The sequence below is a fragment of the Cryptomeria japonica genome, chromosome 9 (assembly GCF_030272615.1).
Source record: "Cryptomeria japonica chromosome 9, Sugi_1.0, whole genome shotgun sequence".
In the NCBI taxonomy this organism is placed as follows: Eukaryota; Viridiplantae; Streptophyta; class Pinopsida; order Cupressales; family Cupressaceae; genus Cryptomeria; species Cryptomeria japonica.
The window spans coordinates 48,700,678-48,844,856 of NC_081413.1; the positions used below are offsets into that span (position 1 = coordinate 48,700,678).

Below are 144,179 nucleotides of genomic sequence, written 5' to 3' on the forward strand. Positions count from 1 at the left end.
AGTTTTTATTTGATTTAATTATTAAGTTGTTAAATTATATTATTTAATTAATTTAATTTGTTTAAATTTAAGTTATTATAAAAAGTGTATTAATAATTTGATTTAGTTTAATTTAAGGTATAATAGTTATACTTATTATGATATTTTATAGTTTAATTTGGTAGAATATTCAATTAGGTTTAGGATTAGGGTTTAATCTGGTTTGGGGGTTAGCATTTAATATTTGGAATAGGATTTAATTTATTTTAGTGCTAGTTTTAGGATTAATAATTTGTTTAAGGGTTATAATTACATTTGGTTTAGAGATAGGGTAAGGATTCATTTTGGTTTAAGGTTAGGGTTATGGTTCAAATTGAGTTTTTTTTCAATATTAAGGTTATGATTTGATATAGAGTTATGAATAGGGTTAAGATTTTTTTAATTATATTACTATTACAAAATAAAATAATTATTCAATAAGAATTATTAATAAAATATTTTAAATAAAAAATAAAATAACTAATTATTCATTTGTAATTTAAAGATAACATAACTATTTAATAAATAATTATAAAAAATAAAAAAAATATTTTTTCTCATGAATCTAACATGATAAATGTAATAACTAATTGAATAATAAGGGGTTAATGAAAATTTGGTCCAACCTAACGACAAGTACTAATAATATTCAAATATATAATATTTACTAACACTTTTCAAAATAAAAAACCAAATAAAAAAATTAACAAAATAATGAACTATGATTTTTTAATTAATAATATCAAAATTACATATTAAAATAAAAAAATATTACAAATAAAATAAGAAAAACAATGTAACTAAACTAAAATAAAATAAATAGCTTAAATGTAAAGCAAAACAACACTAAACTAAATAAAAAGAATCCTATTAATGTTTAGAAAAGATATGTCTCACATGGGTAAAATATTTTTCCTAATTTGTTGATGGGTTACAGAGAGGCACGAGATGCTTGAGAATCTTTATGAAAATTATAATAAAAGGGAATATTCTTAAATTATCTTAAAAAACAGTTTTGAAAGGGAAATTCTCGAATATCTGATCGAAGGATGATCGTTTGTACATTGTATAAACCAGTTTGGCTCCATCTGCTCCCTAGTCACTGCAACGGCTACAGTTGATTTACTCAATGGCAGAAGATAGAATAGTTGTGGTCTCAGCCTTGCAGTTTGCCTGCACAGATGATGTTAAAACAAACGTAGATAAAGCAGAACGGTATGTTGTCTTTCAACTCAGATTTGATCATATTACTGAGCTCATAGTCAGGTTCTGTTCTGTTTTTTTCCTTGTTCCTTTTGCCAAGACTCCACTTAAAAACTTCAAAAGAACACATAAAATCTTCAAAAGAACACATAAAATGTTAATGGGTATTTTTCTTTTTGCCATATACCGCATAAACCTTTTAGCGTAACACACCTTAACTTTTCTAGGAGCAGGATTGGTGGCTTGTGCTACTACTGTTAGTTTTTAAATGCAGGGTTCTCATTTTTTATTTGAGCATTTTTAATTCTCTGATTTGTGGATTCTAGATTGAATGAGAATGGATTGGGTGCCTTTATAACTAGATGCAAAATTATTTTTCGTTTACCTTAACAATTGTTTGGATTTGTATTTCTATATTGTTCCACCTGCGTCATAATTATATCAATGAATCCCGAGATAAAGTTGTATTGAAGCTTCATATAAAATTAACCAGACATATTGACGATCCGTTTGGCCTAAGGGTTTTTTATAGTGATATTTTACAATGTGCAGGATAGTTCCATATGATACCCTCTCTACCGCTACATCTATATGTTCCTGCTGGATTTTGAACCTGGATCATCATTGTGATAAGTTCGGTATCTTAGCGCTAGGCCACTGCTTGATAAATTTGTTTGGTTTAAGTGTCATTTTTAGAAGGCATTTTGACAAGGGAGAACATATTTTGTCATTGTCATAGGACATTGATATATCATGTCTTTATGAATTCACCAACAAGCATTTCTAGCTGTATGTTCATCCTTGCCAACAAGATCGTTGTACCCAGTTATTTTAGTTCTGGATTCAACTCTTTACGACAAGATGCATGATCAAACCCCTTAGTGATGCAGGGCATCCACGTACCCCAATATGATTTTCAAATTTTTTTTGTGTGTCTGCTTTGACTAAGAAGTGGGGTGTTTTATTGCCTGTCATGATCAGAGTAGTGGAGTTCCTGCAGACTCTAAATTTAGCAAGAATGGATTAATTTGATTCTTCGGGTGGTGTGTACTGTGCAATGGGTCAGTTTTCTTTTTTTTTGGTGTTTTCGTGGTGTTTTTAAATAAAGGCTGTGCAAGGCATTTGGGGGGGGGGGAGGAGAGGACGGCAGTATTGGGAGTTTTTGTTTTGGTTGCTTTTTGGGCAAGGTTTTCTGAAACAAGGAGAACTTAAGATTTTAGGAAGAAGGTTAGAGAGATGGTGTAATAGGCTGCTCCTATTTGCTACAATCTCTTTCCAAACAGTCTTTGAGGAATTAAGTCAAACAGTTGCCATGCATACAATCTGGGTTCTGATTTTTTTTCCCTTAATGTAGTGGTCTGCTGTTATGTTGATACCTGGTGCGTTTGGGGGTTTACAGCTTACAAGCATTCATCTCATTCCAATATTTAAACAACAAGTACATTCACAAATTAATTCTAATACAACTGCAACCCAAAAATTAACTTATAGTTAATATTGTTTGTAATCCAAAACTTAAGTTCAGACATGAATTTTCATCACAGATCAATCCTATTACATAGCCCCAAAATACAACTGTTTCCCAAACACCAAAATACAACTCATAAAGAACCTGGTTTGTTATTGATGATGTCAGATATATCCCAGTCGCAGGTCTAGCTCACTGTCACCGAATGCGGCTGCTATTTTTGCACACTCCAGACATGGTGTTGGTTGACACGCAAGGCCTAAGCTGGCAGCATCTTTCCCTCATGACCCTGCTGCACTACTACCGCCTAACTGTACCCTCCGTGTGGCATACTGAATATCGTGTACTAAGGCCAGACAATGTGGCCTATTCGCTGGGAGCTGTGCTAGAGTCAGTTCGCAGGTGTTCTTGTGCGGGTCAAACACTGCTGACGGTGCTGAGTGTAAACCTCACTATTCAATACGTGCAAGACTGAGATATTAAACTTCAGTGCTGTAAATATTGGACGCTCAGCACAGAATTAAGACTGCGATTCTTCCTTGTGGCTGCCATGTCGGACTAGTGATAGCTACGCCATTCTAAGTCACTAATCAAAAACCCTCCTTCTAAGACACTAATCGATCTGCAACATTATTCTTTAGTGCTGGAAACTAGAATGAATACCTGTCTAAGTGCTGCGATTCTTCGCAGCTGAGCTTCATAATCAAACTGAAATATCTATGCCCATCAACTCGTTCAATGCCAATTTGTTTTTTAAAAATTTCCCAGACCTGGTCTTTCACAAGCATAAGAAATGTCACACCTGAGGGATTACGCCCCCAAATGCCAGAAAAAGACTCCTGAATTTCTCCAGAAATCACCAATTCCAAGGTAACACAATTTCCAAGATATCTCAATCAGCACTTCAAGCTCTTATTTATAACTCCAATTGGGCATGATTCCCAATACACCATAAATGTGGGATAAAAGAATGTTACAATAAAATAATAGTATCCCCTTATGTCTCCTCATTGAAAGCGAACTTTTAATTTTTCTTTTTAAACATTAGTCCCAGCATTTAATAGTCATTAAAGTTAAATATTAAATTTAACTTTAGGAACTGTTAATTTAATTGCCCAATTAAATAATGGCTCATTAAATTGGCAAACCTGATGAAGAATTAAATGCAACAAAAATACTGACATCCAAAAAATGCTTTAAATATTTCAAGTCATTGAGCCACAATTGACATCCAAAAAATGCTTTAAATATTTCAAGTCATTGAGCCACAATTGACTTACTATAAATAGCAAGTATCTGGAAACCTTGCCAAAACACCTCCGATTGGCTTGAAACTGGAAATGCCTAGGCCAATCCCCTCACTGAACCCTGTAAAGTCCTGGTTAGCCCTTGAGACCAAAGCAAAATGGGCTAACCACAGATCACCACATGACTGGCTAAAAGGGGGACATTACAGTTCGTCCCTCTTGAAATGTCCTCAAGCAATCTCAACTCTGGATGCCACAAAACATTCTCACCCTCCCAAGTAGCATCCTCTATCGGCAAATTCTTCCATTTTACTTGTGAGATTTTGCCAAGATCTAGAGGCAATGGAAAGCACAAATAAGAGAGAACAAAATAGATGATAGGAATAAACTGTATTCTATCAAGATGCAAAATGTGATCAACTGGATCATCAATTGTTGTTCAATGAATTGTCCGTACAAACAATGTAGATGAGCCTGCTTATATAGGCAAGGCTATATGGATATGTGAGCACACAAACATGACATGTGGCTCAATAAGAAACAAGGGTAGGTAGGAAATAGGTGTGGTAGTGTTGACGTGTATTTTGTACACGATCATACACAGAATAAAATACCCAAAGGCATCTTATCCTCTCTTGAATAAAGTCTCTAACTGCTGAAGATTTTGCAAGAAGGATCAGTTAGGATGACTCCAATGTTCTGGTTAGTAGAGTCTCTACGTGTGGATAAGCACCAGTGGTCGTTGTGATTTGCTGTGTCCTCAAGGGGCCTTACGTTGCCGAAGTTTTTGCTGAACTAAACAAACTTTTACAAAAAATAACAAAAGGATAGGGTTTTGCAAGAGGTCTAATCTAGTCTAACCCTAAGAATGACTTCATGTGGACAAGATTTGGCGAGATTCAACTAACTTCAATATTGCCATAAAGTAACAACTCAATTGAAATTGATGCGATCTTCTAAGGTAACAAATGGTTCTTCAACACATCAAAGATCAAAGACACTACCACGAAGGTACATATCCAAGATACAATAACGATTGAAGGTTAAGTGATTCGAGTATTCTCCAGTCGACCACGCAAGGCGTTCCTACAATCAGCAAGAAGCTAGTGGTTTGGAAAGCGAATCCTACCAAAGATCAAGTCCAACACTTTGTCCTTCGAATTAACACACTACTTTGATTGAGAAATGATTCAAGGAAAATGAACAACCATGAAGATAACCAAGAGAATTGCAACAAAACACCATAACTTCAATATTTCATTGATCTCAAAGCCATCATGTACAACAATTGTTTGAATTCTTTCTTCAAAGCTCAATCTTGCTACAAAAAGTAAATTGCTTCTAAACTCTAATCTCTCTCTAATACTGATTTTCTATCTATCTCTCTAATTTTTTCAAAATGAAATGAAATGAGGGTATAAATAGCATCCTCAATTACAATGAATGGTCCAGATCAAAAGCAGATCAATGGTCAAGATCATGACACCTAAACCTTAATTAGGGTTTATTACAAATAGCCCCCTTTTTACTGAACAATATTAAATGCATAGCCAAATATTAAATTTGGCACAAAAATCTAGGAGACATAGACCAATGACAATTAAGGTGCCATGTCATCTATAACAACCTCTCATCTAGAATCTTATTCCCTTTCCAATGCTCCTTTTTAGCATATGCAATGAATCTTGACACGATTCCTTCGATTTCAGCAATTGGAATCTCGGGAAGATTCTTCATTCTTTCTTCCAAGTGGATGACCTGATCAAATGCATCTAGAAGAGCTGCGTCCCATGTAAGTTCAAGTTCCTTAGTCTTTTCAATCAGGAGCATGGTAGCAAACATCTGGTCCTGTTGCTCATCTGTGATATTAGCGTCCTTGCAAAAGATGACCTTGATTCTATATTCCAATTCTTGCAAATCCACATCTGTCTCAACTTCGATCCTCCTGCCAAGAATGGTACGTAGTACCTCAAATACTCTGTCCTGGATCGGGTTGATCACCTCCTCAACATGACTGCATCTATTACTGATGTCCTCGAAGAGAACTTCCTTCATCTGGAGTAAGGTTGACCACTGAAGTAAACTGTGAGGTCCTCCATCCATAATCTTTTCCTGTGCTAAGACCTTCCTCGATGTTTGTCTGATTACTTTCAAGACAGGAATAACAACATCTTTGGTATGAGCAAAAGCAGCTACCGTTATCATCAAATTGTGGATGATCTCAAGAACTTGAATAGCCCTATGAATAGTCTTCATCATCCTTGTTGCAAATTCTACGACAACTGTATGAGATTTATCCATCCAAGTACTCATACGCTGGACCATACTCTTGAATCTCTCTGCCTCACCAATTGATTGAAGGGGAAGTACCTGTATGGGTGATCTTGCTGGATCTTGACATCCTAAAGGCTGATTGAGATGGCTGAAATATGTTCTCCATGCACCGACCTCCCTCTCAAGCTTTCTACTCTTCTCCATTTCTTCTCTAAGCTTGTCTTTCAATGCCTCAAAGGAATCTGTGGCATCATCTAGTGTCTGCTCAGCTGTGGATGGACCTAGCTCAAACGTTTCTATATCATATTCCTCTGCTAGGATCTCCCCTTCATACTTGTCCACCGCCGGTGTAGCTATCTGTAATTTTCTAGATCCAGTCTCATCTCTAATCATCTTGGACATCTTGGTAGCCTTCCTCTTCTCTGTCACTTCCTGGGAATGTCCAACAAGGCTCTCTAAATCAATCACATTGTCCTCGTCCTCGATCACTATTACCTTTGTTAATCTTTCCTTCAACCAATCTGGAAAGGCTGATCTTGTCTCTCTAACCTGAATCTCCTTATGCAATGCTTCTTCTTCTCTGGGAGGAGATGTTACTTCGTCATTGTTCTTGTCTTCATGTAGCTCATAATCTTGGAGAGATCCATCTGGTGACCCTTGCGGTGCCTGTCCCTCTTCCTGCCTATCATTCTGTACCATCGACTCCATAGACTCTTCCACTTCAAGTGTCCTCTTCTCTTGTCGAGAAGATGTGTCGGATGAACGATCTCGGTTGGCCTCTTGCTTCTTCTTGGAAGATTCTCTCTTTCCACGTCTCTCTTTCCTCTTCGAGCCTCTTGGATGGAGATTGCCTTCACTTGCACTTCAAAGGTTGCCTTCACTTGAATTTCTATGATTAGGATTGCCTTCGCTTACACTAGCTCCACCTTCGGCTGGTTTCTCTTCCAAAGTGAAAGTCATAGCTATGCCTTGCTCTCTCAACTTCTGATGCTGCACATCAACCCATCTGCGAGTACAAGACAAGACTGGAGCCATTAAAGTATCTAGATCCACAACCTCGGGCTCATTCCAATCTAACCTCATTGATTTGCTTTCTCGATCATAGGATGATTGGAGATGTCTGCCACTGTCCTGAGCTTGGTCGGCCACTCTGTAAATCCTGCATTTCCTCAACTGAATTGCCCAATATGATAGGTACGGGAACTCCATTTCCATGTCTGTGTCTGAAAGCCTTCGCATAAGTTGCCAACTGTCTTGTTACCTCAAGTAACACTATTTTGTCTGTCGGATATCTCGGCAACATGTATGGAGGTGAAGGACATCCATGAACTCTGATATAAGTAAACTTCGGAAATTGGATAAACCAAGCACCGTACCTCTTCACTAGTTCCTGTGCATCTTGAGATAATCTGTTGTGAATCCCGCCTTGCAACGTCCTTGTGATGTTCATCGTGAAGGTATCATTAACTAGCTTGTAGTTGTTTCCTGGCGGATGATGCAAGTGAACATAGGAATCACAAACTCTGACCTTGCCGGGTCCTCTTCCAATCACTCCTCTGTGAGGTAGTCCTGCGTACTCAAAGCTCCTAATCAAAGCATATATGACGTATGAACTCATGTGGAAGGACTTGGTAGCTTTTAGTCTCCTCAACTGTACGTCCAAGCAATGGCTAATCATTCTAGCCCAATGAATTGTTCCTTTACCCTGAACTATCACCTGGATGAAGTAGAACATCCACTTCTCAAAGTAGAAGGCCTGAGGGGCTCCTGTGACTCGGTTGAGCATTGTAATCAAATCTCTGTACTCCTCCTGGAAATCGATCCTATGTGGTGTGTTCGGTACCTTGCTCAGGCGAGGACGACTCTTGAGTAACCAGTTCTTGTTAATGATGCTTAGGCAAGCATCTGGATCATCTTCGTACATTGACCTGGCTCCTTCTATGCTCTTGTAGACCATATCTCTGTGCTCTGGAAGATGGAAAGCCTCACTTATAGCCTCTTCTGAAAGATAAGCTAAAGTGTTTTCTTCCTTGGACACGATTGTTCTGGATTGAGGATCATAATGACGAGCACACTCGATCATCAACTCATGGCACTGAACTGCTGGAGGGAAGCCGACCGCCTTAATGATGCCACTTTCGATTATCCTCCTGGCGACAGGTGATGGCTTGCCAATGTAAGGGACCTCTCGAAACTTCTTCGTACTGAAGTTGCCCAAGTTAGTATCTCCAATGTTGCTCCACTTCGACACGATCTTGGTCTCCACTTCTTCGGTCTTTTGATCTTCCTTCATGAGAGCTGGACGACTAGTGGATGCTCCCGCCTTCGGGGTCGCCATACCTACACAACATTTCATAATAAGTAACTAGATATTGCAATGCATAACATAGACTAGATTAATTTTAGGAAACTTCATGATAAGTCTTTGAGTTATCATTTCCTAAATAACGATTGAGCTATTGAAATTCAAAATTTCAAAATTCAAAAATTGAAGCAATGACGATCAAAATTCGAAATTAAAACAAGGGACCACATCGTCATACCTCACTTGAGAGCTAACTCTAAAATGCAAAATGAAGAAAATCGCCTAGGCAAAATTAAAGTTTGAAGCCTTTTCCACGTGAATTTTCAAGCGAACGTCCTTCCTATCAACTCGCCACCCTTGGGGATGTCTTTGACGTGATCTTCAATGTCCTTGGCAAGTTCGCTCAATATGGAAACTAAGGTTCGCACTCCCTTTCAATGATGCTTCGCACCACCTTTGCTAAATTCGCACTCTCTAAACACAATTCGCACTTCTCCTTCCAAGATCGCATGTGAGATGATAAAATGATAATGTGAAAATGAAAATTTTCACCCTCCCTTTATAAGCGCTCACCTCATATTCACCTCTAGGCCGACTTTGCCAAAATAAAGAAATTAAAATGATTTTTAAATAAATAACAAAGGCCGACTTTTACAAAATAAATCCAAGCGCTCCATTTTTTATAATAATAAATTAATTAATTGCCTTTATAATCAATTTTTTCGATTTTTAAATAGGCAAAATTAATTAATTAAATATCCAAGCGCCATTTTTTATTATATAAAATAACAATTAATTAATTAAATGCCATCGCTTTTTAATTAATAAACTTGATTTTTTAAAAGGCAAAAATCAATTAATTAATGTTTTAGCACAATTTTAAATGCTATTTAATTGAATTTTCAAACTTATCGATTTTTAGCATTTAAAATAAATTCAAAAAAATGTTTGGCGCCAAAATTGGAGGAAAGTAAGGACACAAACCATTATCGCCTTGGTCCCTGATTGAGGGACAGGAGCGAATTACCATCTTGATCTTGATTCTTGTGCCTTTGACGTTTGAAACCATCATCTCCATGTTGAATTTGGCATTTTTGCTGGGAATTTCAAACTTGACTAACTTGACTTTGCGAATGAGTGCCTCTTGAGGTGATATCGCCTTGGTCCCTTGGTGAGGGACAGGAGCGATCTTGGTGTTTTCTCCTTGATCTTGCTTTTTTAACCACCAATCTTTATCATAAGGCAAACAAGAACGTTGTTTCTTCATTCTACCTTTACTTCACTTGGTTTTTACAAGGCACTTTGATGCTTAAATAGATTATTGCCCTGGTCCCTTGGTGAGGGACAGGAGCGAACCTTGTATCTTAGCCTAAATTGGTAATATTTTGACGTTCACTTCTCTTGTGTCGCCTTCCAAATGATATCCTTGATCTTATGTACCTTGGCTTTGACGTGACCTTGAAGGAAATGAGTGATTTAATGAAAAATCGCCCTGGTCCCTAACTGAGGGACAGGAGCGATATAGCTTCCTTGTTCAAATTGATCACCTTTTGACGCTTAATTTCTTTGCATATCATCTTCTTAAGATACCTTTGATATTTTGTGACCTCGCATAACCTTGTCTTGGCATGATTTTTGAATGGATTGGCAAATATAGTAAATATCGCCCTGGTCCCTGACTGAGGGACAGGAGCGAACTTCAATGTCCTGGGCTCATGCTTGCTTTCATCAACTTGCCATTGCTTTCATCGTGTAAAATGAAGTCCTTTGATCCCTCTTGGTCACTTGATACGCGATCAACTTTCAAAATCTAAGCCTTTGTGAAGGTTTCACTCTGGTCCCTGCCTGAGGGACGGGAGCTATACTGAATTTCGCCCTGGTCCTTGACTGAAGGACAGGAGCGATCTTGGGTTTTTAGTGCAAAATCTTCATCATATTAACTTGTAATTATCTTCAAAGTGCAAAACGATGTCTTTTACTCCCTTTCAAACATTTAAAATGTGAATGGCAACTTAAATTTGGCCTCATTTGAAAATTTCGCTCTGGTCCCTGCCTGAGGGACAGGAGCGAACTAGGATATTTGGTGTAATTCTTTCAATATTGGCGACCTTTGATACTTCGTTCTTCATTGAGACGCTTCAAAATGTCCTTGCCACCCTTTACCTTGACTTGGAGTGGTTTGAACTTGGAGGAAAGGCATCATAACTAACATATCGCCCTGGTCCCTGGCTGAGGGACAGGAGTGAATTTAGACTTGTAGGCTCCATCACACTTTGCCAACTTCCAATTTTATCTTCAACGGTCTCGTTATGCATCCTTTCATTCATTCATGGCTTGGAATTCATTCAAACTTGGCAGGAAATTGACCTAAGGCAAAAATCGCTCTGGTCCCTGACTGAGGGACAGGAGCGCCTAGGCCAATTTGAGTCTCCTATTGATGTCTTGTAATCTTCAACTTGTATTCAACAGGTTCATTTCACCTCCTTTTCTTGCCTCAAACTTGAAACTTGCTCAATCTTCACCCACATTTTGCCTTATGAGGAATTTCGCTTTGGTCCCTGGGAGAGGGACGGGAGCTACACTGAATTTCGCCCTGGTCCCTGATTGAGGGACAGGAGCGATTTTACATTTTTGGTTCATTTTCCTCTTGTTTGCGTTTCCAAATTATATTCAATTGATGAAATGTATCTCCTTTGACCTCTTCAAATCGTCAAGTTGTTCAAATCCTGCAAGGACAAGGTGATGTTTGATTTTGAGCTCCGGTCCTTCACTGAGGGACAGGAGCGATTTTTACTCCTGGGACATTTCCGTGCTCATGAAATTCTTCAAATTATATTCAACGGAAAGATCACGCCTCCCTTTACTACTTCCAATTGAAAAATCATCTTGATCCTGCAGAGACAGTAAGATTTTTGAAAACGAGCTCCGGTCCTTCACTGAGGGACAGGAGCGATTTTGCTCCTACAAGCCAAAATATCATGATTTCAGGATTTTAATCACTTCACAAAGCAAAAACAAATCATTTCCCATGCCCAGGATCAAATATCAAAAAAACTCAAAATTTGGTCAAAATTACTCATTTGGACAAAATTCACAATTTCATCATCAATACTTAGACAAATTCACTCAAAATTCCAATTAAAAATAGACCAACTCACTTAGCCTCTGGCGAATTCACTTTATTCAAAATTGCATCTTACGAGAGGAAGCTCAAAAAAGCTCTCAAGACTGACTGGACTCTGGCCTGAAAACGTCAAAACGGGAACCCTAAGGCTTGACCCTAAATCCAGACAACTAACAAACTACCAAAACCCTAAAAAGCAGAGAAAAAGAACAGGCAAAACGAGCAAAAAGAGGGGGTCCCCATTTTAATGGGGCGATGTGTGAAATGGTCACAACAGGTAGGTAGGAGAAACAATATAATATTCCACATGAGGTGGAATGTAACAACAAGATAAGATCAACACCATAAAAGGTGGAAATTCTCCTACACACACTATCCCAATGTGGCACAAACACCCAAGTGTCTCTTACCCAAACTACTATGAAATGCATTTCCTAAGTAAACTTAAGTATAGTGTAATAATATCCAACACGAATAATTATTTATACCAACATTACTAAATACTCTCTGATGACCCGTCTTCATAAAGTACGCTCCCTAGTATCAAGGATGGCCTCAGGAACCAAAAGAAGTTTCCCCTCATCATCCATAGGAGGTAACTCTGCTGAAGGTACCGCATTATGACCCAATGCCTTTTTGAGGCGAGATACATGAAACACATTATGTATCTTACTGTCTGCTGACAACTCTAGCTCATAAGCCTCCTCACCAACCCTCCTGATAACTCTAAAAAGCCCATAGTAGCGTGGCTTCAACTTCTCTGCACCACTCCTCTTCAGAGTGGACTGCCAGTAATGCTGCAGCATAAGATAAACCATGTCACCAACCTCAAAAGATCTCTCCACTCTGTGCTGGTCTGCATACTGTTTCTGGTGATTCTGAGCTTTCTGCATGTTTTCCTTCAAGGACCTCATAATATCATGACTCTCCTGTAAAAGGTCCTTAGCCTTAGGCACACGACTATCACCAAACAACAAATCCAAAAAGCTCGGAGCCTCACAACTAGAAAGAACCATAAACAGTGACATCTGGATAGACATATGATAAGTGGTGTTATAGCAATATTCTCCTAAATGCAACCACTTCACCTATGCCTTTTGCTGCCCTGTAATATAATTACACAGGTACCCTTCCACCCATTTGTTCACAATATGTGTCTGCCCATTTGTTTGCGGGTGATAACTAGTGCTTGGGGTAAGCTTTGTCCCACACAACTTGAAGAGCTCTTGCCAAAAATTTCTCATGAACCCGCTGTCTCTGTCACTAACAATGCTTTGTGGCAACCCATGCAACCTGAATACCTTTCGAAAAAATAACTCAGCTGTCTGAACCGCTATATAGGTGGATGAAATAGCGAAGAAGTGTGCAAACTTTGTCAATCGATCCACCACAACATAAATGCAATCCCTGCCTTGGACCTTGGGTAGGCTCGTGTTGATGTGTTTTTTATGCATATGCGAATATAGAATAAAATACCCAAAAGTATCTTATCCTCTCTTGAACAAAGCTTTTCAAATGCTGAAGATTGGCTTAAGGATCACCTGAGACAACTTCAAGGTTCTTGTATGTCGGGTCACGACGTGTGGATAAGCACAGTTGGTTGATGTGATTGCTGGTATCACAAGGGGACTTACGTTGAATTGCTGAATGCTTGAATCACTGGAACTTGTTCATTTGATGTTGCGATCTTGTGATGCTTTTGTCCTAAATTAGTTTGAATTAAAAAAAGGGCAAAAGATAAAGGGTTGAGAGAGTCTATTCTAATCCTAAGAATGCAAGAAGATAGGTGAATGATTAAATGGAATCCTATTGGGCAAGGTCTCACCATCAACTTAAACAATTTGACACAAGCTCAGTGCAATCTTCTAAGGACATTTTAAAGATGTTCAAATCATTACCATCGAACATTGATCACCATTCAAATTAATGCATATACAATGGACATATTACAATCTGAAGTTAAGCTCATATTATTCCAGTTGACCATGCAAGGCACACTTACAATCAACAAGAGGCTAGTGGTATGGACTAAACGGATTCCACACAAATACATTCAACAAATTCTTCCACTCAATCTAATTAACATGAAAGTAAATTGAGAAGTAAAGACCATGCGAGTTGTTGAAGTAACAAATCAACTTCACCATAACTTAAATGAAATCAATTGCTCTTTACAACAAGGTTTGGCACAATCTTTGCCTTCTCCTAATCTAACTTCTATTCTAATTCACTATTCTATTCACTAACTATTAACCTTTACAAATGAGAGATTTGAGCCTTTTTATAGTGTTCTCAATACAATTCAATGGCTCAAATCAATTTGAGATCAATGGCCGAGATTTTACAATGAAAACCCTAATTAGGGTTTGTTACAACAAACTCAATTCTGGCCAATGAAATAATTACACACTTTGTCATGACCAATAGATATTAAGGGTAGGTGCCTCGAAGTTTGTGCCATCACGGGTGGTGATTGGGATGATGACTAGGATTCCATCTTTATTTTGCACTTGTAGGCTTGATAGATCATCATGAAGGAATATTTCTTGATACTTAACATTATCCAGCTTCAACAGTGATGATGATGATCTTCTAACTTTGATTAACTCTTCTAAAACTATCCTCTTGAGGGCTTCAATCATGGAGGTGCAGGGTATAAATCTTGTCTTCTTCTTAGTTTTGAAGTATTGATGTTGCCTTGGAATGAATTCTTGATAGCACAACTGCTTCTTTGCTCTAGAATTCCTTCTCTGTGACTCCCTTCATGTTGATGGTGTTGTGGATCATGTCTTTGTGTAGGTGAATACTTCTTGTGTAATCACCTTCTTGTGCTTGTCTATGAAGTTCCCTTGAGGAAATCTCCCTTGTATCTAAACCTTGATGTTAAAATTTGATCCTTGAGAGACTTGTTTCAATCCTCCTCCAATGTGATCCCCTTGATTTCTTTCTTCATCTCTTGCAAAACAAACAAATGAGCATCAAACACACATGATATATACCTTCTATATAACCTCCTAGTGTGATGTAATTATATGATTACATGTGGTTTGCAGGTTTAATAAGAGCATTTAGAGAGAATTCGCCTTAATGAAGGAGCACTTGAAGTTGATGCCACTCTAAGGAAGGGGCACTTGAAGTTCGCTTTCACCTTGATGTACATGAAATTCGCTCTCACCTTGCTGCTCATGAAGTGATCTTTGAACTTGCTTTCATTCATTTTTCTTCATTCTATGGGTTTCAGCATTGAGTCTTTCCACCATTTTTTAATTCAAACATGATGAACTGCCCTTAGGGAAGGCCACTAGAGGAAATTCGCTCCCCCTGCTCAGTTTATGAAGTTCGCTCCCTTCCCTCAATTCTTGAAGTTCGCTCCTCTCCTTTAATTTGTGAAGTTTGCTTTGCTTCCTCAGTTCATGAAGTTCGCTCCTGGGGGCTTGAAGATCAAGTTCGCCTTCAATTAGGGGCTCATGAAATTCGCTCTACCTAGCTCCACATGAAGTTCGCTCTCTTGTGCTCAAACATGAAGTTCACTCTCCTCCTTAAGTTCATGAAGTTCGCTCTTGGGGGCTTGAATATGAAGTGGATTGAAATCGAATACTAAGTGTTTGCTCACTCACTTTGTTTTACTCTCTCCATTCAAACTTGCAAGATAAGGCTCATGGAACAACTTCGCTCTCAGTCAAGGGTATTCGAAGCGAATTTCGCTCCTCATGAGAAGCACTTGAAGCTTTCGCTTTTAACTTTGAGCACTTAGAGTGTCACTAACTAGCAGTTCTTTAGACTCTTCAGTTAAGCTCATGACTGACTCACATGAAATTTGGACTTGATGAACTTACTCATGTGATCTGGATGTTATGAAGGCTAACAAACTCACTCTTTTCACACCTCACACAAGGCTATCCACCTAACTCCTGGCTTCCTGGCCTTCTATACCCTTCTAATGCAAAGGCTAATAGCTAAGGACTCAAACACCATCCTAGAAAGCAGAAAAAAAAAGTGGGGGTTCCCATTTACAATGGGGTGATGTGTGAATACCTCACAATAACCCGTAATGAAATCTAGCACACACTGTCCCATTTCCTTTCGGGAATGGGTAGGGGCTGCAATAGTCCTCTCGGGAAAGAGTGCTCATGCTTATTTTGCTGACACACAGAGCACTCCCTCACATACCGTAACACCTCTGTCTTGAGCCCTTTCCATGTAAAGCGCTCTCTCACCCTCCTGTAAGTTTTGAAATAACCTGGGTGTCCTGCTAACGGTGAGTCATGGAAAGCGCTCAAGATCTTTTGCTTCATAGTAGATCCTGGCACTAAGAAGATCCTCTCCTTGTAAATGATCAAGTCATTTACCACTGTGTACCTGTCATCCTGGATAGTAACATCAATAATCCTAGTGGCCCACTTGTCCTTCGCATACTTTGCAGAAATCATCTCCCTCCCAATGCTTTGCTATCTCACCCAAAGCACACAAGTGAGGTCTCCTAGATAAGGCGTCAACAACGATGTTTTTCTTGCCTTTGACGAAAACTATGTCAAAGTCATAGGCCTGTAGTTTGCTGACCCATTTCTGTTGCCTATCATTCAATTCCTTCTGACCAAGGAAACGCTTCAATCTGTTATGATCTGTCTTGACCTTGAACTTGCTACCCACCAAATACTGTCTTAATTTAGCCAAGGCGTGCATTAGCGCCAACATCTCCTTGTCATAAATGCTGTAGCTCCTCTCAATACCCCTTAGCTTCATGCTCTCAAATGCAGTGGGGTACCTATCCTGCATCAATATCACATCTATGCCTTCACCCGAGGCATCAGAATGCAACTCAAAAGGTTTGCTGAAATTAGGAATGGCCAAGACTGGACAAGTACTCATTAATTCCCTTAAATCTGTCAAAACACTGTTGAGCTCTATCTGACCACTCAAATGCATTCGTCCGGGTCAAATGTGTAAGGGGAGTAGCAGTATGTGTAAAACCCCTCACAAAGTGGCGGTAGAATCCACACGAACCGAGAAATCCCTTAAGCTGTGAGATATTCTTGGGTGGCGGCCAATCTATGATAGCTCGGATCTTATCCGAATGCACATGAACACCCTCAACATTGATAATGTGACCCATATATAGCAACTTAGTCATTCCAAATGCACACTTAGACATCTTAGCATACATGGACTCTCACTCAAGAATGCTCAGCACAATATCAATGTGTTTCAAATGCTCATCCCAAGTCTTACTGTAAATGAGTATATCATCAAAGAATATCAGTACAAATCTCCTCAACTGATCTCTGAATATCCTGTTTATGTAGGACTGGAAGGTAGCTGGTGCATTAGTCAAACCAAAGGGCATGACTAAGAACTCGAAGTGTCCAAAATGACACCTGAAAGATGTCTTCTCCACATTATCTTCCCTTACCCAAATCTGATGGTAACCGGACCTCAAATCAATCTTAGAGAAATAACAGGCTCCATGCAGCTCATCAATGAGTTCATCAATGCAGGGAATGGGGTATTTGTTTTTAATTGTTTTTTAATTCAATTCCCTGTAATCAATGCACATCCTAAAAGTCCCATCCTTTTTTTTCACTAACACAACTGAAGAAGCAAATTGGCTCTTACTAGGCCTAATGTGCCCAATCTCAAGAAGTTCTTTGATAGCCTTCTCAATCTCCTCTTTATATCTCTTCGGATGCCTGTAAGGAGTAGTAATTACAGGTTTGGCCCCCTCCTCGAATTCTATCACATGTTCAATTCTCCTGTCAGGAGGTCTACCTGGTGGTATATCACCAAACACTTTGGAGTGTTTGGTCAAAGTGACTGAACCTGTGAAGGATACTCCTGCTTTTGCTGTCTAGTTCCCTTTGGCATCACCAAAATCTCAGCAACCCACTGAACCTGATCATGATGTATCAAATGCTCCATCCTCCTGAGTGATACCACTCTGAGTCCCCCATCTGATAAGCCTCAGAGTACCACCTTTCTACCCTGATGCTCAAACTTCATCTCCACCTTCTCCAAGTTAAATGTGAACTCCACCAATGAAGCCATCCAAGTCATGTCTAATATCACATCATAGTCCCCCATATCAACCACATAAAAATCATCCACTAACTCATAATCACCTATCCACATATGCAAGTTAGTAATTTTCTACGTGCAAAGGATTTTGTGTCCACTAGCCACCACGACTCTAAACCCATCATGCTCCTTTGTATGTAGGCCCCACTTCTCGACCAACTGAGCATCAATGAAATTATGTGTGGCCCCAGTGTCAATCAAAGATATCACATGCTGCCCTTGTATCACTCCATGAACTTTGAAGGTGATTGCCTTCTGTATACCTGTCAAACGTGCTAACACCTTGTCATCACTGGAATTCCCTCCAGCTGCCGATCCACCATCATTGTTCCCAGAAGTTGATGAATTTTATGAACTCTCAGAAGCTGTATCCTTTGCTGATAACTTTTTGTTGTATTGAATGAATGAATGAAGGAATTTTAATGACGTCCACGAGACCAAGCTGTCTAAGGGACCAAAAGCCACAAAATTAACACATTTTAAGATTTCTTTCAATTTCAGCTCTTCTATTATGAATCTTGACCAAGAAGCTTGCCATTTTGTGAAGCCTTTTCTCCTCAAATACCTCGTTTGGACTACCCACCTTAAAAATATTTTCAAACTGCTTAGGGATATCCTCATATGCTGTAAACTCTATAATGAAGTGCCAGTTGGTTCCAAGCACATCTTTGCTATAAAAGACGCAATTTCCGTCTTCTGACTTTTTTGGGGGGGTTGTCCATATACCTGTTTCACATCTAAGGTGATGAGAGATGATCCTCAGCTGCACTATTAAAATTAGACAAGTTTATTGACTAATGGTGCAAGAGCACCTAATGCAAAATTGGGGTCTAATAGTATGTTTTTAGTTTATTTGATGTAATAAGGTCATATTATGACCATATTTGGTGAGTTTGTGTCATGTAGAGTCATTTTTTGATCAAATATGTAAAAGATGTTAAAATGTTTTAAAAGTTGCTTAAGCAACTTTACAACTTTTGGAAGTTGAAGAGTCATGAGTTGTAAATAGGTAGCTGGAGAAGTTAGAAAGGGTGTAGGAAGTTATAAATATGCCCTTGTGAATCATTTGTATGTGATTAAGTTTGGAGGAATGCGTGAGGATGATTTTGAAGATGAAATGAATAAGAAACCTCATTTTTCTCTATTTTTTTCTAGAAATTTGCTTCTCTTTTGCTTATTACGACCTGTACAAACGTGATGAGGGGTTGAGCCTTATATGGTTGGAAAGATAATTGAATTACAAAACTTTTTCATTCTTATCAAGTCAAAGAAAATGTCGTTTAAATTGTCTAATGGTGGAATCTTTCGAGTCACCCTGTTCAGAAACTAAGTTTTTCCAGCGTAACAGTACATTTTTGAGGATTATCTTCCAAAGAAACCCTATCCAATTTTGATGTATATTTTATAACTTCCAAATGGGTATCTAAAAATGGTTTTACATTTTTGATATGGTTTTTAAAGTGAAATTTATACCAAAAAAACCCAATTTTCTGTTATAAATTAGTCTTCACGAGTAGATTAACGGTCATTATTGGAGACACATGTTCCAAACAACCATACCTTTGTTTCACATATGTTTTGTAATCCCAAAAAGGGTATTTGAATATGTAATCAATCTGTGAATATCTTATCGGCATCAAAAGTTATGCCGTGTTTTGTAATTTGTGAGTGCTACTAGAACTTAGGATAGGTTATGTGGAAAATTGTGACAGTTAGAGGAATCAGTTTTTATGGGAGTTTCTAAGGTGTTGAAATGTAGTGTTTGGAAGGATTTAAGGTGTCCCTGAAGTAGATTGAGTCATTGAGCCCATTGTTGTGAAATAAGCCTACTTGGTATGGATATGTTTTCATGTTGTTGAGTTTGGAACCCCACCTACTGCACCAAATTGGTATCAGAGCTACAGGGATTAGATTTGTTGGAAGGTGAAAGGACATCATGGCAATTAAAGGATCCATGGAGGAAGAGATGCTACAAAGGAATGCCATCTTCAAGACGAGATGTAAATGCCAAGGCAAGGTATGCAATGTGATGGTTGATTCATGTAATTTGGATATTTTGATATCTCAGGAAATGATGGATAAGTTGCACTTAAATTGTTTTCCTCACAAAGCACCTTACTCTGTTTCTTGGTTGAATGGTGAGCATGCTTTGATTGTGAAGGAACAAGCTTGGGTTGAGTTTCAAATAGGCCCATATAAGGACAAGATTTTGTGTGATGTTATACTTATGAACTCATGTCATTTGCTGTTGGGATTGCCATGGATATGTGATAGGTATGCTTTGTATGATGGGAGGCACAATAGTTATAAGATTAAGAAAGATGGTATTTGTTTTGATTTGCATCCATTGGTAGAAGAAAATCAAGGACAAGACAGTGTTAGAAGAGTACTTATGCAGGGCAAAAGAGGACCTATAAGGCAAGAGGAGAGTTGTTGTAGTGAAGGGGCAGCCATTGTCAAGGAGAAGAATTCTAGAGCAGTCAATGATGACAAAGATGCAATGTTGAAGAGCAAAGTGAAGGATGAAAGAGTGATAAGGTCTTAAAATGAAAAGACCGAAGAGGAAGAACACCATGTGCAAGGTATAGTGCAATGTGAGCAGCAAAACAAAGAAATGGTGAGCCAAGGAGCATGGCAAGGATTAGTCACCCCAAGAGGTGAAGGAGATGAGAAGATGAAGAGTTTGTAGAGAGTCCCAAAGGTGGAAGGGACCAAGCAAGTGGCAGGCCAAGAGAAGGCCAAAGACACTATGTATGTAAAGTCTCCAAGGGAAGTGGAGAAAAAGTTAGTTCTATGGTTAGGACAATAGGATGTCCTTGGTTGCTAAATCTGATAAGGAGCCATTTAAATGCTGGTATGACAGTGGTTCAAAGCATAAGGAACCTAAAGGTGATGGTGAAGAAAAGAATTCAGAGACAAAGAGGGAAATAAGTAGCTTGTTGCTTCATTGATGTGATGATCATGATGGTAGAAGTTAAGCCAAAGGTGAAAATGAAAGAGAAAGGACAGAGTATGGTTTGTTTAGAAATGAATGAGACCAAGAGATTAGTTGGCAGCAGTTGGATGGAGAAGGTACAGTCAAGCCAAAGCATAGAGGTGCAGATCCAAGGTGACCAGTCAAGAGGAGCACTAAGTTGCATGGGCAAAGCCAAGCCCAAGGTGAAGATGAAGACAAATGGGATCAGTTGCATGCTCAAGGAGGATCATCATAGTGTTGAAATTCAAGACAATGTTGTAGATCAACATGTTGCAGACTTCCAAGAGACTTGGAATTGTTTTAAGGCTAGGTGTATGGTGCAGGAGCACCTAATGCGAATAGGGGTCTAATAGTATGTTTTTAGTTTATTTGATGTAATAAGGTCATATTATGACCATTTTTTGGTGAGTGTGTGTCATGTAGAGTCATTTTTTGATCAAATATGTAAAATTTGTTAAAATGTTGTAAAAGTTGCTTAAGCAATTGTACAACTTTTGGAAGTTGAAGAGTCATGAGTTGTAAATAGGTAGTTGGAGAAGTTAGAAAGAGTGTAGGAAGTTATAAATAGCAGTGTTCCATGGGCGTTGGGGACGGGGGGATGCGGGGACGCGTTTCCGGGACGGGGGGACCAAGGGCCTAAGTTTGGGGACGGCGGGGGGACGACGGCGGGGTGGTGGTTCTGATATAGTTATACATATACATATAGTACTTGAAAAACTAGTTTTGAAAAGATGTATGACAGTATTACAGTGTAAGAATTATATTTTAAATGAGACTATAGGAAATTTGAAATACTAAATCTAAATACCAAGATTTCTAAGTTGTGTTGTTATATGGAGCCTAATCAAACTCGGAGGTTAGATTTTCCCTACTTCTATCGGCGCAGTTTCCCCCTATATTTTTCAACGGGGGTTTGGGGGTAGCGCCCTGTTGACGTGTATTTTGTACACAATCATACACAGAATAAAATACCATTAGGCATCTTATCCTCTCTTGAGAAAATAGTCTCTAACTGCTGAAGATCTGCAAAAAGGATCAGTTAGGTGGACTCCAAGGTTCTTTTAGTGGGGTCTCCACGTGTGGACAAGCTTTTTTAGTGGTATGATGTGATTTGCTGTTTCCTTCAAGGCGTCTTACGGATTCAATAGTTCGAAGGTTTTACTAATCTAAAAGGAACTTTCAAAAAAAAGGAAAAAGGACAGGGTTTGAGAGGTCTAATCTAGTCTAACCCTATGAACGACTTAGCATGAATGAGATTTGGCAAGACTCAACCAATTTCAATTTTGCCATAAGATAACAACTCAACTGAAATTAGTGCGATCTTCTAAGGTAATAATGATGTTCAATGCATCAAAGATCAAGGACACTACTACGAAGGTACATATCCTAGATACGAAAATGCTTGAAGGTTAAGGACTCAAGGTGTTTTCCAGTCGACCACGCAAGGCGTTCTTACAATCAGCAAGAAGCTAGTGGTTTGGATTGCGAATCCTACCAAATATCAAATCTCACACTTAGTCTTTCTAATTAACAAACTACTTTGATTGAGCGTGATTCAAGTACATCCAACAACCATGAAGATAACTCAAGGAACTTGCAACAAAACACCATAACTTCAATATTTTATTGATTTCCAAGTCATCATATACAACAATTGCTTGAACTTCTCTCTTCAAGACTCAATCTTGCTACAACATAAAAATTGCTTACAACTCTATTCTCTATTTCTCTATTGACTATTCTGATATAAATGAAATGAAAAATGGGGGTATAAATAGCATCCCCAGTTACAATGAAAGGTCCAGATTGAAAGTAAATCAATGGACAAGATCATGACACCTAAACCCTAATTAGGGTTTGTTACAAATGACCTCCTTTTTACTGAACAATATTAAATACATAGCCAAATATTAAATTTGGCACAAAAATCTAGGAGGTATCAGCCAATGAGAATTAAGATGTCATGTCATCTGTAACAACCTTTCATCTAGAATCTTATTCCCCTTCCAATTTTCTTTTTTAGCATATGCAATGAATTTTGTCACAATTCCTTCGATTTCTGTGCTTGGAATCTCGGGAAGATTCTTGATACTCTCTTCTAAGTGGATAACCTGATCAAATGCATCTAGAAGAGCTGTGTCCCAGGTAGGTTCAAGTTCCTTAGTTCTATCAATTAGGAGCATGGTGGCATACATCTGATCATACTGCTCATCTGTAACATCTGCGTCCTTGCGAAAGATGATCTTGATTCTATCTTCAAATTCTTGTAAATCCACATCTGTCTCGACCTCGATCCTTCTGCCAAGAATGGTACGAAGTACCTCAAATACTCTGTCCTGGATCGGATTGATCACCTCCTCAACTTGACCACATCTAACACTGATGTCCTCAAAGAGAACACTCTTTATATGGAGTAAGGTTGACCACTGAAACAAACTGTGAGAATCGCCTTCCAAGATCTTCTCTTGTGCTAAAATTCTTCTGGATGTATGTCTTATAACTTTCAAGACAGGAATGACAACGTCCTTGGTGTGGGCAAATGCAGCTACTGTTGCCATCAGTCTGTGGATTATCTCAAGGACTTGGATAGCCTGGTGGGTGATCTTCGACATCCTTGTAATAAACTCAATGGCCATCGTGTGAGATCTATCCATCCAATTACATGTACGCTGGACCATATTCCTGAATCTTTCCGCTTCATTGATTGATTGAAGGGGCAATGCCTGCAATGGTGATCTAACTGGATCCTGACGTCCCAAAGGTTCATTGATGTGACTGAAATATGTTCTCCATGCACCGACCTCTTTCTCAAGCTTTCTATTCTTTTCTACTTCTTCTCTGAACTTGTCCTTCAATGCCTCAAATGTGTCGGTGGCATCATCTAAAGTCTGCTCTGCTGTGGATGGTCCTAACTCAATAGTCTGTATATCATAGTCCTCCGCTAGGATCTCACCCTCATATTTGTCTGCTGCCGGTGTAGCTACCTGCAGTTTTCTAGATCCAGTCTCATCTCGAATCATCTTGGACATCTTTGTAGCCTTCTTCTTCTCTGTTGTCATATGTGAACGTCCAACAAGGCTCTCTAGATCGATTGCACTGTCTTCGTCCTCAATTACGATCACCTTAGTCAATCTTTCCTTCAACCAATCTGGGATATTTGATCTTGTCTCTTGAACTTGAATTTCTTTGTGCACTACTTCTTCTTGTCTGGGAGGAGATGTTACTTCATTATCTTCTTCTAAATCATAGTCTTGGAGAGATCCATCGGATGAAACATGCTGTGCCTGTTCTCCCTCCTGCCTGTCATTCTGTACCATCGATTCCATGGATTCTTCCACTCGAACTGTTTTATCTTCTGGCCTGGAAGAAATACCTGGTGTCTGATCTTTGTTGGCACCTTGCTTTTTCTTGGAAGGTTCTTTCTTTTCTGATCTTTCCTTTCTCTTTGAACCTCTCGAATGGAGATTGCCCTCACTGGCACATCGAAGGTTACCTTCACCTGAATTCCTAGGATTAGGATTGCCTTCACTAACGCTGGCTCCACCTTCGGCTGGTTTCTCTTCCAAAGTAAAAGACATGGCTATGCCTTGTTCTCTCAACTTCTGGTGCTGAACATCTACCCATCTGCGAGTACAAGACAAGACTGGTGCCATCAATCCATCTAAATCCACGGCCTCGGGCTCATTCCAATTCAAACTTATTGTCTTGCTTTCTCTATCATATGAAGATTGGATGTGCCTGCCGTTGTCCTGAGCTTGGTCGGCTACTCTGTAAATCTTACATTTCCTGATGAAATCCAGAGGCAATCTAGAATGTATCTTACGTTTCACTTCGAGATCATCTAGGAGATTCATCATAAAATCTTCAATCTGGTACTCATGTCTAAATCTTCTACCGACTGTCTCCTCTAAATGTCCATGAGGATCAAAACTATTCCTCCAAGCAAAAGATGAAAAAGGATACAAGGCTAACTCCCTCTCTGCATCATCCATGGCTGAGACACTGGGACATACCTCAACCGAATTACCCAAAATAATAGGTACCTGAACTCCATTCTGATGTCTGTGTCTGAATGTCTTCACATATGCTGCCAACTGCCTTGTTACTTCAAGTAACACAATCCTGTCTGTCGGGTATCTTGGCAACATGTATGGAGGTAAAGGACATCCATACACTCTAATGTAAGTGAACTTAGGAAACTGAATGAACCAAGCACCGTACCTCTTGATTAACTCCTGGGCATCCTGAGATAATCTGTTGTGAATCCCTCCTTGCAACGTCCTGGTGATGTTCATTGTGAAAGTATCATTGATTAACTTGTAGTTCTTCCCTGGTGGATGATGCAAGTAGGTATAGGATTCACAAACTCTGACCTCGCCGGGTCCTCTTCCAATCACTCCTCTGTGAGGTAGTCCTGCGTACTCAACGCTCCTGATTAAGGCATAGATGACATATGAACTCATGTGGAAGGACTTAGTGGCCCTGAGTCTTCTCAACTGTACGTCTAAGCAATGGCTAATTATCCTAGCCCAATGTATTGTACCCTTTCCTTGAACAATCACCTGGATGAAGTAAAACATCCATTTCTCAAAATAGAAGGCATGAGGTGCTCCTGTAACTCTGTTGAGCATGGTGATCAAATCTCTGTACTCCTCTTGGAAATCAATCCTGTGTGGTGTGTTCGGTACTTTGCTCAGACGGGGACGACTCTTAAGTAGCCAGTTCTTGTTGATTATGCTTAGGCAAGCATCTGGATCATCATCGTACACTGATCTGGCTCCTTCAATGCTCTTGTATATCATGTCCCTGTGCTCTGGAAGATGAAAGGCTTCACTTATGGCCTCCTCTGAAAGGTACGCCAAAATGTTTCCCTCATTGGACACAATTGTCCTGGACTGTGGATTGTAATGACGGGCACACTCGATCATCAACTCGTGGCACTGAATAGCTGGAGGAAAACCGGCCGCCTTAATGATGCCACTTTCTATTATTCTCCGGGCGACAGGTGATGGCTTGCCGATGTAAGGGACCTCTCGGAACTTCTTCGTGCTAAAGTTCCCCAAGCTTGTATCTCCAATGTTGCTCCACTTGGACACGATCTTAGTCTCCACTTCTTCGGTCTTCTGATCTTCTTTCATGAGGGCCGAGCGACTGGTGGATGCTCCCGCCTTTGGGGTCGCCATACCTACACAACATTTCACTATAAGAAATAGATTTTTGAAACAAATAACGTAGATAAGAGAGATAGATTTTAGGAAACCTCATGATAAGTCCCTAGAGTTATCATTTCCTAAAATACAACGATTGAGCTGAGAGAAATTCAAGAATCAAAATTTCAAAAATTGAAATATGACGATGAATGAATAAAACAATAATAATTAAATCGCCATACCTCGATAGAGAGCTAACTCTAGAATGCAAAAACAAAATTCGCCTAGGCAAAATTTGAGGTATAAGATAATCTTCAATATGGTTCCCTCAAAATATACTTCGCCACCTCTGGATAGAATGTGATCTTCACTTATCGCCTTGGACGTGGTCTCAAATGGATCTTCAAATTCGCACAAATAAATCTCCAAGTCTTTAGCAAATTCGCCTTAGGCGTGATCTTCAAATTCGCACCACCTTTGGTTTGGAATCGCACCACCTTTGATAGCTAAGCGCGCCACCCTTGGATGAATGAAATTCGCACCACCTTTGGCCTTCAACGCAATTCGCACTCTACACAAGATGATACTAGCGCCACCTTTGGTTTGAAATCGCACCACCTTTGAACACACTTCGCACTATATTCGCCTCTTCTTGATTCGCATGAAGGAAGGTAAAAATGATTATGTAAAAATGAACGTTTCACTCCCCTTATAAATAGCGCTCATACCCTTTCACCTCTTAGGCCGACTTTGACAAATAAAACCATTTTTAAATGATTTGCAATAAAATAACAAGGCCGACTTGCCTAATTGGGCGCTTCAAACCGATTTTTATATTAATTAAATAATTAATTATAAATGCCTTGCGTTTTTTTTTTAAATGAGAATTTCGATTTTTAATAAAGGCAAAATATAATTAATAAAAGATAACGCCATATTAAATGCTAAATAAAAATGGATTTTCAATTTTTTAATCGATTTAGCATTTAAGGAAATTTAAATTTGTTTGTTTGGCGCCAAAATTGGAAAACAAAGGGACGTACCTCATCGCTCTGGTCCCTTGGAGAGGGACAGGAGCGATTCACTATCTTTGGCATGATTCTTGCATTTCTTACGTCCAACTCCTTCATCTCCACGTTAAAAATCGATCACCTTGATGGTCCTTCGAATTTGATCGCCTTGTGTGCGCATATGGGTGTCCTTTAAGTGCATATCGCCCTGGTCCTTGTCCAAAGGACTGGAGCGATCTTCTTGTTTTCATGTCCATCTCGCATTCACCTTGCGTTCTTTGACCTTCGAAATATCATTGCTTGTGTCCTTTGCGCTTATTTCCACTTGCTTTTGCAAGGTACTTTCGATGTTATAAGGATCATCGCCCTTGTCCCTTGAAGAGGGACAGGAGCGATCCACATGTTTTCCTTGGCCTTGTCAACTTTGTACTTCGATCTTCATGGTAATGTCCTTCAAACGTCGTCCTTTGTCTTGCTTAACCTCGCCTTGTTTCGATTTTGGAGGAATATGAGCGCTTTTGATAGGATCGCCCTGGTCCTTGTCCAAAGGACAGGAGCGATGTGGGGCCTTTACACCATTTGGCGATGTTTGGACGTTCAACTCTCTTGTTTATCACCTTGTTGTCATACCATGGACCCTCCAGAACATTGCAATGTTTTGTCCTTACGTAAATTTTGCATAAAATGGGCAATGCATCTAACATCGCCCTGGTCCCTTCCTGAGGGACAGGAGCGAAGTTCATCATTATATGCTTGTTCTTGTTTGTACCAACTTGCAATCAACTTCATTGCGTGAAATGACGTCCTTTCGACCTTCTTGGTTGCTCGAAACTTTGTTCGCCTTTTGAAATCTACGCCATTATGTAGATATCGCTCTGGTCCCTTACCAAAGGACAGGAGCGATCTAGGTCTTTAGAGTACAAATCCTTCCATGTGATGACCTTTGTAACGTTTGCGTCTGGTGGAAATGCCTTGAAATGTCCTCGCCACCTTTTGTCCTGGCTTGGATCGGTCTTGAACCTTGGAGGGACGACCTTGAACTTGAGAGGGACGTATCTTCACCCTTGTATCGCCCTGGTCCCTTGGAGAGGGACAGGAGCGATTTTTCCCCTGTGGCTTTCATCTTACTTTGCCATGCTCTAAGTTTATATTCAACGGACTCGTCCTTCTTCCCTCCATTCGTTCATGCCTTGACATCATTTGTAACTTTGCAAGAAGAGCAATTATATCAAAAATCGCTCTGGTCCCTTCCTGAGGGACAGGAGCGAACTAGGCATTTAGCACTGTTATGGACGTTCAAAAATCTTCAATTTATATTCAATGCGTTCATCCCATGTTCTCCTTCGTTTTTGAACGTAAACTTGTCTTGACCCTTGTCTGGTTTTTGCAAAATGGAGGGAATCGCTCTGGTCCCTGGGAGAGGGACGAGAGCTACAAGGTACCTCGCCCTGGTCCCTTGGAGAGGGACAGGAGCGATTTGGTCAATATAGGTCATTTTCCTTCATTTTTTGCATCTCAAATTATATTCATTTGGCAAAGTATCTTCCTTCGGACGTCCTCCAGTTGCTGAGCTATCAAAATCTTGCATGGGCATGGCGAAATTTGAATTGTAGCTCCGGTCCTTCACTGAGGGACAGGAGCGATTTTCCTTCTGGAGACCTTTCTGTGCTCATGAAAATCTTCAATTTATATTCAATGAAAAGATCTCGTCGTTCTTCATCACTTCAAACGTAAAATTTGTCTGGGCTCTGCAAGGACAATGAGATATTTGAAATTGAGCTCCCGTCCTTCACTGAGGGACAGGAGCGATTTTGCTCCTACAGGCCAAAATAACAAGATTTTTCACATTTTAACACTTCACGAGGCGAAAACAAATCAATTCCAATGCCCAGGATCAAACTTCAAAAAGTCAAAATTTGGTCAAAATATTCAATCAGACAAAAATTCACATTGACGGTCATCCTTTAGACAAGTTTAAGCTCTGCATGAACATTCCAATTGAAAATTAGACCATTTTGGCGAATTCATTGCATTCAAAAATTTGCTTCTAGGAAAGAAGCTCAAAAAGCTCTCAAAAGCGACTGGATTTTGGCTTGAAAAGGCAAAATTTAAAACCCTAAGGCTTAGCCCTAAATCCAGACAACTAACGGACTAACAAAACCCTAAAAACGAAAGCGAAAACGAACAAAAACAAGCAAAAAAGAGGGGGTCCCCATTTGCGATGGGGCGATGTGTGAAATGGTCACAACATCTGGCGACACCACTGAGAAATGTTGCAAAACATTTGGGAATCAATCCTTCTAAAGGAAGACTCAGAAAACCTCCCTCAACAAAACCAGGAGTTAAGAAACACTTACAAGAAGAGACCATCATATTGAGACAAAGTATCAAATCCACAGTTACCCATGTGTGTGCAAATGCGTTAATTCCCCTCAACAAGACAATCATGATCTTCAGGTTCCCCTGTGATAAGCTACATGGTTCGTCTAAACTCCAAAAGCATCCTGGATAGAGCCTCGCTGCCAGTCAGACGTCCATAGTCCCGACGAGGTTATCGCCGCAAGCTCACGAACATTGCTCCATTGCCAGTCAGGCGTCTATAGCCCCGATGGAGTTACTCGCATATTCCCTTTAGCCAATTTGATATTTCCTTTTAGCTCATTTTGATTTTTTCTCATCTTTTCAACTTTTCTTTTGATACTGCTTTTCAGTTCTGTCAATTCTTTGGCTTGTGAGTAACGAAACTCACTAGGGTTTGAGGGTTGCGGTGGCGCTGAAGCTAGACTTTAGATTTTTCACTGATCACAGCTTCGCCTGTAAACCATAATGACTCGGAGATTATAAGTGTGTGAAAATATAATAACTGAAGGACAAAAATACGTGAGTTCAATAAGCTAATCTACTTCAATGCAAATATGTCCTGACTCAAAGCTTCATTAAAAGAAACTCCCTTAGTAATTCCAAAAGACCTCATGATTTTCCAAATGCATCCAACAATCTAGCAGGAAGTCAGAGCGTAATATAACAAAATCACCCAATGCCAAATGGATACCCCTCAGGACAAAACAACTAACCTAAAAGCAAAAGCACCTAAACTAAGAAAAAAAACAAAAGGCAAACCAACGCGAGAAAAACAAACAAACGGAAAACGACGAAAGCAAACTAAACTAGCTATGTACAAGGGAAGGCCTTGGCATTTTAGGATTGGAAATAGTGTTTGAGATATCTCCCATTGACAGGCAACGGAATGTCCTCTCCAGTTAAAGTCTGCAACCTAAATGCATTTTCTCCCAATATCTCTGAAATTTGATAAGGACCTTTCCAAAGCTTATCAAACTTATCATGTTCTCCTCTTTTCTCATGAGCTTTGTCCCAATACAGGACGAGATCCGAAATTCGGAACGCCTTGACTCTTGCTTGTCGATCAAACCATCTCTTCACCACTCCTTGATGTTTAGCAAAGGTCTCTAGTGCTTGATCTCGTTTCTCTTCTAAATTCATCAACTGTGTCAACCTGGCCTGCACTGCACCAGTGTCTTCCATGTACTCCTGAATGAATCTCAAGGTTGGAATCCTGAGTTGCATGGGGAAGACTGGGTCTTGGCCATAGACTAGGAAATAAGGCGAGATGCCTAATGCGTTCTTTGTTCTGATTCTGTCTGCCCATAAAGCAAATCTCAGCTGGGTGTGCCATTCTCTTGGACTTCTCTCTAATAATTTCTTGATTACGCTGAGCAAATTTTTGTTTGTAGATTCTGCTAATCCATTACCCTGAGGATAATAATTTGATGAAAACTTGAGGGTTATCCCGTACTCAAAAGCCCAATTTGAGAATCTCAATGATGTGAATGCCGATCCATTGTCGCAAACCAACGCATAAGGGCATCCAAACCTTGTGATTATGTTCTCCTCTAGAAACTTGATTACAACTTCAGTAGAACAAACCTTAAGTGCCTGTGCCTCTGACCATCTGGTACAATAATCAGTAGCTGTAATGATGTACTTGTGTTGTGCTGAGGATGCGGGGTTGATGACACCAATAAAGTCCATTCCCCATTTCGCAAATGGTCTGGCTTCGATCACGGGATTCAGTGGCATGGCAGGATTTCTCTCTCTTATAGCTGCGACTTGGCATGTGTGGCAAGTCTTAATGTGATTGAACGTATCTTTAAAAAGCGTAGGCCAGTAATATCCTGCTCTTAGGATCTGGTGAGCTGTGGCGAGGTTGGCTCCATGTCCGGTTCCAAACTTGGAATGGAAATGTTCAATTATCTGCTTTGCTTCGTCTTTGCCAACACACCTCAGGTATACTCCTTCATAATTTTTCCGGTATAGAACAGATCCTTGAAGCACGTAATGTTGACACTTTAACCTTAATGCTCTCTTTTGTGTAGGTGTCATCTGAGCAGGACATCTGTGATTAAGCAAATATGTCACAATGTCTTTGTACCATTCATCAGGTGTGACATCTTCTAATTCATAAATTTGTTGGACTAATCCTGGCCCATCTATCGCTAATGTCTGTGCCAAAGCTTGTCCTCGGACAAGTTTCATGGGTTGTATCTCAATATCAAATTCTTGGATAATGGCGACCCACTTTCCTCTTCTCTCTCCTAATTCATTTTGCATGAGAAGAGTCTTGACTGCCGCATCAGGCACTATTGCATAAATCTTGGCTCTCAGGAGGTAATGTCTGAATTTTTTAACTGCCTTTACTAATGCGTATGCTTGCTTTTCAACATTTGGATATCTTAATTCTGCGTCTTTCAACGGGGTGCTCATGAAAGCAATGGGATTTTCATCCCTCTCTTCACTTCTTTGGGTGAGAATGGCGGCACAAGTGTATTCGGAGGCGAAGGAATATAAATAAAATGGTTTGAGATAATCAGGACTAATCAAGACTGGCGCCTCCATAATTGCGGTCTTTATTTCTTCAAATGCTCTTCTGGCTTGTGGAGTCCACTCGACCTTTGCATCTTTCTTTAACATTTCATTCAATGGCCTGACAATCTCGGCAAATCCGGTAATGAATTTTCGGACGAAGTTGATTTTGCCGAAAAATGATTTGAGCTCTTTCTTGCTTGCTGGCAAATTGATAGTAGATATGGCCTTCACCCTTTCAGGATCAATAGATATTCCTTTCTCTGAAATGACATGTCCTAAAAGCTTTCCTTCTGTGACTCCAAATATGCATTTCTTCGGATTAAGGGAGACACCGTATCTTCTACATCTTTGGAAAACTCTTCTCAAATCTTCCACATGATCTCCTCTCTGCCTAGAAAAAACTGTGATATCATCCATATATATAATAATGCTTTTACCAATTAAATCTCTGAAAGCGATATCCATAGCTCTCTGGAATGTGGCCCCGGCGTTTATGAGTCCAAAAGGCATTCTCTTATAGGCAAATGTTCCCCATTTGGTGGTGAAAGCAGTCTTTATTCGATCTTCAGGTTCGACTAGGACTTGATTGTATCCTGAATATCCGTCTAGGAAGGACATCATTTGTGATCCATTGACGATCTGCAGTACTTCATCTAATGATGGAAGCGGATAGTTATCTTTCTCTGATGCTCTGTTGAGATTTCTGAAATCAACACACAATCTGATCTCTCCATTTTTCTTTCTAACCGGCACCAGGTTGGCGACCCACGTCGAATGTCTTACTGGGAAGATGATTTTAGCTGTGAGTAACTTTTTCACTTCTTGGTATATCAGCGGTTCTAACAAAGGATTGACGGGTCTTTGTCTTTGCCTGAATGGCTTGCTTCCTGGTTTCAACGGGATTGTGTGAGTGATAACCGCAGTGTCGTAGGTCTTGAGATCTTCATAGCTCCATGCGATGACATCTGGGAAGTCCTTCATGTTCTTCAGGATTCCATCCTTTTCAGTCGCTGTGCAGGACTTTCCAATGAAAACATTTTTAACTTGTGTCTCGTCACCTAGATTGATCACGTCACACATATTGCCTTCTACACTGTGATTCTTCTTTTCTTTCAACTTGTCAGGATCAAAAATCCTTTCTAATTCGACCATTCCTTTCGGAATAGTGTTTGTTTTTAAGTTCAGGACTCCTTCGGCATCGAACTCGGCTTCACCCACTTCATCTTCATCTATGATCTGTGTTAAGAAGACGTCTGTGCTGGTTAGGAAGTCTAGAATGTGCTTGTCGTCTTCGAAAACCTGGAAATTGGTGATGTTATCTGGGACTGAAGGAACTGATATTAACTCGATGGTAAACTTCTTTAACCCTTCCATCGCTAATGGAATCAATGAGCTCGCAGCCTGTGCAAGTGAATTGGCCACTTGATTCTGATGTCTATAAATTGAATTGATATTGAAAGCTTCGAAACTTTCAGTTAAATCCCAGACTCGATTCCTATACTTAGTTAGCCTTTTGTCATGGCAAACATATTGCTTCCTGATTTGCCTTACTGCGATTTCTGAGTCTCCATATACTTGCAGTATCTTTGCCCCCTTTTGGATGGCTAGCAGTAATCCATGAACCAAAGATTCATATTCCGCTACGTTGTTGGTGCAAGGGAACTGCAATCTGTGAGCGGCAAAGTATGTTTCTCCCTTAGGACCAATTAATTCATATCCGGCTCCGGATCCTTGTTTGGACTTAGATCCGTCGAATCTTAATGTCCATATTTGACTTTCTTGATTGTTTGCTTCTGGACTTTCATGACTTTCATTTGTTGTATCGGATGAAACTTCATCTTCCACCAAACTCTCGGTGTCTGTAGAGCTCTCATTCTCTGAATCCTGAATTTCTTCTATAGTTGGTGTCTGTGGGACCCTTTTGTATACTTGTTCCAGTGCGGTCTGGCATAAAGCACAAGATAATTCCGAGTGGACGGCATTGTGAATTCTACACCAATTCGGAAGGAGCAACTCTCGAACAGATGCTCTATTGCCAAGTTGTACACTTTGCTGGATGTTTCTTTGTACAAACCTTCTGAAGTTTTCAAACATCCCTTCGTCTTCTTGGTCGGATCCTTGATCGCTTTCAATGACGATCTCAGTTGACTCTATGACCTCTTGTTGGGTATTTTCATCTTGTATATCTTGTATCATCAAGATCTCCTCTACTTTTGGTTTATATGTTCCTAGGTCGGATTCTAAAAATAGAACTTCGTTGTCTTCTCCATATTCAGTTATCATCAATCTCAACCTTGGGGTGCTATCAATTTTAATCTGGTTCGGGACTCCTCTCCATGGTAGCCACATGTGTGCGAAATCGGTCGATACATATCCATTCAATTTTCGGGACCAATCTCGACTCAGGAGCATTCCATATGAATCTGGAATATCCACTACTGATATATCTATAAAATTCTGGATCCTTGGATCTGCGGCCAATTGCATGTGAATGTTGTTCAATTCTCCCATGACTGGAACTTCTGTCTTGTCAAGCTGAGTGACTTTTCTCTTGGTAGGTGCGGGAGTTATTCCCAGTCTTTGACAAACGGCTAAGGGCATGACATTGCTTGAGGCTCCGGAATCATAAAGGCAATTGTGTAATAATTTTCCAAATATTCTGACTGATAGTAGGAACGGGGCCGGTTCGTCCTTTCCTTGAGAAGGCACTGAATTTTCTTCACTTGGTTCTTGATGTTTAACTTGATTAATCTTCGAGTAATCTTCCTTCGCTAGGCTCTCCTCTTTCGAGTGACTGGCTTGGTTTGCAGATTTTCCTTTTTTAACCACATCTTTCTTGATTGCAACCTCCTTTTCGGGAAGAACCAAGTTAGTAGTGAGGTTCTCTTTGACTATAGGCTGAGTTTTCTTGGTTTCGCCTCTTTTGAGTAATACTTTTCCTTCTAACATATCTTCCTTTTTAGCTGGGAAGGTTATAGTTTGAACCATGCACTCATTTTGCCCGGGTTGTTCTTGAGAATCGGCTTCCTCTTGAGTCACATTGATAGTGGCTTGAACATTTGACCTCGTTGCACTAGGTTCATTCAAACTACTGATCACTGTCTCTTTAATTTCAGACACTTTGAGCAACTCGTAGAGTGGTAAACTTACTTTGACTTTCTTGAGTTCATCTAACACCAAGGCGGCCAATCTTTTCATTTCATTTCCCGCAGGAGGTGAAATATTTCTTCTTTGTCTGTATTCTTGAGTGTTTTGTGGATATTCAGGGACGTTGCTGGCTTGAGGATCTGGCGGAGTTGAAAAATTGTTTGGAGGAATCGATGTTGTTAATGGTTCGGGATTTCTCTGATTCCTGTGATAAACTCTTTGGTTTGCACCTCCTGACGCTTGGTGGAATACTTCCTTGATTCCTTCTACTAAAACACTGTCGTTCAATGGTGGGAAATAGTATTCTGAATCTTCTACAGGTCCATTTGCAGATGCTGGCGGAAACTGAGATCCTGGTGGTAACATCGGTCCATTGGCCGATTCTGGAGGAAATCTCCCATTTTGTTCTTGACTAATTTCTTCTTGTGAATATCTGCAGGTTTCAACGATCATAGCTTGACCATACTGCGTGGTTGGAACAATTTCGTACCCTGTGGTGGGAGGATTTTCAGGCGGATTGGTAGTACGCATCTCTTGTTGGAAAATGTCGGCCGCAATCTTGAACTCAGGACACTGCAACTCGGAATGTTGGTTCGTGTTGTGGAGTCTGCACCAACTAGACAAGGCTGCTTCGGCTAAAAACACTTTGCCCGAAGAGGGGTTCTCTTGACTTTGCGCATTTGGTGGATTGTCCAAAGGCGTCACCACATTTCCATTGTTTGGAGCTGTATTCCATGGTCTTCTTTGGAAACCTTGATTGTTATTTCCTTGATAATTGTTTCTGAATCCTTGATTATTATTGCCTTGGAAATTCTGGTTGTTCGCGTGTTGGCCGTGGTTGGCCCTCTGCATGCTCTGGAGTTGATTATTCTGGTTCCTCAAATGGGTGACCTCAGTTGATAACTTCTTGACTTGCTCAATCAGCTCTTTCATTTCATCTTTCTCTTCTTGTGTCCTTGACGAATTTGTAGCATTTTGCAGGTACACAGGTTGAGCGGGTGGGGCTTGAGAAATTGGAGCTCCTGGGTGGAGGACCAACTGATTCGCCGGCTGTACGTTGGGATATGTCGCTTGCGGAATTGGATTCATGACTGGAGTTTGGTTGGCCAAAGCCGTGCCAACTGCCTGCATCTGGTTAGGTGCTGCGACGGATCCCATGTGTAGTAGTGGTCCAGTGATGTTTTGTCCCATGTGCTTACTTACTTCAATGGCTCTTGTATATGCCGCATTTAGATCATTCGGAGTTGGATGTGTCCTTACGAACATGGCTGTGAGATGATCTAAGGCTCCATAGTAAATTTCCCTTGGATCTGCAATAAGATAAGGAGGACGTAGCATTGTGTATGCTCGGTGAAATCTGTCATTGAAGGAGGTAATAGGTTCATGTTCTCTCCTTCGAACCTCAACAAACTGTCTGTATAACTCTGCTGGTGTAGTTGGGATGCCAAACTTTGCAATGAATGCGTCTTTCATCGCGTCCCAAGTCCTGATGGACCCTGTAGGCAAATGAATAAACCAAAAGTATGCCTCTTCTCCCAATGAGTAGGGAAAAAGCCTACATGCCACATCTCCATATTCAATTTGTCTGTTACGAAGAAGGTCCTCGAACATCTTGATGTGATCTTCTGCTGTGCGATGGAAATCACTAACATTGAACTTGGAACAAAAGTGTTCTGGATTCTTCGGCATATCATGATAAACTGCAAATTCCAACGGTGATGGATTGTTGACTAGCCATGTCGCACCATTGAGTACATGAGGAGGAGGAGGTGGTGGTGGAGCACGATGAGCCATTGTATTTCTTGAAACTGAACTTGATGAACTAGCTTGGCTCTTTGTTTGTGAAATTGCTTGGATACTAAATTGGATCGCCGCTTGGACTTGTTCTTGGAGAACTCGTGATGACTCAGGAGATCCTTCCAATCTTAGTTCGAACTCTTTGGGAGTGTCCTCTCTTTTAACTCGCTTTGCTTTGGAAGTAAACTGAAGTTCACTTAGATCCTTGATGCCTGGTGTGGACCTCAACAATCTTTGATGTTTCTCGGGCGAGAAAGAACCAATGCGATCCAGCGTGAAGTCTTGCAAGGATTATTGTGGATTCCTCTGATTGCGAAGATTCCTAGCTATGACCCTTTGATGTTCTTCGGCTATATCTTCCTCTTGCTCTAAGATGATTCTGACTCTGTTATATTCGACCTGGCTTCTCCTTGCGTTCCAAGCTACTTGATTCAATTGGGAAATGATGTCTTCTTGGGTATTGCCTACTTGCAAATTGGGTTGCACCACTTGATTCCGTCCTTCATCTGGCAACACCATCGCACTTCATGATCATGTTTGCAATATCTTTTCAAAATCTTCGGACTTCGAACTTTGAAACTAAAGAGGCCCTCCTTCTAGCGCCAATTCTGTTGACGTGTATTTTGTACACAATCATACACAGAATAAAATACCATTAGGCATCTTATCCTCTCTTGAGAAAATAGTCTCTAACTGCTGAAGATCTGCAAAAAGGATCAGTTAGGTGGACTCCAAGGTTCTTTTAGTGGGGTCTCCACGTGTGGACAAGCTTTTTTAGTGGTATGATGTGATTTGCTGTTTCCTTCAAGGCGTCTTACGGATTCAATAGTTCGAAGGTTTTACTAATCTAAAAGGAACTTTCAAAAAAAAGGAAAAAGGACAGGGTTTGAGAGGTCTAATCTAGTCTAACCCTATGAACGACTTAGCATGAATGAGATTTGGCAAGACTCAACCAATTTCAATTTTGCCATAAGATAACAACTCAACTGAAATTAGTGCGATCTTCTAAGGTAATAATGATGTTCAATGCATCAAAGATCAAGGACACTACTACGAAGGTACATATCCTAGATACGAAAATGCTTGAAGGTTAAGGACTCAAGGTGTTTTCCAGTCGACCACGCAAGGCGTTCTTACAATCAGCAAGAAGCTAGTGGTTTGGATTGCGAATCCTACCAAATATCAAATCTCACACTTAGTCTTTCTAATTAACAAACTACTTTGATTGAGCGTGATTCAAGTACATCCAACAACCATGAAGATAACTCAAGGAACTTGCAACAAAACACCATAACTTCAATATTTTATTGATTTCCAAGTCATCATATACAACAATTGCTTGAACTTCTCTCTTCAAGACTCAATCTTGCTACAACATAAAAATTGCTTACAACTCTATTCTCTATTTCTCTATTGACTATTCTGATATAAATGAAATGAAAAATGGGGGTATAAATAGCATCCCCAGTTACAATGAAAGGTCCAGATTGAAAGTAAATCAATGGACAAGATCATGACACCTAAACCCTAATTAGGGTTTGTTACAAATGACCTCCTTTTTACTGAACAATATTAAATACATAGCCAAATATTAAATTTGGCACAAAAATCTAGGAGGTATCAGCCAATGAGAATTAAGATGTCATGTCATCTGTAACAACCTTTCATCTAGAATCTTATTCCCCTTCCAATTTTCTTTTTTAGCATATGCAATGAATTTTGTCACAATTCCTTCGATTTCTGTGCTTGGAATCTCGGGAAGATTCTTGATACTCTCTTCTAAGTGGATAACCTGATCAAATGCATCTAGAAGAGCTGTGTCCCAGGTAGGTTCAAGTTCCTTAGTTCTATCAATTAGGAGCATGGTGGCATACATCTGATCATACTGCTCATCTGTAACATCTGCGTCCTTGCGAAAGATGATCTTGATTCTATCTTCAAATTCTTGTAAATCCACATCTGTCTCGACCTCGATCCTTCTGCCAAGAATGGTACGAAGTACCTCAAATACTCTGTCCTGGATCGGATTGATCACCTCCTCAACTTGACCACATCTAACACTGATGTCCTCAAAGAGAACACTCTTTATATGGAGTAAGGTTGACCACTGAAACAAACTGTGAGAATCGCCTTCCAAGATCTTCTCTTGTGCTAAAATTCTTCTGGATGTATGTCTTATAACTTTCAAGACAGGAATGACAACGTCCTTGGTGTGGGCAAATGCAGCTACTGTTGCCATCAGTCTGTGGATTATCTCAAGGACTTGGATAGCCTGGTGGGTGATCTTCGACATCCTTGTAATAAACTCAATGGCCATCGTGTGAGATCTATCCATCCAATTACATGTACGCTGGACCATATTCCTGAATCTTTCCGCTTCATTGATTGATTGAAGGGGCAATGCCTGCAATGGTGATCTAACTGGATCCTGACGTCCCAAAGGTTCATTGATGTGACTGAAATATGTTCTCCATGCACCGACCTCTTTCTCAAGCTTTCTATTCTTTTCTACTTCTTCTCTGAACTTGTCCTTCAATGCCTCAAATGTGTCGGTGGCATCATCTAAAGTCTGCTCTGCTGTGGATGGTCCTAACTCAATAGTCTGTATATCATAGTCCTCCGCTAGGATCTCACCCTCATATTTGTCTGCTGCCGGTGTAGCTACCTGCAGTTTTCTAGATCCAGTCTCATCTCGAATCATCTTGGACATCTTTGTAGCCTTCTTCTTCTCTGTTGTCATATGTGAACGTCCAACAAGGCTCTCTAGATCGATTGCACTGTCTTCGTCCTCAATTACGATCACCTTAGTCAATCTTTCCTTCAACCAATCTGGGATATTTGATCTTGTCTCTTGAACTTGAATTTCTTTGTGCACTACTTCTTCTTGTCTGGGAGGAGATGTTACTTCATTATCTTCTTCTAAATCATAGTCTTGGAGAGATCCATCGGATGAAACATGCTGTGCCTGTTCTCCCTCCTGCCTGTCATTCTGTACCATCGATTCCATGGATTCTTCCACTCGAACTGTTTTATCTTCTGGCCTGGAAGAAATACCTGGTGTCTGATCTTTGTTGGCACCTTGCTTTTTCTTGGAAGGTTCTTTCTTTTCTGATCTTTCCTTTCTCTTTGAACCTCTCGAATGGAGATTGCCCTCACTGGCACATCGAAGGTTACCTTCACCTGAATTCCTAGGATTAGGATTGCCTTCACTAACGCTGGCTCCACCTTCGGCTGGTTTCTCTTCCAAAGTAAAAGACATGGCTATGCCTTGTTCTCTCAACTTCTGGTGCTGAACATCTACCCATCTGCGAGTACAAGACAAGACTGGTGCCATCAATCCATCTAAATCCACGGCCTCGGGCTCATTCCAATTCAAACTTATTGTCTTGCTTTCTCTATCATATGAAGATTGGATGTGCCTGCCGTTGTCCTGAGCTTGGTCGGCTACTCTGTAAATCTTACATTTCCTGATGAAATCCAGAGGCAATCTAGAATGTATCTTACGTTTCACTTCGAGATCATCTAGGAGATTCATCATAAAATCTTCAATCTGGTACTCATGTCTAAATCTTCTACCGACTGTCTCCTCTAAATGTCCATGAGGATCAAAACTATTCCTCCAAGCAAAAGATGAAAAAGGATACAAGGCTAACTCCCTCTCTGCATCATCCATGGCTGAGACACTGGGACATACCTCAACCGAATTACCCAAAATAATAGGTACCTGAACTCCATTCTGATGTCTGTGTCTGAATGTCTTCACATATGCTGCCAACTGCCTTGTTACTTCAAGTAACACAATCCTGTCTGTCGGGTATCTTGGCAACATGTATGGAGGTAAAGGACATCCATACACTCTAATGTAAGTGAACTTAGGAAACTGAATGAACCAAGCACCGTACCTCTTGATTAACTCCTGGGCATCCTGAGATAATCTGTTGTGAATCCCTCCTTGCAACGTCCTGGTGATGTTCATTGTGAAAGTATCATTGATTAACTTGTAGTTCTTCCCTGGTGGATGATGCAAGTAGGTATAGGATTCACAAACTCTGACCTCGCCGGGTCCTCTTCCAATCACTCCTCTGTGAGGTAGTCCTGCGTACTCAACGCTCCTGATTAAGGCATAGATGACATATGAACTCATGTGGAAGGACTTAGTGGCCCTGAGTCTTCTCAACTGTACGTCTAAGCAATGGCTAATTATCCTAGCCCAATGTATTGTACCCTTTCCTTGAACAATCACCTGGATGAAGTAAAACATCCATTTCTCAAAATAGAAGGCATGAGGTGCTCCTGTAACTCTGTTGAGCATGGTGATCAAATCTCTGTACTCCTCTTGGAAATCAATCCTGTGTGGTGTGTTCGGTACTTTGCTCAGACGGGGACGACTCTTAAGTAGCCAGTTCTTGTTGATTATGCTTAGGCAAGCATCTGGATCATCATCGTACACTGATCTGGCTCCTTCAATGCTCTTGTATATCATGTCCCTGTGCTCTGGAAGATGAAAGGCTTCACTTATGGCCTCCTCTGAAAGGTACGCCAAAATGTTTCCCTCATTGGACACAATTGTCCTGGACTGTGGATTGTAATGACGGGCACACTCGATCATCAACTCGTGGCACTGAATAGCTGGAGGAAAACCGGCCGCCTTAATGATGCCACTTTCTATTATTCTCCGGGCGACAGGTGATGGCTTGCCGATGTAAGGGACCTCTCGGAACTTCTTCGTGCTAAAGTTCCCCAAGCTTGTATCTCCAATGTTGCTCCACTTGGACACGATCTTAGTCTCCACTTCTTCGGTCTTCTGATCTTCTTTCATGAGGGCCGAGCGACTGGTGGATGCTCCCGCCTTTGGGGTCGCCATACCTACACAACATTTCACTATAAGAAATAGATTTTTGAAACAAATAACGTAGATAAGAGAGATAGATTTTAGGAAACCTCATGATAAGTCCCTAGAGTTATCATTTCCTAAAATACAACGATTGAGCTGAGAGAAATTCAAGAATCAAAATTTCAAAAATTGAAATATGACGATGAATGAATAAAACAATAATAATTAAATCGCCATACCTCGATAGAGAGCTAACTCTAGAATGCAAAAACAAAATTCGCCTAGGCAAAATTTGAGGTATAAGATAATCTTCAATATGGTTCCCTCAAAATATACTTCGCCACCTCTGGATAGAATGTGATCTTCACTTATCGCCTTGGACGTGGTCTCAAATGGATCTTCAAATTCGCACAAATAAATCTCCAAGTCTTTAGCAAATTCGCCTTAGGCGTGATCTTCAAATTCGCACCACCTTTGGTTTGGAATCGCACCACCTTTGATAGCTAAGCGCGCCACCCTTGGATGAATGAAATTCGCACCACCTTTGGCCTTCAACGCAATTCGCACTCTACACAAGATGATACTAGCGCCACCTTTGGTTTGAAATCGCACCACCTTTGAACACACTTCGCACTATATTCGCCTCTTCTTGATTCGCATGAAGGAAGGTAAAAATGATTATGTAAAAATGAACGTTTCACTCCCCTTATAAATAGCGCTCATACCCTTTCACCTCTTAGGCCGACTTTGACAAATAAAACCATTTTTAAATGATTTGCAATAAAATAACAAGGCCGACTTGCCTAATTGGGCGCTTCAAACCGATTTTTATATTAATTAAATAATTAATTATAAATGCCTTGCGTTTTTTTTTTAAATGAGAATTTCGATTTTTAATAAAGGCAAAATATAATTAATAAAAGATAACGCCATATTAAATGCTAAATAAAAATGGATTTTCAATTTTTTAATCGATTTAGCATTTAAGGAAATTTAAATTTGTTTGTTTGGCGCCAAAATTGGAAAACAAAGGGACGTACCTCATCGCTCTGGTCCCTTGGAGAGGGACAGGAGCGATTCACTATCTTTGGCATGATTCTTGCATTTCTTACGTCCAACTCCTTCATCTCCACGTTAAAAATCGATCACCTTGATGGTCCTTCGAATTTGATCGCCTTGTGTGCGCATATGGGTGTCCTTTAAGTGCATATCGCCCTGGTCCTTGTCCAAAGGACTGGAGCGATCTTCTTGTTTTCATGTCCATCTCGCATTCACCTTGCGTTCTTTGACCTTCGAAATATCATTGCTTGTGTCCTTTGCGCTTATTTCCACTTGCTTTTGCAAGGTACTTTCGATGTTATAAGGATCATCGCCCTTGTCCCTTGAAGAGGGACAGGAGCGATCCACATGTTTTCCTTGGCCTTGTCAACTTTGTACTTCGATCTTCATGGTAATGTCCTTCAAACGTCGTCCTTTGTCTTGCTTAACCTCGCCTTGTTTCGATTTTGGAGGAATATGAGCGCTTTTGATAGGATCGCCCTGGTCCTTGTCCAAAGGACAGGAGCGATGTGGGGCCTTTACACCATTTGGCGATGTTTGGACGTTCAACTCTCTTGTTTATCACCTTGTTGTCATACCATGGACCCTCCAGAACATTGCAATGTTTTGTCCTTACGTAAATTTTGCATAAAATGGGCAATGCATCTAACATCGCCCTGGTCCCTTCCTGAGGGACAGGAGCGAAGTTCATCATTATATGCTTGTTCTTGTTTGTACCAACTTGCAATCAACTTCATTGCGTGAAATGACGTCCTTTCGACCTTCTTGGTTGCTCGAAACTTTGTTCGCCTTTTGAAATCTACGCCATTATGTAGATATCGCTCTGGTCCCTTACCAAAGGACAGGAGCGATCTAGGTCTTTAGAGTACAAATCCTTCCATGTGATGACCTTTGTAACGTTTGCGTCTGGTGGAAATGCCTTGAAATGTCCTCGCCACCTTTTGTCCTGGCTTGGATCGGTCTTGAACCTTGGAGGGACGACCTTGAACTTGAGAGGGACGTATCTTCACCCTTGTATCGCCCTGGTCCCTTGGAGAGGGACAGGAGCGATTTTTCCCCTGTGGCTTTCATCTTACTTTGCCATGCTCTAAGTTTATATTCAACGGACTCGTCCTTCTTCCCTCCATTCGTTCATGCCTTGACATCATTTGTAACTTTGCAAGAAGAGCAATTATATCAAAAATCGCTCTGGTCCCTTCCTGAGGGACAGGAGCGAACTAGGCATTTAGCACTGTTATGGACGTTCAAAAATCTTCAATTTATATTCAATGCGTTCATCCCATGTTCTCCTTCGTTTTTGAACGTAAACTTGTCTTGACCCTTGTCTGGTTTTTGCAAAATGGAGGGAATCGCTCTGGTCCCTGGGAGAGGGACGAGAGCTACAAGGTACCTCGCCCTGGTCCCTTGGAGAGGGACAGGAGCGATTTGGTCAATATAGGTCATTTTCCTTCATTTTTTGCATCTCAAATTATATTCATTTGGCAAAGTATCTTCCTTCGGACGTCCTCCAGTTGCTGAGCTATCAAAATCTTGCATGGGCATGGCGAAATTTGAATTGTAGCTCCGGTCCTTCACTGAGGGACAGGAGCGATTTTCCTTCTGGAGACCTTTCTGTGCTCATGAAAATCTTCAATTTATATTCAATGAAAAGATCTCGTCGTTCTTCATCACTTCAAACGTAAAATTTGTCTGGGCTCTGCAAGGACAATGAGATATTTGAAATTGAGCTCCCGTCCTTCACTGAGGGACAGGAGCGATTTTGCTCCTACAGGCCAAAATAACAAGATTTTTCACATTTTAACACTTCACGAGGCGAAAACAAATCAATTCCAATGCCCAGGATCAAACTTCAAAAAGTCAAAATTTGGTCAAAATATTCAATCAGACAAAAATTCACATTGACGGTCATCCTTTAGACAAGTTTAAGCTCTGCATGAACATTCCAATTGAAAATTAGACCATTTTGGCGAATTCATTGCATTCAAAAATTTGCTTCTAGGAAAGAAGCTCAAAAAGCTCTCAAAAGCGACTGGATTTTGGCTTGAAAAGGCAAAATTTAAAACCCTAAGGCTTAGCCCTAAATCCAGACAACTAACGGACTAACAAAACCCTAAAAACGAAAGCGAAAACGAACAAAAACAAGCAAAAAAGAGGGGGTCCCCATTTGCGATGGGGCGATGTGTGAAATGGTCACAACACGCCCCCAAGTTGGGGTCAAGGGGCAGCGCCCCTTGCGCGTTCCCTGTCACGATACAGGGCGGGGTCGAGGGGCAGCGCCCCGCGAGGCCAAAAATACTTTTATTATTTTCTAAAGGCGTCGGGTGTTATTTTTCTTTTGGCCCACGTCCAATTAGAGTTACCCCTTAACCCTCAAAAAACTTAAAAAGTCACTTTTTTTTTAAATTTTAATATTAAATATTGCATATACGTGGGGGCGACAAGAGACGTCTGGGCGTCTCCCCGTCCTTGGAGAGACGTGCAAACGTCTCTCCAAGGACAGGGAGACGCCCAAACGTCTCCCAAGGAGACGTGGAGGCGTCTCCATGTCTCTCTGGGAGACGCCCAGATGTCTCCCAAGGAGACGTCTCCACGTCTCCCCGTCTCCTTGGGAGACACGGGGATGTCTCCACGTCCCGGCGGCGCTTGGGTGGCGGTGGCGGGACGGCGGGGGACGTCGCGTCCCCGTCCCCCCGTCCCCGAGACATTTCTGACGGGGGGACGCGCCCAAAAAAGGGGGGGGACGCGTCCCCGTGGAACACTGATAAATAGGCCCTTGTGAATCATTTGTACTTGATTAAGTTTGGAGGAATGTGTGAGGATGATTTTGAAGATGAAATGAATAAGAAACCTCATTTTTCTCTTTTTTTTCCAGAAATTTGTTGCTCTTTTGCTTATTATGACTTGTACAAACGCGATGAGGGTTTGAGCCTTATATGGTTGGAAAGATAATTGAATTACAAAACTTTTTCATTCTCATCAGGTCAAGAAAATGTCGTTTAAATTGTCTAATGGTGGAATCTTTCCAGTCACCCTGTTCAGAAACTAAGTTTTTCCAGCGTAACAGTCCATTTTTGAGGATTATGTTCCAAAGAAACCCTATACAATTTTGATGTATGTTTAATAACTTCCAAATGGGTATCTAAAAATGGTTTTACATTTCTGATATGATTTTTAAAGTGAAATTTATACCAAAAAAACCCAATTTTCTGTTATAAATTAGTCTTCACGAGTAGATTAACAGTCATTATTTGAGACACATGTTTTAAAACAACCATACCTTTGTTTCACATATGTTTTGTAATCCCAAAAAGGGTATCTGAATATGTAATCAATTTGTGAATATCTTATCGGCATCAAAAGTTATGCCATGTTTTGTAATTTGTGAGGGCTACTAGAACTTAGGACAGGTTATGTGGAAAATTGTGACAGTTAGAGGAATCAGTTTTTATGGGAGTTTCTAAGGTGTTGAATTGTTGTGTTTGGAAGGATTTAAGGTGTCCCTGAAGTAGATTGAGTCATTGAGCCCATTGTTGTGAAATAAGCCTACTTGGTATGGATATGTTTTCATGTTGTTGAGTTTCAAACCCCACCTATTGCATCAACTAACTATAAACTAACCTATTTAATTATTTATTATTCTAATCTATACCAAACTAAATACTAATGATGTAATATTTTCCTACATTCCCTCCCTTGTTACCGCAAGAGTTGAACACGACAATTCTTCTGAAAACTTTGATGGAGCACCTCCATTAATTCTCCTCACTCACCCAGGAAACACTAAACCGAAGGAAGATAAGGTAATCTTACTAGTAGCCCGCTTAAGATCATTATTTTGCTGCATTCTGGGCCACCTGTCATTATGGTTCCTCATATTATCTCTGCGTTGCATAAAGTACTGGTGCAAAGGGAAAGCATCTTTGACATGTTCCGGTAAACGTGCCCACTCCTCACTAGCTGCCATGACCATAATCCGAAATTGAATGCCCTCTTGTGGGTCTGTTGGTGGTGGCTCATCTCTCGGAATGGAACAGGGCTGCATAGGCCTGCCAGCTATCCGGGTATGAGTTCTATCACGCCTAGGGGAAATAGACGCACTGCCTAATGATGAAGGTTCCTTGTTATTGCCACGACTCCCAACCATAGAAAGAGAGCTACCATGACTGCCACGCCTATCTCTGTGATGAGTCAAGTCCAACCTGTCCAGTGTATCCTAAAGTCTGTCTAGTGCCTGTATAATCCTAGGCTGAGCATTAGCCAAGGTTCTCATCACTTCATTTGGATCAAGAGGGTTTTGTCTCTCTTCCTGTCGAGGACTCCTATTATCCTTAGGTCTATCACCCATGTCAAAGTCCAAATGACCTTGTGCTCTTCTGCATGTACAGTATCTATAAGGTCTAGTTCTTCTCGAATGCATAGAGGGCCCCCAGGCTGGCAGGATCATGCTCTAATACCACTAAAAGATCCCAGCCAATCTATACTGAATTTTTTCTGAGTTTTGATGCTGCTGATTGAAGTTTAGAATGGTTTCTTTGAGATTTTATGCTTATGTTTTGATGTCAATGCTTGCATAGAGTTTAATTGTGAATGGATGCCAAGGAAATAACACTTTGAACAATGAAGGAATATAATTGACTGGTGATTAAATTCAGAGTTCTGATTTTGAGAACAACAATACCATAATTTCAGATTTAAGAATTCTAATTTACCAAGACAACAAATTGCATACTAGGAGTTCAATGCCCATCCCGGAGAACATTTTATTGATGAATTGAAGAAGACAATCTATGGGCTTCCAACTGTTGCGAATGGACCCAAATGGTTTTATTTGATCCTACCAAATTTACCAAAAACTGGAATTCTACTAACTTCCACGCCTGGCTCCCTGGAGGACTACTTAGTCTACTGTTCAAAACAATAATCTGGAAGAGAAGTTTATTCCTGTATCCTATTAAAATCACTGAAATGCTGCTGTGCAATGCTGATCATGAGATTTGCAGGAGATTCATGCCCTCAATTGGCTGGATCGATTGTGTTTGGCATCCTGTAGACCACCAAGTGGTATGGCTGCATTTGGAGGTTGTACGGCTGCCTTCTAAAGCCTGAAACCCTCTCCAATCTGCATATAATTCTCTGTAGCTGTTGAATTAAATCTGAATTGAAGCCCAATTAGGAATTCTGAATGAATTCTTCCATCCTGTGAATTGGGGTATCGTCCAACTCCACCTGTCAAGGAGTTTTCATTCCTCAAAGTTGCTATGCTGCTGAAATGAGTTGCAAAGCTCAATTTCCAATAAGCTGATCGTAAAAAATGATTTCAAGATTCCAAAAATGAAACCCCACACATTGCTTTATAGCTTCCCCAACTCCAATTGAACTTTTTAGGGCTCTCATGCTTTATTTAATGAAATTTATTAAATGAAATAATCTCCTAGCCAAATCGCCCAACTTGAGGATCTTATTTATCATTGACTTGCCCACCTTTTAAAAACACTTTATGCCTAGGGGTGCATGCCATGGGGTCCTTTTTTGATAATTTAATTCAACCTTGCACTTTATTTCATATAGTCACTTTAATTAATTCTTTTTCTATTTTTAGAAAAAGTGACTTTATATTATAATAACATTATAATATCAAATAATAACACTATCAAGCACCCAAGTGTCAAGTGTAGATCCCCATGTGCCATCGCTGTCATCTATTCACTGAATTCACTTGTGGAGATGGCTAATAGGTAAACCTCTATATCTGAGTTTTCTACTAGGAAAGAGGGGACATTACATGCATGCGATTATTAGCTACCTAGTAGTGAAATATGTTTACTTAAATAGACTTAACAAAATTCGTGCAATAGAATATTACACAAAAAATGAGGCTAACTCTAAGATTTGGCTTTTGCATTTTGTTCTTGTAGGTATTGAAGACTTCTCAAAAAAGATTGTACAATATCTTTCCACAAGGAATATTCTTAACATTCATAAGTTATCAACTACCCGAAAACTAAGTTAGACATGAAGGAAAGTCTATGTTAATATACAATTAAAAAACATGGTATGCATTTATGAAATTTGAGATTCTGTGAGTAAGCATTATTCATTGTGATTTTCCTCATACAAGCTTTGATATAGAAGCACAAGATAATTTGTTACTTTATCTAGGTCTTGATGTGAAACCCAACCTAAAAAACACAGAGAAAAGAAACACTTTGAATGTCAGAATTTATTGGTTTTAAAAACTGTATTTTTCATATTCCTTGGATGCAATGAAGAATGTTATAATCTCCTGCATCAGCTTATATTGCAAGATGTTGTTCATGTTCTTAGTAATTTAGCTACTTTAGACTTTCAAATGTTCAACAATTTTCTTCGTATGTTTTGCAATGGCTGTTGTAACCATTAAACATCTGCTTGAAATTTTTTATGTATGGTTTCAAATCAAGGATACATATATATGATAAACTTCATATCATTTTGGTGTTACTGATAAATCAGTGTCTTAGAACTTGTTGTGTACTTCTTGCTGTTGAACTTTCAGACAAACTTTTGTTTTTTGCATTTCTTGAATGGTACAGAACTTGTGCCTGCGCCCCTCAGTTCACTTATTTGCATATTTCATATGCTTTTGAGCCAAGTTGAGTAAAGCATTTTGCATTTTGTAATGTTTTTTGTATTTAGTTTAGTATTGGTGGTTTTGCATAAGGATGACTGGATTAAAATTTGTGTGTTTTTGCTAATGCATTTGTAATTTTTTATAGTGTTCTTTTGTGGAAAGTGATCATGGGCTTAATTATATAGAATATGGTGGGTTTCTTTCTGAAATATGTATTTGGAATTCGCTTCAGGTTGGTAAGAGAGGCACATGCAAAAGGTGCCAATATCATTCTCATTCAAGTATGCTATCTTTAAAACTTTTCTCTACAGCAGTTATATTTTTAAGTTACTTTTGTATCTAGGCATAAATCAATTTATTTTAAAAATAATCAAGAGATTTAAAAGTTACATGCTTTTACGTAAGAGATACCTATTAGGTTGCTGGCTTAGAAGAATGCACAATACATCCATGGGAACAGTTGCTATGCTTGAGGAAAATAGAGGGGTATGACATAAGTATTACCAATTACTTGTAATAAGACCTGCTTAGGAACCTATATATGATTGAAAACAGTATTACACATAAATTAAAAATCAATTAAAGATAAGGAGTAGTTTGAGCTATTCAAAATGGCTTTCAATCAGGTAACATGTCTGTAATCAATTTATAAAAAGTCACCCTATATCCAATTCACTTTCATCTGTGAATGATGTAAATAAGACGGGTGGTCATGAATGTGCACCACAGTTCCAATAAATTTTCAAATTGTGGTGCCACAAAAAGTAAGCACTTGTCCTTATCTACTGTGTAGTTATAGAATTCCTATGTGTAGTGATCATAAATATTCAGCCGACATTGTTATTTTTTTCACCTGAATACTTCCCAAAGGGCTGTTCATTATTCCACCATATATTATTGGAAAGATAAATAACTTTTTCCTATGCTCAATCTATGTTAATCAAACAAGATGCATACTATAGCTGGCATAAAATGCATATTGTTATGTTTGATAATTTTGGTTACCCGACAGTGTATTAATTAATTTAAATTGTATTAAGTGGGTTGTCACTCTTGGGTAGTTATGTGTCGGTTGGCTGACCGTTGTGTACCTCTCGGCAACCGTCGAAGCCTTTAAATATGTCGTGTACTGCCAAGGAAGTAGTACGGTATTGTCGGATTTGTTGTAATCCTTGGCTGACCATCTCTGGTCTTCTTCTCTCTAATAATTGCATGTGTGAATAAAGATATATTTTACTGCTGTGTTTGGTATGCATTGTCATGTACATTATTATTTCTTGTATTTAGTTTACCAGTTGTAGCGGTAAACATTTTGGTGCCGTTGCCTTAAAAGAAGTTGGGTTAGCCTTGAGTGGTTCATTTCCGTAGATCCCATTAAAAGAGAGAAGAGGCCACAGGGTGGTCAAGACCAAGTGATTAGATGATCCGCCGATCCTCGATTGGAGGGAGCATAGAGATGAGTCGAAGCTTGGAAGTACTCGGAGTGTTGGGACGCTGCAAGTACTCGAAGTGTTGGGGACGCTGAAGGTGGACGTGTAGAGGATCCTTGCGTGGCTGAGAGTGCAGGGAAAGCACTGGAACGTAGCGGTCGAAACAGTCCACCCAGGTTCGGCACACAAGGTGAATACACACGTACCTTCCACGTGAAAACAATGTTGAACACCCAGGAGAAGCTGGAAACTGCCGAAGTTCACGGAAGACGGATTAGAGGACCCCGTAAGGCATTGCAAAACATGCATAACCATTTGGGAGGCAAATGGCCAAGATGACAGGGACTACTAGCTGAAGGCATTTCCTGCCACCCTTTGAGGGATCGCCATTGACTGGTGCACAGACCTTGATGCCCAGCACATGACGAGATGGAGTGATTTGAAGAGGGCGTTCCAGGAGGAATTCAAACTCCTGAGGGATGATAATGAGATCGTGGCCGAAATCTATTATACTAAGCAAGGGAAAAATGAGTGTACGCGCTTACAACCGTAGGCTCAAAGAACTGTTGAACAAGATGGAGAACCAGCCAACCGACGGGTTGAAGAAGAGGTGGTTCATGGAGGGATTGATACCCTCATTGCACAAGAAGAGGAAAGTAGTGCCTCTGTCCTCGTACGCCGATGCTTACAATCGGGCGATGGACATCAAGAGTGAAAACAAAACCTCTGTTGTCGGCATAAATTGCCTATTGTTATGTTTGATAATATTTGTTATCCGACAAGGTATTAATTAATTGTATTGAGTGGGTTGTCAGTCTCGGGTGGTTATGTGTCGGTTGGTTGACGGTTGTGTACCTCTCGGCAACCGTCGGGTCCTTTAAATATGTCGTGTACTGTCAAGGAAGTGGCATGGTATTGTCGGATCTATTGTAATCCTTGGCCGACCATCTTTGGTCTCTTCTCTGTAATAATTGAATGTGCGAATAAAGATATATTTTACTGCTGTGTCTAGTATGCATTCTCATGTACATTATTATTTCCTGTATTTAATTTACCAGTTGTAGCGGTAAACATTTTGGCGCCGTTGCCTTAAAAGAAATCGGGTCAGCCTTGAGTGATTCATGTCCGTAGATCCCATCAAAGGTGAGAAGAGGCCACAGGGTGGTCAAGACCAAGTGATTAGGTGATTTGCCGATCCTCGGCCGGAGGGAGCACAGAGACGAGTCGAAGCTTGGAAGTACTCGGAGTGTTGGGAAGCTGGAGGTGGACGTGTAGAGGATGCGCGCGTGTCTGAGAGTGCAAGGAAAGCACCAGAACGTAGCGGTCGGAACAATTTTCTCAGGTTCGACACACCTACAAGTACTCGAAGTGTTGGGAACGCTGAAGGTGGATGTGTAGAGGACGCCTGCGTGGCCGAGAGCGCAGGGAAAACATCGAAACGTAGCGGTCGAAACAGTCCACCCAGGTCCGGCACACAAGGTGAATACACATGTACCTTTGGAGTGAAAACAATGTTGCACACCCAGGAGAAACATAAATTGCCAAAGTTCACGAGAGACTGGTCGGAGGACCCGGTACGACATTGCAAAACATGCATAACCATTTGGGAGGCAAATGGCCAAGATGACAGGGACTACTCGCTGAAGGAATTCCCTGCCACCCTTCGAGGGATCGCCATTGACTGGTACACAGACCTCGACGCCCAACACAAGACGAGATAGAGTGATTTGAAGAGGGTGTTCCAGGAGGAATTCAAACTCTTGAGGGATGATAATGAGAACGTGGCCGAAATCTATAGTACTAAGCAAGGGAAAAATGAGAGTGTACGCGCTTACAACCATAGGTTCAAAGAACTATTGAACAAGATGGAAAACCAGCCAGCCGACGGGTTGAAGAAGAGGTGGTTCACTGAGGGATTTATACCCTCACTGCGCAAGAAGATGAAAGTAGTGCCTCCGTCCTCATACGTCGATGCATACAATCGAGCGATGGACATCGAGAGTGAAAATAAAACCTCCTCCCGAGAGAAGAGGAAGACCGATGATGATGAGAGCATCGAAGGTAGCAGTGACGAAGAATCCAAAACTGTACGAGCCCTTCGACGGGATATGTTGAGAATGATGAAAGAATTGAAGGCTAAGAAAGGAACCAGCAATGAAGGTAATGAACTATGGTGTATTGAGTGCAATAGGGAGGGGCACACGGAAGGTAATTGTCCTAGAAATATGTTTTGTGAAATTTGCCAAGTGCTGGGGCATTCAATCAAGGAGTGCCCATACAATTTGAAGATGAGAAGTACGCAAGTACTCTTCACACAGGGAGAGTCCAGCCCATCGAAATCACAGAATGTATTGCTAAGTGGTTATGGAAATCAACGAGGGTGAAACCAAATACAGTACGACTCCAGAGGACGTCCTATCATACAGTGCCGACAATGTAGTGAATGGGGACACTTTGTGAGAGACTGCCATAACAAGAAAGACAACATACAGTTATTGTGCAAATGGTGTGGACCAGGTGACTATGAAGACACCAACTGCCCGAATCAGAAGGGTATTAATATGCTGGACATGGAGGAACAAGAGGACGTAGTTTTGGCAATCACGAGAGCACAAACAAAAAAGGCGATGTATTCAAACTCTGGTAAGGAAAAGGAACAAGCCGAAGTAGAACAAGTGTTGGCGAAGGAACGAGTAACTTCCAATGGACCTGCAAGTACGTCATTGTGGGAGTCAGAGAAGAACATAGTCGAATAGGTGCTACAAACAACCGTACCCATCAAGGTGGTAGACCTTCTTCAAACTATGTCGCAACTGAGAATGGCAATTGCCAACACAGTCAGTGACGACACAATCATCCAAAAACAATGTAAGGCACATGAGGAGGAACTGACGGGAAAACCATCACCCAAAGGGAATGAGTCCAGTGATCCAATGTTGCTGACGATGAGTGTTGGGAGGAAGCCGATAGTTGTCGAGATGGAAATAATGGGGAAGAAGTTGACAAACACCATTGTCGATGGAGGCTCGGGAGTCAACGTACTGCCAGAAGACACTTGGAAATGTTTGGGGAAGCCGACGCTTTGGCCGCCAACCTTCCATTTGGTAGGTGCTGACCAGCATGGCATCCAGCCATTGGGAACATTGATGGCACAAAAAGTAATGATTGGGACACAACAATTTTTCTTGGACTTTGCAGTCATCCCATTATAGAAGAAGGCATATGACGCACTCCTCGGGAGGGGATGGTTGATTATTGCCAAGGCAAATCATAATTGGAAGCGCAACACACTCTCAATTGAGTGTGATGGGGGGAAGCACGTCATTGACTTGAGGAACCAGGCGGTGAGTGAAGAGCTGGCATCTTCCAACTCAGAGTCTGAGGGTGGAAACGACATGGAACCCAACGATGAAGTGGAAGATTGCTCTGAAGATGAGACGAGTTCCTTGAATGGACTATTCCATTGGCAAATGGAGGATTATGAGGTATTTTCACCAACATGCAATTTTCTTGAACCTACCACTCTTCGTGAAGAGCAACTAATGAAACCATGTAAATTTATGAATGATACATCTGGTAGTACGGAGATGGAAAGTGGAAGGGAAAAGCCCATGAAGGAAGAACAAAGGTAGTACGAATAAGGCACCCGAAAAGAATTACAAGTTGTCAAGTACCAGAGGACCTTAAAGGCCATCCAAAGCCAAGTACACAGACGAGAAGCATGGAAAAATCGAAGTTGGTTGAGAGGAGGAGCACCGTACACATCTCCCCAGTCCGTACGAGCAGCAAAAGTCAACAAAAGTCTGTACACATCCGTACGACAAGCGGAAAGTGACCCGTACAAACCCGTATGCGAGGAAGAAAACATTTTGATGGAGGCAAAATTGAGCAAAGGGGGAGGACAACCATACGGAACCACACAGGTCAACGCAAGGAGATTAAAAGACCGTACGAAAGACATCCATACACAAGGAAGAGAAATCTGTACGGAGGGTGAAACAAACCGTACAAAGGCAGGATGGGTCGTCTGTACGGGGTGTGCAGAGTTTTGTGGAGGAGTCCGTATGAGGTGTGTAGAGTTCCGTACGAGGGCAAAAGGAATCCGTATGATGAAAACGAAGAAAATCCGTACCAAAATTTGCACGAGATTCAAGGAAAATTTGTACGGCCAGACACAGGGAAATCTGTACGGCCAGGGAAATTAAAATTCGTACGACCAGACACAGGAAAATCCGTATGGCCAGCCACAAGAACTCCCGTACAGACAGATAGGAGAAATCTATACGAACAGTGAAGACATTTGTACGAAGTTTGGAGCTGTTCGTACAGAGTTGGCAGGGAAGTTTGAAGAGATTCGTACGGAATTGCCAGAAATCCATACGGAGTTAGAGGGTAAATTTGGAGGAATCCGTACAGAATTGGCGGCTGAAGAGATCTCATATGGTGACAATTGGAGGCATCTGTACTGGTCATACGAAAGTAAGGAAATTCCTGGTAGTCACGAGAGCTCTGTTGGTCAGATGGAGGAGGTGCCATTGTCAAGGGAAGAGGGGATGCTACCATCACCTGGCGGACATGGCGGTCGTGGCGGAGTGGACCTGGCATCTGGCGGTTGTGGCGGAGTTGGCTGTCGTGGACATGGCGGAGTGGACCTGCCATCTGGCGGTCGTGGTGGAGTTGGCGAAATGAAACTGCCATTGGGCGGTCCTGGCGGAGTTGGCGAAATGGAACTGCCATCTGGCGGTCCTGGCAGAGTTGGCATAATGGAACTATCTGGTGGTCCTAGCAGAGTTGAACTTTCGTCTGGTGATACGGAGCCCCATGGAGGGATGGAAATTCCATTTGGTGGACAAAACTCAGGAAGGGCATTGCAGGTACAACACGAGCAAGGGGCGCTGCCCCTTGACCCCATTGGGGGTGTTGCCCCCAAACCTCCTTTTGATTTGGTAGGTACACTACATGTTGGGGTTGTCCAGTACAAGTCGTGGCCTACACTCTTGTCATTAGTCTTTCCAGATATTACTTGACGTTTACTTGTAGTCTGGAAGACGACTTTTTCTTTTGGGGGGGATAATGTAGTTGGCATAAAACGCATATTGTTATGTTTGATAATTTTGGTTACCCGATAGTGTATTAATTAATTGTATTAAGTGGATTGTCACTCTCGGGTAGTTATGTGTTGGTTGGTTGATGGTTGTGTAGCTCTTGACAACTGTTGAAGCCTTTAAATATGTCGTGTACCGCCAAGGAAGTAGTATGGTATTGTCGGATCTGTTGTAATCCTTGGCCGACCATCTCTGGTTTTCTTCTCTGTAATAATTGCATGTGCGAATAAAGATATATTTTACTGTTGTGTCTGGTATGCATTGTCATGTACTTTATTATTTCTTGTATTAAATTTACCAGTTGTAGCCGTAAACACATACATATAAGCATAGTTGTAAAACTCGGACTCGGCTGGCCCAAATTTTTTAAAAACTTGGCAAAAACTTGGCAATAACTCGACAAAGTTATCGAATATTCAAAAGTATATAATTTCTTAAAATATTCTTAAATAATACATACACACCGAATTCATAGAACATATACTGATTTTCATCATATATAAATCAAAGTTTGAGTTATATAAATAGTATAGACCGAAAAAAAGTGCAACCTCTGAATAAAATTGAGTTCAATACATATCAATGTATCATAAACCACAAAACAACTACAACCTCTGAAATTCTGAATACATATAAAGTTTAAGTTTTGATATCAATGAAAATTAGAATCATAAATTTCATCTACGACTAAAGCTCAAAAAAGACTGTTACTGCTGGGTGGGTGGTGCTGAAGCAGCTGCAACATCCTCAACATGTGCCTCATCCCTAGAGATAGGTGCCTCAATAGGTGCCTCTGCTGCGTGACCAGCCTCGTGTTCCTCCTCACATGCTGCCACTTCTGCATCCCATTCCTCTACTACCCTCTCCCACTCACTTAGCTGATCATCAGTAAGGAATGGATCCATATCAACATCAACATCAACATCATTAGGAACAACAATCCAATCTGTTGACTATGGATCAATGCAATCTAGGTCAAGTGCTTCATGTGAATCTTGCCCTTGCACTTTCTTTTCATGCAATCGAAGGTTGTACCACACATAGACAAGGTCATTTAAATGTTGTTGAGTCAAACTATTGCACTTTTTTGTGTGAATGGCCTCAAAAACAGTCTAGTTGCATTGACAACCAGAAGCACTATAAGGCTGCGATAATATGCGGATGGCAAGCTTTTGAAGATTAGGTGTTGTGGCACCATAATCTTCCCACCACAAATCTTGTAAAGATTTTAATAATCTTTAAGAGTGAAATAAATGGTAAAATAAAATTAAACATATGTTTTTTTCACCTAGCTATAGGGTGTCTCTCCTACGTTTGCAATCAGGTGAAGAAAACAGTGGCCCTAGGGCCTTCTTATAGGTCTGCAACTCATCATGTATTAGGTTTCAAAGTTGCTCATCATCAACTAATCTCTAAATGCAATTGGCTGAGGCCAAATTTAACCTCTACATCTGCTCTGAAAGTTGGGGAGAAGAAAAAATTGGGATTCAAGTAGTAGGCAGCAGCATGAATATGTTGGAGTTGTTGGTTCTGTTGATGTGTTTTTATGCACTTCATACACAGAATAAAATACCAAGGTATCTTATCCTCTCTTGAACAAAATCTCCTCAAATGCTGAACTAAGTGATCACTTGAGGTGACTCCAAGGTTCCAAATGTCAAGTCTTGATGTGTGGATAAGCTCAATGGTTTGATGTGAAATTGATGGAATCACAAGGTGTACTTATGTTTTGCATGAACTTTGCTTGAATGCGGCTAGAATGTGGAAATTTACTTGATTAAAAAAAGGACTAAAGGGATTGAGGGTTTAGAGAGACTACACTACTCCTAAGATTAATGATAGCACTAGATCATGCTTGGATGGACACATTCCTTAAACTGAGCTTTGCTTCGCCATGTTGCCAACAACTACACAAAACCGATGCAATCTTCCAAGGTAATTCAAAGGTTTTCATATCATGAATCATTTATCCAAATACCCAATATACTGGCACAACTTGAACAAACATATCCACAATTGAACTTAGCACATTTTAATGTTTAGGCTAACTATGCATTGCAATTGAAAATCATCCAACCACAAATAGTATGAACCAAGGAATTATCAACATCCACACATTACTCCATAACAATCAATGAACATCATCTAACATGAGGATACATTGAGAAACCATGCAATATGTAGAAGAAACAACACATTCCACCATAAATTCAATGAAAAGGATTTTTATATACAAGCTTGGCAACAATTTCTGCCTTCTCCTCCTACTCTACTCTACTTCTAACCTACGTAACCCGGGGATGTGTCCCTGGGCTAAAATCCTCCGTCCCCGTACTGGAGACGTTTCGGGGACGTCCCCCTTGTTGAGACATGGACCAGCTAGGACTCGAACCTAGGACCTTCCATACGCTGCTGGAGTGGTCTACCACTGAGCTACTGGCCCCTCTTGGACCAGTCCATCATCGGTCTGGGGGTGGCTTATTTCCAACACCAACACCCCCCCTTAAGCCACACCTCTCGTGTGCTTGGGGCTCCTAGCCTGGACCTGGCTCTAATACCATGTTGAGACATGGACCAGCTAGGATTTTCATTAATATGACGGGTAAACATGTCTGAATCACTTCCAAAAGCACTTCAGTTAGGAGAGCCATATATGCTGTACAAGATGGAAACAACCCAGGGTCTGAGCCGCACTAGTTAGAGGATTTGCTGAGTTCGTATAAGGCTGTGAACTCATACATACAAGCTGTTTTCTGTTGCAATCCATCAGTACCAATTCGTACCAATCTGAAACACATCTGTACAGGGACGTACAAGTTAAGGGAGAGCCAAAGAGGTTCATACAGGAATGCAGCTAACTCTTGTGTGCTGGGGGTGACGTACCAGTGTTGGAAACAGTGACTCGGGGCAGCATTTATGGTGAACATCTTTGTTGATTTGGCATCATCATTGCTGGAAGGGACTGTAGCTTCTTTGGTCATCATTATACGTTGGAAAACATTTCCAGGTCTGCTATTTTGTTAAATCTGATTGTAATGTCTGACAACTCTTATGTAGTGTGAATGAAACAAGTATGACCAACATGCATAAATACATTTGTTATGGTCGATTTGTATGGTTTCTTCCATTGAATGAAATCTAAAAAATTCTCAGCAAATATAAGTGAACCAACATATACCATGGCAAACTGAGAATCGAATCAAAATATAGTAATCCCCTTGCAAACCAATTGTTTGTCGTAATTATAGTGTGTGGAAAAGGAAGGAGAAGGGAGGGCATATTACTGTGGTAACAGAGCATGTGCTAACTGTTTGTTATTATTCCTTAAGTCTGATTTCATAGTATGCTTGTCAACTGTTTGACATAATTCCTGAGCAACATGAACAATGGAAAGCAAAAAAAATTGGCACTAAAGGGAGGTGGTTATTACAGTGGTATCAGAGCTAAAGTTCCTGCCATCTTGTTGGAAAAAAAATTCAGATCTACATATGGGGTCGAAGGAGAGAAATTGGTTGGTGGAAGTTTTACAAGAGGCAAGTAGAAAGCTCAATGTCCATCAACCAAAAAATGTGGTTTTCAACATTTTGAGTGAATTAGATGGATGCTTGAGCATAGTGGAGAAACCACCTTCAAATTTGTTACAACTAGCTCTTGTCCCGGTTGTGACTTCCTTAAGGCAACACAGTTTGATAAGGCATTTGGATGATGGGATTAGACTGATGGTTACTTCGTGCTTAAGTGAGATTATAAGGATTTTGGCACCTCAAGTTCCTTATGATGAGGATACAATGAAGGAGGTATTTTATCTAATTGTGGATAGTTTTCAAGATCTTGATATCAACAATATTCTTTATTCACAAAGGGTTGCTATACTGAATAATTTTGCAAAAAACAGATTGAGTAGCCTTTTGATAGAATTGGGATTGCATGACCTGATCTACAATATGTTTCATCATTTCTTGGTCACGATCAACAACAGACATTATAAGGAGATTATCACAGCTCTGAACACTATTATGGTCATGTGTATAAATGAAAGTGATGTTTTATCCCAACCTATCTTATCTATGATATTGGCTATTTATAAACAAGAATGGGCCTTCTACTGCTGCGTATGGGTTGGTCAATAGTGTGCTCAAACAATGTGAGGGAAGATTGAAGCTTCACTTGAATAAAGAAGCACAGATGAAAAATGAGATAATCAATTCAGAAGTCGAAGAGAATAGCTTGCCTCAAGATGAAGGTGTGACTGATTTCCAGGATGTTCCTGTAGATGCACATGCATTTATTCATACTAAAAATGAATGCAATGAAATTGTTAAAAAAACAACTTTGAATACACCATTAGAGCTTTCTAATGAAGATGTTGACACTTGTACAAAGGTTGGTGTAGACGAGACCTTTAATTCGCCTTCAATTGATGGGCTTGTTGAAGGGAAAAAGGAAGAAGTTTTCAAAACAGCTAACAATGACGATTCTCAATTTCATTACAGTGATGGAGTCGATTTAATTCTTGAGAACAAATCTGATCTACTTTTGCATGGAGCTAACCTTGAGCAGAGGTTTAGTGTCTTTGATGATTGGGGTCCACAGTTTACTGCTGAAAATGTTAATGGAAAGGCACAGTTGATTTTTGATTTCCTTGGAGACTCTGATGATAGGAATGATAGTTATGGTTTTGGCATTCATCATAGCAGCAATTCTCTTGACTTGCATAAATATGGTTGGAGGAATCAATTTGAGGTGCTCGTTGATAGCCCATTGTTTGAGATGGGTGATGAGAGGAAATATGACAATCCACTTTATGAGTGGGAAGATGGAACATCACTTTGTTCTAGCATTGCACTTCATGAAAATAGCAAGGTGTGGGATCCAGGAGAAGATTTTGAATCTGAGTTGGTGTATGGTATTCAGTTTGCTGTTGATCTTGGTTCACATCATGAGTTGGGTCATTGGGTTGATGAGACACCGCAGTTTGTGAGCAAGTTGAAGGTTCAATTCAGATTTATGAGAGAAGAGATAGCATATATATCCCGTGGGGCAGTGTTGACGTGTATTTTGTACACAATCATACACAGAATAAAATACCAATAGGCATCTTATCCTCTCTTGAGAAAATAGTCTCTAATTGCTGAAGATTCGCATAAAGGATCAGTTAGGAAGACTCCAAGGTTCTTTGATGTAGGGTCTCTACGTGTGGACAAGCTCCAGTGGTATGATGTGATTTGCTGGGATCACAAGGGGACTTGCATGTGATGATTGAACTTCCGATCTGCTTTGCTGGACACAGGCTCTTACTAACTTAGATTTGAAAAATGAAAAAAGGATAAGGGCGAAGAGAGGATCTAATCCTAATACTAAGAATGTAGGAGCAATGATTGATCTTTGACAAAACTCTAACTAGGTCTTGTTTTGACATCAATGGAACATCTACACAAGACTAGTGCGATCTTCTAAGGGAGCTTTATGATGTTCAAATCATCACCGCAGGCATAGATACCATCCAAGTTGATGCATATCAATGAAGAAGCGACAAATTGAAATTGAGCTTAGGCTGAATGATTCTAGTTGACTACGCAAGGCAAGTCTGCAATCAACAAACTGCTAGTAGTATGGATGTACGAATTCCACCATTAATCAATCACATTTCCTCCATTCATTTAATCATCTACCATCTAGGATTGAAGACTCAACAAGAAACCATGCAAATTGCAAGAAACAACACACTTCATCATTACTTCAATGAAAATGGAGTTTGTTTACAATCAATGGCAACAATTTCTTGCCTTGTCCTCCTATTCTACTCTAATTGCTTCCAACTATTCTCTAACTATTCTAACTATTTACATACTATCTCTAACAATTGCTAATTATTGCTAACTAGCCTTTACAAATGAAATGCCTGGGCTTATATAGTGCCCACAATACAATTTGATGGCTTAGATCAATTCAAGATCAATGGCCAAGATTTTACAATGAAAACCCTAATTAGGGTTTGTTACAACCATTACATAACATTTAATGCTTGACCAATGATAAAATTGTATTGCTTGGACACATGTCCCCTCTAGAAAAATCGACCAATGGATAGCCGGGGTAGGTACATTGGAGTTTGTGCCACCTTCCATGAGTTAAGTACATTGAATCTGGACATGCTGAGGTGGACCACACTGATTGGAGAAATGATGACTAGGATGCCACCTCATTTGAGACTTGTAACTTGGTAGATATTCAACTTGATGTTTTTGAGAAGCTTGCTTTAATTAATTCATCTGGAACTATTTGCTTCTTCAACGAGCCCTTGTTCTAACTCCTTGTGTCCTTGATGTGCAGGATGATGATGTACCTCGCCTTGGAACGCTGGATTGGAAGAGGTCGCCCTTGTCCTTACTTGATCGTCCTGGCGAAGACCGTCCTGGCGAAGACCGTCTTGGATCCGGCTTGATTTTCCTTGAAGAGATCTCCATTTGATGCCTACACAACATTTCAAAATTAGTACCAGAATTTTGCAATACATAACATAAATTAGAGAGCAAATTTTAGGAAACTTAATGATAAGTCCTTTATTAATCATTTCCTAAAAACGATTGAGCTACGGGAAAACAAATTTTCAAAATTCAAAATTAAGGCAATGACGATCAAAATTCGAAATTAAAACAAGAGATCTTGCCATACCTTACTTGAGAACTTAACTCTAAAATGCAAAATGAATAAAATCGCCTAGGCAAAATTGGCGAAAGATGGTTTTCAACGTGATCTCCACTTCAAAATAAGAAATTCGCCACCTTTCAAATCTTTGACGTGATCTCCAATGCTTGACAAGTTCGCACAATTTAAACTTTAAGTTCGTATCTCCTTGGATAATATCTACGCCACCTTTGGATATATATTCGCACCACCTTGCTTGGAATGAAATTCGCACTTCTCTAAACACAATTCGCACTTTCTCCTTCAAGATTGCATGTAAGAATTGATAAATGATAATGTGAAAATAATGATTTTCACTCTCCCTTTATATCGCTCACCTCACCATTCACCCCCAAGGCCGACTTGTGTAAAAAATAAGGCAATTTAAATGATTTTTAATAAGTAATAAAGGCCGACCTCCATATTTAAGCGCTCCCTTTGATTTTTAATAAATTAATAATTAATTATTAATCAAATGCCTTTGTTTTTAAATTATCAAATTCGATTTTTTAAAGGCAAAATAATTAATAAATGTTAAGCGCAATATTTAAATGCTAATTTAATAGGATTTTCAAACTTATCGATCTTAGCATTTAAAATAAATTTAAAAAAAATGTTTGCTTGAGCGCCAAATTATTTTGAAAATGAAGTATAAGTACCTCATCGCCCTGGTCCCTTGGAGAGGGACAGGAGCGATCCACTACTTTGGTCTTGATTCTTGCAATTTTTACATCCAAGGTCTCCATCTTTACATTGAATTTGGCATTTTGGCTAGGTCCTTCGAGCTTGATTGACTTGTTCTTGCAAATGAATGTCCTTTTGTGGTGATATCGCCCTGGTCCCTTGGAGAGGGACAGGAGCGATCCATGTGGTCTAGCTTGAAATTCATCGTTTTTGATTTTAACTCCTCGTTCATCACCTTTCAAATGGCGTTTTAGACCCTTTGCAACTTTGTTTTGACATGGTCTTCGAAGGATAACAAGCGTTTTAACAAATATCGCCCTGGTCCCTTGGAGAGGGACAGGGGCGATCTCAGTGTCCTGGCTCAAATTTGCAAACTTTTGATCTTCGTTCTTCGTTCATTGCCTTCCAAAGGACGTCCTTGACCTTGGCTATCCTTGCCTTGTCTTGGCTTTGAAGGAGCATGAGTGTTTTAATAAAAATCGCTTTGGTCCTTGTCCAAAGGACAGGAGCGATATAGGCTCCTTGGCTCAATTGATAACATTTTGACGTTCAAAACTCTTGCATATCATCTTCAAATGACACCTTATACCTTGTGTGACCCCGAAAAACCCTGACTTGGCATGAATTTGAAGGAAAATGAAGGATCCTAAGCAAATCGCCCTGGTCCCTTGGAGAGGGACAGGAGCGATATAGCCTCTATGTTCAATTTGATGATCATTTAACGTTTGAAGTCTTTGTATATCACCTTCTAATCATGCCTTGGGACCTCATATGACCTTGCAAAACCTTGACCTTACGTGATTTTTGAGAGATTTGGCTAATATAATCAATATCGCTCTGGTCCCTTCCTGAGGGACAGGAGCGAATTTCAACATTTTGAGCTTGTCTTTGCCTTGTTCAACTTGCAATCGCTATCATCGTGCAAAATAAAGTTCCTTGATCGTTCTAGATCACTTGATTTTTGATAAACTTTCAAATTTTATGCCTTTATGGAAATATCGCTCTGGTCCCTTCCTGAGGGACAGGAGCGAACTTAAGCATTTTGGTCCTTTGTTGGCATTTGGTAATCTTCAATTTATCTTCAATGAGCTCAAGTCACATCTTTTCTTGCCTTCAAACCAAAAACTTGCTTGATCTTCGTCCAGAACATGCCCTATGAAGGATTTCGCTCTGGTCCCTGGGAGAGGGACGGGAGCGATTCGCCTTGGTCCTCCTGGGAGGGACAGGAGCGAAGTTTGCTCTGGATCCTCAGTGAAGGACAGGAGCGAAATTTGACTTTTCGAACTCTCTATCAGGATAAATTTTAATGGAATATAACATTTAAGTATAAGTAATGTCACTTATACTTTAAGTTATATTCCATATATACTTTCAGGATGTTTGAGAGTGGTTTCAAACCTCCAGGAGTTATATTGCAAAATCTAGTTTTTGGAGGTTTTTCAGTTTCCAGACTTAGTCAAATTTCAGGATCAGGACATTCCAGACTTAGCCAAATTTCAGGATCAGGACCTCACTCAAGCCGGACTTGTTATCCATGTGATCACCCCGACAACACTCAAAATGCAAAGGCCAACTAACAAAACCCTAAAAACCTAGAAAACAAACCCTAAAAAAAAGCAAAAAACATGGGTCCCCATTTGCAATGGGGCGATGTGTGAAAACGTCACAACAGGCAGCAAAGGATGATGTTGGCATAAGTAATCTCAATTCAGATTTGAAGTCCCTTTGTGCTTTGGTTTCCTTAGATAGACACCATGCTGTCCTAGTTTCCAGACTTGTGTCTTTCAAGAAAAGGGCTGATTTAATCATCATGAACAGCAGTTAAGTAATCAGTACAGCTGGCAACCTTGAGAAGGGGAGTATGACAGCTCATGGGGGAAGTTTTCAATATGGCACCAACTTTGGGACATCAGCCCATGATAGCATCTATAAATGCAATTGTGGCAAGGTACAGAACAAAGGTGGGTTTCATGATGATGACCAGTCATCTTCTATCTTCACATGGTTTCATTCATATTGTTGTAATGCAAGGACATATGATGAGTATTGAAGAACTACATTGCATACAATGTTTGTCATCATGTAGTGCTTGTCTTTGCCTCATAACAACATTATTCCTTGATCACACTTGGAGAGGATATATGGTATATCAAGAAAATATCGTGGAATATGTAGAGGATAGTGGTACTCCATGTTTGTACCATTGGATTAGAGTTCTCACATTGGTGATAGATAGTTGTTTCATACTACTAATCAGTGAGATTTCAATTTGGTCCTTTAGGACAGCAGCTGGTTGGAGGTTTTGGAAAGTTCAAGATCATCCTTTTTTTGTTGGAGATTGGTATAGCGATGAGACTCCATTTTCCTTTGGCATTGGAGATACTTGTTGCATCATTTCAAGTGGGATTTTCAGTTTGACAAGTGCTGTTCTTTTTCATATCAGCAGTATGTGGTGGATAGGTATGATTGATTATGTACCTATGATGTTCATTCTTCACACCCATGAGAGTTCATTTCCATTTATATGGATTTTTGGCATTGGCATGTTTGGTGCTCTTTTGCATTGGGATTTTGATGAATTGTTTCACCACTCTTGGCGCAGTGATGATAAATTAATTAGAGTGGCGCCATGGGAGTCAGTGGGTGTTGAGTTGCCTATCAAGGTGCCCAGGATCGTTGGTGACTTATTTTTTTATAGAGGATTGTAATGGTGTGGATGGCCTTGGTTGGTGGGTTGCTAGAGATTGTCTAGCCATAGGAGATGCCTTTACAGCGAGATTTCAGATTGTTTATTACTGTCCTAGTTTCCTCACGCTATTAATGGTGATCTTAGTCTTTGGGCAGTTTGATTGGAAGCATTTGCAGACTCTTGTGCTATTAGTTGTGGAGGATCTCTTGGTTATAGCTCAGTTACTTTCCACCTCTACTTGTGTGAGTATTAGTCACTACAGTCGTTACATGATGTCAGTATACATGCTCCCAGATGGTGATTGGTTGATTGTAGTGAGTTGGGTTGGTTGGTGCTCTCAAGTTTCTTCCCTTGACACTTGGAGATTAAGTCTCAGTGATATGATTTTGGGTCGTGACAGTAGAGACATTCCTTGGTTGATAGCTTGTAGAGTTGTGACAGTGATTGACCTTCTTCATTATCAAGATGTCATGACAAGTGAATCTTGGGTTTATTTTTTATGGTGGTTGAGCGGAATGTTTTTTTGTTGCCTTTCCTTTGAGCTACCTTGGCAGGCTATATCTCATGATATGGATTTGAGCCCGTTCAAGTATCGCAGTAGGAGTGTTGTTGTTGATTACTTATTTGGGCTATAGGAGAGAGGAATGCAGTTTGGGCACGATGAGTTTATGGTTATGATCAGAATGGCGCACCGTCAGTGTGGTGGTTTCTTTCTGAGGATGACTTGGGACCCTGGGATCATTTGTGGTTTCAGTTTGTATCAAATTAGTTAATTGTGGATTGCATTGGCATTGCTTGAGGACTAGCAATCTTTGGAAAGGGCGGACTGTAATGTACCCATTTTCAATTTCTCTAGCAGTGTAGTTGTTGCTAACTTTCTAGGTTTGTGTCAGCATGTTCAGGGGGGTAATTTGGTGTTACCAGTGAGCTCAGTTAGTTTAGAGGAGTCATACGATGCTTTCAGATGTTATTTCCAGCTTTCGGTTTGGACTCCAAGATTCTTGGAGGGAGCGCCTATTTATAGTAAGTCACCCGATTGGTTCCATTTGTCATTATTCTTCATCATGGTCATTCCAGTACGATCAAATTTTGATTTCGATGCTTTTTGACAATTTTCGTCAAATGGGTGCATTAATAGTTTATTTTAAGTATTTTACTAAGGTTGCAAAAAAATAACTAAAATATTTAAAATGCACCTTAGTGTGATAGCTCATCGGAACTGGGGGAAGGAGTTTTAAATCTTGGAAGCACAAAACAGGGACCTTGCATATCAAATTTTCATTATTTTAATGAAGAGATCATTTTTGGAGTTAAAAAAGAAGTTTAATTTATAAAGTGATTTTATAAAGGGGTACTTGGGAGACATAAGTTAATGTTTCTTTATATTTATTAAAGAGTCTCTTAAGTGGGTGACTAAAAAGGGGAAATAAAATAAAGGAAAAGTTATTTATCCCATATTGGCAAGGCGGGCAACTTCCAAGATGAAGTTATAAAATGAATTGAAGAGTTCATTCTTGAGCATGCTTGGATATATGTTATTTTGATGCTGTTGGACTTCTTGGAGGTCTGATTTCTTGGGTCTGGAGGACAAAATTCCTCTATACCAGCATCCTTTTCGCTGTTGGAAGACATTGTCTGGAGGACCTTAGATTTGTTGTTTGTAACTAGGTAAAAATGGGTTCGGATTGCCTTAAGGCAACATCCGAACCCATATAGGACTGGGTCCTATCCTAAAGGGGTAACGTGCCCCCAAGTTGAGCCCAGCCCTATGCCTCCACGCCACAATAAATAAATTGGCGCCAAAAGAGGGAGGCCGACTTGGATTTAATAAAGGCTAAGGACTCATATAAATAAAGGTTAAATTGCAAATGCAAATACAATTCAGTTATCCATGAAATCAGCGAATTAGCTCTGCAAACAAGAGGTGCGAAATCACCAAAGAAGGTTGTGCGAATTTGTCCAAGGATTGGGCGAACTTATTCAAGAGGATATAGGGCATTTTGGTGTAGTCTTGAAGCATGCAAAAAGGGCAGATTTGATATATAAAGATCAGATTCAGAAAAGCAAGCTAAGTATTGTATTTGTGCCAGGCTTGCAAAACTCGGCGAGCCATTAAAAAACTCGCGAGTAATCGCGATCCAGAATGGCGCGCGAGTTAATCGCGGAAATACTCGGCGCGATTTTTTCATATAGTCGCCGCGATTTTTTTGGCAAATACTCGCCGTTAATCGCCAAAACCCGCCTGAAAACGCAACACAAAACGCGAAAAAAATGCGACTTAAGTCGCAGGCAAAAAAAAAAACCTAAGTCTTTATTCCATTTCGCGCGACTCCGGAAGGCAAAAAACGCCACGCGATTTCGGATTTCCAGTAGGGTTTGCATTTGCACGTGCGACTAGGTTTTTACTTGTTTATTCGTGATCTTTTTGTATTGTTTTATTTCGAATTCATAGTCATTTTAAATTTTAATCGAATGACTATGTAATACACAGTTATTTGAAATGACTGTGTATTACACAGTCAAAATGACTGTGTATTGTTTGCATTTGCACGCGCGACCAGGTATCTTTTTGTATTGTTTTATTTCGAATTCACAGTCATTTCAAATGACTGTGTAATACACAGTCATTTTGATTGTGTATTACATAGTCATCATTACACAGTCACAGTCATTTGAAAATGACTGTGTATTACACAGTCATAGTCATTTCAAATGACTGTGTAATACACAATCATTAGTAATTAGTAATTACAGTCATTTCAAATGACTGTGTATTACACAGTCATCAGTCATTTGAAATGACTGTGTAATACACAGTCATTTGAAAATGACTGTGTAATACACAGTCATTTGAAAATGACTGTGTATTACACAGTCACAGTCATTTCAAATGACTGTGTAATACACAGTCATTTCAAATTTTCAAATGACTGTGTATTACACAGTCACAGTCATTTCAATTTTCAAATGACTGTGTATTACACAGTCATCATTACACAGTCACAGTCATTTCAATTTTCAAATGACTGTGTAATACACAGTCATTTGAAATTTTCAAATGACTGTGTATTACACAGTCATCATTACACAGTCACAGTCATTTCAATTTTCAAATGACTGTGTAATACACAGTCATTTCAAATTTTCAAATGACTGTAGTATTACACAGTCATCATTACACAGTCACAGTCATTTCAAATGATTGTGTATTACACAGTCACAGTCATTTGAAATGACTGTGTAATACACAGTCATTTCCAAATGACTGTGTATTACACAGTCATCAGTCATTTGAAATGACTATGTAATACACAGTCATTTCCAAATGACTGTGTATTACATAGTCATTACAGTCATTTCAAATTTTCAAATGATTGATGACTGTGTAATACACAGTCATTTTCAAATGACTGATGATTGTGTAATACACGGTCATTTGAAATGACTGTGTAATACATAGTCATTTTCAAATGACTGATGACTGTGTAATACATTAATCATTAATGTACATTGTAATTAATGACTGTGTATTACACAGTCAATTGTGAAATGACTGTGTAATACATACTCATAGTCATTTGAAATGATTGTCAACTGTGTAATGTCAATGTGTATTAAAGTATTTCATTTAAATTTAAATTTGAAGTTAAAAACTTAAAAAAATACACAACCAATTAAAATTTTAATTTTAGATAGTCATCTATTAATAGATGACTGTAGATAAAATACAGTTATACAGTCATTGTAATTTTTGGATGTTCGTGATTTTTTTTGGTAACAATGTTATTTATCTCTAAATGTTGTCTCTCTTTTGCTAGGTTCTTTTCCACATCTTTTTGAAAGAAAATGGATTCAGCTTCTACAGTTAAAGTTGGTGGCAAAAAGAGAGACCCTTGTTGGAAACATGGGAGACCAGGTCCAAAATGAGGAGATGTTTTTTGCAACCATTGCAAAAAAATTGTAAAAGGTGGCATTAATAGGTTCAAATATCACCTTGCAAAAATTCAATGCCGAGATACCACAAGCTGTACGGAATGTACTGAAGAGGCTACGAGAGATGCAATAGCAACGCTTGAAGCATATGATCAAAGGAAGGCAACAAAAAAGAGAACAGCAGAGGCAATGGCAGCCCCAAGGGCAGATTTGAGTTCCATAGGGTCACATACAGATGTGGCAACATCTGGTTCTTCCCTTGGGCCACGGATACGAGCAAAGGGAACTTTGGACAGCAACATGGAAAACTTCTTTATTCCACGTAACACTCCTGGTGCACAACCTGGATTGCTTGGCACTGCATGGAATAAAGAGGCTCACCAACAAGCCAAGGTGGCGTGTGCTAGATTTTTTATCTACAACGATGTTCCGTTCAATGCTATTTCTAGTCCATCTTGGGACCAATTGGTCACCGCGTTGACTGTGGCAGGTAAGGGGTTCAAATCCCCAAGCCGTTACGAGGTAAGTGGACCGTTATTGCAGGATGAGGTCCAAAACACTCATGCATTAGTGGAAGAGCAAAGGACTATTTGGGAAAAGAATGGCTGCACCATTCTTTCTGATGGATGGACAGATGGTAGGAATAGGACACTCATCAACTTTCTAGTTGCTTCAGAAGGACAGTTAGTATTTTTAAAATCAATTGATGCCTCCAATGAAGTGAAGAATGCGAAGACCTTGTGCAACATGTTGGATGAGGTGGTGATGGATGTGGGAGTGCAGAATGTCATCCAAGTTGTGACTGATAATGCAGCTGCATATGTGGCAGCCGGCAAACTTCTAATGGCTAGACATCCGACATTATTTTGGAGCCCTTGTGCTGCCCATTGTCTTGACTTGCTCCTTGAGGACATAGGGAAACTAAGTTGGGTAAAGAAAGTGGTTGAAGATGGAAGGAATATCACCAAATACATCTACAATCACACATGGGTCCTGAATCTTATGAGAGAGCACACTGAAGGTAAGGATCTTGTGTGGTCGGGGGTCACACGCTTTGCTACCAATTTCCTCACCTTGCAGAGCATACTTGCTACATTGCCCAACCTGAAGCGGATGTTCGTGAGTGAAAGATGGTTGGGGAGTCCTTATGCTACAAAGCCTGAAGCAGAGAAGGTTGTGATTGCCATTTTTGATACTAATTTTGCCAAGATAGTGGAGGAGATCATCAATGTAAGTTTTGAAACTTTAATTGATGATTTATTATTTAATTTTCTAATATTTCAATCTGCTGATTTTTTTAGATTTTTTATATCTAGGTGTTGGAACCGTTGGTGAGGGTGCTACGAATAGTGGATGGGGATCATAACTCCATGGGGTATCTATATGATGCCATGGATAAGGCCAAAGAGGCGATTCAACACTTGTATGGGTCAAACAAGACCAAGTATGAACCCATATGGCGCATAATTGATCGGAGGTGGAACCATCAACTCCACCAACATATTCATGCTGCTGCCTACTTCTTGAATCCCAAGTTTTTTTACTCTCCGAGTTTCAGAGCAGATGCAGAGGTTAGAATTGGCCTTGACACATGCATTCGGAGATTAGTTGATGATGAGATCCTTCGAGACCTGATACTTGATGCGTTGCAGAGTTATAAGAAGGCCTTAGGGGAATTGTTTTCTTCACCTGATTGCAAACGTAGGAGAGCCACCTTACGACCAGGTAAAAAAAAACATATGTTTAATTTTTACCATTTATTTCTCTCTTTAAGATTATTGAAATCTTTACAAGTTATAAATCACCTTTTGTATCCTTGCAGATTTGTGGTGGGAAGATTATGGTGCCACAACGCCTAATCTTCAAAAGCTTGCCATCCGCATATTATCACAGCCTTGTAGTGCTTCTGGTTGTGAGCGCAATTGGAGTGTTTTTGAGAACATCCACACAAAAAAGCGCAATAGGTTGACTCAACAACGCTTGAATGATCTTGTCTATGTGCGGTACAACATTCGATTACATGAGAAGAAGGTGCTAGGGCAAGATTCACATGAAGCACTTGACTTGGATGACATTGATCCATATGCAGCAGAATGGGTTGCTTCTCCTGATGATGTTGATAATGATTTGGATCCATTCCTTACTAATGAGCAGCTGAGTGAGTTGGAGAGGGCAGGAGAGGAATGGGATGCAGAAGTGGCAGCACGTGAGGAGGAGCAGGAGGTTGATCATGCAGCAGAGGCACCTATTAGTGTTGAGGATGTTGCCACTACTTCAGCACCACCCAGCCAGCGGCCACAATCTGTTTTGAGCTTTAGTCGTAGACGCAATTTATGATTTCTTATTTTCATTGATACCAAACTTTGAACTTGATATGTAATCAGAATTTCAGAGGTTCTTGTTTTGTGGTCTATGACTCTATAACTCTATGAGACTGTCACTATGATACGTTGATATGTATTGAACTCTTATTCATATGTTGCACTTGATTTTTGGTTTATGCTATGATACTTGCATTTGTTGCTATGTATTACCAAAAAAATTTGATTTATATATCATGGAAATCATATATGTTATACAAATTTGGTGTAAATGTGTGTTTTTGAATTATATATAAAAAAAAAATGTATTTTCAAATGTTCGATAAAGTTGCCGAGTTTTGCCGAGTTTTTCGCCGAGTTTTGGCGAGTCCCGAGTTTTTAAAATTTTTTGGCCTTGCCGAGTTATTGCAAAATCCGAGTTTTTCAAGCTTGATTTGTGCAATAAGAGTGAATACATAATCTGACCTGTGGGTCTTTAATGCTGGGTTTTTCCTCCTTGGAGGTTTTCCCAAGGTATTTGTGTTTGTCTCTTGGTTCCTTGTTTCATTCTTGAATTTACTTGATTATAGTTTACTAAATTACAAATCTGATTAATAAACTAGGGCATGATTAAATGTTACAAATCTGATTACTGATCTAGGGCACGAATTTAACATGGTATCAGAGCTAAGGTTATACTAACCCTCAGATTTCAGTAAGCTCTTACCTTCAGGTTGTTGTTTGTCTTTTATTAAGATAATGACAGGGGTGAAGTTAGAGGGCATCATCGGGTCCTCATCAAGGAGTCCTCCTTTAATTCATTAAAGATTGTGGAGATTCGAGTGAAGAATCAAAGAAGGAAGTAACTGATATTTCTCCTTTCAGACTTTCAGATCTCTGGAATGCAAAGTGTATACTGTGGAGTTATTACCTTATTCAGACCTTCAGAGTTGTTGATTTTCAGAATTTGTCTAAACCCTAGATTGGTATATATTTCATGATTCTTAACCCTTGATGTGATCCGATCCAATTTTAATAATGATTGAATCTTTGATGGTATGGTAGATTTATTTTTGTAATGTCCCCACTTTAGCAGTTGACCAAGTGTATGTGCGTTAGCCTAGCTCTACATGGTCCTTAGGGCTAACGAAGGGTTTAAGGGGATCCTGCAGTGTTTTGGCCTAGTCATTTCCAGTTTGGGCCGAAATGGAGTTGATTTACTTAGTTTCAGGCATACTTACTATTTTTAGTAAGTCAGCAGGACACAACGGAGGCTAGTTTTGGTGATTGGATTCGATACTCCTCGGCGAGAGCTTTCCGACGAGCTATCACTCGCGCTATTCGGAGTCCGATTGCTAATATATTTTAATGCTTGAAGTGTTATTAAAGTAACATTTAATTTAATTGTAAAATATTAAAGTGTTACTTTAATATTTATTTTATGGGGATGTGTGCAAATCAAAGGGGCACCCAAGGGAGACATAAGAGAATATTTTAATATGTTTTATATTGCACATCTTTTATCCCACATTGCTCAAGTGAGTTGGGTCGACCCTTGAAGAAAGAATAAAAGGAAGCTTTTGTGGCTTCATTCAACATGTTGAATATGAGAAGAAATTGATGTGTGAGTTGCAGATCCGTTCTTGGCATTAGAGGACGTCTATCCTCTCTTGTGACATTTTAGACGTCATTCCCTTGGGGTTTGGCCTTTGGAATCCATTGCTATCAGCTTCATTAACAGGCAGATTGGGTGCATCTCCAGCTATAGGCAGATTTGGTGTTTTGCTCATACCTTCTCCACTTCTTGACCAATGCTTATGCCATTCTGAAGGGATGATTTTATGAAGATATTGGACTGATTGAAGACTAATTAATACTGTAGCAGCACTGTAGCGCAACACTATTCACGTTACTGTAGCATGGCACTATTTATGTTACTGTAGTAGCAAGATGGGAAGTCATTGCTGGAATATTATGTCAAAAATGCTGGAGTATTTAGTGAGTTGAAAAATCTGCTATGTATTTGATTTTAATAATTCTGGAAATAACATCATATCAGCAGTAGTTCAATCTTCATGTTGCATATTATTGTAATTTCCTTCTAGCTCATGTTATGTGATTTCAAATCTATGCAAAGACTTAAAAACAAACAAACATTTCATTTCCGAAGCTATAGGGGATTTAAACATTAAACGGAGAAATAAGGAGTTGGATGCAAACTGTTTGACTAAATTCCTATCAGCAGTTGGTTTAGTTTTTGGGCATTCTAGGGTGTCCATTACAGTGGTATCAGAGCTTGTTTTTCCTGCCATCCTGTGAGGGTTTCATGCGTCCAGCACATCAGTATTACTTGAGGAGAAACAGGTCAAACACAAACCTACAGAGTTCACCAGAGATTGAAGAGGAGGGTGACCCTTTTTCAGCACCAGCCATGGGTGATAGAGATGGGGAAAGGGGAGAACCTAGCACTAGGGAGATGCTCAGTGATCTTGCTAGGGGTCAGAGGGAGCTCCAAGCTACATTGCAGCAGATGGCTATAGCATTTACACAACATTTGACGAGAGCAGATCAAGGCAATAATGCCAACCGAGGTAATAATGACAACCAAGGTAATAATGGCAACCAAGGTAATAATACCAATCAGGGTAATAATGCTAATCAGGGAGGTGGATAGGGTAATGGAGGTAATGGAGATGCATCGGTTAACAGGGGAACCAGGACATATGCTAGAGCAGGTTCTTCTACTACAAGACCACTGATGCCACAGTTTCCTCCGAGACAGAATGACCAGAATAATGTCGGTCCTACACAGCAAGAGATTCAAGATATGATTATGGATGATTGGAGGGACTCTAGCCTTGAGTTACAGGCTGAGATGACATTCAGGGAATATATGGATGTTAGACTCAAGAATATGCCCATGAGAGGAAACCGACAACAAAATTATGAGATGAGGAAGAAGTTGGGAAAGTTGTCTATTCCATACTATGATGGTATAGGGAAGGCTTCAGCACGGACATGGGTCCAGAAATTAGATACTTATTTCCAGCTTAATCCCATGCTTGAGGAGGATGCGATTAAGTATGCTGCATTGCACTTGGATGGGAGTGCACAACAGTGGTGGCACCATGGTATGGTCACATTGGGCCATAATCAGATAGACACATACGCAGAGTTCACTGAGAGGTTGATTGACAGGTTTGATACGAAGGATCCAGAACTCCATTTCAAGGAGTTAGCTCAGTTGAGACAGTGGGGTCCTATTGACAGTTACATCTTAGATTTCAAGAGACTATCAGTGTTGGTTACAGACATTTTGGAGAGGAGGTTGATTGTACTGTTTGTGGATGGATTGTCAGAGCCTCTTCGTGGTTGGGTGAAGGGACATGATCCCCTCACATTGCAGGATGCCATTCGGAAGGCGAGAGATCTTGCACCTTCCGCTTCTAGGAGTAAGTTCACTCCTAAGGATTCACACTTCAAGAAGGATAAGGATAATAAACCTCTACATAGGGATTCTCAGCCTCAGAAAAAAGAATCAAAGAGGTTAGACAATGAGACATTGAACGAGTTGAGGTTGAAAAAACTATGTTTTCAGTGTAGGGAACCGTGGGATTTATCTCACAAGTGTCCTCTGAAGGCTAAGGCCAACCAGATGGAGTACTTCTCTACTGAGGAGTCACAGTCAGAGGATGAGGAGCAGCAGTCAGAGTCTGATGGTGAGAGCAGTGCCACTGAGGAGGGTTCGGGGAATGAGAAGTCCCTAGCTAGATTGATAGGTGCTCAAAAGGCAATTACTTTTAAGGTGCGTGGCACCATACAGGGACAAAAGGTGGTTGCTTTGCTGGACACTGGGGCCACACATAATTTCATAGATTCACAGTTAGTGGCTAGGAGAGGGTGGCAAACTGAAGAACATTTAGGATTCCGAGTCATGGTAGCTAGTGGTCACAAGTTACTATGCACACAGAAGATTACAAATCTTCGCATCAGATTGGGAGATGGTTATGAGCTTCAGGATGAGTTCTATGTTGTGGACATGGGTGATTATGACGTTATCTTAGGGATGACTTGGATGGCATCGTTGAGAGAGTTTACTCTCAACATGGAGAGAGTAGAGATGAGGTTCCAGCATGAGGGCAGGACCGTGGTACTCAGAGGATTATCAGATGGTAGTTGTAGGGTAGTTTCTTTGAGAAGGATAGAGAGGTTGTTCAGACATGATGATGTTGAGTGGGCAATGGAGTGCTTGATTATGCCAGCATCACCAGAGCCACAGGTTAAGAGTCATCCGTCTGATATGCAGGACATCCTTGATAGACATGCCAAGGTATTTGACAATATTCCACATGGCGTTCCTCCAGATAGGGGGATAGAGCACATCATTGAGTTAGAAGAGGGGGCTAAGCCCATTATGATCACGCCCTATCGTCATCCAAAAAAACACAAGGATGAGATAGAGAAAGCCATCAAGGAGTTGTTGGAGATGGGGCACATTAGGCCAAGCAAAAGCCCTTTTGCTTCAGCAGTTGTTTTGGTTAAGAAGAAGGATGGAACAATGCGCATGTGCATTGACTACAGGGCCTTGAACAAGAAAACCATTAAGAACAGGTACCCCATTCCGAGGATAGATGAGCTACATGGGGCATGCTTCTTCACAAAGATAGATTTGAGATCAGGGTATCATCAGATCAGTATGAGGGTAGAGGAAATTGAGAAGACAACTTTTCGGTGTCACTATGGTCATTTCGAGTTTCTAGTTATGCCATTTGGGCTAACCAATGCTCCTGCTACTTTTCAGAGTTGCATGAACCAGGTGTTCAGGGGGCATTTGAGGAGATTCGTTTTGATTTTCTTTGACGATATTTTGGTCTTTAGCAGGACATGGGAGGAGCATTTGCAGCATCTTGAGGAGGTGCTATCTATTTTGGAGAGAGAGTCACTGTATGCCAAGGAGTCTAAGTGTGAGTTCGGGATGACAGAGCTTTTGTACCTTGGTCATATTATCAGTGCAAAGGAGTTCGGATGGATCCTGAAAAGATTAGAGCTATTGTTGATTGGCCCATGCCTACGAACCTTACTCAACTTAAGGGGTTCTTTGGCTTATGTGGTTTTTATAGGAGGTTTGTTAAGGGGTTTTCTCAGACAGCTGCTCCCTTGACAGATCTTACTAAGAAGGGGGCCTTCATGTGGACAGGGGCAACACAGAGGTGTTTTGAGCATTTCAAGCAGGTGATGTCTTCATGTCTAGTCCTAGCTCTACCAGACTTCACGAAGCTTTTTGAGCTTCATTGTGATGCATCAGGTGATGGGATTGGAGCAGTATTGATGCAGGAGAAGCACCCCATCGCTTTTGAGAGTAGGAAGTTCCGAGGTGTGGAGAGGAGCTATTCTATTTATGATCGTGAGATGTTGGCCATCATGCATGCCTTGGCCAAATTCCGATCCTACTTGATTGGAGGGAAGTTTGTGATCAAGACGGATCACAACAACATAAAGTATTTCATGAGCTAGCGAGATTTGAATGACAGGCAGCAGAAGTGAGTCACTAAATTGCAGGCTTATGAATTTGACATTGAGTTTGTCAAAGGGAAGAAGAATGTAGTAGCTGATGCCTTATCCAGAAGACCTCACATTTGTGCTCTTGCAGAGATTACAGGAGATTGGAGGGATAAGATTATAGCAGAGTATGTCGGAGATACTTGGGCTTCTGGTTTGATTTCAGGTACTATACAGGATGATCGCTATGAGGTGATAGATGGATTGATCAGATTTCAGGACAGGGTTTATTTGATTCCGTCATCACAGTTGAGAGAGGCGATACTAAGGGTATTTCATGATGCGCCTACATCTGGGCATCCAGGGGTCTTCAAGACCTATAGGCAGATTCGAGAGCGGTTTTCATGGAGAGGGCTCAAGGATGATGTTCAGAGGTATGTTAGGGAGTGTGCAGTTTGTCAGCAGAATAAGGGAGAGCACACATTTCCTGCAGGTTTACTACAGGCCTTGCTCATTCCAGACAGGAAATGGGAAAGCATTTCTATGGACTTCATCACTGGTTTACCACGAGTGCAGGGAAAAGATTACATTTATGTGGTGGTAGACAGATTGACGAAGTTTGCTCACTTCCTTGCTATTCCTTCTTCTTACACAGCAGCTCAGGTGGTAGATTTGTTCTTCAGAGAGTTTTTTAGGTTGTATGGGCTACCGAGATTTATTGTTAGTGACATGGATAGCAAGTTCATGAGCGCCTTTTGGCAGGAGTTGTTCAGGCTGTGCGGTACAAATCTTACACCTAGTACGAGCTACCATCCTCAGATAGATGGGCAGACAAAGATAGTAAATAAATGGGTGGAAGGTTATTTACGGAACTATGTGACTGCGCAACAGAGAGCTTGGGTCAGGTGGTTAGACATGGGGGAGTATTGTTACAATACCACATATCACATGACCATCAGGATGACTCCATTTATGGCATTGTATGGGTATGAAGCACCAAGCTTCATGGATTTGGCTTTGGGGGACAACAGAGTGCCCAAAGCCAAGGATTTGTTGCAGGATAGTCAGGATATCCTGAGAGCGCTCAAGGAGAATATACAGCAGGCCCAAAATCAGTAGAAGTTGTATGTTGACCAACATAGGGTAGAGCGCAGTTTCGAGGTGGGGGACATGGTGTATTTGAGGCTACAGCCATATAGGCAGTCATTGCTCAAGAGGAGCGGAGCAGAGAAGCTGAAGCCTAGATTTTATGGTCCCTATAGGGTGATTCGTAGAGTGGGCAAAGTCGCCTACGAGCTTGAGCTTCCAGAGGGCAGTCGGGTTCACAATGTATTTCATGTGTCTAGGCTTAAGAAAGCCATTGGTCAGAGTGTAGTACCTTTTGTAGATTTACCCCCTTTGGATGAGGAGGGGAAGCTCGTGTTAGTACCCGAGGCTATTCTGGACACCAGAGAGAGGAAACTCAGAAACAGGATAGTGAAGGAGTATTTGGTCAGATGGAGAGACCTGCCGGAGGAAGATGCTACATGGGAGAATGAGCAGGTGATACAGCAGGTTGGACTGAGATTGTTTGAGGACAAGCAATTTCAAGGGGGGCGGACTGTAATGTCCCCACTTTAGTAGTTGACCAAGTGTATGTACGTTAGCCTAGCTCTACATGGTCTCGAGGGCTAATGAAGGGTTTAACGGGATCCTGCAATGTTTTGGCCTAGTCATTTCCAGTTTGGGCCAAAACGGAGTTGATTTACTTAGTTTCAGGCATACTTACTATTTTTAGTAAGTCAGCAGGACACAACGGAGGCTAGTTTTGGTGATTAGATTCAATACTCCTCGGCGAGAGCTTTCCGACGAGCTATCACTCGCGCTATTCGGAGTCCGATTGCTAATATATTTTAATGCCTGAAGTGTTATTAAAGTAACATTTAATTTAATTGTAAAATATTAAAGTGTTACTTTAATATTTATTTTATGGGGATGTGTGCAAATCAAAGGGGCACCCAAGGGAGACATAAGAGAATATTTTAATATGTTTTATATTGCACATCTTTTATCCCACATTGCTCAAGTGAGTTGGGTCGACCCTTGAAGAAAGAATAAAAGGAAGCTTTTGTGGCTTCATTCAGCATGTTGAATATGAGAAGAAATTGATGTGTGAGTTGTAGATCCGTTCTTGGCATTAGAGGACGTCTATCCTCTCTTGTGACATTCTAGACGTCATTCCCTTGGGGTTTGGCCTTTGGAATCTATTGCTATTAGCTTCATTAACAGGCAGATTGGGTGCATTTCCAGGTACAGGTAGATTTGGTGTTTTGCTCATACCTTCTCCACTTCTTGACCAATGCTTATGCCATTTTGAAGGGATGATTTTATGAAGATATTGGACTGATTGAAGACTAATTAATATTGTAGCAGCACTGTAGCGCAACACTATTCACGTTATTGTAGCACGACACTATTCACGCTATTGTAGCGCGACACTATTCATGTTACTGTAGCATGACACTATTCATGTTACTGTAGCAGCAAGATGGGAAGTCATTTCTGGAATATTATTGTAAAAAATGCTGGAGTATTTAGTGAGTTGAAAAATCTACTATGTATTTGATTTTAATAATTCTGGAAATAATATCATATCAGCAGTAGTTCAATCTTCATGTTGCATATTATTGTAATTTCTTTCTAGTTCATGTTATGTGATTTCAAATCTATGCAAAGACTTAAAAACAAACAAACATTTCATTTCTGAAGCTATAAGGGGATTTAAACATTAAACGGAGAAATAAGGAGTTGGATGCAAACTGTTTGACTAAATTCCTATCAGCAGTTGGTTTAGTTTTTGGGCATTCTAGGGTGTCCATTACAATTTTGCTACTAGACATGCAACTACTATTTTGTATTGCTAACAAAATCAGTTGTATTCCCACCAATCTTCAAACCCTAGCTGACTGTGCTAAGGCACATCAAGAGGAGATTGCGAATTATGGCCTTTTGAAGATAGACTGCAAAGATAGTTTCTTCTAGGGAAGCTTTCGGTTCCAGTGTTAGTGATATCTAGCCATCAACAGGTGTATTTTTCTTAATTCTTTATTAACTTTGTGATGAGAGACTTTATGATAATTGAAGGTTAAGTATTCCCGTTGAATAACTTTGTCAATTTGTTTATATGGGGTTTCTTTGTCAAGTTGTAATAATAAGGGTTTCATTATCAATATTTGCTTGTTATGGGTTTGTGCTTACTTAGTTTTGTAAAAACCCCTGTTGGGTTGTGTGAAAGGAAAATGATATTCTTTTTGAATTAACCCGTGTTGGGCCAATCATGTTTTGAGGTTCCCTGTGTCAGGTGTTTATCCTTGTAGGTCTACAAGCAAGTTTGTGCCTGTGTTATCCCAAGTTACCATCCTTATATCATCCCTGTTGCATTCAAGCTCATGTCATTAAATGTTGTGACAAATGCAGTTTTATTATGTGTGAGTTATCTGTTTAAATAACTACATGACAGGTTGCTTTCAGTTAATTATTTATGATGATGCTCTTTCCTACATAGTAGAAGTTAGAATGCATTGTTGTAAATAGCATATGTAGGAAGAGTGAAAGATGATCAAGTCAGTGGTCTCCTTCTCTGATTAGCATTGAGATCTCTTCAAGCTGAGGTAAGCATTTTACTCATTAACTTCTTCTACTTCCACCAAAGCTGAATATAATTAGGATCTTGTTCAGCAAAGTATGAAGATTCTGTTCTACTTGATATTTATCAATCATATGTATGTAGTCATACTATATCTTGTGATTGGGTTTCTAAGAAATCTCAATTTCAGTTGTTCAGTTTGAAAGATGATTTGGCTTATGTATTTTGCTTGCTTGAATAAGTATATAAGGATCCTTTCAGGCATGGTTATTTGGATGGGAACTAGGTTGTATCTCAGCCTCTCGAGGTTAAAGATGAAGGTTTTCTGAAAATTCACCTTGCAGAAGGTGAAAGTAAGAGAAAAGCAAGTAGCATCTTCAGTGTTATATTATTTTTGGTTCCTTTATTGATTCTTATTTGATTACGAATTAAGAGGGAGTCCTATCTTCAATAAAGACTTAGTATTTAAAGAATTGACAATCATTTGTTAAGTCTAGGGTTTTGTAAAGTTCTAACTTCCATTCTTAAAGTATTTTGGTTTTTGATGCGATGATTTAACTCTATTCTCATCATTGGAATATAAGGAATAATTAGCGCAAGGATCTAAATTTATTGTCTTCTAGGATTAGAAATATGTCAAGGATCTAACCAAATTATTCCAAGTCAAGTATACTTTTGATATTTAGAATAATGGATTGTAAACCTTTATGAAAAATAACATAAAGATTGAGGATGTCTCTAGCAAAGTCTGACTTTGCAGATTCATCTGAAGACAAGCAGCTGATTGGTGGATGCCTCAGCTAATTCATGATCAAGGTTGAAGCATGTTGTTGCTGCCAAGCATATCTTGTTGCATTTTGAAAATCTCAAATGATTGTGAGCAGAAGACTGTAGTCACCTCAGAAGACTAACTCAGATTCTGAAGTGTCTCAGATAAGATAAGTCACTTCAATCTCTTGTTGTAACTTGGATACCCTATGATCTCTTAGGACTACAACAAAACAGTCCTCAGTCACACTAAGTACTGCTGAAGCTGAATTCATTGGAGCATGAACTGTATCAAGGAAATTGTGTGGTTTTTCAAATTCTTGTTGAATGCTTTCTTATAATTATTTATTATTAGAGTCCTATAGAGATACCTGAAAATTCACTGTCTTATGGCAGGATAATCTTGTGTTGCAAATGTTCTCACCAAGTCTTTTGGAGCTTGAGTACTTCAAAAGATAGACTTGAAGCTGTGAAGAACACCGCCTTGATTGAGAAAGAGTCTCAACCTCAATGATGCATTGTGTTTCATCAACTACCCTCTGCGGCTAATGTAAGGTGGTAGTGTAATCTTCTCAATGAGAAGAGTAATTGTTACCATCCTCTGAGGGCAATGTAAGATGGTAGAAAAGATGGATTTTCATCCTATGCTTGTGTGTTGGATGGAAAGTGTACTAGATAGAAGATTATGTTTATTCATTCTTTGCTTGTGTGCAAAATGGAGGACTATGGCTTATGTAACTTCATTCTATGCTTGTGAGCAAGATGAAAGATTATGATTTTCTAATGTTACATTTTTCTTTGGGAGAAGATTGAGGTAAAGGTAATGCATTCTTCTTTGGGAGAAGATTAAGGAGAATACTCGTGTGCAAATAAAGTTGGTGCTGCAATCTTCTCTGAGAGAAGATTGAAATGGAAGCTCTTCATCATTCTTAGCAGGCAATGAATGGTGTATATGCGTGATAGATATCATGAAAAGAGTCCATGATGAGCATATATATACTTGTGTTTGTATTCATGTCTTGCAGGTGTACATGATAAAGTTCAAGATTCATCCTCTACAGGCAAGGCAAGATGAATATTATAAAAGGATCCATGATGAGTTACCATTATGTGATTTGGTTACTTATTACTTTTGGTTACTGGCTACTTGTTGTGATCCTCTCTAAGGAGTGCTGGCTGAGTTCAGATTACAGATTGCACAATGAATGTATCAAGAAAAGTACTTCGGGTATCTGCTTCAACTTGGGCTCTGCAGTGATCTCTTGGGCATGTAGAAAGCAATCTTCCGTAGCATTGAACACTGCAGAAGCTGAGTACATTGCAGCATCTGTTGAATCTAGAGAAGCAATGTGGCTTCGCAAACTCCTCGTTGGATTATTTGGTCAAGCTAGTGGTCCTACCACCATTCATTGTGATAATCAAAGATGTATAAAGATGTCAGTAAATCCTGTGTTCCATGACCGGTCCAAACATGTGGAAACGCACTATCACTTCATTCGGGATATGGTGCAAAGAGGCGCCATTCAACTAAAGTACATTAGCACGGATGAACAGGTTGCGGACATCCTTACCAAACCCTTATCCAGAGTGAAGTTCGAATACTTCAGAGACAGACTTGGTATTGTGGAAAACGAAACTCTGATTGAGAGGGACCTCCAATCTTAGTGACTCTATGTGCAGCACTTTGATCATTCTTTGCTTGTGTGCAAGAATGAATTGTGTCCAATCTATGCTTGTGTGCTAGATGGAAACTTGTAATTATGTAAAGACCCACTTGTGTATTACACTTTCTATGCTTGTGTGCTAGAACCATCCTATGCTTGTGTGCTAGGTGGAAGATGTAATTCTATGCTTGTGTGCTAGATCCATTCTATGCTTGTGTGCTAGATGGAACCCTAAAGGTTCAGATTCTGTATTCTCTTCTTCCCTAGTTAAGAGGGAGTGTTGTTTGTAACTAGGTAAAAATGGGTTCGGATTGCCTTAAGGCAACATCCGAACCCATATAGGACTGGGTCCTATCCTAAAGGGGTAACGTGCCCCCAAGTTGAGCCCAGCCCTATACCTCCACGCCACAATAAATAAATTGGCGCCAAAAGAGGGAGGCCGACTTGGATTTAATAAAGGCTAAGGACTCATATAAATAAAGGTTAAATTGCAAATGCAAATACAATTCAGTTATCCATGAAATCAGCGAATTAGCTCTGCAAACAAGAGGTGCGAAATCACCAAAGAAGGTTGTGCGAATTTGTCCAAGGATTGGGCGAACTTATTCAAGAGGATATAGGGCATTTTGGTGCAGTCTTGAAGCATGCAAAAAGGGCAGATCTGATATATAAAGATCAGATTCAGAAAAGCAAGCTAAGTATTGTATTTGTGCAATAAGAGTGAATACATAATCTGACCTGTGGGTCTTTAATGCTGGGTTTTTCCTCCTTGGAGGTTTTCCCAGGGTATTTGTGTTTGTCTCTTGGTTCCTTGTTTCATTCTTGAATTTACTTGATTATAGTTTACTAAATTACAAATCTGATTAATAAACTAGGGCATGATTAAATGTTACAAATCTGATTACTGATCTAGGGCATGAATTTAACAAGATTGAGCTTTCAAGGTAAATCATATTACTGAAGATTTATATTAATTTCTTTGTCAAAACGCAGCTGCCAGGAGGGGTTCGATAAAGAGAAGTTATTGTTGATGTGACTGATATTATTTTGCTGGGATTCAAACTGTTGCTGTTAGAGTTTGTTTCAGTTAGGAGAGCCATATATGCTGTACAAGATGGAAACAACCTAGGGTCTGAGCCTCACCAAGTAGAGGATTTGCTGAGTTCGTATAAGGCTGTGAACTCATACATACAAGCTGTTTTCTGTATAATCCATCAATACCAATTCGTACCAATCTGAAACACATCTGGACAGGGACGCACATGTTAAGGGAGAGCCAAAGAGGTCCGTACAGGAATGCAACTTACTCTTGTGTGCTGGGGGTGACGTATCAGTGCTGGAAATGGTGACTTGGGGCAGCATTTATGGTGAACAGCTCTGTTGTTTTGGCATCATCATTGCTGGAAGGGTCTGTAGCTTCTTTGGTCATCGTTATACGGTTGAAAACATTTCCAGGTCTGGTATTTTTTTTAAATTTGATTCTAATGTCTGAGAACTCTTATGTAGTGTGAATGAAACAAGTATGAACAGCATATATAAATATTTTTGTTATGGTTGATTTGTATGGTTTCTTCCATTGAATGAAATCTAAAAAATACTCAGCAAATATAAGTGAACCAACATATACCATGGCAAATTGAGAATCGAATCAAAATATAGTAATCCCCTTGCAAGCAAACTGTTTGTCGTAATTACAGTGTGTGGAAAAGGAAGGAGAAGGGGAATCAGCAAAGGGCATATTACTGTGGTAACAGAGCGTGTGCTAACTGTTTGTTATTATTCCTTAAGTCTGATACAACCAGTTCTTAGTACATTTGTCAACTGTTTGACATAATTCTTGAGCAACACAAACAAGGGAAAGCAAAAACAATTGACACTAAAGGGAGGTGGTTATTACAATATGCATATATTTATATGTACACACGCATATATTTATATGTACACACACATATATACATATACATATGAGACCCATTTTTAAATCTAGGGATCTATGTCTACCACATATATATGTGTATATATACACATATATGTTGTGACGTTTTCACACATCGCCCCATTGGAAATGGGGATCCCCACTTTTCGCTTTCTTAGCTTGGCCATAGTTTTGCATTTTTAATCTTTTACTTATGAGAAGCGTCTAATCTTGTTAGGTCTGGGAAAGATGTAACTAATTCCTCCTTGAAGTGGCTTAGAGTGCTAGGGTTCATCCTAAGGGTGTGGGCAAGTCAGGAATTCATGTTTTAAGCTCAAGGTCCATGAATAAGTATCAAGACTAAGGGTTGAAGGGTAGATTGTAAATATTGCAAAATCTTGTCAAGGTTGAAAAATGTTGCTAGAGTTGTCATAGTGCAACAAATGTTGCAAAATTTTTAAAATACAAGATATTGCAAGAATTGAGAAAATTGAGGTGCTTTGATTATTTTCGGGTGGAATTGCAAGGTTTCCTTGTAATTTCACCCAATATTGCAATACTTTTTGCTTGCCCCCTCCAATTTATGCAAGATCATAGCATGAATCCGGCCTTGTCTTGCAATAGATGGGCGTTGTCTAAACCTAACTTTGTTTGACGAATTAGTGCATGAGGGCTTGTGATCTTTGCCCTATGCTTTTATGCATGAAGAGCACTTAATCCCGCCCATACAACACATGGAATATGCTAAGATCTGACCTTTCAATGCATGCCCTTTGTGAATTTCCAACCTCTTCTTTTCAATGTGCAAGACATATCTCTAAGTTCGTCCTCTTTTTAATGTGCATACATTCAGAAATCCCAACTTTGGGGTTGTTATACATGACCAATGAGAATTTTTGACCTCATCTTGGGTGATTCAATGCATGCATATGGAGGAATTCCACTCTTGTGTTTTATACATGAGCATTGTCTAATTCCGACCTTGGATCTATGCATTGTCATGTAGTAAATTCCGCCCTTATGAATGAGCATAGGCAAACTCCACCTTGCATTGCCCATGTAATGCATGAATAAGCCTGAATTCCACCCTACATCACCTATTTTATGTATGCATTATGAGAATTTCCACCTTTCAATGCATGAGCACTCTCAATTTCCACCTGTATACATGAGTATAAGAAATCTCCACTCATCGATGCATGTATATATGGAAACTCCACCCATTTGTACATGATGACCCCTGAAACCCGCTTTGCTATGCATGCATACTTGATACTTCCACCCAGCAATACATGACTGCAATGATTTTTCCCAGAACTGCAAGTAAAACAAGGCGAATCAGGAGCAGAAATTCAAATCAGACCAAAGATTATTTGTATCAGATTATGAGAGGTGAATTTTCCTAGCATTCAAGTGTGGATTGTAGCAGCAGAGTAAGGTGATTTCACCATCAAAAATCAGAGTTTGCAGAGTGAATTTCCAAATCAGACTTAAGAGGGTAAATTTGTGCAATAAAGATTGCGAGTGTAGGGTTCAACAATGCAGGTGCAGGTTAGATTTGGCACTGGAGAATGCAAGGAAGGGTGAGATTTCTGCCTTACAATGCAATACTACCTCTGATTTCTGCCACTTAATGCATGCACAACCCAAATTTCCGACCTACACTGCATGCGCTAGTCAAATTTCTGCCTTGCAATGCATGTGTGAGTCAAAATTCTGCCCAGGTATACATAAGCGCATCTGATTTCCAACTTGCAATACATGGAGACCCCTGATTTACACCCTCTTGTGCATGAGATCATGTTAATCCCGAAATATTATACATGGAGGTAGGAAAAGCCTGAAATGAAGTACAAGAGGTCCTTTAGTTTCCAAAATTCATTACAAGGATGGGTGAAAAGTCTGATTCATATATCTTGTCTTGTTTGCAAAACGTGTAATGGAGATGTTTTGAATTGGTAGTATTGCTGTTGATATTGTTTTACAGAACATGAATTAGTAATTTAGGGCTTGAACTTTCATTTTATCATAAATCCTTAGCCTTGCACTTACATTAGTTTCATTTACAATTGAAATCTTAGGTATTTTGTCTTGCTTTTGTCAGGAATCTTAGATGCAAGGAATGATGCATGGAAAGAGATATCTCAACAAGATGTTGGAAGACTCAACAATATCAATGCAAGGCGACATCAAGATGCACAAGCAAAGAGGAGCATACATGAAGGATTACATGATGATGAAGGGTTCTACAACCACTACAAGAAGATCAAACACATTAAGGATTGACATCATGAAGATGCAAATGAAGAAGACTTAACGCAAACAAAGCTCAACATTGTGATGATGAAGGAAATTTTACAGCAATCTTGAATTTCATTAGGACATCCAAGATCAAGGCTAGTATGACAAGGAGAGACCGTGCAAATGGAGGCTATAGTTGCAACGACAAAGCATGAAGATGAAACACAAAACATGACAAAAGAAGGATTCCCAAATGTGAGGATGAAATGCAAAAGAAGAAAGATCAAGGCAGATGATAAAGGGGAAGTAATTTTCATTCCTAAGGAGATAGAAGAGTTAATCAAAATTAGAAGTCCATCCGGTGAAGATGAAGTGCTAAAGGGCGAAATCAAGAACATGTCAAGATGATGCAATTTGGGACCATGAAACATCACAATCAATCAAAAGGCTAGAAATGTTGAGTATGAAGAGATATTCCTCAATCACACTTTGTGATCATCTACATGGCAAGTTGGGGTGGATTCCAGTCATTGTCAACCCAATCAAGTTCTTCCAAGTCAGCATGTCTAAGTTTGTCGAACCTGACTCATTCAAGAGTGGAGCCATTGATACATGGCATTTCATCAAATATTGTTTCATATGCCTAACTTCAATTCTCATTGGTCTATATTCAATGAAGGATGTGTCCAATTCAGTGTAATTATCTCATTGGTCAAGAGAGAGTTTGTTGTAACAAACCCTAATGAGGGTTTCATTGTTAGATCTTGGCTGTTGATTTGAAAATCAATTTGAGCCTTCAAATTGTAAAGAGACCTCTATATAAGGCTCAAACTTCTCATTTGTAAAGGTTAATGGTTAGTAGTCAAAGAATAGTTAGTGAGAAGAAGTAGCAGTAGAGTAGGAGGAAAGGAGATTGTTGCCAAAGCTTGTTGTACTAAACATACTTTCTTCATTGAATTTATGGTGAATTTGGTGTGCTATTTCAACTTGTTGCATGTTCTCTACTTCTCATAGTGTAAATGCTTGTTAGATGAATGGAGGATCTTATTGTTGATGAATGGTGAACCTATGTTAATAACACTTGGAGTTTGTTGATTGCAAATTGCAGTGTGTGGTTAAAGTGAACTTGATTAAAAGCTTAACTTCAATTACTATATGCTCATTGTTCATAATGTTGGTGTGCATAAGGTGATATGAAAATCATTTGCTTGTCCTTAGGAAATTGCACCATCTTTGTGTAGTTGTTCCCACATGGTGAAGCAAAACTTGGTTTGGTGTCACCAAGTCAACAATCATTTCCTACATTCTTAGGATTAGATTAGATCTTTTAACCCTTCATCTCTTTTATCTTTTATTTTCCCAGCAAATTAGTACATAGTCCATGTTCCGGCAGAGTTCAAGCAAAACGTAAGTCCCCTTGTGATTCCAGCAAAATCACGTCATAAACACTGAGTCTATCCACAACATTTAAGTCGCATAGTTCGCATTGTAAACCTTGGAGTCATCTCGTTTTATCACGTTGTATAGCATATGAGGTTTCTTTGTTCAAGAGAGGATAGATTACCTTGGTATTTTATTTTGTGTTCGAGGTGCATTAAAAAGATATCAACAATACACACACACACACATATGAGACCCCTGTTTATAAATCCAGGGATCTCTGTCTGCCATATAGGAAACTCATCCCTGCTCCCAAAACTCTATGTAACATAGGTTTAACACACACATTACAGAACTCGTGCACTTTTCATAGCATATACCCTCCAGAACCATAGAGAGTAACTCAGAAGGCATTCTAATGCCTGAACTGATGAAATCAGATCTGGAAATGATTTCAAACTAACAGGTAAAGCTGTGGATAATGAAAATTACCACATATTGATTCTGAACCTTGCTAGAAGTTTCAACAGCTTCAAAGAAGTTATTATAGAGAAATGGATTACAAATCTGCTTAAGGACAAAACTCAGTTAATAAATAATATGGTCTTTCATATTAAAAGTTGAAATTTCTGAAAATGTAAGATATTTTTTGGCTACTGCAAATGATTCCGGCACAATTATTTTTGATCTGTAGTGACATATAGTGCACGGCATCCTATGTGATCTGTTTTCTCTTTTCCAATGTTTATGCTACAGGAGTTATTTGAGGGTTACTACTTTTGCCAGGCCCAAAGAGGGGATTATTTTGCAAGAGCTAAACCTCGAAAAGACCATCCTACAATTTTGAGGTACAATAAAACAGAATCATCATTTTATGGGTTTTTGGGTTTCGTAACAGAATTTTATTTTGTGCAAGTTAATCTATTTTTGATTGCATTTGTAGTCTGCACCATCTTTGCATTTAACGCGAGGGTTTTCATCTAATTATTCTGATGAACAGAATGCAGAATCTTGCAAAGGAGTTGGGTGTTGTGATACCAGTGAGCTTCTTTGAGGAGGCAAACAATGCACATTACAATGCAGTTGTGGTAATTGATGCGGATGGAACAGATCTTGGACTGTATCGGAAATCACATATTCCTGATTCGCCAGGTCAGTAGATGGTTTAAATTTGAAACTCCACTATGTCATTTCCATGGATGTATTGGTTGGACTGGTAAGATTGATTTTATTGCAGGTTATCAAGAAAAGTTTTATTTTAACCCAGGTGACACAGGCTTCAAGGTCAGTTGCTATTCTACTTCATTTCTCCAAATATTAAACCAAAATCATGTTTACTTATCTCAACCCTTTTACATGCAATAAATTTTTTAACAAGAGATAGTTGCTTTGATAATGAGTTTTTGTCTTTTGAACTTTGTCAATGTTGTCAGTAGAAGTTATTATTTTGATTTGTACTGATAAGCAATGTTTTTTTTATTATTTTCTGGGAAATATACTTGCAAGTTTAAATTTATACATATGATGATTTGGTTGGAAAAGTAATGCAGTTATATGGCCATGTTTATTGTATATGCAGGTATTTGAAACCAAGTTTGCCAAAATTGGTGTGGGTAAGACATTACTGTATTCCCAATTATAATTTGTGGATGCATTTAAACTTTTGGTGATCAAATCTGTTGTGATATTTAGCTCAAAATCCTAGATTAGATGCAATTTCCATGTATGTTGTTTTTGGTTTTGTCATCATTTACTAGCTTCATGACCAAATGTCTCTATTTGGATTGCAATGGTGGAAATATGTTTTGAAATGGGTTTAAATTTTGACTGATGCCTATTCAATTACTTGAATGCCGCACCAGTAAGCTGCTTGTATTTTTAAAGCTCATACTAAGGTATTTCTTAGGAATCCACAGGTCTTGTTGAAGCACAGAAAGGAAGACATTTTATAGTAAATAGATTTTCTTTCATTTTGTACCTTTTAAAACTTGTTCTATTGATTTCCTGGTAATAATTTTTCTTGTATAAATCTAAAATGGTTTTATTCAGCACAGCTTCAAGATTTTTGACTCTCTCTTAAATTGCAATGAAAGTCAATGGTTTATGATATTTTAATGCAAATATAAAATTTGAAGAGCTGCTGGTTAATAGCATTGTCTAGTTTCTTATGCTCGATGAAATCCTGATGCACTATATGTTATATTGATATGATTATGCAGGTCAATTCATCTGTGTGTAGAGAAGACATAATGTTCAGTGCAAGACAACTAATTAGCTAGGGTTACAGTTTTGGAATAAGGGATAGGCTTTTAATTGTTATAAACAACAATCCTCTGTGTGTGTGGAATGTGGGAAAGGAATTTAGTAATTTTCCATATAACAATGGGATGTTCAAGGATGGTTCCCATATGATACTGAAAAATAGAATTCTACCATGCAAGAAAATGCAGCTTATATTAAAATGTAAAACAATATTTAGACAGAAGAAGGTACATCAAATACCTATGCCGTGACCAAACTGGGTTCCTCCCTAAAATGCTATACTTGAGTGCTACATTTTACTGTAAATTGTAAAATATATCTTTTGAAAAAACTTTGAGCAGCTAGTTGCTCCAGGTTAGTTAAGCAAAGAGGGAATATTAGGTAGCAAATCAAACCCAATGGGTCATCAATTGACGACTTTGGTTTTTCATGTGCCCAAGTTTATGTTACGGAACAAGATCCTACTGGGATTGCAGTAATTAGTAGTTCAGTTGAGACTAAGATCTCAAGGGAAAGCACATTGAATGTTATTCCAGCCTACGATTTTAGTAGTAAGAGCCTATATCATGGCATTTGTCATGTCCCCATTTTAGTAGACATGGTTTTTGGGTGATTAGCCTATCATTCTGACCCTTGTAGGCTAATGGGTATGGATAGAGGGTCTCTCGAGGCTTGTATCGTCTCCAGAGTTCAGTGTGTTTCAATCTGGCTTTCATTTGGTATCTTTTGGACTTCATTTGCTATACTTACTATTTATAGTAAGTTTGAGATGTTAGAGATGGACCCCTACTATTTTTAGTAAAGGGGTATGGTCATATGCAGCTTCATCATGTCAGCTCCCAGTTCAGACGGCGTTCAAAAATGTTGAGTATTAATGGAGATATTAATGTTTATTTAGTTTAAATAAACATTAATGTTTTGAGCTTATATTATTAATTTATAATATAATTTTATATTATAACTTAAGTAAGGGTCCAAGTATCATTAAAGGGGACCATTTAATTAATTAATTGTGGCTCTTTTCCCAAGGTGAAATATTAAATGACAAAGTGAAAATATTATATCATTAAATGTCATTTAATATCGTTAATGGATTTAATGCCTTATTGGAGAAAATCAAACCTTCATGGGAAATATATATAAGGCTTTTGAAAAGAAGAGAAGGGGAATTGATCATTGTTATTTTTGATGAGAAGACTTGTCTCTTGGCTTTGGAGAAGAAGCTAGGGTTTCTGCAGCTTGTCCAGAGTATTGGCATTGGAGAACGTGAAGACTTCATTGCATCAGCAATCTGAGGGTGTGAGATATTCATCTAAAGTTGCTAGGGTTGGCTTCATCCAGAAGTTGACATTGTGCTGATTGGAGATTTATTTTCAGATTTATTGGCATAGCTGAGGGCATATGTATATGGCAGATTGATAACATCATACAGAGGGTTTATTTGCTGCTACAGTTTTGCGCTACAGTACCTTGCCAATTTTGTGGTCTGTGGAGACCAAATTGGAGATGTTTGTTCAGATTTATGATGAAGATTGAATAAGGAGTCTTTGGCTGCGTCTTCTACATTCTGCAAACCCCTGTAGCCGCCTTCATCACCTACAGATTGGGGTCGATTGATATTCCAGGTGACATTCAACATTGATCAGCCACTTAGCTTTCATGCCAACTGTTTGCTTAAATGCCTAATGGCTTTAGGTGTACTTTGGGATGCATGACAAGTGTTTGTCTTAATGTCTACTAGCTGTACTAGTTAATTTCAGTCATTACATGTGTGCGTAAGGTCTAAAACAGCTAGCATATCATTTATATAACAACTTTGCATTGTTAGAAGCTTTCCATAACTTCATTTGCAGCCTACAAACCCAAAGAAGACAAATAAAGAATTCACTACAGCGGCTTCAAACATTGTAAGCCAAAGTGTTTGACAATATTCCTTGGGGTTCAAATAAGCGAAATAGGGGCAGATTAGTCGAGGGTTATTACAGCATTGCTCATATAGAATAAGTTGTCATCAAGTCCAGATTTGATAGTCTAGACTAAAGATGATATATTTTGCGTTTGAAGAATGGTTATATAGTCGTGTTTCTAGGAGACACGTCTCCAACCTTTGGGACGTCTCAAGGACCGAGACTTATCTCCAATACCGGAGACCTTGCTTGAGATGTCTTTGTTTGTAGGAGATTTTCAGCTGCGGTCTCCCGAAGACTTCCACTGTCTCCCACACAAAAGGTGTCGTCTCCTACACATAAAACAAAAAAACCTAAAACTTAAATGCATTGGGAACCTAGAAAATAAACACACTGTGAAAGGGAAAACAGGAGCTGATGTAGGGTAGAAGCCAATGCAAGCTGACAAGACCACAAGTATTTTCCATTTGGCTATTTGCAGTTCGATGCAAAACTCAAAAGATATTCATATTTCCTATGTTCTTGTGGTTCTTTTAATTTCTTTATGCAGACTTTGCAGTATACACAATGGGGGTGAATTCTATTAGATCCTTGGGAGTTGGGAATTTTGTTCTGATAATATATTTTCTTTCTTCATTCTTGTATGCCTATATTCATATTCTCATATATATAATCACACAAAATAGCAAAAGGATTTGCGATGTTGCAAGATTCAACTTGTTGGTTTGGGTCCTTGCCTTCAATTTTCTTATACACTTTGTCAAATTTGATTGATTCCTATTAAGCTTCCTTTGCTTTTGATGGATGTTTTGGTTCTAGATGAACTCTTTGCTCCTTTCATCCTATAATCTAGATTACTGTTGGGTGTTTGATACTTCCTTCTTCTCTTGAATGTGTTTCATTGCCTATTTAGTATTTAGGCATACCCTTGCCAAAGGATTTGCAATGTTGAATGTTAAATGTCATGATATTTTTTGTAAAATATTTTAAATTATACAAAAGAAAAAATTGAATCTCCAAGCGAGAGAAGAAATAGAACAAGTGCTAGTGAAGGAATGAATAACCTCCAATGGAACTGCAAGTACGCCATTGCAGGAGTTAGAGAAGAACATAGTTTGGCAGGTGCTACAAACAACCATACCCATCAAGGTGACAAACCTCCTTCAAACTATGTCGCAATTGAGAATGACAATTACCAACATGGTTAGTGACAACACAATCATCTAGAAACAATGTAAGCCACAAGAGGAACTGATGGGGAAACCACCACGTGAAGGGAATGAGGCCAGTGATCGGGCATGTTGTTGACGGTGAGCATTGGAAGGAAGCCGACTGTCGTCGAGATGGAGATAATGGGAAGGAACCTAACAAACACCATCATCGACGAAGGCTCGAGCGTCAATGTGTTGTTGGAGGAAACATGGAATGTCTGGGAAAGCTAACACTCTGGTCGCCAACCTTCCAGTTGGTAGGTGCGAACCAGCATGGCATCGAGCCATTGGGGACACTGATGGCACAAAAAGTGACAATTGGCATGGAATATTTTAGTCATCTCGTTGGAAAAGGTGTACGATGCTTTCCTCGGAAGGGGTAGGTTGATCATTGCCAAGGCAAATCACAAGTAAAAGTGGATCACACTCTCCATCAAGAGCAAAGGAAATATGTCATCGACTTGAGGAATCAGGCGGTGAGCAAAAAACTAGCATCCTCTAACTTAGAGCCCGAGGGTGGAGATTTTGGGATGGATGAAGGATGGAAGACAATGGAACCCAATGACGAAGGGGTACTCGAGTTGGAAGATTGCTTTGAGGATGAAATGAGCTCTCTTAATGGATTATTTCATTGGTAGTTGGAGGACTACAAAGTATTCCACCTCGACTACAACATGTTACAAATCAGCAAAATTGAGGAAGAGCAAAGTCTGTATGCAAGCCAAGTCCTAACATTACGTACGGGGTTAGGCTTGAGGGAATTGTATGGGGTCAAGCCGTACATGAAGGTGAAGAGGAGTTAGAGGAAGCTGTACGAGAGTGGAGGTGAGCCGTATGGATGAGGGAAGGGAAAATCGTACATGGGCCAAAGCAGTATTGGGAGTCGTATGAGGTTGAGGAAAGGACTGCACACGAGCTAATTACAAGAGTGGTACATAAAAGACCGTACGCAAGCAAATACAAGGAGTCGTATGGAAACGAAGATGACACACCATACGTGAAGAAGGTGAGTTGTATGGAAACAGTGATGACACATCATACGTGGAAATAGGTGAGTTGTACGAAAACAATGATGACACATAGTACGTGGAACAAGTTGTGTTATATGTGAGGAATCCGTACTAAAGAAAGAGAAGGTTGTGCACGAGGAATCCGTACGAAAGGAAGGGAAGGTTGCACTTGAGGAGTATAGCGTATCGACAAATGGGGAGGAGGTCATACGAAGAACAAATAACCAAGACGTACGTCAATTGTAGGCCACACATGAGGAAAAGTTGCAAGTCGTACATAGAGGTGCCATTTGGGCCGTACGAGATAGACCTTACCAAATAGCACATAGTAACATGTTTTGGGCTATATGCTGTACGGTCATCTTAGTGCCATCCTTCCATACATCTTCAGCACATAGTGGGAATGACATGTCGTCTTGAAATCTCACTAGAAAGTACGACTTGAATATAATTTTGATGGGAAATCATTATTTTCTAGTTTCATCAACATTATCAACATTTTTTTTAGTGTCTTAAAAAATCACGAAAATCATTTGCGCCATGGAGTTTTTTGTGGTTCTGAAGGTCTTAATTTGGTCTTCCCCTTTACCCTGCCCTGTATTGTGACACAGAGCAGGCCTTGGGCGTTGCTCGAGGACGTTGCGAGGGGTGCTGCCCCTTGACTCGCAAGGGGTGCTGCTCCTTGACCCTGCTAGGGGCATTGCCCCTAGACCCCCATTTGATTTGTCCAGTACACTACAAGTTTGGGGTTGCTAGTACAAGTCATTGTCTTCGCTTTTGACATTAGCCTTCTCGAATATTACTTGATGTTTACTTGTCGTTTGGAAGACGACTTTTCCTTTTGGGGGGATGATGTAGTCGGCATAAAATGCCTATTGTTATGTTTAATAATATTGGTTATCCGGTAATGTACTAATTGTCTAAATTAAGTTTGTTGTCACTCTCGAGTAGTTAATGTGTTGGTTGGTTGATGGTTATGTTCCTCTTGGCAACCGTTGGGTCCTTTAAATATATTGTGTATGTCAAGGAAGGTGGTAGGATATAGTTAGATCAATTGTAATCCTTGGCTGACCATCTCTATTCTTCTTCTTCGTAATAAATTCATATGCGAATAAAGATATATTTTACTCCTACATTTGGTATGCATTGTCATTATTATTTTACTTCTTGTATTTAATTTATTAGATATAGTAGTAAACATGGACAAGGAAGATATAGTTTCTTTGATTGTCAATCATTTTTTTCCCTCCAATAAAAATTTGGTGGAGTCTTTTAACCTATTGGTAGAAACCTAGACTTTGATCTTTGACAAGGGGAGTTCATACTTGTAGAAGGAATGATGACAAGAGAAGATGAGTGAAGTCTCTTTTGGGAGTTCAAAAAGTGCACTTGGTGCATGGTCTTAGGGTACAAACGATATTTATTGTTCTTCCAATTCACAACCATGAATAAAGGTATGGTGTTTCTATTGCTAGAAATTTGGGCATGTTGAGAATGATTAGAAAAAGGCAGTATGATATATCTCACAAGAAATAGAATAAAGCTTATATGGTGGATATTGGTGAGGAAGATCATGATGAACAGCTTGAATTGATAGAATTGATAGATTTTTCAGACAATATTAAAAGTATTATTTGGTTCTTTGACTCAAGGGCGTTTGGATGTTTCATGTGTAGAAAGAATTGGTATGTCAGATTTATTGCTAATGATAGTGATGCAGGAGCATCCCCGGTTCATAGCAATCTTGCATCAACCAAAATATTTTCCTTTCTGTTTGCAGTTTCTGCATTTCTTTCTGTGTGTCCCGGATTTGGCTCATCGGATCCTGTGGAGTTGGATTCTACTTGAAGACTTGATCATCTTCCTTATTCCTAAACCGCGGAGCATTTGGATCATTTTCCGGCAAGATATCGCTATCGGTTTTCATGACAGTTTCCTGTTATCGGTTGCCTGGACCTATTTGCATTTGTGATCTACCGGACCCCTTCCATAGCTTGCGGAGCGCTGAGCGTTGATTCCGATGTTCCTTGGTGTGTGGCCGACCTTTTCCCATGATCTACACTTCATTTTTTGGATTTTCCGGAGGAATCTCTTGGCGGAGGCCGACCTTGTTGGTTTTACACGCTAGGTCTTTTTACTTCGGGTTTTGATCCCTTTTTGGGCTGACCGGATCCGCTTGGATCGTATAAATCATTTTAATTGAGCATTAGCATGTAATCAAGTAGTGAGATTGAGCGTAGAAGATAGATCCTAAGATTGAAGGTTCCAATTGTGACCTATTCTATACTTTGAGCATGTTTTAGCAAGCCTGTGAGCCCATTTTTGTAACCCGGTTGTTACTAGTTGGTTGTAATCAGTTTTCATGAAATAAAACAATTTGTTCTGCATTGCCTCCATCATATCTTTGTGTTTCCGTTGTGTTTACTCTTGTTGCGGGTTCGAATTGATCTCTTTGACGTCCCTCCTAACTCGTGTCTGCTTCAAGTGATATTAGAGCGAGTTGATAGACAAAGAAGAGGTAAAGAGAAGATCAAGACATGGGATCAAATGATTGCTAAGTTGAAATAAAAATTAATGCCAACTGATTATCAAGTGAATCTGTTCCGGAAGTTGCAGAATTTGAGACAAAAGGAATCTAGTGTGAAGGAGTACACCGAGGCATTTTACAAGTTGAATATCAGATCCAGACATGTTGATGATGAAGTTGAACAAGTTGCAAGATATTTGAATGGATTGCAGGTGTCTATACAAGATGAACTTAGTTTGATCAAATTACAGAGTGTTGAAGTGGCTTACCAGTATGCCCTAAAGGCAGAAGAGAAGCTAAACAAAAGACATGAGCAAAGGCAGAGAGGCAGAGGTGGAAGGTTTACTGGAGGAAGATTTGAAGGAGGAAGAGGATATACCGGAGGTAGAAGAATCTGTATAGATCAGATTAAGGACAAGGAAGTAAGCAAAGAAGGTAATTCATACCAAAAAGATGATAGAAACTTCTACCGGAGGAGAGAACCGAATGGCTACCGGAATGAGAATTTTGGAAGACTAGACAAGAGAACATTTAGAGGAACTTGCTATAAGTGTGGAGGAGAAGGACATCGTGCTTTCGAGTGTAAGAAGACAAAGAATACCGAAAGAGCAGCAGTGGTGGAAGAAAACCCCATCGGATCAAATAATAAACACTATTGTAGCCAATGGGATGAAGCAGGAACCTTTGAAGAATGGAGTCTGTATGAATGCTAGAATTTGTTTGGTAGATGGAAGGAAATTCTTGGATGGATTGAGACATGAGAATGTGTGCTTTGCCTTAATTCCTAGGAAGACTGAGAATCCGGAGCATGAAGAGGAACAATCGGAAGAGAAAAGATTTGCTGACAGAATATGAAGACATCATTTTAGATAATGTACCTGATGGATTGCCACCTGTGAGAAGTATCAGTCATTGCATGGATTTGGTACCCGGAGCTAGTTTGCCTAACAAAGCTGCACATCGGATGACACCGACAGAGAATGAAGAGCTAAATAGACAAGTGCAGGAGCTGTTGAAAAAAGGTTTGATCAGGGAAAGTCTGAGCCCTTGTGCAGTACCAACAGTATTAGCACCTAAGAAGAATGGAGAGTGGAGAATGTGTACCGATTCCAGAGCAATAAACAAAATCATAGTGAAATATCGGTTTCCTTTGCCTAGGATGGATGACATAATGGACTGTTTGAGTGGAGCCAAATAATTTACAAAGATGGATTTGAATAGTGGATATCATCAGATCAGGATCAGAGAAGGAGATGAGTGGAAGACAACATTCAAGACAAATGAAGGACTGCATGAATGGTTGGTGATGCCTTTTGGGTTAACTAATGCACCGAGTACTTTCACGAGGCTGATGAATGAGGTATCGAAGAAATTCTTGGGTAAGTTTGTTATTGTATATTTGGATAACATTCTGATTTTCAATAAGACAAAAGAGCAGCATTTGTTGCATTTGAGACAAGTTTTGCAGAGGTTGAGAGAAGAAAAGTTGCTGATAAATATTAAGAAGTGTACTTTCATGAAGGTTGAGTTAGTTTATTTGGGATTTGTGATATCTGAGGATGGTTTGAAGATGGACCTTGAGAAAATAAAAGCAATGGTTGAGTGGCCTACACTCGAAAGCATTGGAGAGGTAAGATCATTTCGTGGATTGGCTAGTTTCTACCAAAAGTTCATCAGAAATTTCAGTTCAGTTTGTAACCCTATGACTGAGACCATGAGGGGAGATCAGAAGGAATTCAAGTGGACCACTGGAGCAAACAAAAGTTTTGAACTGTTGAAGCATAAAGTGACTGAGCAGCTTGTGTTAGCTTTACTCGATTTCAATAAAGTATTTCAAGTGGATTGTGATGCAAGTGGAACAACAATAGGAGCAGTCTTGATTCAAGAAGGGAGAGCAGTAGCTTATTTCAGTGAGAAATTGAATGATGCCCGGTGGAGATATTCAGTGTATGATTGAGAGTTTTATGCCATAGTTCAAGTCTTGAAAAAGTGGAGACATTACCTGTTGCCTAAGGAGTTTGTGTTGTATACAGATCATCAAGCTTTGTAGTATTTGAACAGTCAGAGTAAGTTGAATCAAAAACATGAGATGGGTAGAATTCTTGCAGAGTTACACCTTTGTGTTGAAGCATAGAAGTGGAAAATCTAACAAAGTTGCTGATGCATTGAGTAGGACAAGGAATTTGCTGACAGAGATGAGAGTGACAGTATTAGGATTTGAAGGATTGAAGACTTTGTATGATGATGACTCGGATTTTGTAGAACCTTGGAGAGCATGTAGAGAACCGATTATGGTAGATAGAAGCAAGTGGTTGGATTACTTCATTCAGGATGGGATGTTATTCAGAGGAGTTTAGTTGTGCATACCTAAGAGTTCTATGAGGGAGAATCTGATAAATGAGAAATACAGTGGAGGATTAGTCGGACATTTTGGTATTGACAAAACAATAGCATTGGTGAGTGAGCAATACTTTTGGCCCCAGATTCATAAGGATGTTAAGAAATATGTGCAAAGTTGTAGAGTTTGTCAAGTTGCAAAGGGTAGTAGTCAGAATGTGGGATTGTATAAACCTTTGACAGTACCGGTAAGACCTTGGGAGGATATAAGCATGGATTTCTTACTTGGATTGGGAATGATTCTATATTTGTGGTAGTGGATAGATTCTCGAAGATGGCTCATTTCATACCTTGTAAGAAGACATCAGATGCATTACATGTAGCAGATATATTTTTCAAGGAAGTAGTGAGATTGCATGGATTACCTAAGAGCATAGTTTCAGACAGAGACACTAAGTTTGTTGGCTATTTTTGGAGAACACTTTGGAAGAAGATGAAGACAGATTTGAAGTTCAGTTCTACTTTTCATCCACATACTAATGGACAGACAAAAGTAGTTAACCGGAGCTTGAGAAATTTGTTGAGAAGTTTAATTGGAGATAAAACTGGAAGTTGGGATTTGATCCTTGCACAAGCAGAGTTTGCCTACAACAATTCAGTAAATAGGAGTACCGGAAGAACACCTTTTGAGATCGTTACCATTGCATCCTAGAGGTATATAAGAATTAAGAGATATTAGCAGTGAAGACTAGAGAAGTTCAGAAGCAGCATTTGGAGGACATGAACAACAAGTATAAGGAGAAGGTAATGAGAAGAGGAGACATAAGGAATTTGAAGTTGGTGATGAAGTGACTTTATATCTGAGAAAAGAAAGATTCTCGGTTGGAACTTATAACAAATTGCAGATGAAAAAGTTTGGACCTTGCAGGATTTTGGGAAAGTTCAGTGTAATATCCCAATTTTTTTTTTTTTTTGATTTTAAGGCCAACAATAATCATCAACAAGAAGATAACCCGTTAAGGTTAGAAATCATAAACTGAAACATGCTGGAAAAGCAACCCTTCCACTTTCTGATCACCAAGTGCCCAATGTGGGAAGGTGAGAGCATACGGTGTTGAGGGGATCATTAGCTTAATTAACTGAAAACAATGCAATGCTTGGGTGGCAAGCCAACCCCTTCCGCTTATCTAGCGGGAAAGCAAGAAAACTTGGCGATGAACCGACCAAGTGAGATACACAAAAATACGAATCACTCAACCACAATATTTCAGCGGGAGGACTGAAATTACATAACAATCTCAACTCGACCGCTTATGCAGCGGGAGGACCATTACACTCAGATATCACTCGACCACTTATGCAGTGGGAGGAATGAACTTACAATTTGCTTGATAATAGGCGGCAAGCCAACCTCTTACACTTTTCAGCGGGATGAGAATTACAAAACAAAACTGGTTAGTAGTACTACTACTTAACCTTACAAAAAATAGATGATATGAGAAGAGAGTAATGCTGAATATCCCAATAAGAACATTAAATTTTGCAAACATCAAATCTGCAGGCTGGAATTGCAAAACCAGTAGCTTAAGGAAACACTAAAAAGCTCACAACTCTCTCAATACACATCCAAATCACCCAAAATCAGTCCCAAACCCACACTAGACTAGCTACGATGACAACCAACCAAAGACATGCTACCATAACTCCCTTATTAATTTTGCACGCATCCCAATGCACTTCAAAAACCTACGCCTAGCTTAGGAATTTCGATTTTGTCTAGAAAATTCAAAGCTCAACTAAAGATGCCACAAACTTACAGCGTATATCGCCAGTACTAGGAAGGATGAAAGAGCCAATGCCCATAACGGTCAGTTGCTCCAGCAAAGAGGTATGATTGAAAATGCACTTCAGCCACAAGGAAACCAGCAAGTTCCAAAATCGCTCCAACACCAAAAATGACTAAGATATGCTCTGAGAATATAGTAGATTACAGCACACAGCTAGGTACTATGTTTCAAGTACGAAATCGGGAAGCACTAGGGAGACGCACTCCGAAGCCTCAAAAGTTCTGTCCCCAAACCGACAGCATAACATTGCAAATTTTCAAGATAAAAGAATGGGAACCCAAGGCTCTTATTTATAACCTCACACCACCAAATTCAAATGCAAATTGCTTCAAATTCATCTTTCCCCATTTGCATTTCATTACATCTCACGTGGACCCCAAGAGTGGCGCCATTCCACAAGTCAAACCTCACGCCAAAAAGCAAGGACCACGATTTTCACTTGGCAAACACTTGGGATGAAAATAAAATATTATCTCCCTTAATATTATTACGTCCCCTTCTTTGACATAAATTTCGCCTAGCACTTAGAAGATATTAGGCATTATTCCCAAAGTCAATAAATCAGTAGTAATTAATCAGATTAATTAAATATTAAACCTTAGGATAAGGAAATAATATTTAATTATGTCACATATGACTCCCGTACTGATTACTGTCAAAACCAAGATGAAGCTGAGCCAGGAAGATCACTGAACTGCTGTAGGGTCAGGACCCTGTCCACTGCCACAAATAGAATTATGCCATACTGCCACTTACTAAAAATAGTAAGTCATGAACTACTGCTCCGAAAAGCATGATCTTCGCACCCAGTGATAGAGCATGGAGAGCTCAGTAGGACAGTATCACCAAAATAGCAATTCCCAGACTTACTAAAAATAGTAAGTTCTCGCCTCATCAATGCTGGACCCTCATTCTTCATTCCACCTAGCCTACGGGTCTCAGGAATAGGCTAATGGACCATTGGGAGGTCATCAACAAGAAGGGGACATTACAGTCCACCCTCCTCAAAATTGCTTGTCCTCAAGCAACTGTAAGGCGGGATGTAGTAAAATCTCCTCATGTTTCGACGTAGTATCCTTTGTTGGTAGATTTTTCCATTTGATCAAGTATTCCCTGATTACTCCTCAAAGATCGTTCCCTGAAATCAAGGATAGCTTCAGGAACCGAAACCAACTCTCCCTCCTCATCAAGCGGAGGTAACTCAGTTGAAGCAACAACATTATGTCCCAGTGCCTTCTTAAGGCGAGACACATGAAATACATTATGGATCCTGCTGCTTGCTGGCAATTCCAACTCATACGCCACTTCTCCAATCCTCCTGCTGACTCTGAAAGGCCCATAGAATCGTGGCTTCAATTTCTCAACCCCACTCTTTTTGAGAGTAGACTGTCTGTAGGGCTGGAGCCTCAAATAAACCATGTCGCCCACCTCAAAGGTGCACTCAATTCGCTGCTGATCAGCATACAACTTCTTCTGATTCTGTGCATGCTGGAGATTGTCCCTCAGAATCTTCAGAATATCCTGACTTTGTTGCATCATATCCTTTGCTTGAGGGGTCCTGCTATCACCAAATACCAAGTTCGCGAAGCTAGGAGCTTCATAACCATATAGTGCCATGAATGGTGACATCTGGATGGACATGTGATAGGAGGAGTTGTAGCAATACTCTCCTAGGTGAAGCCATCTCACCCATGTATTCTGTTGCTCCGAGACATAGTTTCTAAGATAACCTTCCAACCACTTATTCACTATCTCGATTTGCCCATCAGTTTGGGGGTGATAACTGGTGCTTGGAGTGAGCACAGTACCACATAATCTGAAAATCTCCTGCCAGAAAGCACTTAGGAACTTGTTGTCCCTATCACTCACAATGTTCTTCGGTAACCCATGTAATCTGAACACCTCTTGGAAGAACACTTCAGCAACTTGAGCTGCTATAAAAGAACTGGTGATGGCAAAGAAATGAGCAAACTTTGTGAGTCTATCCACCACCACATAGATACTATCCTTCCCTTGAGCCCGAGGCAACCCCGTGATGAAATCCATGGAAATACTTTCCCATTTTTGACCGAGAATAGGCAAGGGTTGTAACAAACTAGCTGGTAGAGTGTGCTCATCTTTGTTCCTCTGACATGTATGACACTCCTTAATGTACTTTAAAACATCATTTTTAAGTCCCTTCCAATAAAATCTCTCCCGGACCTGCCTGTATGTTTTGAAATAACCTTGGTGACCAGCGAGGGGGATGTCATGGAAAGTCTTCAAAATCTTCTCTTTTAACTTAGATTCAACCACTAAGAAGATTCTTCCCTTGTACAGTATCAATCCCTCAACCAATTTGTATCTTTCATCACAAAAAGTACTTTCTATAAGGCTGGTTGCAAACTGATTTTTGGCATAATCAGCAAGCGACAACTCTCTCCAATCAGCAGTAAGCTTGCATAGTGAGCTTAAATGGGGTCTTCTGGATAAGGCATCTGCCACAACATTGTTTTTGCCCTTAACATACTCAATATCGAAATCGTAAGCCTGCAGCTTACTCACCCACTTTTACTGTCTCTCATTCAAATCTTTCTGATGCATAAAGTGTTTAAGGCTATTGTGATCAGTCTTAACAATGAATTTACTCCCCACCAGATACTGCCTGAACTTCGCAAAGGCATGCATTATGGCAAGCATTTCCTTGTCATAAATTGAATACAGCCTTTCAGGACCTCTCAATTTCCTGCTCTCAAAGACTATAGGATGCTTATCCTACATGAGGACTGCATCAACACCTTCTCCAAATGCATCACACTGTAGCTCAAACGGCTTGGTGAAATTAGGCAATGCTAAAACAGGGCAGGAACTCATGATCTCCTTAAACTGCTCAAACACTGTCTGTGCCTTTTCAGACCATTCAAAAGCTCTTTTCTTTGTAAGATCTGTGAGGGGGGCAGCCAACTGAGAATATCCCTTCACAAACCTTCGATAAAACCCACACAAACCCAAAAATCCCCTCAGATGTGTTATGTTCTCGGGAGTAGGCCAATCAATGATGGCTCTAATCTTTTTAGGATCCACCTTCACACCACCTGCACTGATAATGTGACCAAGGTAGAGCAACTCTTCCATCCCAAACTCACATTTGGACTCCTTGGCAAACATGGATTCGGATTTTAATATGCTTAACACTTCATCCAATTGCTGTAAATGTTCTTTCCAAGATTTGCTGAATATGAGTATGTCATCAAAGAATATCAAAACAAACTTCCTTAGCTGTTCTTGGAAGATTTTGTTCATGCTTGATTGAAATTTAGCGGGTGCATTAGTCAAGCCAAAGGGCATGACTAGGAACTCAAAATACCCAAAGTGGCATCTGAAAGCGGTCTTCTCCACATCTGATGCTCTCATTCTAATTTGATGATACCTCGACCTGAGGTCAATCTTGGAGAAGAACACTGCACCATGTAGCTTGTCAATGAGCTTATCAATTCTCGGAATAGGATATCGATTCTTGATGGTTTTCTGATTCAGGGCTCTGTAATCCACACATATGTGCATGGTCCTGTTGTGACGTTTTCACACATCGCCCCATTGCAAATGGGGACCCCTGCTTTTTTGCTTTTTGGGGTTTGTTTTTTTAGGTCTTTTAGGGTTTTGTTCGTTAGCCTTTACATTTTGAGTGTCGCCAAGGAGATCACATGGATAGCAAGTCTTGCTTGAGTGATGTCCTGATCCTAAAAATTGGCTAAGTCTGAAAGTCCTGAACCTGAAATTTGACTAAGTTTGGAAACTGAAAAACCTCCAAAAACTAGATTTTGCAATATAACTCCTGGAGGTCTGAAACCACTCTCAAACATCCTGAAAGTATATATGTCACTTATACTTAAATGTTATATTCCATAAAAATTATCCTGATAGAGAGTTCAAAAAGTCAAATTTCGCTCATGTCCTTCACTGAGGATCCAGAGCGAATTTCGCTCCTGACCCTCTTAGGAGGTCCAAGGCGAATCGCTCCTGTCCGTCTCCAAGGGTCCAGGGTGAAAAAAGCTTATTTAAGTCATTCCTGACCTTGTTTGGTCAAATTAAGACATCAAAGGCATGGTGAAGGATGAAATGAACGTGATAAAGCATCCAGATTTGATTAAAGACAATGAAATGATGGAGTTTTGCCTAGAAGGGTAATTTCGCTCCTGTCCCTCACTGAAGGACCAGAGCGATTTTCTTTATATACACATTTTTAGACCTTTCTTGGACTTGAACTCTTATTCATGGCGTGTAACAAGGTGAAATCTTCCCTAGTAAGGACATTTCATGGTGAAAAGTGAAGCATTTTGGCCTAGGTGACAAAATTCGCTTCTGTCCCTCACTGCAGGACCGGAGCTTGAATTTCAAATTTGCACTATTTTTGCAAGATCAAAATGATTTTATGATTTGAAGAGATCAAGGAAAAGATGATTTGTGCGTTGAATATAATTTGAGTGGTCCACAAGCAAGGAAATATACCAAGATGACAAAAGGCGCTCTTGTCCCTCACTGAAGGTCCAGAGCGATTTTCTAAAAGTGCAATTTTCTTGCAAGGACAAAACAAGTTTTGTGATTGAAATGAATGGAAGAAGGTGTGTTTTGCCCGTTGAAGATAATTTGGAGGGCTAGCAAAGGACGGATAAGCTTGAAATTACAAAATTGCTCCTGTCCCTCTCCAAGGGTCCAGGGCGAAAAAGTCCTAAGGGCACTTCCCTTCTAAAGATCAAGTGAAATTAAACTCAAAGCTCCAATTAAAAAAGCCATTTAGATGCCTAGATGAAGTTTTTGAGGAATGCAAGAGCAAAGTTGCAAGTGCGCTCCTGTCCCTCTCCTAGGGACTAGGGCGAAGTTAGTGGCATTCATTATTTTTTACCATATTTGAGCGCTAATATCCTCCAAAATTGCATTAACTGCCAAATTGCTAACTTCGAAATATTTGGAAAAATTAAATTAAATTGGCATTTAATAAAAGACACATTGGCATTTAATAAATTAATTTTGAGCCTCAAAAAAATCGAATTTTTATTTTAAAGGCATTTAAAATTAATTTTGTGAAATCAAAATTAAAAATGGAGCACTTGAGGGCTTATTTTTATTTATTTGACAAGTCGGCCTCTCCTTTTTGCAATTTTATTTATTTTTTAGGCCTATTTTGACAAGTCGGCCTAGGGTGAACAAGGTGGTGAGCGCTCTATATATTGGAGGTGTGTTTTTTCATTATCCAAATCATTCAATCATCCTTTCAAGTGCGAATTTGGAGAGCTAATTGAAGGTGCGAAATCTAGTTGGAGTGGAGCAAATTTCTACTAAGTGTGGAGACTAAGGAGGGTGAAATTCATTTTGAAGGCTATTGGAGAGGCGAATTTCTTGCTAGATTGGAGGATAATTTCCAGTTTTTTTGAAGGCATTTGAAGGCGAATTTCCAGATTTTGAAGAAGCTAGTGGAAGGTGAAGCTCTAGTGAAGGCTAAAGGAGGCGTACTTCATCCAAGGGATGGCTATAAATCTTGCCCAACAAAATCTGGTTTTCTTCCGTCATTTTTCAAGGTTTTGTAGTTAGGCACTCAAAGGAGGAGGTATGAAGAATCATTTTTGAAGTTCTCATTCAAGACTTATTGTGATCCCATTGCAATTTTGTAAAGTCTAAGTCTTGAAGATCCAAATTCCATTCATTATTAATTTGAAAATGTGTAATTCTTGATTTAGCATGACTTTTTTCAAATTAATATCTTAAGTTTTACCTTTGAAAGGTCTTAAATTTCATGCTTTAAGGTTTGATGCTCAAAAGACTAACTTTAATATTTTGTGTAGGCATCAAATGGAGATCCCGGAGTTGGAAAATCAAGCCAGATCAAGGACGGTCTCCTCCAAGAAGATCAAGCAAGGAGAAGGGCGACCTCCTCCAGTCAAGCATCGACAAGGACGACCTTCTTCGATCAAACATCAACAAGGGCGACCTCTTCCAATCCAGCATTACAGGGCGAGGTACATCATCATCTTGCACATCAAAGACAAAAGAAGTCAGAGCAAAGGGTTCGTTGAAGAAGCAGATAGTTCCAGATGAATTAATTAAAGCTAGCTTCTCAACAACATCAAGTTGAATATCTACCAAGTGTCAAATGAGGTGGCATCCCAGTCATCACTCCTCCAGTCGGATTGATCCACCTTAGCATGTCCAGATTCAATGTACCTAACTCATGGAAGATGGCACAAACTTCGATGTACCAACCCCAGCTATCCATTGGTCGAATTTTCCAGATTTGACATGTGTCCAATTAATACAATTTTATCATTGGTCAAGCATTAAATGTTATGTAATGGTTGTAACAAACCCTAATTAGGGTTTTCATTATTGAATCTTGGCCATTGATCTCAAATTGATCTTAGCCATCGAATTGTATTAAGGGCACTATATAAGCCCCGACTCTTCATTTTGTAAAGGCATATAGAAAAAGTTAGAAAGGAGTTAGTGAATAGAGAGTAGTTAGAAGGTGATTAGAATAGCAATTAGAGTAGAGTAGAGCGAGAAGGCAAAGATTGTTGCCAAGATGTTGTTGTAAAAGACTTGTAACTTCATTGAAGAAATGGTGAAATTTATAGGTCGATTCGACAATTTGCATGGTCTCTATACTTCTCATGTTTGATTTTATGTTATTAGATGAGTGGAAGAAATGTGCTTGATTGATGGTGAAATTCGTATATCCATACTACTAGCAGTTTGTTGATTGCAGACTTGCCTTGTGTAGTCAACTGGAATCATTCAGCTTAAGCTTAACTTCAATTGTCGCTTCTTCGTTGATATGCATCAGCCTGATGGTGTCTATGCCTACAGTGATGATTTGAACATCATAAAGCTTTCCTTTGAAGATCGCACTAACCTTGTGGAGATGGTCCTAGGATGTCAAATCAAGACTTAGTTAGAATTTCATCAAAGATCATTCATTGCTCTTACATTCTTAGTGTTAGGATTAGATCCTTTCCTCGCCCTCGTCTTTTTTCCTTTTTTTTAAAATCTAAGGCAGTAAAATCCTGTGTTCCAGCAATATTCAAAGCAAATCAGAAGTTCAGTCATCAAGTGTAAGTCCCCTTGTGATTCTAGCAAAATCACATCATACCACAAAGAGCTTATCCACACGTAGAGATCCTACAACGAAGAACTTTGAAGTCACCCCGATTAATCCTTTTCGCGATATCTTCAGCATTCAGAGACTTTATTCAAGAGAGGATAAGGTACCCTTAGGTATTTTATTCTGTGTTTGATAGTGTACAAAATACACGTCAACAGGTCCCATCCTTCTTTCTCACCAAAACAGCAGCCGAAGCAAAGGGGCTTTTGCTAGGCCGTATGTAACCCATGTCAAGCAATTCCCGAATTGCTTTCTCAATCTCATCCTTCTGCTTCTTGGGATATCGGTAAGGAGTAGTCATAACTGGCTTAGCTCCTTCTTCAAGCTCAATAATGTGTTCGGCACCTCTCTCAGGGGGTCTGCCAGGAGGTGGGTTTTCAAACTCCTTGCTTCTCTTGGTTATCAAGGCTTGAATGTCTTTAGGATAGTTCCTATTCTCTTTTTGTTGGTTATCTTAGGTAGTCATTGTTGTAGTTTCAAAAACTTAGATGATTTCAACATTCCGTTGTGGTGTGTTTTCCCTTTGTCTCATGTAGTCTTCCATTGCAATAGAGTTGTCTTGCTCTATAACTGCTTGCAATGGAAGGGATTCCCTTTTTGGCTGGAGGTTTTTGTTCATTCTAATTATCCATCTAGAAACTCATCTTTTAGCCATTTCCAAGTTACCATCTGATTCCTTCATGGAATAGAAGGGAACCTTCCTTCATGTGGTTACTTGTTTTTGATAGGTCTCTCTTCTAATTGGTGATTAGTGGAACCTTTGTTTTGTCCATGCAATTTTTTTGGTGGGTGATTGACACCTACAAGATGCCAATGTTTTTTAATTTTTCTTAGCCACTAGGATAATTTTAGAGCCAATGATTTGTTGAATTTTTGTTAGGACTAGGTGATATTCGCCTTGCAATCCTAAGACTATTTTCTTTATTTATTATTTCAATAGCAAATTGGTTAAAAGTGCATCTCCAAGGATCATGGAGAGGGCCAACTTAGATGCCTACATCAGGTTGGGGATTATTTGTGATTAATTAATATTTTGTAGGTGACTTGGAATGTGTAGTGAGCTGGCATAGAATAGTGGGTGCATTAGACTAGTCATAGTTGACCACTTGTCTTTATGGAAGAGAATTTATGTTTACTATGAACTTATGATGATGTGTAAGGTTGTGAGAGCATCTATGATGGCTATAATAGCTGTGACAAATTTTGTAATGGCATGTAAGAGCAGTTATGACAGCGTGTAAGAGCATTTTTGATGGGTGATTACTATGTAGGTTATGATATATTTTATGGTAGATGGGAGTTACATCCTATTCTTGGATGCTTCGCGTGTGTTGGAGGTTTTATATAGATGTGAGACTTGGACCTAGTAGAGTTTCTCAAAGGGAGGAAGTCCATTGGTTGCAAGTGGGTATTTAAAATAATTTGTATAGAGAGTAAGTTAGAATAGTACAATGTCAGAATTATGGCCAAAGGTTATTCCCAGGTTGAGGGAGTGAAGTTTGGTGACATCAAAATGCAAGTTTGCGTGAGAGAAAATCAAATTCTGAGTATTATGGTCTCTGTGGGAAAATTGTTGGTTGCAGCTGCCAGTAGGCAATGAAAATGAAATCACTAGGGCAAAAATAAAATTGCCGCTCTTTTAGAAGCAATGAATTCATCATGATTTTCTATGGTGTTCCATGATGTTTCAGTTCTCAGTTTTTCCTTGTTTTGATGCACTTTCTCAGTATTTTCGGCTCCATGAAGCTTTATAAATTTATCTTTGATCCTTGCAGAATACGTGTAGATCATTTTGGTAGCTTGTAATGCATTCTAGAGGGCTGTGGTGGAAAGTTTCATAGGGAATACTCTTTTCATGACTTCTAGAAGAGGGAGGGGAAATCATCAAAAGGACATTGAGGGGTTGTTTGAGCTAATAAGACCAGTAGTGTACATGCTCTGTTTACCAGTGTATGTGGCTTGCACTTCTTGCATTTGCTATTTTGGAGTACCAAGTGAGATCTTGCTCACATTTCAGCTGGAGTTTTTACCTGAAATGGTTGTCTTTAATGTGATACCGGTTCTCCCCTTTTTTGCCTGGGTCCTGGTCCTGGTCCGTGCCTGGTCCTGGTCCTGGTCCGGTTCGCCCTGGGTCCCCCCTGGGTCCTGCCCAGGCGGCTGGGTTCCCTGTGGGTCTTGCCCTGGGTCCCCCTCGGGTCCTGCCCAGGCGGCTGGGTTCCCTGTGGGTCCTGCCATGCAGGACCCACAGGGAACCCAGCCGCCTGGGCAGGACCCGGGGGGGACCCAGGGCGAACCCAGGAGGACCCGGGTGAACCCAGGAGGACCCGGGTGAACCCAAGCCCGTGGGTTCCCAAAAACGGGGCCCACGGGTTAGAAAGCATTTAAAAACAATAAAAAAACAATATTTTTAATCTTCTAAATACATCTAAACCCTAATCCGCCCCTCTATAATGCATTTCATGCATCAAAACATGCATTCAACCTATTCTACTTGCATTTTTGAAGATTTTTTCTCTACAATCAGGGTTCTTAGTTTTTGTATTTTTCTTCGAAGGTGACGACTACGAAGGTGTGAGACACGCATCAAAGGCATAGGAATCACTGGAGAAGAAAGATTTAGCCATTAAAGGTAAGTGAATCTGAATTTTTTTCAAGTTTTCAAGAATTTTTCCAAGTTTTTTTCAAATTTTTAAATTTTTTTTTAAAGTTTTTTAAAGTTTTTTAAATTTTTTTTAAAGAAGTCTTGTATATTTTTTTACACTTTGTATGCATAGTATGGGGTTATAATACCAAAATTTTAATAATTTTTTTCAATAATGTTGTGCATTCTCTTTTCATTTTAGGTGCACTATTCATATAATCATACATAATGGCTGGAACTGGAAGTGCAAGTGCAAGCTCTAGTTCAGTTGCAAATGTCCGAAATGAAAATACCCCCTTTAAAATTGATCGAGATTCACCACTTTGGCATTATACAACAATGATCAAGCCAGTGTCTGGTGGTGGGGGTTTTGTTTGGCAATGCAACCATTGTGGCACTGAGTATACCAGCTCATACTATCGAGTGAAAGGCCACCTTTGTTTCATCCCTGGGCGTGGAATAAAATTTTGTAAGGGATCAGATGGCAAGGGGCTGCCAAAAGCTCTAGTTTTGGGATATATTAGAGAACAAGAGGAAGCTGATAGGAGAAGTGGCAAAGCAAAGACTGATCATCCTCTTGTCCATCAAAGCTCAATGTCTAAGAGGCCTTCTAGTAGCATGGGCTCCACAAGACCAGCTGGTTCACATCCTTTCATGCAAAACCCACCAGTTGATGCAGTAGAGAATCAGAATGTTGTGGCTTCACGGAAAAGAGGCCCATTGGATTTTGCCTTCAAAAATGAACTGAGAGAGATTGCAGATTCCAAAATTGCACGTTGCCTTTATGGCAATGGGCTTCCTTTCAACCTTGTTAGATCACCTTACTTTCGGGACATGGTGCATACTCTTTGCAATACACCTTCTGATTATGTTTGTCCAGGGTATGAAAAGGTGAGAACCACCTTATTGGCAAAGGAGAAAGCATCCATAGAGTTACAGTTGAAGGTCATCAAAGATACATGGCAGGAAACAGGTGTGACCATTGTTTCTGATGGATGGAAAGATTGTAAAAATAGGCCATTGATCAATGTTATAGCAGTGTGTCCTAAAGGGGCAATGTTTTTGAAAGCAGTGGATTGTGAGGGGCAAGTGAAAGATGCAAGTTTCATTGCCAATATCTTGATAGAATGCATTGACATGGTGGGGCCTCAAAATGTTGTCCAAGTTGTAACTGACAATGCTAAAAATTGTAGGGCAGCAGGGACTATAGTGGAGGCTACATATGGTCACATCTTTTGGACACCATGCGCAGTACACTCACTCAATTTAATCATGCAAAAGCTTGGCACACAAATTGATTGGGTGAAAAAACTATATGCGGAGGGCGAGGAGATTCAAATGTTTGTGACTAATCATCATATGTCACAAGCCATTTTCAGGACCTTCTCCAAGTTGGAGTTGTTGAAGGTAATTTATAATTACTAATTTTAAATTTTATTTTTTAATTTTTTAGTTTTAAATTTGTATTTTTTATAGACTTGCATTTGATATATGTTGTGTATTTTGTTATGTCATGTTAGGTTGCTGAAACACGATTTGCATCTCACACGCTCGTCTTAAGACGACTTCTGAAGGTGCGAGACGCCTTGAGTTCTATGGTCATCAACAGCTTGTGGAGTGTATGGAAGCAGTCCCACACAGAAAGAGCTCTAAAAGTAAGAGCATTGATCCTTAGTGAGAAATGGTGGGATGATGTGGAATATGTTTTGAATTTCACTGAGCCCATCATGAGCATGATCAGGTATGCTGATACTGATCGCCCATGTTTGGGCGAGATTTATGATGGCATGGATTGCATGGTGGAAAAAATAAAAGAAGTAATACATAGAAAAGAAAATGACCCAACGGAAACATTTTTCAAAGTTGTGCAGAAAATTGTTGTTGACCATTGGAACAAGATGACCACCCCCTTACATCTCTTAGCATTTGCTTTGACGCCAAAATTTTATAGTGCAGAGATGCTTGCAACACCAAGGAGGGTGCCACCATATAGAGATGCAGAGGTTGCTTCTGGCTATAGGGCTGCCTTTAAAAAGATATATCAAGATGAGGAGACAAGAAATATTGTCATGAGGGAGTTTGGCCAATTTGTATCTGCAAAAAATCATGATGTTGTAGCTCTTAATGCTAGATATGGGATGGATGCTGATGAGTGGTGGTATGTACATGGTCAAGGCTCCATTTACTTGCAGCCTCTTGCAATTAAACTTAACTCCCAAGTATGTATCTTTTTATTTTTTATTTTTATAGTTTTCCAATTCCATTTGATGCTATCATTTTTTTATTTTATAATTTTAATTTGTAAATTTCTAATTATGTTTTAACTTTTAACAGGTTGCAAGTTCTTCTTCAGCTGAGCGGAATTGGAGTACATACTCCTTCATCCACTCAGTCAAACGTAATCGTTTGGGTGCAAAGAAAGCTGAGGATTTGGTCTACGTACACTCCAACCTTCGTTTGTTGTCACATAAGGACCCTGAATATAGTGAGGGTGTAACAAGGAATTGGGATCTAGCCCCTGAGTGTGCTGATTTAGATGCTACAGTTGCACAACTTTGCCAAGTCTCTATAGACGAGGCGGTTATGGAATTTGAGAGAGACATAGCTAGTGGGAGTGGCATTCCATTTGATATTGGTTCAATTGATGCTGAATTTGAACCACTTGATGACCGTGAGCTTGGGTTGGATGCTTCAGATGAAGATGAATATGGAATTTAAATCCCATAGATGGCTTGTAATTTGAATGTTTAACTTTATACTTTATTGTGTCATGACATTTTCACATTTTGAAACTTGAAACTTGAATATTATCTTTTTTGCAAATTATGAATATGATATTACATTTATGATTTATGATATATCAATATCAGAATATTTATTGGCATTGGCAATTATGGATTTATGATTTATCTGTTATCATCTATGTATCATTGTATGGGAAAGTTACATTGTATGTTTGATGTTTCATATTTGTATGTTTGAACTGTGAACATATATAATTTTGATGTTTGAAGTTTGAACATATATATATATATATTAAAAAAAATTAAAATATATATATATATATATGTACGGACGAACCCGTACCCGTACCCAAATTTTTTTTTTTTTTTGCCGAATCCGCGAACCCGTACCCGAATCCGAACCCGAATCCGAACCGGAACCGGTAACTTAGTATATTTGTCATCTCTTTTGTTCTGGTCTTGTTCTTTCATTTGTTACATTTTTGTGCTTATTTATGCTAAATAATTTCTGTCTTTATGGTCTCTTTAATTAAAATGAATTCTGTATGTTGATCATAGATGAAATTGACCTACCTTTTGGAGTCACTTTCAAACAGAACACTATTACTCATATTGATGGCAATATTCAGATGTCCAATAAAAGCTTCTAACTTTTCCTAGTTCTCTCTTATCCTTCCAAGAGCAAATGAATTGTTTGCCTTAATCTTACCTTCCAATTATTATAGAATTTCTCTTTGAAAAGTCCCTGTATTACCTTTGCAAATTCCATCAAAGTTAAATTTGATCTAACAAGGCAGAGCAGGGATTCCATCTGCTTAAGATCTGTTGGCTCTAGCAAGCTTTCACTATCAGTAGGGAATGTCGAAAACAGACTTTTATGGCTTGATAAATACTGATTTTTCTATCCATGCTCAAGGTGACATACACATCAATGCAGATGGTGTTAGACAAATGGTATTATATAATCTTGAAAGCAAAACTAAGACAAACTTAAAATAATCAATGTAGAGTACTTTTTATGTTGCATTTTTTTATTGTTTTACTGACTCTTTGAGGCATTCATGAGTAAGGGATGCCTATTTTATAAAACATCAAAACATTTTATTTGAAAAATGCTGGTTACTAATGCATTGATGTAAATGTATTTGGTATGTAGCTATTTGCTGGGATCAATGGTTTCCAGAGGCAGCAAGGGCAATGGTACTGAAGGGGGCAGAAATTTTGTTCTATCCAACTGCAATAGGTTCTGAACCACAGGATTGCGATCTTGATTCACGCGATCATTGGAAGCGAGTGATGCAAGGGCATGCGGGTGCTAACCTTGTAAGTCCATATGACTTTCTTCAGTGAACATGAAATTACATTGTACCTTAAGAAGGTCACACACTTAGAGATAACTCTTTTTATATTATGCAAAGTCTTACAAAGTGGGTTTGTGTAAGAACCCCCTCCAATTCTGATTGAAATTTTCAATTTTTATCCCTATCGTATTTTGTCAAACACTTGGCATACAATTGATCAAACACTTTAGTCTTCAAGGAACATCAGAAGATACTTGTTTTTAACAATAAGAGGGCTGTTCTAATCTCAATGTGACTGCTAAGGAATGACTGATTAATATGACTTTCAGATGTATGAACATATGAGAAATAAAGAGATCATGAAACAATGGAACAGCAGATATACATTACTACAAACGGTTGGCACACCATGTACTAATATTGATAACAGGCAAGATAACCTTTAGACTGATTATTCATGAGACATGCTTCATTACAAGAGCTGATTACAATTGGACATAATTCTGAAACACATACATATTCAGATCTAGTCTGAAGACATGGACTGAAATTATTAATCTAACCTCAAAAATGTAACATAGTATGGGCAATAATGAACCTGTACAATCTGCAATGTGGTGGGAAGCCAAATCAGTAGTCATTTAGGCCTTTTGACAGAAAAGTATGCCTCATGAGATGATCACCATAACTGCTGTAGATGGAGCTTCAGATCTGCCATTGTCACTGTTGATGAATTTCACCAAAAATGCCTGAAAACTGATTGGATTTCTGCCTTATGACAGCACCTAGCCTCTTCCAATGATCCTTGGGCAAAGAGAGGTGTAAATGCATGAAATCGTGGGTCCTAGGAAGGGTGGACCTGGTCTGGTTCGATTTCTTCAAATTAATTATATGAGCACTCTTTTCACCAACAAATGCACCAAAAGATATCGCCTAAGTCACACCTCCAATCTGCAATCATCAAAATGTGGAATCGATGAAACTATGGGGAGATATGAGTGAAAACAAGGGTACCATGAGGTCTGCAACCTCTGTCAACAGCAAGCCAAAAACCCACGATCTGCCTCCAATCAATCTCCAAATCCTCAAATGGGAATATCGCTATCCTCCTGGTTCAAAAATATGCCTCCAATGTCAATCTTCGTCAAATCTGAAAATTCTGAAGCACATGAGGTCTGATATGAAAACTCTTTAGGCACAAATTGAGAAGCTGAAGTACTTCTCACTCCTTTAGCAACCCCTTAAGAGGATCTTTCACCTCCTCAGTTATGCTTGACCAATAGGGAGGTATCGTTCCCTAAGATCTTCTGCGGACAACTAGTGTCTTCACACTCACAAGAGATAACAACCAAACAACCGATGCCCAATGTGTCTTCCCCTTCTTCTATTTATACATTACTTGACACATCACAATCACCTTCTAGCAGATAAGGGTAATTACACTTTATTTATTTTATTAAGTGACTTTATTATTATTTTATTTTTATACTTTAGTCACTTTTAATTAAATTAATTAAATATAAAGTCACTTTTTAATAATTAATTTATTTTAATGACTTTATAAGAAATTACTCCTTTTAGCCTAGAGGCTAAAATTGGGGACATTGCAGTTTGCGGCAATTTTGAGAAGGCATTTGCAAATGTTTGCTTACAATAAGATCACATCCATAGAATTGTCATGAATATAGAATGTACATCCTAATCATAGACATACCATGGACATTCTGGAAATCTAGGACCTAAATCAACCTTAGAAGACCAGCTTACCATGGCTCCCTTGCTTTATGTACATCCTTTGTTTCTAAGGTCATGTGATCTTGCTCTCTGTGGATGATATATGCTAGGCTTCTCATTTGCATTTAGTGTATCTAATCTTAGCAGAATTATCCCAACACATTGAATAAAAAAATCATCATTTATTTTAGGTACCTGTGGTTGCTTCAAATCGAATTGGGAAGGAGGTTATTGAAACTGATCATGGACCAAGTGATATAACATTTTATGGCAACTCCTTCATAGCAGGTGTGCACATTTAGTTTTAAACATATTTTTTTGATTTCTTTTTTAATTGTTTTAGAGAGGTGTTATAATACTCAGATTCATGTTGCTATGAACAGGTCCTACTGGGGAAATTCTATCGGCTGCTAATGAAAAAGATGAAGCAGTCTTGATTTGTAAATTTGACCTGAATAAGATCAAGGTTACAAGACACAGCTGGGGAATATTTAGGGATAGGCGACCTGATCTATATAAGGTTCTTTTAACATTGGATGGAAATAGCATGTAAGTATGTAACAGAGATATCAGCTCAATGTGGTTGATCCTCGGTGAATAAGAATGTTATAGTAAGGAAACATTACAACATCATTTTCAACATAGCTGTGGAGTATTTAAGGATGTGCAACTGATGGAAATAGCATGTACCATAGATAACAACTCTTTGTGGTTGATCTTTGGTGATTAAGATAGTAACATAGAATGTTATAATAAGGAAACTTTACAAGATCATTTTCATGTGTCCATAATATAATTTACTGTAATTTTTGTGGTTTAAGACCCTCTATATATAGAACTATTCTTCATTATGTTGTTTCTACTATGTTGATGATCATTACTTTCTAAGCTTTTTTATTTTTCTTTAAATTTAACCAATTGATCTTGCCGTTTAGAATTAACAGACTTGGAAGGTATAATTTATGCAGCAAGTGAAAACAGATATTCTAGCCTGCAATGATCCAAATCTTTGAATGGAAAAATAAAAACCATTTGTTTGTCATTATTGGATTCTTTTACAAATCAAATTTCTGAGGTTTATCGTTTCTCATTTTTAAAAAGTGTACCTGGAAATCACTGTGTTGCATCTACTTCTATTTAGAAATGCCTAAAGATTGGTCCTCCATGGTTTTTGACATTGTCTGTAGTATGTACAATGCAGAAGATCATTAGCTTGTTTAGAGGAATGAAGTTCTCAATCATCTAGAGGGAATGTATCCATGATCATAGTTTACTTGTGGACTCATACCCTGGTACCTGTCTCCCATATTGGAAATATCTTAGAAACCTGACGACATCTCAAGACATGACTTTGTCCTTTGCAAATTGGGAAACTTCCTGCAGAGATTTCACAGATATACTATATAGACAGGGAAACCTGGGGATGCGTCCCCGTTTCTGGGATGTTCCGGGGATAGGGGGATGCCTAGGGGATGTTCCCTAACCGTCCCTAAAATTTGGGAAATCACAGGAAACGTCCCCAAAATGGGGGGATGCAGCAGGAGACTGGAGAGGATGGCTGGGGATGTCTGTTACGCCCCCTAAACGCCCTGAGGACAGCCAGCTGTCCCCTTCAAAAAGTGACATTGAAGAATGCAGAAATGAAGTTTGTATGGATGGTAGAATTATGGCTAATTTTTTTATTTTGAGAAACCATTTAGTGCAGTTCCCCATTTTTAAGGAATGTGGTAAAATATGTCAAGGGAGCTATTGTTGCAAAGTTATGAAAATGGTCTATATTCATTTAGTGAATTTTCACTCACCCTCTTGGACATGTCCGTTAGTATTTCTACTCATCTTTTTGTGTTCAGTGTGCTTTATCTGCTTATTTTTCTAGTTTTAGCCATGTCATATATTATTAGGAAGGTCTTGCAATGAAAATTCTGAGTAGAATTCTCATCTTCGTTCTAATTTGTGTTTAAAAAAATAAATCTAATTGTATTTGTGAGTTTGAATTTTGGCTGTGTGATAATATTCTTGCTTATTGATATTGCAAGGTATTTGCTACTAGGCTTGGGTGCTTTAGATATCATTGAAAAGCTTGTGTAATGTACCCTATCATGGTAGTTCATCTTATGATGCCAAAGTTCAAGGAAGTAACATGCAGCAAGTTTCAACTAAAGGAAGAGTATTTTACTTCATTTGTTAAAGGATCAGTTCTAGGTGCATAAGCAAACTCAGAGTGATCTGTTATGCTCCATTAACAATCTTGTAGCAAGTATGATAGTTTGTAACTTACTAACTGGTATACTATTTCTAAATATCATCTGCATAATGAAAATGATATGAAAGAAATTTGAATTAAGTTTTGACATTGTCATATTTGCTAATTTGTTTGACTTTGACTCTCATGTGTGAACTCTCAATTTGACACAAATGTTATGTTTTAAGGTTCCATGATGTTATATGAATATTTTGAAAACCAAATCAGAAACACTGAGAGGGGAGGGGTGTGGGTGGGGGTTGAATCAGTATTTCGAATATTTTTAACAGATTTAGCCAAATGAAATGAGTAGAACAATCACAAAGATGACATAGTGTTTATCTCGTGGAAAACCCTCTCAGGTAAAAACCACGGCATACAAAGCTTTCATTAACAAAGTATGGGCACCAACCCAGTTTACATAAAAGAGCACCAACTCAAGTTAACTGAGGCACCGACTTTAGCAAGAGCATCGACTCTTATGCGCACAAACAGTAAACTTAGAAATTTGACACAAGACTTATACAAATATAAAGACTTTAACTCTACATTAGATCAACAGAATTCCACCTGTTAAATCAAACTCTCATTGTCTAAAGACTCGTGACACAACACACTCAATACACATGGCTGTAAAATTTTCAGAATACAAAGATGACACTGTTCCTTTTTACATTCCAACTTTTTCGATTTGAATCTTCTTTATATACATCAATATCCTCTCATCTTTATTGAGTGTTCTATTTTCTTTTCACACTGCAACTTCTGAAAAATAACATACACACTTCTAAGCAAATCACACGCTTACGTTTGTGCACCCCCTTTTGTTTTCAACTGAATCACCAAGAAAAACTTTCATATAAGCATATCGATCTGAGTGTAGCAAAAATTCAAAAAATTGTTAATTATGGGTAGCTTGGACAGCTGTTCGTCCTTACCCAGAAATAACAGCATTAGTTATGGGTAGTTTTGGACAGCTGTTCGTCTTGACCTAGAATTAGAACATGGTTGTTTTTGTCAAACATGTATTGTTAGGATAAAAACAATTGTTATTTAATAGTGGCTCTTTTTAGGTGACACCTCATAGCCAAAATTAGTTATTGGTTATTGAGTTGTCTTAATCTCAGCCGTTGGTTTGAATTAATCTTGGCCGTTGGTTTTCCAACAGAGTAGTATAAAAAGGGGTCATGGGTCATTTGGAAAATAAGAAGTCTTGAGAAGAACTTGCAGTGATAGCAAATACTCTTGCAGTGATAGCAAATACTCTTGCAGTGTTAGCAAGAGGCGCAGTGATAGCGTTGATATAGCAGTGGAGGATATCAGCAGGAGATATTAGGAGTTTGTCGGAGTTTTGCCAGTAAGAGGCAAGGAATTCTTTTGTAATTCTTATATTGCTGAAAATTAATATATTTTCCATCTGTAGAACTGGTTTTCCCTTAGGGGTTTTTCTAGGGATGATTGTCCAAAAATATTGTGTCCTTGTGTTGCTTATTTCTTTCCGTATTTTTTTAGTGAAGTTGCAGTTGTGTTATTTTTCGATATTCAGCTGTAAATTTATTTTCAGCAGTTAAATAATTTTTATGAGATAGGAGATTAATAATCAGTGACTGCAATAGAATTTCTACATGGTATTAGAGTTTTGTTGAGGGTAGAAAAGATTTACCCTAAGCAAAGGAAAGAAATTTGAGTTTGACCTCTTTCGAGTTATTGTTTTCCTTTATTTCCTTGAGATGGCCTCAGCAGGTTTGAGAGATCAGGACAGATTGGATGGTGCCTCAAATTTTGGTGTCTGGAAAGCCAAAATTTCTTTATTGCTGGAAGAGAATGGTATCAACGAATATGTTACTAGTACTGTAGCTGTACCTACAGATCCAGTACAACTTGCAGCATACAAGAAGGATGATGCCAAGGCGAGGAGGATAATCCTTGATGGTGTCAAGGACCATGTTGTTCCACATATCGCAGAGTTAGATACAGCGAAGAAGATGTGGGACGCCATTATGAATATGTACCAGAATGCTACCACTAATTGGAAGCTGATTCTCAGAGAAAAATTGAGGAATACCCGGATGAACAAGGGAGAAGATGTTACAAGTTACCTCACCAGGCTTAGACTTGTCAAGGACGAGTTAGCAGCTGTTGGAGATAAGCCAAATGAAGACGAGCTAGTAAGAATAGCCCTAAATGGGTTTACTAAGCAATGGGATGTCTTTGTTCAAGTTATTAATGGACGAGACACCTTACCTAGCTGGGATCGACTATGGAGTGATTTCACTCAAGAGGAGCTTAGACTAAGTCTTGTCAATGGAGCCAACAACAAGAGTCAGAAAAGTGAGGTAGAACAAGAAAATGTTGCCCTTGCGGGAAAGGGGAAAACAAAGAAGGGATCTAGCAAAGGAGCAAATTCACAAATTGAAAAGAAGAAGAAGGACCTATCTAAGGTCAAGTGCTTTGGTTGTCACGAGTTTGGCCACTATGTCAGCGATTGCCCACAAAGGAAGAAAGATAAGAAGGGAAAGAACCAAGTGGCAGCTTCAGCAAGTGCAGAGGAGCTCTCTAGTAGATTGGAGGATGAGTTTGCACTCATAGCCTGTATGATTAGCTCAACCTCACAGAGTGTCTGGTATATAGATAGTGGGGCGTCATTTCATATGATAGGAGTTCGAGAGTACTTCTCCAGCTACAAGGAAGAGAACACCAGAATCCAGATCTCTATGGGGAACTTGTCCAAGCTCAACTCAGTTGGGAAAGGGACTGTTCAGCTTCAGAGGGAGAATGGAAAGGTAATTCCTCTTCATGATGTGTTGCATGTGCCAGGCTTAGGTATGAATTTGGTTTCTGTATCTGTCCTTCAGGATAAAGGGTATAATGTTCTCTTTAGAGGGATGCATGTTTTGATTAAGCATAAAGATTGGAAATCATCCGTATCTATTGGAGTTAGGAGTGGTCGCCTTTATAGGTTGCAGTTTGATACTCCTAAGGCACTCATGAGAAGCAGTAACCCTAGAGATCTTGGAGAGCTATGGCATAGGAGGATGGGCCATATTCATCATGGAGCACTTAGATTGCTTCGTGAGACGGTGACAGGTGTTCCAGAGGTGAGCACAGAGCATGATGATGTATGTAAGGGATGTGTGTTGGGAAAGTTTGCGAAAGCATCTTTTCCAAGGAGTGACACCAGATCTACGGGTGTTCTTGATCTAGTACATTTAGATGTATGTGGACCAATGTCGACAAAGTCTCTCAGAGGATATGAGTATTATGTTACCTTTATTGACGATTTCTCCAGGAAGACCCAGATATACTTCTTGAAGACCAAGGATGAGGTTTTCAGTCGCTTCCAAGAGTTCAAGGCTCTTGTGGAGAACTCAACAGGAAGGAAGATAAAGGTTCTTCGGTCAGACAATGGAGGTGAGTACAAAGGAAATGACTTCCAGGATTTCTATACCAGAGAAGGAATCAAGAGAGAGTGGACTATTCCTTACAATCCACAGCAGAATGGAGTTGCTGAGAGGAAGCACCGTTCTATTTCGGAGGCAGCAAGGGCTATGCTACATGACCAGGACATGCCCCGCTACTTATGGGCAAAAGCGTGTAGTACAATAGTCTACATTCAGAATAGGGTTCCACACAAGGTACTAGAGAAAATGACACCAGAGGAGGCTTTCACGGGGAAGAAGCCAGATGTTGGTCACTTCAGGATATTTGGGAGTTTGGCATATTGCCTTATTCCTGGAGACACACGTACCAAGTTAGATCGGACTGCAGAGAAGGGGTACTTTGTTGGGTATAGTGAAACTTCAAAGGCATATAGGATGTTCATTCCAGGGACCAGAAGAATTATTGTCAGACGCGATGTCAAGTTCATGGAGGACAAGGCGTTTAGAAGATCCAGAGATTTGCCAGCAGATGATCGGAGTAAGCAGCCAACGAAAGCTCCAAGTCTAAGTCAAGGACAACAAAGCTCAAGTACAGTTACTAGTACAAGCATAGACTCAGGTAGTGAAGATTCACAGAGTATGGAGCAACTGGTGCAGCAGGATATGCATCTAGATGATATAAAGGTTGATATTTCATCCTCTACAGTTGGCAGTAGGAACCATGAGGTTCAAGACATACAAAGGGATACTCAGGAGTCTGTGGGAGCTCCTAGGAAGAGTACAAGACAGAGGAGACAACCAGCCAAGTTCAATGACTATGTGGCATTAGTCAGCCAGTTGGTAGATAGTGAACCTTCCAGCTATCAGGAAGCTACAAAGCATCAGGTATGGCGAGATGCTATGGTTGAGGAATATAATTCAATAATGCAGAATGATGTATGGGAGGTAGTGCCTAGACCAACTGATAGAGCAGTAGTTGGATCTCGCTGGATCTTCAAGATAAAGCATGGTGCAGATGGTAGCATCGAGAAATATAAGGCGAGGTTTGTGGCCAAGGGGTTCTCTCAGAAGGAGGGAATAGACTATGAGGAGACATTTGCTCCTGTGGCCAGGTATACTTCTATACGAGCTGTAATCTCATTTGCAGCACAGATGGGATGCCAGATCCATCAAATGGATGTCAAGACAACATTCCTTAATGGAGAATTGAAGGAGGAGGTATACATAGAACAACCAGAAGGCTTTGTAGCACACAACAAAGAGACCCACGTGTGCAGATTAAAGAAAGCCTTATACGGACTCAAGCAGGCTCCTAGAGCGTGGTATGAGCGCATTGATACATACTTGCAGGAAATGGGCTTTGTGAAGAGTGAGGCTGATGCGAACCTCTACTGCTTGGTGGTTGGGGGTGAGGTTCTCATTCTTGTTCTATATGTGGATGACTTGTTTCTTACTGGTGCGCTAGGGCTCATAGAGGATTGCAAGAGGGATCTTGCAGAAGAGTTTGAGATGAAGAATTTGGGACTTATGCACTACTTTCTAGGCATGGAGGTGTGGCAGACTGATGGAGAGATTTTCCTTGGTCAAGGGAAATATTGCATTGAAATCTTGAAGAGATTCGAGATGGAAGATTGCAAAGCCATGTCTACACCCATGATCACTAATTGGAGGAAGGTAGATGCATCCAAGGAAAAGGATGTTGATCCCACACTATACAGGCAGCTGATTGGTTCGCTCATGTATTTGGTCAACACCAGGCCAGATATAGCCTTTGCAGTAAACTCTCTTAGTCAGTTCATGGTAGAGCCAAAGAGAGTGCATTGGATGGCAGCTAAGCATGTGTTGCGTTATCTTCATGGTACAGTTGAGTACGAGATCAGATATGTTCGAGGTGAAGGTATCAAGTTGATAGGCTATACTGATGCAGATTGGGCAGGCAGTACAACGGACAAAAGGAGTACTTCAGGATGTTGTTTCAGCTTGGGATCAGGAGTTGTTTCTTGGTTCAGCAGGAAGAAAAAATCTGTGGCCTTGAGTTCATTAGAAGCAGAATACATAGCAGCCAGCATGGCAACGTGTGAAGCTATATGGCTTCGGAAGTTGCTAGTAGCCTTGTTTGGTCAGAAGGTTGAGACTACGGTGATACACTGCGACAATCAGAGTTGCATCAAGTTGACTGAGAATCCAGTGTTTCATGATAGATCGAAACATATAGACATCAGGTATCACTTCATCAGGGATTGTGTACAGAGGGGGATTGTTCAGCTACAGTACATACCTACAGAGGAGCAGGTAGCAGACATTCTAACAAAGGCATTGGGGAAGGCAAAATTCATCTTCTTTAGAGATAAGATGGGTGTCGTACAGAACAGCTTCCTCGCTAAGAGGGAGTGTTAATTATGGGTAGCTTGGACAGTTGTTCGTCCTTACCCAGAAATAACAGCATTAGTTATGGGTAGTTTTGGACAGCTGTTCGTCCTGACCTAGAATTAGAACATGGTTGTTTTTGTCAAACAAGTATTGTTAGGATAAAAACAATTGTTATTTAATAGTGGCTCTTTTTAGGTGACACCTCATAGCCAAAATTAGTTATTGGTTATTTAGTTGTCTTAATCTTAGCCGTTGGTTTGAATTAATCTTGGCCGTTGGTTTTCCAACAGAGTAGTATAAAAAGGGGTCATGGGTCATTTGGAAAATAAGAAGTCTTGAGAAGAACTTGCAGTGATAGCAAATACTCTTGCAGTGATAGCAAATACTCTTGTAGTGTTAGCAAGAGGCGCAGTGATAGCATTGATATAGCAGTGGAGGATATCAGCAGGAGATATTAGAAGTTTGTCGGAGTTCTGCCAGTAAGAGGCAAGGAATTCTTTTGTAATTCTTATATTGCTGAATATTAATATATTTTCCATCTGTAGAACTGGTTTTCCCTTAGGGGTTTTTCCAGGGACGATTGTCCAAAAATATTGTGTCCTTGTGTTGCTTATTTCTTTCCGTATTTTTTTAGTGAAGTTGCTGTTGTGTTATTTTTCGATATTCAGTTGTAAATTTATTTTCAGTAGTTAAATAATTTTTATGAGATAGGAGATTAATAATCAGTGACTGCAATAGAATTTCTACAAAAATATGATTCGATCATCATGATGAACCACACGTCTTCAACACTATAATACACCAAAATACGATTTGAAACCATCAGAATATATCAGGATACACAAAACACAGATCTGCCTGTACAAAACCATAAAGAATTCACAAAAAGCAATTGCAGACTAAAGACCTTCAACGCCCTCCAAACCATCTGAAGCAACCCAATGATATGTACAGCATAAATAATTCTGACTTCGCACAAGATAAAGGAGACACGTTTCATAGAAAATGCACACTAAATATTAGAACCCGATAGTTATCAGAGAACATTTCAGAATCCCCAGAAAATGCAGCCCAACTCGTCCAAATCCAAACGCCACCTATTTTTCTTCATAACACGGGCACAAGCAATAGCTATTATTTTTTTTCCCCAAAAACGGCTCACTTGAACCTACTCAAGATTGTAAACAATTGTTAGTTTCCAGAGAAGAAGCTGAAAATCTACCAAACGAATGCCAACAAAGAACCGACTACTGAGGGAATGATTTCAACAATTTCAGTTCATAAAAACATTAACAAACCAAAGGCCACGTCAACTTTAACAACTCGAAATTCCTAAGGAGGACAGAGCAAAAAGAATGCAATCCACCTCTTTTGACAAAAAGAAGTTGTAAGCTCTCGAATTCTCTATGCAGCACCTAAAATTTACCATTGATTTTTTAAATAATTTAAAATTATTACTGTCAGTTTTTTTTTTTCTCAATTAATTATTAAATACGGTCAATGTTAAATTTTGGGTGCTGACAACAAGTATCAAAAAGACATAAATCAACCTCAAAACATGTACAACAATCGAAGCAGTTATATCTAAGGATTTAGAAATATTCACTTTTCAAAGCTTAACAACAGACTTTTGACATCAATGACAAGAAGTTCAACATATTTAAAACTTCTTATATATTTTATATTTTCTCTATTTTTTATATAACTGTCCCTTTTGTCGTCCTTTGGCCGTCCCAAAAATGGCCTAGAAATTCAGGGATGGAGAAATGTGCCTCCCATCCCTTGTCTTCCTTTTAATGTTAACTTGGGGTAACACAATGTTGGACACAATGGATCACTGAGAGGGGTGAATCAATGATTTAAACATTTTTTCTTCAATCAGAGCTATACTGGTTCAATATGCAATACACAAGATGCAGATCAGTTACCAAAACAATGCAAACAATGTATGTAGGAGAAATAACTAAAGGATTAATACTTCACACACATGAAGATGCAACACATAACACCAGATGTACGAGGATAACCCAATATGGGAAAAACCTCGGTGAGAATAGCTGCTGGAGATCTTTTGCTCCAATTCAACCTTACAATGAAAAGATCTGATTACAAATTTTAGGGCACCAACCCAAAAAGAACCAACCCCTGATTTATGAGCACCAACCCCTGCACAATTTATTGACTACAACCTAAAGGAGCTACAACCCCTACACTGAGCACCTACTTAGTGAAAACAATATTAAAACTCAGATATACAAATGAGATCCTTGCTGCAAATGAAGTTTTACAACCTTTTAAAGCTTTGCAATGTTGGTTTCTATCTTATCGGTCTATACCAACTCAACACACACTGCAACTTAGCCTTCCTGTTGGTTCTAAGTCTACTTAATCTTCTCTCTCTTTGTTCTGTTGAATTCAAATTGCACATGGTCACTCTCTATTAGGTACTGCTTCTTTCAGTTTGTCACCTCTGCATTCTATGCTCACTCTGCCGGTTTGTTCCTTACACTGGTTTACCCTGCTTCTCCTTACAGGTACAATCTTCACTCACAAACACTTCAAGTGTTTCTCTCTGTAGCTATCATACAACAATTTCACTCTCTTCTTTTTCCCTTTAACAACAACAACTCTATTTGTCTTAGGTCGCCATATTTAAACTGAAGTTTTCCCGCCAAAAACCAATTCAAACATAGGGTGGCTAGGGTTTCCTTCTTTTGACCAAATCTGCATCCAATCTGATCAGATCTACCTTGGATTGCACACCTGCATTGGAGGAATACGCCATCATGCGTTTTCCATCTGTCCAAAATATGTTTACCAAAAATAGCAAACTCGACCATGATTTCTGGCCCTGAAATCTGTCGACTCATTTATGACCCAACTGTTTCCTTCTCGAGGTCCTCTTGCAATTTGATTTCCTTGCTTCGATCCAAGCGCCAACAACTCCCTGATCTTTCTCTATCATTCATTCTTCCTCGAGCTGCATCAATTTGTTATCGACCCATGATTTGTGGCTGTTTCATTTAATGTCGACTAACTGCTCCAACAACCATGTCGATGGAAATTTCACCGACCTTTGCATGCTTGCCACCTCAGCTCCATGTGGCATCATATCAACATACACTTAGCTCACCGACAAAAGGTTAGTTTAAACTTGAACATTCAACAAACTCATACCGACACAAGCCCTTACCAGTGAGACCTTCTTCTGCTGCTAACTGGTAGTGTACACTACACCGGTAGCACAAATTCACCTCCACTGGTTTGTGATCTCTTTGTCATTTTGCCTCTTTATCACAAACATTATCACAAGCAAACAACCATCCTTTATACCGGTTACAACTTGTCATGCCAACACACAACTTGATATCACCTCTTACCGGTGATGTCATTGACAGTCTCAATACCTACTTGTCTTCCACCATACTCGTTGATGAGCCTTAATAACAATCTTCCTTATGCCGGTTTGACATACCCTACCGGTAGCTTGCAATACCGGTTGACATCAATGACAACTCAATGCCAACAATCTCCCCCTTTGGCATTGATGTCAACATAATCTTTTCCGGTTTCTCTCCCCCTTTGATAACAATGGCAAAGGGAAACTTAGTCTGACACCAATAATTTCTCCCTTGGCTACACACCGTTAGGACGCAATCTCCCCCTCTATCCATACCTCATGATTCAAGAGTCATAAGATAGTAACAATGGTTGACTCCCCTTGAATCATACATTCTCCTATGCATTTAAGTGTTGTAGGATGGTGGGACAACTCCCATCTTTTGTCTTAAGTACTCAAATGGACCTAAAGGAAGTGGCTTGGTAAATATGTCAACAATCTGCTCACCGGTTGGAACATATTCAACAATGACCTCCTTGTCTACTACCTTCTCCCTCAAGAAGTGATACTTGATTGCAATGTGTTTTGTTCTTGAGTGCATGACTGGATTCTTGGAGATGTTGATTGCACTTGAGTTATCACACCGAATTGGAATAGGATCCGGTATCTCCACCTATATGTCCTTCAATGTCTGCTTCATCCATAACACTTGTGAGGAACATGTAGCAACAACTATATATTTGGCCTTGGCAGTGGATAATGACATTGAGTCTTGCTTCTTGCTGTGCCATGATACTAACCGGTCTCCTAAGTAGAAAGCACCTCCACTTGTACTTTTCCGGTCATCAATACTTCCTGCCCAGTCTGCATCAGTATAAGCCTGCAAAGAGAAGTCTCCTTTCTTTGGATACCACAGGCCATAGCTGATAGTTCCTTGCAGATACTCGAAGATTTTTCTGACTGCATTTAAGTGAGACTGTTTAGGAGCAGCTTGGAATCTTGCTACCTTGCAAACCGCTTGTACAATATTTTGTGTAGATGCTGTTAAATATAACAGACTACCAATCATAGACCTATACAGTGTTTGCTCAACTTACAACCGGTGACCATGGGAGCACTTACCGGTTTGTTGTCCTCCATTTGAAATTTCTCCATCATGTCTTTCACATACTTGGTTTGGGAGATGAAAATTTCTTTCTCCTGCTATGAGATCTGCAAACCAAGAAAATAGGACAACTCACCCAACATGGACATCTCAAATTTTGTTTACATCTGTTCGGCAAAGTCTTTGCACATGATGTCCTTGTCTCCACCAAAGATAATATCATCCACATATACAACCACTATAATCATGTGATCTCCATTTACCTTGACATACAAGTTACTGTCTGCATTCCCTTTGTGGAATCCTTGCTCCTTCAAGTATTTGTCCAACTGGGAATACCATTCTCTGGGAACCTGCTTCAAACCATACAAGGATTTCTTCAACCGGCATACAAAACTCTCATCATCATGTAAAAGATAACCCTCCAGTTGTTCCATATATACCTCTTCTTCAAGGTTACCATTCAAAAAGGCAGGTTTGACATCCATTTGGTAGACTTTGTAACCTTTATAGGCAGAGAAAGCTAAAAATATTCTTATTGCCTCTAACCTAGCAACTGGTGCAAAGGTTTCTTCGAAGTCAATACCTTCCACTTGAGCATACCCTTTGCAAACTAACCTTGCTTTATGTCAGATTATCCTGCCTTCTTCATTCATCTTATTCTGGTAGACCCACTTGGTACCTATGACATTTTTGTCTGTCGGTCTAGGAACAAGTTCCCATGTTTGATTCTTCTCAATTTGTGTCAACTCTTCATCCATGGCATCTACCCACTTCTCACTTTTGCAAGCTTCATCAAACGTTTTGGGTTCAAGTTCTGTCATGAGGCAAAAATTTACCTGCTCATCATTCCGGGCTAGTCTTCTTCTGGTTTGCACACCTTCATTTTTATCTCTTATGATTTGTTCTTTCGGATGGTTCTTCTGCACATACTAGTTGGAGTTCTTGCTTGGTGCTTCCTCTACTGGTCCACTTTCAGATTGATCTTCATGCTCATCATCTGAAACATCAATATAGGGTGCCGGTGCAAATTCTTTCTTGTGTAGGTCTTCATCTATTCTCACATTTATACTATCAACCATTTTTCTCATTCTTGTTTTAGCATTTGTAAGTTTTGCTCTTGGTTGAGTAACCCAAGAAGATTCCTTCATCAATTCTGGAATCAAAACTTCCTAATCCACCTGCATCTCTCTTGATGAAGCACTTACTTCCAAACACTCTAAAATGCTTGAGTGATGGTTTTCGATTGTACCATAATTCATAGGGAGTCATTCTACTGGTCACTCTTAGTTGTACCCAGTTTAGTGTATAGACAACAGTATGAATTGCTTCCTTCCAATATGTATCCGGTATGCTAGCCTCATTTAACATTGTTCTAGCCATTTCCTTTACTATCCTATTCTTCCTTTCTGCTACACCATTCTGCTGTGGTATTCTTGCTGTTGAATACTGTCTCCGGATTCCATGTTTCTCACAGTAGTTAGTAAACTCACTTGAAGAATATTCTCCACTCCGGTCTGATCTTAAACACTTTAATCAGTGTCCACTGTAATTTTCAACCATCCTTCTAAAAATCTTGAATCTTTCAAATGCTTGTGATTTTTCATGCAAAAATGTCACCCAAGTCATCCTTGAGTAGTCATCAATGAATATCATGAAGTATCTCTCACTAGTCAAGGCCCTTGTCCTTGATGGTCCACACAAATCTGTATGTACTAACTCTAGAGGTATTGAGGTATTATACTCTTTTGTTTTGCAACTCACTCTGATTTGCTTGTCTCTGATGCATTCATCACAAAAGGTACTTGTTGGTTTAGTTATTTGTGGAATGTTTCTTACATACCCCCTCGCTTTTACGGTATTGTCAAAGTTCACATGACCTAATCTCTGGTGCCACAACCAACTTTCATCAACCTGTCCCATCATACATTGGGACTCATAGCATTCCCTCAGATTGTAGACATTACCATATGTTCTCTTTCCTTTTGCCACAACCTGACTGGTACTCTGCTTTCTTATCTAATATCCAATGGCATCAAATGTGAACTTGTACCCTTTGTCACACATCTGACTTACACTCAACAAATTATGCTTCAGTTCTTCTACGTAGTACACATAATGAGCCTTAAGCTTGCCATCAATATTCAATGTACCACGACCTTTAATCTTGATAGAGGAGTTGTCACCAAAATATACAGAATCACCATTCCAATCATGAAGCTTGATAAAATTTTTCTTGTCTTCAGTCATGTGATTTGAGCAGCCACTATCAACTACCCATAAATTCTTCCTTTCAACGTGTAGAGCAGTCTGCACAATCAAGCGTGACACTGTCTTGTTCTTCTCCTTCTCTATCCAAACTTGTTTCTCTTCTTTCTTCTCCTCTTCTGTCATCTTGTGTTCCGATTTAGTCTCTATCTTCTGATCCGATACAATTTTCTTTTGCTCACCATTTCTCAGCTTACAATGCCTTGCTATGTGACCAAGATTTTGACACTTATAACATTTTACATTAGCATTGAAAGATGTATCCAAAGCATTCTTGTAGGACATCTGCACACTTCTCCTACACTCATAACTCTTATGACCAAACTCATTGCAATTGTAGCAAGTGACATTTGTACCTTGTAATGCAACAAATGAGTTTCTACTCTCAAAACTGGGATTTACATTCATTTTCCTACAGTCTACCATTCTATGACCGAACTTATTACACTGGTGACAATAACCCTGAAAGTTTGGAACATACCAGTTAGATTGTCTCAGTCCTGCAAATGACTGCTTCATTGGGGGTCTTCCTTTCATGTTGCTAACTCTGGTGAATCCTTCAAGATCAACTCTTGCATTTCTCCTTGGATCTGCATGTCGATGCATTGAGTATGGTCTCCGGTTCATTGATTGTGTATACCGGTTTGTGTGACAATTCTTGACAACATCTGCACATGTCTTCTTACTGGTATCTTTGCTTACCGTGAATGTCTTCTTCTCTTCACTTTCATTTGAAGAAGTAAACAATAGCTCCTTAGTGGGTGTGTCTTTGCTATTTGAACTTTGACCCTCTTCAAATCCTAAGCCATTGATATCCTTAGATTGCTTCTGTTTGCTCAACATCTTGTCTAAAGCTTCAATGCTGCCTTCATATTTGCTTCTCACTTTCATTTCTTCCTTTCTTTTCTCTAATTCCTTCCGAAGCTTGACAATTTCTTCTTCTAGGTTCTGATGCTCCTTCTCCTACCCGAACAAACATAGCTTAACCGGAATTGTATTCAAGCATAGAAGATGCTATCTTAGAAATTCATTCACTTCTCCAGATTTTTGTCTGGATTTATATGTAGTCAGTGAGACTCCTTTTGTGATTGAGTAGTGTGCTTTAGGTTGTAAGCCTTCCTGCAAGTGCGGGCCCCTTATATGGCTTCTTCCAATTGAAGTTTTAGATCCTCAATTGTTTTCTTGGACTCTTCAAGAAATTTCTCCAACATCTCTTGTTCTTCAACTGCAGTCTTTTTCTCCTTCAGTTTTCTTGTTGTTTTCTTCAGCGCTTCCAAAGCAGTGATGAGCTCTACTCCAAGATCTACTTCTCCTTCTTGCTCTTCCTCTTCTCCTCCTTCAGGTATCGGAACCTCTTGGGCCATGAAAAGGGTTGCACTAACATCATCTTCACTACAACAGTCATCAGAGACAGTTTCCTCATCGGTGGTATCAATTTCATGCGTGTAGAGACTGTTCTGCTTCTGGTTGCCTCTTCTACCATACCGGTAGACATTCTTCTTCCTGTCTTTACCGTATGATCTGCTACCATTTGATTGATCATCTTCATTCCTATCACCATAGGGACATTTGACAGCAAAATGTCCAATCTTTCCACAATTGAAACATTTTAGGGGCAACTTGCCTTTGTATTTGCTTGAACCCATCTTGAGTCTTCTGACAAAGTTTGCCATGTTATCATCAAAGTCTTGACTAGTTCCATCATGAGTAGACTCTTTTTTTCTTTTTCTTGATGTTTTGAATGTACCTTCCTTCTTCACAGCCACAGTACCGACAATCCTCATTTCATAAGCAGTTAGGGAACCATACAACTCATCCATTGTAAAGGCTTTCAGATCTTTTGCTTCTTCTATTGCAGAAACCTTTGTATCATACTTAGGTGTAAGGGATCTAAGTACTTTATTCACTACTACCTCATCTTTTATTTCTTCCCCAAGCCCTCTAATAGTGTTTGTTGTTTCATCAATCCTTTGGAGATAATCAACAATCTTCTCTTCATCTTTTATCTTCAAACCCTCAAGATGTGCTCTCAATGTTTGTAACTTGGCTTCCTTGACTTTAGCATTGCCTTCAAATATTTTCTGCAACTTATCCCAAGTTGCTTTGGCAGATGAGCAGTGCATGACCTTAACAAACTCATTATCAGATAGTCCACTAAGAATAACATTCTTTGCCTTAGCATTGTTCTCATATTCCTTCTTAGCATCTGGATTAGTAGGAGGATTATTAGGGACAATATACCCATTTACAACCGACATCCATACATCATACCCTAGAGAGGACAAATAGGTTTCCATTCTTCTACTTCAAAAGACATAGTTGACACCATCAAACATAGGGGATTTTGAGGAGGTTTTCATTTCTTGCCATTGTGAACACTTGACAAGATCTACCCAAGCTAGAGAACGCTTTGACAAAATAGGGTACCTAGGCTCTGATACCAATTGTTGGACACAATGGATCACTGAGAGCGGGGTGAATCAATGATTTAAACAAATTTTCTTCAATTAGAGCTATACTGGTTCAATATGAAATACACAAGATGCAGACTGGTTACCAAAGCAATGCAAACAATGTGTGTAGGAGAAATAACTAAAGGATTAATACTTCACACACATGAAGATGCAACACAACACGAAATGTACGAGGAAAACCCAATGTGGGAAAAACCTCAGCGAGAATAACTGCTGGAGATCTTCTGCTCCAATCCAGCCTCACAATGAAAATATTTGATTAAAATTTTTAGGGCACCAACCCCTGATTTATGAGCACCAACTCAAAGGAGAACCGACCCCTGCACAATTTATAGACTACAACCCTTGCACTAAGCACCTACTCAGTGAAAACAATATTAAAACTCAGATATACAAATGAGATCCTTGCTGCAAATGAAGTTTTACAACCTTTTAAAGCTTTGCACTGCCGGTTTCTATCTTACCAGTCTATATCATCTTAACACACACTGCAACTTAGCCTTCCTGCTGGTTCTAACTCTCCTTAATCTTATCTCCCTCTGTTTTTCTGAATTCAAATCACACTTGGTCACTCTCTATCAGGTACTGCTTCTTTCAGTTTGCCATCTCTGCATTCTATGCTCACTCCGTCGGTTTGTTCCTTACACCGGTTTACCCTGCTTCTCCTTACCGGTACAATCTTCACTCACAAACACTTCAAGTGTTTTTCTCTTTAGCTATCGGACAACAATTTCACTCTCTTCTTTTTCCCTTTAGCAACAACAACTCTATCTGTCTTAGGTCGCCATATTTAAACTGAAGCTTTCTCACCAAAAACCAATTCAAACAGAGGGTGGTTAGGGTTTCCTTCTTCTGACCAAATCTGCATCCAATGTAATTAGATCTACCTTGGATCACACACTTGCTACATTGGAGGAATAAGCCATCACACGTTTTCCATCTGTTCGAAATATGTTTACCAAAAATAGCAAATTCGACCATGATTTCCGGCTTTGAAATCTGTCGACTCATTTATGACCTAGTTGTTTCCTTCTCGAGGTCCTCTTGCAATCTGATTTCATTGCTTCGATCCAGGCGCCAACAACTCCCTAATATTTCTCTATCGTTCATTCTTCCTCGAGCCGCATCGATTTGTTATTGACCTATGATTTGTGGCAGTTTCATTTAATGTCGACTAACTGCTCCAACAACCATGTCGATGGAGACTTCACTGGCCTCCTTCATGCTCGCCACCTTAGCTCCATGTGGCATCACATCGGCATACACTTAGCTCACCGATAAAAGGTCGGTTTAAACTTGAACATTCAACAAACTCACACCGACACAAGCCCTTACTAGTGAGACCTTCTCCTGCTGCTAACCGGTAGTGTACAGTACACTGGTAGCACAACTTCACCTCCATTGGTTTGTGATCTCTTTGTCATTCTGCCTCTTTATCACAAATATTATCACAAGCAAACAACCATCCTTTATACTGGTTACAACTTGTCATGCCAACACACAACTTCATATCACCTCTTACCGGTGATGTCACTGACAGTCTCAATACGTACTTGTCTTCCACCATACCGGTTGATGAGCCTTCATAACAATCTTTCTTATGCTGGTTTGACATACCCTACCGATAACCTGCAATACCGATTGACATCAATGACAACTCAATGCCAACACACAATATATAAATTGTACTAGGTTTCCCAAAAGGGCTGATATGAGGTTGACAAAGGTAAAATAACGAAAGAAAGGAATTAAGAGATTTGTAATTTTCTACTTTTTATGTGAAAATTAATAAGTCTTCTTGTAGTAGAAAATCAAAATTTTCTGTCAAATCCCAAATAGTTAAGAGAATGAAGAAAAACAATAATAAGGCATAAGATTTTATACCTACATGGAAGTTGATTGAAAATATTGATGAAAGGTACTACCCTTACAAACAAAAGCACACAAGAAGAATATAGAAGTAAACAAAAAATGCAAGAGAGGAAACACTTTCTTTCTATTATATAAATGAAATGAAATTACAACATTTAGAAAATAACATTTTACAGACACATGGGTATTCTCATTACAATAATCTGCAAGCCAAAATCACAATATGCACTACTAGACTTGTTCTCTACCACTCCCATTCACCTTCTTTATATAGAATGTATAATTGCTATAAAATGTTCTAGAAATTCGAATCTCCTATTTTTAGGTGCCGAACCCTAACCGACCAACGCTCGGCTTCAGAAAATATTTTATTAAATTTTTGACCCGCGAAGCTCTAGGGGCCATCACTTTCAAATCGACTGTCGGATTTTTGATCATCATACACCATTGGAAAACTTGTGAGGATACTTATAGTGGCGATGTGTGCTAATGCAACATCGGTCAATTTTTGAGCCAATTCAGATCCTCTAAGGCCCTCAAAAATGCATTTAAGGTTTTTATTGGTGAAATTTCCCCAAAAAATTGACTATCTTTTAAACGTTATAGTATATTGGGATAATTCCATCACCATTGGTTCCATTTCACCATTTAGGAGGTCTCTGTATGATTTCATGCAAAAATGACAACTTACTAAAAATAGTGACCCTGTCATTATTAGCCCTTATTGACAAACTGGACAATATTTTTGGGTGATAATGACTAATTCAATAGACATCAAATTCAATATTTTAAAAGGTTGATCTTTTAATGGTAAAGCATTTAATTTGCTTATCTATTGTATGTTTTTTTTTCCCTAGAATTATATAGATTCCCCGTGCTCCTAGATTTCAAGGTTTTTAGAAGTATTGGAGAATGAGTGGGGCACCTATGTAATTGATTATCTGGAACTATTGCCTAAGTTATTTTTAAGTGAGTGAAATTAGAAGAAGTTGAGTGGTTGTTGGCTACTCAGAATACTAATGTGGAAGCAGTGCTAGGGAGTGGAACTATTGCCTAGGTTACTTTTGAGTGAGTGAAATTAGAAGAAGTTGAATAGTACAAGGTTGTTGGCTACTCAAAATACTAATGTGGAATAAGTGCTAGGGAGTAGATCAGTAAGAATTTCAAATGGGTAGGATTACATAATTTGGAGAACTCTAAATTGGGTTGATACTCAGTCAAGATTGGTTACAAACTTTAAAAAAATGATGGAATTGGATAGTAACTGACCTTTGGATTTGTGCTAGAGTTGAATGTGGCTACCCAAGGCAGGTGCTTTTGCATGGGCTACTCTACAACAAAGAGGAAGAAATGACTAACCATCTACTTCTCAATTGCAAGTATGCAGGTCGCTGTTGGAATTGGATCCAAGAGAGTTTAGGGCGAGAAATTGCATTCACAAAAGATATGCTTAATCTATTTAAAAGTTAGCCACAAAAAAGAAAAGTTCATTTTGGGCTAGTTTATGGATTTCTAGGCTCCATCGTTTGTTATTTGGCACATTTGGAAGGAGAAAAAGAGACAGATACTCAATGAAGTTGGATTTGAGGTATATGAGGTCATAATTAATTTGGAGTTGAGAATAAATGAACTAATAATTTCAAGAATGAAAAGGATGAATATGAGATCCTTTCCATATTTGATTTGGGATGAGGAGATAAAGAGAAAGTGGAGTTTGATTAAATATCCCCTTGCTAATGAGGGAGTTGGGCTAAGCTATTGCCCTAAAAGAGGATTCAAGGAAGAAGGTGAAATAGTTTCCACCACCATCTAGGCAATAGAAGTTAAATTCTGACGAGGTGTCTTGTGGAAATGTAGGGGCTTTAGGAGTTGGGAGTATAGTTAGAAATGAATTTGACAACATTGTATGGGCGCCTTCCAAGAAATTGAAAGATGAGATGATAATGAGGCTAAAATGCATGCATTGTTGGTTGGGATGATTGTCTGTGAATAGAAAACAATCAAACAAATTGGCATTGAAGGAAATTCGATGCTATGGAGAAATGTAGTTAAGGAGGATTCAACAAATTAGAAATTAAAGAATATGTTAGCCAAAATGTATTTTAAGATTGCCCATTTTTATAGGGAAATGAATAAGGTTGTAGACGCCTTGGCAAATATAGGAATTACACAAGATGAAGAATGTGTGTTATCTAATGCCTGCACTATATATAAAGACTTGGTGTTGGATTTGATTGATCTAGTTAACTCATGTATGGTGGTGTTAACATGTTGAGATTGAAGGGAGACATACCGAAAAGTGACATGTTTTGGGTAATGACCCAAATTCCAATCATACCCCTAATTATGTCTTGATGGTGGGAAGATATAATAGATTTATCTGGGATTGGTAGAGTTGAAATGATACATTACCAGAAAATTTGTGCAAACTTTCTTTTTGAGCTTTTGGAATCAACCTTTATGGTCTCCTGACTTATGGATGATGTTGCTTGGCTCAAGGAGAGATGGTTGTAGGGATAAGGACGAGTTAGAATAATGATGCATGCTAGAGATTGCATTTTTTTCAAAAAAACAGATGAAGGTTGCGACTCATTCACATAATTGAGAAAGGATTTGAGATCACTATGTAGAATTTTCTTTGTGAATGCGACATTTTCTTGTAGGATCAATGTGATAGATTTTCTCGTTTTGGTTCACATAATTTGCCTTCACAGAGGCCATATGGACCAAGATATGCTCTTGAGAGGATACACACCTACACAACTGCTTTTATGTTGAAATGTTTCTTGCAATTTGGATGGTTTTTTGTGGGCATCTAATTACATACAATGAAGGTATCAAACTAAATTTGTGGAAGTTGTGAACATTCATGACAATGGTATAGGAGTATGGGTAGGCAACGCTTTTACAAAGGAGGAGATGAGAGCAAAGAAAAAGTTCGGGGTTGCACTATCCCTAGTAAGAGAAATATTGATAATTGGAAATCTTGAGAAATATAAAACCTATGTTAAGGAGAACCTGGGTCTCCTTAATAAAGGATAAGACCCTTGAATAAAAGAGGTAATAGCTAGATTAATTTTCTTGAAGAAAATCATAGGCAGGGGAGATTTTTTTTCTCGGAGGATGATGGAAATGTATGAATGTGTTAAATCTGATTATAACAATATTTTGGAATGAATAGATGTCCCCTTTGTCAAGTCTTGCTTACATATATGTATATTTGAAAAGGTGTATCACTACCTACATGTCTTATGTGTTGGAACCAACCCCTTGTTGGCATTTGCATGAAGATTGCATTAATGAAATGTTATGTTGTCATTGATGTCAATTATAATTGGTAATGATATTGTTATGATGTTGTTTTCTAACTGGTAGGAAGAGCTAGTGAAGGGAACTGCAACTGACAGGTGAATTTGTGGAGGAACCGATATTACTATGAAATGGAAAGATGAACTGGTAAACCCTACCTATTGATATGATAAACCCTACCTATTGATATGATAAACCCTAAGCAATGAAGTTTGGTGAATTGGTTGTATTGGTTTATGATCTAATGATGAGCGGTAATGATTATGAAACGTATGCATGTTGTATGAGAAGAGTTTCAAATGGTTTTTGGTGCGTAGAGATAATGGTTTTTATCTTGCGAATGAGAAAGTTCATTGAATGTAATGTAAACCACGTGATGACTTACAGTGTTCGATGAAGTGGTGATCAAGGAGCGGTCAAGAATATATTGAATGATGTGAAGTGATTGTTATGTAATCCAATGGTCATACTTGAACCAATTTGTTTGTAGTCTCTATGAGAGAATTATGTTTGTGATGTGTTACCAACCTATTGATTTGTTTATAAGGTCGATGAGTTATTTTGTTGTAGAGTTGGCGATTTGTAGTTGACAGTGAGAGTGTGGTTGCCGAACCAGATGATGTATCTATAATTTGTGTAAAGACAGATAAGAGCATGAAAAGGATCTGAACAAGCAAGTGTAGTTCTATTCAAACAGATCAACAAACCCTCATTATTTTCTAACAATTACAACAGTTAAATCCCCTAACTGGGTAAGCTCTAACAAGCTTAGTGTTATTCAAATCCTCTAACCATGTGGTCCATTATCTTGGATTTCAAATCCTCTACCGAGTTTACTCCTAAAAGGGTATTGCTTGTAATAGGGCATTATAGTCAATCCCTTAACTGGGTGGTCCCTAACAGGATCTGTTCTTAACAGGGCTTATTGTAAAGCTTTAATAGGTTAGGATCCTAACATGGCGAACTTTAGAAGAGTTTAGAATACTTGTGGGTATTCATCCCCACTGTGGTTTTTCCCATTTGGGTTTCCACATCAAAAATATTATGTCAAGTGGCAAACATTTTTGTGGTTATGTTTACTATGGTTGAATTGCTTGATTGCTAAATCCACTTTGATATGTTATGTTAACCGACAACAATCTAAAATATGTTTTAACTACTGTTAGTAAAGTATTTGGATGTTTTGGTTAAATTTTTTTGAGAGTTTCAGAGTTGTTTTACTGTTAGTCTGTTATAATAGTCAACCGGTTTAACTTGTTAGTAATATTGCATTTGAAGTTCAGTGTTTAACTTGTCAGTTTAGAGTTTACTTTGAGAGGTTGTTTTTGAGATTGGTGAAACTTTATATCAGTTTTCTATCTACTGATTCACCCCCCCTCTCAGTAGTTGACCAGATCAGTATTCTTTCATCATACCATCATTTGGTATATGAGCTATTCAGGTTCTCTAAGGTCTAAGCCTAACAAATTGAGGTAAAGATCTTGTAGAACATGATGAAGAAGGAAGGTCCGAAGTTTAATAGAGAGAACTATAGAATATGGAGTGATAGAATGAAAATTTATATCAAGAGTCTAGGAAGTCAATACTGGGAACATGTTGGTACTCAATATGTTGCACCTAGTGGGATTATGATTGATGATCAGAAGAAAGAGAAACAAGAAAACAATCAAGAATTAGAGGCTATTATCAATTCTTTGTCTGATGCAGAGTATGTAGATGTCCATGGTCTGGAGACTGCATATGAGGTATGGAAGAAAATTGAAGAGATCTATAGCGGTGATGAGCATGTGAAGATTACCAAAGAAGAGAGTCTATGAGGAAAATTTCATGACATGCAGATGGCTGAAGGTGAGAATATCCAACAATATGGTCAGAGGATAAAAGAGATGGTTGTTGAGATCGAGAGTGCTGGTGGTAAAGTGGAGGATGCCACATTAATTAGTAAGGTGTTGAGAACCCTTCTACCAGTCTATGCTATCCGAGTTGTAGCCATTCAGGAGCTAAAGTCTATTGACAAAACTAAGGTAACCCTTGACTCCATCATTGGTAAGCTTACTGCTTCTGAATTAAATGGTTATGATGGCAGTGTTCAGAAATCCAAATATGCATTTAGAGCTTCAGTTTCTAACCCTTCTATGAGGAAAAGTAATGTCAGTCACATCTATGAATCTAGATCCAACAAAGAAGTTGATGATGAAGATAGTTTGGTTGAGCTTGAAGCATTGTTGGCCAAGCGGTTGCCCAGAGGTACTAGTAAGTACATAGGTAAATTACCTTTGAAATGTTTTGCATGTAGCAAGATTGGACACATTGCAACTAACTTTCCTAATGGTGACAATGAGCATAAGCGTGAGAAGTTGAAGAAGTACAAAGGAAAAGGCAAAAGAGATTGTCTAATTGCAGTTGATGGTGGTATCACTGATGAGGAATCTGAGGGTGATGCTAATGAAGACATTGTCTTTGTAGCCATTAAAGAGGAAACATCTGATCATAAAGCTTTAGTTTCTTGCATGGATAATTCTATTGATTGGATCATTGATAGTGGTTGTTCCCAGCACATGACCGATGACCGGAGCAAATTTCTTTCCTTGAAGGAATTTGATGGAGGAGTTGTGAGATTTGGTAATGACTCACCCTGCATGGTAAAAGGTAAGGGAACTATTTCTCTTAATGGAAAGAGCAGTGTAGATGATGTCTACAGGTTGAAGGATTAAAGCACAATCTTTTGAGTGTTGCACAACTCAATGACAAAGGATATCCATTGTAGTTTAAGAATGGAATGTGCAAAATCTATGGGAGAAAAGGTGAACTGGTTGCAATTGACAAGCAGACTAATGGTAACCCGTTTCACCTGAATCCTAAAGTGAACAATTGTTTAATTGCTAAAGTAGATGATAGTTGGCTTTGGCATGGGAGATTTTGTCATATAAATTTTGATAATATTGTTAAAGTGAGCAATTCCAAGACAGCGAGAGGTTTGCCTCAGTTGGACAAATCGGTTAATGCTCTATGTAAGGAATGTCAGTTGGGAAAGATGACATCCTCAACTTTTAAGAGCAAATCTTTTTCAGCGGAACATCTGTTAGATTTGGTTCATACAGATCTTTGTGGACCAATAAGGACCAAAAGTATTCAAGGTGATAGATATTTCATGATCTTGATTGATGATTGCTCAAGAATGATGTGGGTCACATTCTTGAAGGATAAAATAAAAGCATTTAGTAAGTTCAAGGCATTCAGGGCCTTAGCTGAAAAGGAAAGTGGCAAGAAGATAAACATGAATTTGGTGCTAGATTTATCCATGGATGATTTTGTAAATCTTTGTCAGCACATAAAGCTAAATGCTAGTGGAATTTGGGAGAGACTAAATGGTGAATGTTTCCATCATGGAGCAATAACAATTAGTTTAAGGAAAATATAAGAATTTTGAACCTTCAAGGTTCATGTTAGTGTCCACATAAAAATCTAGGATTCTCCTCAAATGTTTAAGATGCCCAATGGTATATGTATAAGAAGAAGAAAAATTCATAGAGTATACATAAGTGTTTTGTAGTTGCTTGGAATTCATGAGGGTCAAAGTCATTCAAGAATTAATCAGTAGAGGTAAATTTAAGAACTATTCTTAATGCATATTTTTTTGTGAAATAGAAGGTTATATGGTCTACCCATAAACAAATTATTTGATAATTTGATTCAAAAAATTATCAACCTGATGCACTCCTTCAAGAGATAAATCTCTTAGCATTTGTTATTGATGCAATACTTGTACCACCAAAAAACAATAGATTATTTCCAACTATATCTCTCTCCCTCTTACTGCATCTCTTTTGTATCTCTCTCCTTTGACATCAAGGATAAAGGGCACAATACTAAAAATAATAACTCTCAATTGTAAAAATTTCTCTCCCCTTTCATGTATGACATTGATAAGTACAACCATCACTGCTCACCCTAATAGCATCCACTGGATCAATCCAAGAGATAAAAGATAAACTTTGAATCTCCCCTTGGAAAGATGCACCATTTATATTCATCTAGTTCAAGAATTAAGGGCAATAACCCCT

The 144,179-nt window shown here is 39.3% G+C and overlaps 2 protein-coding genes across 2 annotated transcripts; both read left to right on the forward strand.

Moving 5' to 3' along the window:
• The first annotated feature begins 1,028 nt into the window (after positions 1 to 1,028).
• Positions 1,029 to 118,606, forward strand: LOC131046893 (N-carbamoylputrescine amidase). Its single transcript, XM_057980716.2, has 9 exons — positions 1,029 to 1,233; positions 49,412 to 49,460; positions 89,856 to 89,947; positions 90,100 to 90,251; positions 90,337 to 90,383; positions 90,679 to 90,712; positions 115,877 to 116,043; positions 117,947 to 118,043; positions 118,139 to 118,606. Exons 1-9 carry the CDS (start codon positions 1,148 to 1,150, stop codon positions 118,306 to 118,308), a joined length of 894 nt encoding a protein of 297 aa, XP_057836699.1. The 5' UTR covers positions 1,029 to 1,147; the 3' UTR covers positions 118,309 to 118,606.
• Positions 111,644 to 114,793, forward strand: LOC131047465 (uncharacterized). Its single transcript, XM_059211339.1, has 4 exons — positions 111,644 to 111,964; positions 112,179 to 113,383; positions 113,497 to 114,195; positions 114,311 to 114,793. Exons 2-4 carry the CDS (start codon positions 112,205 to 112,207, stop codon positions 114,692 to 114,694), a joined length of 2,262 nt encoding a protein of 753 aa, XP_059067322.1. The 5' UTR covers positions 111,644 to 111,964; positions 112,179 to 112,204; the 3' UTR covers positions 114,695 to 114,793.
• Positions 118,607 to 144,179: the final 25,573 nt, after the last annotated feature.

Excerpts from the sequence above, each read along its gene's own strand:
- LOC131046893 (XM_057980716.2), top strand. The coding sequence starts at position 1,148 with ATGGCAGAAGATAGAATAGTTGTGGTCTCAGCCTTGCAGTTTGCCTGC. Across the intron at positions 49,461-89,855 it reads CCAATATCATTCTCATTCAA|GAGTTATTTGAGGGTTACTA; the intron begins GTATGCTATCTT and ends TTTATGCTACAG. Across the intron at positions 90,384-90,678 it reads CAGGTGACACAGGCTTCAAG|GTATTTGAAACCAAGTTTGC; the intron begins GTCAGTTGCTAT and ends TTGTATATGCAG.
- LOC131047465 (XM_059211339.1), top strand. The coding sequence starts at position 112,205 with ATGGCTGGAACTGGAAGTGCAAGTGCAAGCTCTAGTTCAGTTGCAAAT. Across the intron at positions 113,384-113,496 it reads CCAAGTTGGAGTTGTTGAAG|GTTGCTGAAACACGATTTGC; the intron begins GTAATTTATAAT and ends ATGTCATGTTAG. Across the intron at positions 114,196-114,310 it reads CAATTAAACTTAACTCCCAA|GTTGCAAGTTCTTCTTCAGC; the intron begins GTATGTATCTTT and ends AACTTTTAACAG.